At 46.0% G+C, this 109,776-nt stretch overlaps 2 protein-coding genes and 1 pseudogene across 3 annotated transcripts; all 3 read left to right on the top strand.

The window, feature by feature from the left end:
• The first annotated feature begins 18,131 nt into the window (after window positions 1-18,131).
• LOC142587825 (lysosomal aspartic protease-like) lies at window positions 18,132-91,646 on the top strand. Of its 2 annotated transcripts, XM_075699117.1 has the most exons (8): window positions 18,132-18,331; window positions 71,209-71,305; window positions 74,397-74,514; window positions 79,324-79,505; window positions 81,249-81,505; window positions 83,651-83,792; window positions 88,524-88,622; window positions 91,357-91,646. In XM_075699117.1, exons 2-8 carry the CDS (start codon window positions 71,225-71,227, stop codon window positions 91,531-91,533), a joined length of 1,056 nt encoding a protein of 351 aa, XP_075555232.1. In that variant the 5' UTR covers window positions 18,132-18,331; window positions 71,209-71,224; the 3' UTR covers window positions 91,534-91,646. The 2 variants fall into 2 exon arrangements, 1 of the variants encoding a protein (XP_075555232.1); XR_012829623.1 differs by lacking the exons at window positions 71,209-71,305; window positions 74,397-74,514; window positions 79,324-79,505; ... (2 more) ...; window positions 88,524-88,622; window positions 91,357-91,646 and adding an exon at window positions 24,088-24,678.
• On the top strand, window positions 40,499-41,233 carry LOC142588814 (sulfotransferase ssu-1-like). Its single transcript, XM_075700631.1, has one exon. The coding sequence runs from the start codon at window positions 40,499-40,501 to the stop codon at window positions 41,231-41,233; it is 735 nt and encodes a 244-aa protein (XP_075556746.1).
• Window positions 49,796-51,389, top strand: LOC142588813 (sulfotransferase 1E1-like; annotated as a pseudogene).
• Window positions 91,647-109,776: the final 18,130 nt, after the last annotated feature.

Below are 109,776 nucleotides of genomic sequence, written 5' to 3'. Positions count from 1 at the left end.
CTATATCCCGAATAGAGTTGAGTAGAAAGTATTCTAGGTCTTTCTAGCCCGGCCGTACTTACGCATGGCTATTCACGTGGCTCGCGCCCCGCATCTTTGAGGTAATCTGCGGCGAGCGCTATCAGGGTGGCAGAAATGAAAAAAAACAGTGGTAGAAAAAGAAAGCCTCGCACGCATTGTCATCGTGCCTCTCGAGTTTCTGCGGTAATCGCCGTGTGACGATACCGTCCTTTGTTCTGAAAGAGGTGTTTCGCAGGCTTTCGCTTCCCTATGAGCTAGCGGTGAAAAGCGCAACTGTCTTCGCAATCCGAGAAAAATTGTCGCCGTACAATCTTAAAAATAATATTAGTAATACATAGTAAATCCACGCAGTTTGCTAGAATACTAGGTATTAAACTACCTTAGTTCTGAGCAAGCCAGGAGGTAGTTCAGTTAAGAAGTGCTGCCATTACTAGGAACCAGGCTGAGGCACTGAATATTCTTGAACTTGCTCTCAAAGTACGTGTCGTTCTGTGTATGTATTATGGCCAAACAACGCAGACAAAGGGGGGGGGGGAGAGAAAAACGTACATTTCAGTCATCTGTGTTGCTTCGCCATAATGTGCGTCAGCTAACTAGCCCCGCTGAGATCACTTCTTTTTATATGTTCGTTTTCATGGCGCTGGATGGCGTTATGTAGTACGTTGTCACCCGACGTCATTGTGCTTCAATGTTTCTGCAAGCATCACATCTGGCAATCATTCACGCTTAGCACACGCCTAATCGAACCGGTTCTCTTTTCTTTTCATGTGCATTATTTATTCAATGCCATTGGTATAGTGTCACAATGCAAGCCGCACTTAGGAATCGAATAATCCTCAGTGTATTCATCGCAATGATGTCCACCGTATTCTTGGTAATTATATTTCAGTTACGTTAGTAATTGAACTATACCGAGGTAGTGAATATCACAAAAATAATTACTAGCATTTATTTAGTACTTGGTTACAGCTTACTTGCTACTCATGCAGTATAAGTTGAGTCTATTTAGTATCTGCAGCGGGAGATGAAAAGTATTCAATGCCATTGGTATAGTGTCACAATGCAAGCCGCACTTAGGAATCGAATAATCCTCAGTGTATTCATCGCAATGATGTCCACCGTATTCTTGGTAATTATATTTCAGTTACGTTAGTAATTGAACTATACCGAGGTAGTGAATATCACAAAAATAATTACTAGCATTTATTTAGTACTTGGTTACAGCTTACTTGCTACTCATGCAGTATAAGTTGAGTCTATTTAGTATCTGCAGCGGGAGATGAAAAGTACTATCAGTTCGATACATAGAATACGTGAAAAGGTAGTGCTTTTCTTACACGTAATGTGTTCGCATTTCATTAGTGAATATGACGAACAGTTTCTTTAAGAGTGGTACAGCACCTAGATGCTTTTACAAGGCGTTACACACTAAAATAACTTTTGCAGAGCGTATGAAATTTAGAAATTACGAACAGGCGAAGCCTATCAACACAACTGACAGCTAGGTGACCGTTATTGTGCGATGCGTATCAATCTTTCCCGAATCGGTAAAGTTATTACGCATGAGTGTAAAGTATCAAAGAAATATCCGCATAGAAAGGTGTCTGTGTATTCTCTATGAAAGGTTCATGCGGAATTTGATTGTTGATGTGTGTAGTGAAAGGCGAGCAACCTTGTACGGACACTATAGAGCGGGCAATTTAGCGCGTGTTTTAAAGAGCAGTAACTCTAGTGCAACGCAAGTCGTCAGAATCAATAAAGGATACAACACGGTTTCACAAGAACTGTATGTTATCAATTCACTATAATTGTGTAATCCAAGCCGGTTCTGTGTCCCAGATGGCAGATGCATATTGTACGTTTTGATGGAATGAAGAAAAGAAAGGTTTACGAATATGCGCAGCACTTTCGTGCGTCTCGTATTCATGTTTGTGTAGAAAAATAAAAAAAAACTTGCACAGGAGGATACAAGTAGATTAGACTAGAACGGGTACTCGTCCAGTCTACGTGTTTGCTCCTGTGTAAATGTTTTTCAGAGCCACGCAGCAACCAACTAGGCTGCCTCACAAATTCAACTATCTGACTGGAAATTGAGTTTCAGCAGTCACAATGAACAACTCTTCATGGACACATGCAGCAACTGCTGCTTACTTTTTTACCCCAAGCATTCGAGCTTTTCCTCCTCTTTCATAGCTTTTGAAATGCACTGCCTATGAAATGATCTCAAGGTTAGCTGAGCAGCTAATACGTCTACTCCCGCACCTGTTATTAGGCTCAGTACCCATGTTAAGCGATGGGACAGTATCAGTCCGCATTGGTGAGAACAATTTATTTGGCACCGTTTCGCTGCAGTGACCAGTTCCGCACTGCGGTGTCGTTTGGTTGCAGTGACTAATGGCATTGTTGAAATCCAATGAGGTATGAAATCCCAAACCGCTTCTTGGCCCATGAAATGAGCCATGAATTTATTCTCTCACATTATATATATATAAAAAAACGTCGGCTCGATTGCAAGGCATACCAGAAAAAAGAAAGGTAAAGTTCATGTCAGTCTGCAATGTGTCCGAATTGTTAAGAACATTACACAAATGCGCACGTACTAGAAGGTTCATTTACTGACACTTACTCTTGCGTAACCAACAGAAGACATTTTCCTGAAATGCAAATCAGTTTTACAACTGCGCTGCTCCCTATTATTATTCCTACTATTTTTACTATTTGCGAAGCAATCCCTGCATGAGTGAAGGTGTCTGGTAAATTTCATCCATCTGTAAAACAAAGATGCCGGAAGAATCTGAACAAGCACAATTCTTTTTATACTGACTTCCATATGCTGTGTTGGAAATTTGGAATAATAAAACCAACAATGATGTGGCGCTCACGAAAGTGGGCCCACCTCACTTAAAAAAGCCCCAACCAATTTTTCACAAATACAACGTTCATACAGAGCATACAGGTTCTGCATGTAGAGACGGGAACTGTCCTGCCTCCAAAATGCTGCATCGTTCACATTGGTTACCCACCCCACAGACAGAACCATTGCCAATCCGTGATATCTAAAACCCCTTGACAATTTGAAAGTAGCGACACTCTTCTCCCCGCGGGACTTTCCCCCTCGATTCTCCTCACGCGCCGGCTGCGCGCGTTGCGCACGGCACGCTTTTGCTCCTTGGCTCCAGTGGACGGGCCGCAGCATTCGATACAGGTACGTGGATTTGGGCCAGTTGCGCGCCCTAGTGCTGTAGAAAATTGAAAGTTGTGGTAATAACATCGAGAATGCTGAAGATAAAGGTTTATGAGCAGGTTGGTTTCTTCTTAAAGCCGTATGAATTGCGCATACTGATGTAAGAGGAGCTTTGAGGCGATTTATATTTTCCTGCCATTTTTCTTTTTGTGCCACACTATAAGTTGCTCTACTTTGCGTATCTAAAATAGCATTGCTGGTGGCGCATCTCTCTGTATGGGACTTTTTTTTCTTTATTGCCTGTGCGCGCATGTGTGCCGCAGATATCATGTTTAGCAAATTAGTTCTGCGGAATCTTCCAAGGTGGAGGAAGTATCATGAAAGAGAAAAATTATAATGGCCCCTAATGTAGCACGAGGCTACAAAGGAAATACATACGAGTTTCTCAGAAAGAATGCCTCCCAGTTGAGGAAAATTTCGGTCCTGAACGAATTTTTTCTCAACTGGAAAGCGCTCTTTGTGAGAAACTTGCATGGGTTTCCTTTGTAGCTTCGTGCTGCATTCGGGTGGATGATAGTTTTTCCCTTTCGTGGTATTATACTCAGAATGCCTTCTTATAATGGATTAGTCGCGAGTTCATCATTCATCCATGTGTTTGTCTTCTCAATGTGAAAGTAGCTTTTCCGGTGCGATCTCTAAACTGAATAGGATGGCTGCGCAATTTCACTGCGAGAAAGTGTGCGCGATCATGTGGACACCCTCTGCACGTTGCCCACATCCGTGAGAAAACCAACTTGTAATCACCAGCCACACATGCGTGCGTGTTGAAGCAAATTGAAGAAGAGAAAAAAAAATGCTATGTGAACTAGCTGGCGCTCCTCAGTCGCAAGACCACGAGTATACTTGCTATTAATTTTTCCAGAGCCTGCATTCAGTCTATCTAATTGACTGGCACACACTTCGAAGGAACCTGTAAAGAATGCTTCTCTGCAGGCCGCTGTTTCGATTTTCAGTAAAACAGGCAACGGATTGTAACAATATTCGCACGAATTGTTCGCTGCGGAAAGCAAAACCAACAGTGCTGCACTTCCAACTGAATAACAGTTGACGACGTGCGAGGTGATGGCATCCCGGCAGAATGTTCAGCATGCTGAAGACAAACCCATCTTTATGCAACGCACAAATTGTCGCAGCAAAAACACCAATGAGCCGGCCAGAAGGATTTTCGAAAATGTAGCATTAGAGCATGCGTTCATACGAGCAATAAGAAAGGCGCCTTAAGTCGTAAACAACAGAATTCTTTGTCGGAACAAAGTTCTTTTGGCCAGTGTTGTGTAACCACTGCTCCTAGTGCAAGCGATCGCACTACCCTTGTAGTATGATAAAAAAAACTGCATAATCATCTTCAGACTTCTTGTTGCAGTTTTATGCGCTATAGCACGGCATAACGCCAGCACAACGCAGGCAACACAACGTGCAACGTTCGCCTCTCCAAGTTAGCTGGGCTAAGGAGAAAAATGGCGCCAACGAAAAAGAAAAAGACGCAAAACACAAGATGCGCGCCTTTATAAGGAACTTTAGCGAAAGCTGACTGCTCGAGTCATCGGCGAATTCACGCCAAATTACACGCCCGCATGGACAAGCCCGATGTCGCCGTCGATCTCACTTACGCCACTCGCGTCGAGTTTGCGTGTTTCGATCGTTTTTACTTATATTGGCAGCGCGACAAAGGCGAGTGACAAGGAATGGACTTCGTTTAGATCGGGAACAAAAGCCTCAAGAAAGAAGAAGCGATACTTCTAGGCCTCCTGGCAAGCCATTTTGCCTGCACATCAGGAGCAGAAGCAGCACTTCCCAAAGAAGCTCACTCTAATGGCGTTTGAATTGGTGCCGGGCGAAGGGTTCCGGCAGCAGCAAAGACATATGTCGGTTTGGAACGGATTACTATGAAAAGCGCCATTTCGGCGGATCCCGCTGTCGCCGAAATGGATCTCGCGTCCCTTATGTGTGAACGTCGCTTAAGTGTGAACCTACCCTAAAGGTGGCGCGCTCTCTGCATTAAATGGACGCGCCTGAAAGAAAAGTGGCTCACAATTGTTTGCGACTAGCAATCCATGAATTTCTCATCTGCCTCTTTGCCCTATTCGAAAAAGGGAAGACCAAATATTTCTTATTTGGTTTGAATTAAATTAAGTAGGATCAAAACAGGCAGACTGAACTCGATTTCATATCTATGTAAAGTAAAGCATTCTTGGTCTCGTGAAGCAGGTATGGTTGTATATCAACTGTGGTTTTTGAGGTGTTAAAGATATCGCTAACGTGGAAAGTTGGGCTAGTTGGTGAGTGATCATAGTACCTTGCTGGTGAAGCAGCGCACAAACACGGACACAGTGGAGACAAGTAGGAATAGACGACACTCGCTGCACTCGCAACTATTTTATTTCAGAACACATACTTCAAGTTTATATACGGTCGCGTGGCCTTCAAGTGGCGCGTCGTGTGGCCGAAGAAGAACGTCCACGTTTCATTACAGAGTGTATGGATGTGCTATCCAGGACAATGACCGTCGACAGAAAAGAGCAACACGTAAGGAATCTAGTGAACTTTGGCGTGAAGAACGATTTATGGTTTCTGACGTCTGATAAGGAAGGTTGTTTTGTAGTTGTGCCTGAGGGTCTCTTCCAAGAGAAGGCGATGACAGCGGTCAGAAAGAATTTCGTACGTGTCGACGTAAAAGCTAAAAAGGTGAGGGATAAAGCAGTCACATTACTGACAAGCAACAATTTTGAGCGACTTGCTTCAGCAGTTAAGCGCTCGTGCAACCTACATCTCGAATTGTTTTTCGTGGCAAAAACACATAAGATTGACGTTCCGTTCAGAGCCATAGTATCAGAAAGGGACTCGTGGCAGTTGGTTGTATCTTCATTCCTTCACAACCACCTTAATGGCTTGATAGTTACCGATCCGTTCGTTTTACCAAACTCTGAAACGTTAGTAACGTACTTAAGCACGTCTAACCCTGGACGATGTGAATTCTTCAGCATAGATGTACAGGATTTGTATTACAATATTCCGCATGGTCCCTTATTATCGAGTGTTAGGCACTGTATAACGGAAGACAACGACGAGATGGAAGTTGTCAGCAAATGTGGCGTATCAGTTAATACATTTCTTGAACTATTAACATTTTACCTTGAGTCCACCTTTGTAATGTGGAATGATGTTATGTACAGACAAAAGTCCGGTACATGTATAGGCTCAAAAGTAGCTCCGGTACTTAGCACAATTTTTTTAGGTAGTATAGACAAAGCGATAGTTGCAAACCTTAAAGACTTAGCGGTAAAAGTGTTCCGCTTTGTGGACGATTTTTTGGTTATAATCGAACATGGTGTTTTGGACGTAAGAATGAATGAAATCTTAAAAGTGTTCAAGGACAACAGCCAAGGACTGGCTTTCACTGTTGAGTTGCCGCAGAATGGCAAGCTACAATTTTTAGATTTGGCGTTAACTTCCACACCGGACCACGTTTGCTGGTCATACAATTCACGATCAGAAAAACCCTTGCTTAGTTATAACTCGGGACACTCTAAAATCGTAAAAAGTGGCATAGCTTTCTCGTGCCTGAGGGCTGCATTAACAAAGTCTTGCCCGGAAAAAATAAAAGAAACATTCAGCCAACAGGTTATCAGACTAAAGAATGCAGGGTATGAAAAACATTTACTCTGTACATCAGCGTATAAGTTGATCCGTTATGTGCGCAATGGCTATCAGAAAGAGCGCAACAGACTAGAGATTGACAGCAAAAAAATTGTGTCACTACCATATGCACACAAAATTGCGCATAACTTAAAAAACGTAGGTGGCAGATACGGTCTACGAGTAGTTTTTTCAGCGCCTAACAAACTCGGAAAAATATGTGCCGGACTGGATCGTAGAGTGTCAACAAAAGTAAAAGAAAATGGACGTAAGTGCACAGTCAAGCACAAAAAAAAACTTGTCGAGTGCAGGTCTTCTGTAGTCTACTGTTTGCCCATATCGTGTGGGAAAGTATACATCGGCCAAACAGGTCGTTGTGTAAACACGAGACATTTAGAGCACAAAAGGTCACTGGGGGGAAACATTCATTCCCATATTAAGGGGCACTGCTCACAACACGGGTGCTGGCCGCTTTACAATGATGCCACAGTTTTATCACACCATAAGGATCAACTAACCAGGGGAAATAATCGAAGCCTTTCATATTCACAAGAGGGGAGAGGGTTGTATCAGTCAGCCATCTGTCCATCTAAGCCATGGTGAGGTTGAGTTTTTGGAAGTACACTAAAAAGAAGAGAAAATAAAATGTGTAATAAAAATCGTTGGTAGGGTTGCAACAAATTACGATAGGATTGCACACCATGATAGATAAGTGCAATGCCTTTGACGCCCGAGTATGAGCGGGCAAACGATATATATATATATATAAAAAAGCCTCTAATCTTGCCATGATTTGCGTTGACGCCTGAGGGTGCGCAGGTATATAAACTTGAAGTATGTGTTCTGAAATAAAATAGTTGCGAGTGCAGCGAGTGTCGTCTATTCCTACTTGTCTCCACTGTGTCCGTGTTTGTGCGCTGCTTCACCAGCAAGGTACTATGAAAGATATCGCTGTTTCGCCATACGGCCGAAGCAATGCATGGGGTAGCAACATGTTAGAATGTTACAGGAAGTGTAAGACTAGAAGGTATAGTAGCAATATGAGTTGAAATAAACGTAAGCAGAATAAGTAAAAATGAGTTGTTGGGCTAAATGTCCTGTCTTTGAATCGTGCAACTAGGCGATTTCATTTATATCTATTAATAAAGCAACCATCTTCCTTAGCGACTTCACCACCACTTTTTTTGACCGGGCGTGTTTCAATCTCCTTTCCTGGGCCGATTCCGGAGGAATTGCACAGCCACTCCAATTAAATTGCATCATTTTCAGGTTTGTGCTCTGTTATTGTTCCGCACTTTTAATATTTAAATCTGAGAAGATTCAAGATAAAATGCATGCGCTGTCGGTGTTTTGTTTCATTGCATCTGTATGTGGGCGGACATTCCTAAATTCTGAGAAATAATTTTGTGAGGAATGCAGGACCTGGCATCAACAACTTTAGCAATAGCACGATGTGACATATACCATACATATACCTAAATATATACGGAACATCGTGGCGATGACAGCAAGAATTCGCATGAAGTGTCCATATAACCACTCTCGCCATATTAGTAATAAAGACAGCATGTTATACGAAGAAATGATTTCATTCGCAGTGAATAATAAACATGTGGTATGTTGCGTGCACATAATTAGATCCAGTACAACATATATTTGTTTAAATTTTAAGTAGTGTCCGTAGTGTTGTGTTTTACTCGTGTTGTTTCTGATTTTTCGGTTTCTTCGAGTGCAACAGCGGATCGAAACGCGTCAAACCTTTCAACGCGCTGCATTGCCCGTGAGTTAAGCGTATTTCGTGCTGCTCGCTGACGCATGTGTCCGTGGCGCAATGGTTACAATATCAGGCTTGTATGCTAGAGGTCCTCTGCTGGAATGCTGCCTTCGGATAACTATATTATTGTTTATTTGCTTAATTATGACACCGCACTTCGTTGAAAATGATCAGCTTGCAATTTCAAAAAGCCGTTTGAAACGAAAAGAACGAAGTGTAGGCTAATCGAAGCACTGACCATCAATCACAGGCTGGCTGATTTGCCCTGCTTGCAGCTCGCGTAGGCACTGCCGGCAGAGTTACCTCGAGTAATTATAATAGTGGAATAAAACGAACAGTCGCCAATGGAAAGACATCTATAGGAAAATAAAACGACGTTTCGGTTCCAGTACGGGACCCTTGATCACAATGAACCGAGCGCAGTGGCTTTTGTTTAAGTATTAGACAGGTGGCGGAGTGCGCGGAGTAGATTTCTGGTAGATTCCCACGGGTGTCCTGTTTATCGCATGTTGCGTCGTCTGAATGTGCAATGATTCAAGCGTTAGTCTTGCAGGCAGTCTCTTCTCTGTGGCGATAATGGATCGCGATTCCATATCTATGCAGTCACTTGTGTTCACGTGGTGCTCTGATAAAGCGTTTGAAGATGAGTTGCGCTTGGTGACATCGCACTGATGCCGTTTTATGCGTGTATTGAAGTTACGAGTCCCGCCGGCGTAGGTTGCGTCACAATCTCTGCATGGTACTTTACACGCAACACCGGGGAACCTCTGTCGTTCCAAGGGGTCTTTTATGCGCATCATTTGACCACGTAACTAGCGTGACGGGACATGCGATACCTAAACGTAGTACTCATTGAAAACTCTTGAAAATATTTCTTATCAATTCCTGTACCTGACGGTTGCGCGATTACATGCCAATTGCAAAAACAGGTGTGCTCTACTATCTCCAGATTTTATTTTTGAACATAAGATAATTATTATCACAGCAAAAGCATTTTCTGCAAATTTGATTCGGTAAAACAAATTTTGTAGATTCGAGGATCATTTGAATTTTCCGAAAAGATTCCAAATTAGGCGGGAGGCAGAAAATTATGAATTATTTCGCGTTTTTAATGCCACAGGACCAACACTTTATTGGTTAATATAGATACTTTTATTCAAAGAATTCTGAAATTTTTTAATATATGTATTTTTGTAACTTGCTACTTAGAAGCTACTTGCAAAAGATGGTCGGACACGAGAGCTCTAAAGTACGTTGTCACTTATGTACACAAGGCGCATTATGTTTCCAAATTTGACTGGTGCCTGAATGCTAACAGGGGCGCTATAACGTAGAGCTATTCCAAACTTTCTTATCCAAATTCTGCAATTAGCTCTCCGCGATTGGTCAAAAACTTTTTGGACCACCCCATTTCGCCCGCCTGTCACGTGGCGTCACGAACACTCGGACAGTTTCCCACGTGATATAACGGGTAAGCACTGTTTATGCGTGATTAGAGCGAACAAAATATAAAAAAAATATTTTTGATACGACGCTTTATGCCATTAACCCTCTGCTACTGGTCAAAAGGTTTCCGTCTACACCCACTTCCGGATACACCCACTTGCAGCTACAACCACTTCCGGCTACGCCCCACTTCAGCTGTCTCTCACGCGACGTCACAAAACCGCGAAAACTCAAAGCTTCAAAGTAACGTGTACGTCTTGAGGATGCATTGCTATGCCGAACAAAACAGAATTTGCCTTCAAAATAACCGGAGAGAGACTACCCCGCTCCGATAAGAATAGAACATGGCTGCCCGCTGATCACTCTGGCAGTGTCTGCTCACAGCTGCCGGGAGCATGGATTAATTTGGAAAAAAATAGATGTGTGTGCGAGCCCTTTCGGCACGTGTACGACATCGCTGTGCCATCTCTTTCTTTTTGAGGATCTATTCTGGCGGCATCTGTAAACTTTCGTAGCACGCCGCCGCGATTTTCCACCAGCTAGCTTAAGCTAAGTGAGGGGAAGCGGACCAATCGTAGACACTGGCACCACCCTCTTCATTCGGGTAACTATTTTTAGTGCGTTGGCTCGGCGTGATCCCAACCCTCTTCACTTGACTCTGCTCCTCGCCTCTTCCCAGTGAATTAAATAAAAGAAACTGTTCAATGTAGCCAATGTCATTCTTTTCGAAAGCATACAAAAGTGAATTCCTATAAACGAGGAGAGTGTTTGGTTAGGGAGTTTATGCAACGCTGCGGGTCACCGCCCGATGCCTGCATCGGCGGTTACGTAAGTATGACGTCAGGAGATTGGAATAAAAACATATTAGAATAGTTTTACGTTATAGGGCGCCAGCTCCACCAAAACCATCCTGAACATCGAAAGCACAGGATTCTGACCCACACATACACGTCTGTACAACAACAGCGGTTGTTATAGGTATGCGCAAAAGTATAGGCGATTCTTGATAAGATCGTTTTAAAAGGTGATTTTCGTTAAATGAAAGAACAAAGTCGCAGTTTCGCGTGAAAGGAAAAGCCTCGTTCGCTTAATAAATTTATTAGACAGCTCGACAAAGCAGGGATAGTAGTTTTCTCGGCCATAGAGACGCATAAACATCTGCTTACCAACTAAGTTACCAAGCGTTTAGTTGCGGGCACGCCTGCAAACATAAAGGCATCGCACTCGATGACCGCGGACACACGCTATCAAAACGCTGGCGTGAGGAAGAACGGCAGCAGGAGCCAGCTACATTTATCTTTGTGCCGCCTCATGCTTCAACGCGAACTAAGAGGCGAGAAAGCACCCCACACGAAGCTATCAGCCCTCGATGCATCTAGACTCGATCCCCATCGCAGATCTCTTTCAAGGTAGGGCCGGCGCGGAGGCACTCAGCCGCGCCATACGCAGTAAGCGCCAGAGTGGAATGCCCCCTCTTTCCACACGGTCTCTTAGCGCGATTGAAGACGTCGCGCATCCAATTTCATTCCCGCCTTCCCCCCTTACGTGCGCGCGATCGAACCACCATCCTGGGCTTACCTTTGCACGCTTTCCCTGACATCCACATCCTACAGCGCGTAGGCACGATTTTGTCGCATTGGACTTATACGGAACATAACGGCGAGGCCGATGGCGCAAGCAGCAGCAGAAATGCGCCTCTGGTGCCTATACAAGTTGTACCAACTATATATGCACCAAGATTTACAATAAGCAAATGCCACGTGGCTACAGAGAGCTATGGTAATGTTTGCCGTCGCATGCAGATACTCAGATTATTTTTTGCATTCCACCTGATTAAATAATCAGTCTAAATTTTTTAATCGACTGCTAAAATATTTTGGTTAGATGAAAAAGGGTCTAGAAGAAAATTGTAGAGCAACATAGAAACTCCTGATACCGCAGCTTTCTTTTGTTCAATACGTGCCACATAAAAGAGTTTTTGCGAGCGTCAAAGAAGCCAGCATTAATATACCGACGAATTTAAATGCCGAACAAAACTGAATGTTGTTTTCTCAATAGCCGGAGGCTACCACATTCCGCAATGAATAGAAGATGGCTGCTCGCCGATTTCTCTGGCACTAGCTAATCGGAGAGGGAGGGAAGCACGAATTTATTTGCGTACAATAAAAAATTTTCTGTGGCAGTATATTCATAGGCATAATGTTATCGATCCCTTTCCGTAAGTAGCACGCCGCCGCCATTTTCGACCAGCCACAGCCAGTTAAGAGGAAGCGGATCAATTGAAGACACTGGCCCCACCCTCTTCATCCGGTTATCTACTTTCACTCTGCTGGCCCGGCCCCATCGAAAGCCTGTCCAGTTGAGCGTGCTCGTTACCTCTTGTCAGTCCATTCGATAAGAAAATCGGCTCAATTTTGGCAATGCTATTCGCTTAGAAAGCAAGAAAACATTGCCGCGTATAAACGAGGAGAGCGTTTGATTGGGCTTTTCAAACAACGCTGCGAGTTACCGCCCGATGCTTGCGTTGGCGGTTACGAAAATTTGACGCCAAGAAATTGGAGTAATAACAGATTGGAATAGTTTTAAGCAGTAGGACCCCGGGTAGTGAAGTTTCCATACAAGGCCACGCGTTCGAAACATAGCGGTTTTTTGGCCGTTCAAGGGGCTTAGCGCCATTGGTGCGATGAGGCAACACTTCTAGCGGAAGAAAACAATGTGACGCCATATCTGTTAAATAGAGAAGTGACGTTATTGTGTTCCCAAAACTCGAAATTTCGTTTGGTGGCCTACCAGTCGAGCTCTCTATTTATATGCCCCACCATTCGACTTGGTGGGCGTTTTGATGAGCGCAGAAAACGATGCCGCAAAAGCTCACCTGTACGGTTGCCGAAATCGCACCCCTGCACAGAAAATACTTTTTTTGGATGCCGACAACATCTTTGAATGTATAGCCCTGGTCGCATCTTCGGACACCAAGCCCGTCGGCCAGCGTAGCCCCTCGAAAACAGCTGTACAATTATCTGGCGGTCGTAATTCACTACTTACGACTGAACAGGTGACGAAGTAATATATATATATCATATATATTATATATACGACTATAGTCTAACCACATTCAGGCGAACGTCGACAAGGAAAGCAACACAACATATTGACACGTGTGAAATAATAGTTGCAGATGAATTTTGTGAGCTTATTTCGAGATCTGCTTTTTCATCCCAATGTGCAGAATTTGATATTTCAGTAGAGTTGGCTAAGCGAAAAATTACTGCTTGCTACTGGGCCCAACATCCTCAATTAGATCACACTTTCACATTAAGCGAGCTCCAATGTGCAATTGCATCATGTCGCCAAAAGTCCGCTGCTGGGCCGGATGGCATTACGTACAATATGCTAAGAAACCTCGGACCGACAGGTACAAATGCGCTCTTAGACATCTATAATAACTTATGGATAGAGGAAACTGTACCTGACTCTTGGAAAGTCGCTCGGATCATACCAATTTTAAAACCTGGTAAGACGCCCTTGTGCCTTGAATCCTTCCGCGCCATTAGTTTGACAAGTTGTTTATGCAAAGTAATGGAGAAAATGATTGACGCGCGACTTCAATGGTGGTGTAATGAGACGAATGTGTTGTCCAACTACTTAGTAGGCTTTAGAAAACATAGATGCACAATGGATGCAATATTAGATATAGTAACCTGTGTGGAGCACGAGCGTGCATGTGGAAACATGACTATAGCAGTATTCCTAGACATCAAGAGGGCATTTGACACTGTTAGTCACGTTCATGTTTTGCTAAGCATGTTGGAACTTGGTCTGTCTGGCAGGTCCTTGCGATGGATTTCTGAATTTCTATCAGGTCGCAAAATATTTGTTCAGACGGGTGAAGGAAAGAGTGCTGAACATCTCGTCAAACAGGGAGTACCACAGGGAAGCGTACTCAGCCCCTTCCTTTTTAACTGCGTCATGGCTGATTTAACACGAAGACTGCCATCACAGTTAAAGTTTTCTCTGTATGCAGATGATGTGTGTATTTGGACATCTGGATCTAATGCTCAACTACTCCAGATGGCATTGCAAGACGGCATAAATATCATCAACCAATTTTTGAGGGAAAGAGGAATGGTACTATCACACGCAAAGACTGCTGTATTGCCCTTCACTCGGAGGCAGTTAAAAAATTTCACTCTTAATCTGGAAGGACACCCTCTAATGATTGTCACACAGCATCGATTTCTTGGCGTAATACTTGATAGGCAGCTATCCTGGGCACCCCACTTAAAAAAACTCGAAAACGAGGTCAATGCCACAGTGACTGTACTTCGCAGACTTGCAGGCACATCATGGGGCGGATCAGTATCGTCCATGCTGACTGTTTACAATGCATTAATACGACAAAAAATTGCATATTCCGCACCCATCTTACACGGACTTTCCCACACGTCAGAAGAGAGACTTCAAAGACTTTTAGCTAGAGCACTACGCCTATGTCTAGGAGTTCCACGAGCGACTTCGAGTTCTCTTGTAATAGCTGAGGCTCGCCAATCACCATTTCCAGTTATGCGAACTACAGAAACATGCCGGCATTATTTCCGTCTTCAAACCCAGCATAAAAACCACCCATTGGCTCTAGACATAATGAAACGAGATAGAAGTTATGTTCATATAGAAATTCAAAGAAATCTTCACATATTGCCAGGAAATGAATTTTGGAACTCAGACATCGAATATCCTCCATGGCTGCTTACAGTTCCAAAAATCGAATTGTCAGTAGAAGGAATATTCAGCAAAAGAGACATGTTCATTCAAGCTGCTCAACAACTCGCACTATACCAGATATATATGCGGTATTCAGGATACACACACGTCTATACAGACGGCTCCAGTACAGCAACCTCTTCCACTTCATCATTCATTATACCGCACCTCAACAAACAAGAATCATTTAAGTTATCTCGTGCCACTTCGTCCACAACGGCTGAACTGTTCGCAATCCTATGTGCGGTAAAATTTATATTGTCAGTAACAGAAGCGCAAAAATGGGTAATTTTCAGCGATTCACAGGCGGCTCTAACATCACTCTGCAGCACAAAGGGGAAAGCATTCAGCGACAGTATAATTTATGAAACACTTAAAAACCTCACAAAGGCAAGCGAAGCGAAACATGCAATAGCACTCCAGTGGATACCAGGGCATTGCAACATTCCTGGCAACACAGCAGCCGATGAAGCAGCACGACAAGCGCACCTGAAAGATGATACGGCTCCGCTCCCAATATCAAAAAATGAATTACGCTGCATTATAAGGACAACGTCTGTCAACATGTCTAGAAACACTTGGTTTGACCAGAATTCTAAGAGCTCTGACTTATATCATATTGATCCATTTATTGAATTCAAATTTTCATTGTCATTAGATAGAACTATGGAAACGCTTATTCATCGATTACGGCTAGGCACTGCCTACACAAAGCATTTCTTACACAGAATTGGCCGAACGGAAACCCCCGAATGTGATTGTGGATTTGTAGATGAAGATATATATCACCTCCTTCTAGATTGCCCACATCACGACACACCAAGATGCCGACTTAAATCAGCGCTAAGTAAATTAGACCGCAGACCTTTCAGTTTAAGGAAACTTTTGGGCCCTTGGCCAACAACGGCCTTGCAGAAGAGCGCTTTAAAAGCACTAAAGACTTTTTTTAAAGACAGTGGCATCGTTGGACGTTATTAGTGCTTTCATTGTTCTGTTCATTTGAATGTCACTCTATATATCCATCTGTTTGGGAATTATGTTATGTTGACTGCTTTGTTGTGACTGTATGTGCTAATATTTTAACACGATGTATATACCACCCGCTCACTACACAACGTGTTATTAGGAGACAGTATCGTTTGTACTTTTGAGACTTTCGGCTACATAAGTGTGAAGACATTTGCCATGTATATTGTATGTACCCGCTGACCCGCTGACTAGAAAATGTGCTATTAGGCGACAGTATCGTTTGTACTATTGAGACTTTCGACTACATAGGTGTGGAGACATAGTGTGCTAAGTGTTATTAGGCGACAGTGTTATTAGGCGACAGTTTCGTTTGTACTTTTGAGACTTTCGACTACGTAGATGTGGAGCCATAGGTGTGCTTGTGTGAAAAGACTATTTGATGTGTAACCGTGCACCCTGAATGATGTATGACAGAACCACCCAAGAGATAAGGAGTAGCCGGCGCCTTAAATTGCGCGCCAACATCTCCTTATATCATATGAATAAAAAAAAAAAAAAAAAAACATATTGACACGTGTGCTTATTTAAGTTTATCAGGTGACTGCGTTGCATCGTCTAGCTAGTGTTATCGCTTAGCGCAGGACGCGCCTGCATGTATCGGAAGTTTTTCGAATGTTATTGATGGTCCCATCCGCTGTCTCTTGACACCACACTTCGTGTAATCTGATTGCGTGTATGCGCGTCGCGAATGATGTGGTGGTTTCTGGAAGACATATTACTCCGGAGCATTCGCTGACTCATGCATAAAAGCGGACGCGCTTCATCGGTTGATCAGATTTTTCGCGATCGCCGACTGTGTTCGCCGCTTTCGTATTCTTTAACTGTCGCCGGTTTTCGAGGACGCAGGTTCGCCCAATAAAACGGAAGTTTCGTCATTCACAGTTTGGCCGCTTTCTACACCGTCACTGTTATGTGACATCTGCTGGAGGTGCTTTGCCTTTATGCACCAGACGCCCCCAACAAGCCGTCATCCAAGCCTGAACACCAAACACTAACGTCGCTTACACGAGTAGTCTTGTCTACCTCAGGGCAATGGCTGCTTTTAATAGCAGAGTTGATGTAGCTCATTTCTCACATGGATGATTAACCTAAACGCGAACGTCATCTTCGTGCGGTTTTCTTTCTTTTTGTCTGTTTTTGTTTGATTGTTGTGCTGAGTGTAAAAGTAGCTAAAAATGATTGCCCCGTTTAACACAGTGGAGGGGCTCTGGGTCCATTTTGGCAATATTTTAACCAATCAGCCATTCGTAAAGAGGAATGAGCTTTGGTGAGCGAGAAAATCACGAATATTGCAACTCGCATTGGGGCCACCTATTTTGAACCATGGTACGTATCATGTTACGTCAGCGCTCGCTGATTCACAAGGGTGCCAAAGGAGTGGCTCAAACGGAGCTGCCATGCAGATTACATTAACTCCTTCGTTCAGTGGGGGCGATTCAAATTGAGGAGCCGCAGCGACATCTTCGGTGGAAATTTTCCATGGAACAAGGTCCCATGCTGGCGCACAGTAAACGATGACAGACTTTTAAGCGAATCATCTACGACCTCTAGTCCGTTTCATACATCAAGTGCAGCGCTGTGGAAGCTAGATATACTTTGTGCAGTGGCTGCTTTCGCACTTAGAGACACTTTGGTGTCTTTTGACGGATATTTGTGAAAATGTTCTTCTTATAAGGTCAATTCTGAATGAAAATAAGAATTTACCCTTAGAAGCAGGCAAACCCTGCGCCCATTCGGCTGTGAACACGTTGCGTTACGCCAATTTGCTTTTAGTTGTTTTTCTTTATCTGCATCCCGTCGCGGCAGCCTCACGTGCATGCTCGAGCGAGCAAACGCCACTGGCGACCAGCGAAGCCTAACGGAACGTGTGGAGTGATAAAATTTGGAGACCGCACTACTTGCGTACCTTCCACAGCGTTGCGCCTGATGTATGAACCGGAGTATAGCTCAGTTTAATATTTTCGTGTAGTGTCCCTTCAAAGTAGCGAAACGGAGGAATTGTGAACTGTATGAAATCCGAGAAGATGAACACGGCCGTCCATCCCTCCGCACACGTGTGTGACGACATGCCTTCGAACGCTGAGGCATGGGTCTCTAAGTAGAAGAAGGCTCACAGCGCTCGCTTGGACATTTTCCTATTTCCTTTTTTGTACGTATACGCAGCGCGCGACCACCTCGCGCGCCTTTGAAAGCCTTACGGAGTCCCGTCGTCCGTAACGGTATTGTTTTATGCGCTGCCTCCCCTCCGAGCGACGTAGTGGAGTCGGCCTTGACGCCTTCTTCAATTTGCTGACACGCGACACCTGCGCGGCGCCAAGCGAGGAGCCAAGTGGCGACGCACTTGCGGCGTCGAGGGCTTCTCGCGAGACGCTGTTCGTCGGGGAAGGCGTGCCGCTGTAGCCTCCGGCGACCTTTTAACCGTGAGTCATCACGCCACGACTACAGGCGATACGTGAGGTTTGCTGCCGCAATGCATACGCGTGAAAAATCGTGCCAGCGATGAGGAAGCGCGTACCGTGTAACATGTATAGTAGGCGACCGCGACCTGCCACAGCTGCATATATAGTATACAATGGAACGTTCGAGTAGATGGTGCATGTTTTTACGCTTTTCTACGCCAGCGAATATGTTTTGCATTTGGGCGTTAACTGCAGTTTCTCAATCGAACAATAACGCTGTCGAATCGGTTAACTAAGAAATCCAGCTCCAATTATTCTATTTATTGACTCGTTCGCGCAGAGTTGCGGCTTCCTATCGCCTGCACTTTCTTCCTTATGAGCCCTTTGAGTCTTGACGACTATTGAGATAATGCCTGCTTTTATAGCCGATGTATTCACCGTATGTAACTACCTGCAGCATTGGTGTACTTCCGTTTTTAGATTGACGTGGGTCTACTGCATTTTAGCGACTGTTCTGGCCTGATATAATTCTTTCGGATTGAACGGAGGAATAAAGTACAAATATGCGCTATACGTTAGAACACAATAAAGATTGAGCTATTCTTGAATTAGTATGCGCAAACATCTTTTCTGTTGGGGCTCGGCGAGCAGCTATACGTACAGCCGGACCACACAGGGATAGAGCAAGGAACCAAACCGGACACATTGTTACCGTCTGCTCGGGTTGTACGTACTGTATTTTCCGGATTATAGTACGCGCCTGGTGTGTAGTTCACAGAGGACAGTTTGGGTATAAAAGGTTCTTTTTCTTTTAGATAGTCCACTCACAACTGTATAATACGCAGGGACGCTTAAGTATACAGTAGAGAAGGAACCCACGTTGCAAGCTTTTCTGCAAATTTGGCCATCCTGGACTCCTGCAACCAGGTACCTTCCTCTGCGCAGTCATTTCCTTCCTATGTTCCTGTGAAGCAGCCCAAATCTCTACATTTTTCTTTGTACGAATGCGTATAAATTCGTGGCAGCGTTTCTAACAGGGTTTCGCACATGTGCTCGCAAGTCTAAACACTGAAAAGCAGTCATTTACGTAGCACAAGGAGCGTTCGCTTAGGGCCAATATGGGCTGGAAATATTGATCCTACGCAGAGACAGTCATAGCACGCCTGATTGTGAACTTGTTTTCTTGAAGCGTTCTTCCCGTCTTAAGAAATAAGATGATGCATAGTCCGAACCTGTAGACAGTCCGCACACCGCAATATTTCAATTCATTAAATTTGCAAGACCGCGGACTGCAGTGCGGAAACTACACTACTTGCAATGTCACGACAACTATCCCTGAAGGCAACGTTTTTTTTTACTTACTTGACGTTTGGTTCTTGCTTCTTTGTTATTTTGATGTGTTTTTATTTAAACGTGTTTGTGGTGGAGGTTGGAACTATGGGCGATATCCGCTTCTGTTTCCGGCTTAGCGAAATCGTACGTAGCAAAGCAAGGCCGGCTAAAACAGACAAACAAACAAACAAACATACAAACAAACAAACAAATAAGCATACCAGACAAAATAATAAACTAAAATATATCGTAAATAATGCAAACTATAAATGAAAGTTAGAATGTGCTAAAGAGCACATAAAATTCTGACTAGCACATTGTTCGCTAGAACACACAGCGCAGGATCTAATGTCAGCTCGTATAACAGCGATGAATAAGAAATAAAATTATAAAGCAGTCAGTTGGAGGTCATATGTCATTGAAGAAAGCACAGACTTTCATACAATGTGCCCATATACGAGGTTGCACGACTGGTTGCAACAAAAGTTCGTGATGAAGCGACCATTCCGCAAGACAGTATAGTGTCGCACGGGGTATTTCCACCAGCTATAATTCATACGAAAACACGTTACCGCCCCATCGCTCTCATAATTTTCCCCCATTCTCGATCATTCCAAAAATTATTTCTATGCATTAGCTGGACACTCATGATGTTTGGTTGTTGCATAAGACTCGAATATTTTTTTTTTCCAGTTAAACTGCCGTTGTTGTCTAGAAAGCGCAATTAAAGTCCGAATTTTTTCCGATGCGAAGCGGTTGGTCTATTAAGATGCCGTAAATCTGGATGTGAAAGAAAATCGAAGTGCCTTAGTAGGAAGAAAAAGTCAATTACTTAAATTTTGTGGTTTTTTGTGCGATAATCACATGATAGTAATATTTAGCACGCCGTAGTAGGCTAATACGGATTAATTTTGCCCATCTGAAGTCCTGTGCACCTTAATCGAAGCACACGAACGTTCTTGCATTTTGCCGCCGTCAAAATGCGGCCGCACCGATCGGGGTTGAACCCAGGACCTCGAGCTCACCAGCACATTGTCATAGTCACTATATAGCAAGCGTGACGTGTAGTAGGGAAGATCCAGCGGGTCTGTAAGCTACAATGTCACTCTTAATATAAATCGCGGCTGAGTACAAACATTAATCGACGCTCGCTGCGTAGAACAAATGATGAGTGTGGTACTTTTCTTTGTTCTTTTAACCCAGAATCATTACTTGGTCAGCGAGCTCGGCCTGAGGACCAATGAAACTTTATTTTTGTAAAATGAATCATGGATGTTGAGTCCCCGTTTATCAGATATTGCTCAGTCTCATGTTCACGGAGCCGCTCATTCCCCCCCCCCCCTCACCTCTATTTTCTTCGCAACGCAGTCGCCTACCATTGTATGCACGATTGGCTCGCTGTAAGACACCTCCAAAAAACAGGAGCGCCAGGTGCGCAGTAATATCACCTCCTGCAGCGCTATATGCATGACCTGCTATAAGCATGAGTATTCCATCGGATAATACTAAAAAAAGTCTTCCTTGAATGCGAAGGCACTGTAATTACTAAACATTGCAGTTACCACTTTCACACGTCATTTTTTGAATCGGAATTCAATCACGTTGAAAGACCTGTGGAGAAATGTACACGTAACTTGTCTGGCAAAGCTGTAAATTACCATCCAATCATCTCATGTTCCAACCCAAATTTCTTGAAGTACATCTTTATAATGTTCTTCTATCCCTCGCGTTATCATGCTTAGAGTGCTCCATTCCTACTGCTGTGGGGAATGTGATGTGGCAAGCGATATGCATGGGCAGAAGAAATATGGTGCTGCGAGTGGCTCGACAATATCGATCGGCTCACGCTGGCAACGCGTCACCTAAAAACTCGTGCAGTTTATTGAAGTTTGACAAATGAAGGTGTGGAAGTCGACGCGCTAAACGATATTGGTCCCGATAGAATGCTTGATAGGATGCTATAGATGCATCATAGCCGAACAATTTGAGCAGCGCGACACAAAACGAAGAAGAATGTGCTGAAAATGGAACGTCAAGGTCTATCAAATGAAGAACTGCTGCTGCCAGTAAATGTAGGATCTTCCTAGAAATCCGCTTACAAAATATCGCCTGAACGTAGAAAAAGAGCTACAGCTATGAGCGGTATTTTTAGGTGAAGAAAACAACTCGCTAATAGCTTATATACTGTGGTAGCTGTTAATTTATAATTTATCTTCGCTTTACTTTGATCTCAGAGCCGACTAGTAGAAGTTGTGGCTGCGTCTAACGCAGCAAATATGCATCGTAGATTTTTTATGCTTGCGTTAATCCTGCGGAGCCACACAGCGACAAGGGCAACCGGAGGCAAACACACGCCGGAAATGGAAACGTAAATTTAACAAAAACTTGAGAAATCTGAAGAACTGCTAGAAACAAGCCCGCGACCTTCCTCCAGGTACGGGAAGGAAGAAACTTCTATCCCTGGGCATCCAGAACAGCTCAGGCGAACTAATTGAAGCACACCGACATGGGCAAATGATTCGCCTCATCTTCACTGGAACAGGCAGTACTCTGCGAAGATTGCAATACCCCGTGGCGACAAACTACAGTCAAGAAGCACTCTTCACGTCCCTGCATATGCAAATAAAGGTGGCCCCTATTAGTCGTAACATGCATCCGGCATATAACTTTGGCAGGAGAAGAGCACGAGTCAAAACAAAAGAATGAGAATACGGCACACTCTCCACCGCTCGCTGGACAGATGCGGCCAATTACTCGAATGGGCAGATCATGGTATTTAGCATGGCAGGACACGGACAGGAGTAGCAGGCATCCGCTTCCGCTCGTACGCAGAACGTGACCGCAGCAGAAGAGGCCACCATTGCCCTCACCATCTCGGCATCGAGACAGCATGAGGAAATATATATTCTCACAGATTGTAAATTAACATGTCGAGCCTGTGAGAACAGCAACGTCCATAAAGTAGTATGTGATATCCTCAACCGCCTCAATGAAATACCCGGCATCACGCACCACGATACTCTCGACAACGGGTCAAGAAGCCGTTAGCTGAAACCATCGTGCCTGCACGATAGCCTGATGTCACTACAACCTGGCGCTGCAAGAGACGCCAGAAGACCTCAGTTCACAAGCACTACACGCTTACTACGAAATACTCCAGCACGACGGCCTTTCGAGAAGAACGCTGCCGCCACTGCAACCATACCTTGCCAGAACTGAAGCCACAGCGTGAAGGCGACTTGGCCAACACCTATCCCCACCTCACGCTCCTCCACGCGATGTGCCCCACCTCTTAGCAATCCCTTTGTCCTTTCAGTACAGAGCGAGCTAACCTGTACCACACCACATGGGCCTATCCAAAAAGCATTTAATAAGTCCCCCAACCAAATTCAACGCACGAGCAGCTGGAATGGTGCTGACCAGCTCCGCATTGGAGGATCAGCGAGAGCTGATTGTCAGAGCCGAAAGTGCTGCCACCGCCGCTAGGGACTTTGAAGGCTTCACCCACCACGGTATCCAGCCGTCTCCTTGCACCATCATACTAAGCTTTGTCTCTCTCTCTCTCTCTTTGTATACATATTTATATATCGCTCCGACCACTTTCTTTATGGATGCCCTTACAGTGAAGCTCATCGAGCAACCTTTAAAGGGACACCGCAGAAAAAAAAAAAAACTAAGCTTAGCTGTACCAAGAAGTTACCCTTCTATTCCTACACGGACAGTGTAACCGTGATAGGATGTTTGATTAACCAAAAAAGACCCATCAAGCAAGGATGGGTGTCGACTCCACCTTGCAGTTCCCGTACCTGCCGCTGTGATGTCATGGATTTTGACAATGTCAGCTTGGACATAGATGCACTGTCATCGGTAATGGCGAAGGACTGCTCACGAATCTGCAAGAAAATATCGCAATAAACCTTGCACGCAACGATAAAAAGTAGATGGCTGCAATATTAGTAAGAGATACGGCCATTGAAACACTAAAAAAACACTTTCTCGGCTACGAAACACGCTGCACCGCAGAACAATACACACTAAAACCCCTATTCCTGAGAAATTTGTAATATTTACTAAAATACCATATGTAGTTTGGCGTTTGTGACCTCCATAAACAACTCATTACCTCTCCTCCCCTCCTTTTGATGATGTTTATTAACTGTCCGTTCTTTTTCTTCGCGTTTCTGCTGTTTTCTGTATAATATTGATATGTGTTACTTGAATGGTTTTGTTACATTTTATATAAATTGCTTTCTTATGTTACATTTACATGCCCTCTGTTGCTTGTATTGATTTTAATTGCCTACCTTCTATGTCTTACTTGCTTTTAGCGCTAGCGCAGTTTCCTTTGCTACTTGTTTATTATGTACTATACGTTATGTATGTAGGATGGGATAAGAATAAACTTTATTTGTTTAACGCTTATTGATGTTGGTGCCCGGGGCTAGGCTGCCAGGGGTCCATCGCCCGAGGAAAATCTTCCGAGATCCTCGGCAACGGCCCTGGCCCGCTGGACGGCCCACTCCTGGTGTTCGGGTGCCTCGCTGAGGATAGCGGCTTGCCATCTCTCAGCGAGGCGCCCCGCTTCTGAGGGTCCTCCTGTTGTCTTCACCCTTCCTCCTGGTCCTTCTTCCTCATGGCGTTGGCATTCCCAAAGCACATGGGCCATACCGGCCAGTTCGGGCTCGCACCACGGCCAGCCGGGCGACGGGTGCAGCGCGGACCACAGGCGGCCTTTTTCACCAAACCCTACCAGGTGGTAGGGGTTGGTGAAAGTGCCTGTCTGCAACCGTCTCAGGTCGACCGCCTGGGACCAAGCGACTCGTGGGGTTGTGCATATTTTCTTCAGTCTTTCCTATAGTGACCAAGCACTTCTTGGTACTTTGCCGGAAACTCCTTGATATCGCAGTCGGCGTCCCCGTGATCCGCAGCTCGTCCGGCGCGATTTGGGTTGTGTTGGTAACGACACCGGCGGCGCCCGACGGGGTGGCCGCCGCCGTCGCCGTCACTCCTTGTCGCTTTTTCTGCGCTGAGTAAAGAAATTCCCGCAGCTCCGTCAATTAAATTGTCATCCTTGACAACTTTTACAGCGAAGCTGTTAAGTTCTAGCCCTGCTTTGCATCCCCCACTTGCGTTACTAGAGGTGTTATTGGTTCCCAGGGCCGATACGTCCGTATACGTGACATGGGGCATTCGCCTTTTTCATGTTCTTTTGCTGCCCTCTGATGCACACCGCTGGAAAGGTTCTGGAAGGGTGCCGGGGCTTTCGCCGGTTGATTTATCTACCTTCTTGCCATATTGAGCGTGCATCGGTTGTGCGTTGCGTGGATCGGGATACCTTTTCCGGGGCAGCATGTCGTTCACCCACTGACAACTGGGTAAACAGGCCCGAGTGCGCTATTGTGCTAATGGTGCGGCCGATAAAGGCACGCTGAGTTCCCTCTGCCGACGCGGCTGCCTTGAAGTTGGTTGTCGCTGAACTCTGCGCTTGCACCACGCTTTTTGTAGACGAGTAAAAGCGCAGGACAGCGCGACGTGACTGAGACAGACGAAGCGCAGTCACGTCCAGTTGTTCAGTGCTGTTACTCGTTTTCTTTAGACATGTGCCCACCAATCCAAGTCAGCTTATTATCGCTTCTTGTATTGCTTTTACACAATGATTAACCATATCGCTTATTCAAGAAGCTTCCGAGCACAGCCTTCCTCACCAGATTCGCCAAAGCGGTGCATTTGTTTACATCGACATCTACAGCCGCAGATGGCTGTTAGCTTCGGATATTGTGGAAACCGCTCACTTTTGATAAGAAATAATGTGAAAATGTAGCAAAGCATACATATCTGTGCATATCAGCCCCGTTTTTCCACCCTGAGACCAGTGAATGTCAGCGGCCGAGCCACTTAAATAACGGCAACTGTGATCCAGACACAGATATTACGGGCTGTTACTACTGATTCTCGCGTTTGTTTAACTTCATCATACTTAGTGTTTGCGCGTGCCATAAAGTATTAGAGAAAACTGTGCTCGGCATAAGCCCTCACTTATAGACCGTGTAGAACTCTCATGAAAACACGGATGCCATCGCTGGCATCATTGGTAACAGAGCGCGTTTATACTGCAGTACCGAATCCACTGTCTCTTTCCAGTTTGACGCAGCGGTAAACAGGGCTTCCCTGGAATTAAGAAATATGTACATGCATCAACACGTACAGCCCCACTAATCCACGTAGTGGATGCCACCGCGAGCATTCGGGAACGGTGACGTTAGTGCAGGATGTTGGCACAATGCTGTGTCGCCGCTTGCCGCTTATCGTGTGCTCGCCGCTGTGAAGAGTAGTTGATAATAAATCGCTATACTGCCATAAGTGAACCATAAGAGCGGTTTCCTTCGTCCTAACTGCTTATCTTCTAAGTTCATGCCCACCGGTAGCTACGATCTCGATGGGGTCAGGCCTAGCCCAAGTTTTGCAGAGAAGGATAAACATTTGCGCAAACTTCATGTGCGCTGCCTCAAAGGAATGAACCTTGTGCACTTCAACTTCAATGGCACTTCGACGTTTTTTAAGCCCCAGTAATTATATATACAGGTGGATGCGCTGCGGCTATCGCGTTCTCGGTTCGACTGCCGATCACGTGGGGTTCGGTGGAGCGATCATGGTCGGCGCGCTCATTTTGTCGATGACGCCGACAAGACGTCCCGAGGGGCACTAGTTGTCGTAGCTACAACAACTCGCGCCCGTCGGTTCGTCGTTGTCGGCCTGTTATGATCAAATGGTCTCAGCCACACAGTGGAGTGACCGTTGGCATCGGCGTCTTGTCCGTCTCGCATCGATCCAGTATTACCGCGCCTTAAACGAGTACGCGAAGTCAGGCACGCGCTGCCACCACCAGCAAGAAAGGGCCGACGAAGCAAAGAGAGTGCGTCAGCAACGCGATGTTTTTTAAGTGTCGCCCACGTGTTTAGCGCGGGGGTTTACCGATAAGTTCGATAGCCGTAAATACAAGGCGGCAACTACGTGGTTCACTGTGCACTCCGGACGAAGCCCTGGCCGCTTTCTGTTTTAAAGTGAATTGCAGTCTTTCGCGACGCACGAGGTCGGCTGGACCAGCGGCGTTCCAACACAGTACGAGGCACAAGTGTTCGCTGCAGTGCTCATCCGGGCGCTTTTTAATGCAGATGCATTACATTCCCCATTACGCGAAAATCCAGCGTTGTCGTCGTCGGCGTGACCGAAAGATGGTACCAAAAATAGTCAATGAGGCGACGAGTAAAAACATGTCAAAAATGCTCAGATTGACGTGAAATTTGTCAGGCTAGTTTCTGTAAACAGAATCAATTAAGGGATTTGAAAGTAAAATTTGTTACATTTAAGTCTATGTGGCAGTCGAATCCGGGCGCCCGGAGTGTTAGACATGCACGCTTTCCGGACGCCATGGAGGCTCTATGGTATTGGCTGGCTAAAGTTGTGCCTATAATGCGTGCGTCACTGCACACGTCACGTCGCTGCTTCCCGTGCGCCACTTTCTCTTCGAATTTTATCGGTGCATGCACTCCGAAGCGTCTAATTCAGCGGCATCTGTGAAACGCGGTCGCTGACAGCGCGCCCACGGAAGAACGCCGCAGAACACGAAGCAAGGGTGCACAAAAATAATAGGAGAGATTTTCGCACTTGTTCTCGTCCCCACTGCTCTCTGCTCATGCGCCGCGTTGTATTCTAAGGCACTGTTATCCTATTTCAGGGGTCTAAGAAACAGTAGAACTTGTCTCCGGCCTAGTATAGAGGTTGTATACCTGGCTCTCACCCAGGAGGCAAGAGTGCGATTCGCGGTGTAGGAAAAATATTCTTACTTTCTCAGTACGCACCTATTGGGTGCCAGGTTAGGTTGGAGAAGGTTAAGCCAAGGAGAGCGGAGTGCGCTCTCCGAAGAGGCTCGCCAGTTCAAGGCAGTTTGGTGGCGATTGACCACTAGCGCTTTAGGGATGAGTGGGGGTGTTTCTTCCGCCTCCTTACCGACTCCAAATGCCTTGAAATATTAACGAAAGAAATTCTTCACTTACAGAGCAATTACCTGCGTGACGGATTCTTTTAGAACGCCAAATCTGTAATTCGTGTGTTTCTTTAAACGCGAGATCGGAAGCGATAGCCAACGTTGGAGGCGACAGGATACACCGTTTCATTTTTCTCCCCCAAGCAGTGTGCACGTTCGTATCTTCAAGAACCGAAGTCGCTGTCTTGGCATGCTTTGCGCACTTCACGACAGATCCAGTTGGACCTCTCCTTTTGCGAACAGAAGTAGCTGGCAGAGTGCGGAAGCATTGACGGCACGGTATCTGGTAAGAGGACAGGCCGTTTAGATTTGTCTAGGAGGCCTTCGCCAGCAAGCTCGCGATAATGCCGCTGCTTCTCAATGTCGCTCTCCGTGACGCGCTTCTCGCAAACATATAGCCACGAGTCGTCAGCTCTGGAAGTTCGCTTGGAATTGCACGAGCCCGCAATTTCAAACTTACCGTGTTAATCAGAACTTTGAATGTATTTACCGTTTTCTTGCAGGATGAGTAGCCATTGCTGCAGTTCGGCACGACAGATCTCAACCCCGTCCTAGAATAAAGATGGAAGGCGCTTAGGCTTCGCCTTTAAGAGTGGAAAGCAATAGCATTCAAAGATGCCCTATTGCTTATCACGCTTCGCGGCAAGTGAAGCGTATGTAACCGTACTGTTTACCGGGAAACACTGGCCACGAAGGCGGGTTTTCTGGTAGAAACACGGCGTCTTGCGTGGGCCGCGATGCGGCGGAGGAGAGCATCATGAGAAGGTATTGCGAGGAACCGGGCGGGCCGCTAAGTGCATAGAGTTTCACACTATATTACCAAGAGGGAAATCGGGCGCTGCTTCGCTGTGATATGCATGGGAATGCTGGTATATTGGGACTTCGGACTGGCATCGTTCTCGGAGAGCCAGGATGCCTTGAAGACGCGCCTGATACGCACCATTCCGTCTGTCCCAATGATTCATTTTCTACTAAAACTGCATGTAAAAAGCTCTTTTGCTCTATTATTACGCAAAAAAATGTTTTGTTTAACTGTGAGAACTTGCTATTGCATGTACAATTACATGAAACGTAAGAAGTATCAGTAGGCTGCTAAAGTTGGAGGACAGACGACAAGACTGGCGCTCACTTTAGAACAGTTTGTCATCTGTTCTTGCTTTTCTTCGCTTGGTTATGCATTGCAGGTGAGCAAACTACTCTGGACGATGCAATATCAGTGAATGGAAAACTTTCATAAAGATTTTACTTTAAGAAAGCGCTATTTGTGTAGCCATATGCACGCTTTAGACGAAGTCTCTTACAGGACAAGCCAACACAAGCCTCGCAGAAACGTGTACCATCATTATCATTACGGCAGAGCGCCCCTTAGGAACTCCCATAGACGGTGGTGCCCGAGTTGCCTCTAGGTGTTTAGTGAAAAACTCTATGTCTCCGTGGCTTCCAAGGTATTCACGCGCCGGCGCGTGGCAATGGCGGACGCCGTGGACGATCTATCAAAGGTAGAAACTCTGCAAAAGGAGTTCCTTTGAGTTTTCAAGTAATAGAATTATGCTTTCTCGAATAGTCAAATTACAATCCCACGATATCATGTTTGTAAGTTGTAAGTCGTACTTTACGATTTTTCTATGTATTTTAGCTTCATGAGTTCAATTACTTCAATAGCTACATTGTGGCACATGGAGGGGTCGTATATGGGTCGTTCGAAAATCTTGCCGAAATGACGTCCGACGCTGGTCGCCGACACCAAATTTTCTGTGATACGGGGCCCTGAACGCTGTCGTTTTAAAATCACAGATGGAAAGCGATCGCTTTAGCTACAGCGTGGAAAGAGCGCGAGCTCTAAAAATCCAGGGCCGCCGGCGCAATGCAGAAGCCCGCTAGAGCCAGCTCAGATTGAATTCCTGCAGATCGAGAAAGAAACCCCGACAGCTTGCATGCCTAAATTGGGAGCTTTTCCTGCCAATCTCACCTACGCATGCATTCACACCACATGCAAGCGAGTGGTGGCGACGTCGGCAGACGTAGTCTACTCCGGGATTACTACTAGTAGCTTGTTTCAAGCGCAGTACGGCATGTAATCAGTACAATATTCATTGAAGCTTTTGAAACATGCTGCCTCTTTGCTTGCTGCGTGCATACGGTACATATTTAACTTATGCCTCGAACAAGCGATATTTCCACCCCAAATGCATGTTGCTCGTTCTTAGGTACTCTATAAGAAAGGTGACAAAAACGATATGGGCAATTATCGGCTTGTTGCTATATTGCCCGTGTTTTCAAAGGCCTTTGAAAAGGTAATCCTCAAGAGACTTAATCTTAATTGACTGCCAGTATGGTTTCCGTGAAGACTTGAGCACTGAATCGGCACTTCTTGCACAAAAAGAGTATATGTTAGATCAAATCGAAAAAGAAAATTTAATACTGGACATTTTTATAGATTTTTCAAGGGCCTTTGACCTTATTAATCATGAACTGCTCATTAGGAAGCTAGAACGATGCGGTATGCGAGGTGTTGCTGCTTCTCTAATCCACTCATATTTAAGAAATAGGCAACAAATTGTAGACATAGAAGACTTTCACTCGGATTCATTAGCAGTTTCTTGCGGCGTGCCTCAAGGCAGCATCTTGGGACCATTTCTTTTCAATCTCTGTCTAAATGACATTGTAAGTATATGTCCAGAAGTAAAATTCGTTATTTACGCAGATGATACGAGTATATTTTTGTCAGCAAAAGAAACCAACCGAATAGTTGGCAATGCCAACGAAATCCTGGGTAACCTTGAAAATTTGACAGAAGAAAATGCCTTAAAAGTAAATGTACGGAAAACAAAGGCAGTTTTATTTCACGCTAGGAACAAGAAGATAAAATTAAATCAAAGGGTTCTGCTGAACTCAACTCCAATTGAAATAGTACCTTCTAATAAAACACTGGGTGTTGTCTTCCACAATACCCTGTCTTGGGACTTCCACGTAGATAAGTTAGCAACAAAACGCTCCCAAGTAATTGGTCTCATACATAGGAAGGCAAGCATACTACCACGCAGTGTAATTATGGTAATTTACAATACCTTATTTTGTTCCAGACTTAATTATTGTCACCTAGTTTGGGCCTGTACGACGCAAACCAATCTGCAAAAAGTCCATGTTTTGCAAAGAAAGCTTCTGCGAGTTATTGCGGATGTACCCACGTACTATCCATCTCAGCCCTCATTTAGCAGCTACAACACAATGCCAGTAACAAATATTTAAGATTATTGCCCGTACAAGCGATATAAAGAAGAGATAAAAAATAATATCTGTTTCATGCGTCAGTTAGCGAAGTTGAAATATCACTCTACTGCTTATAATACGCGAAATTTTGAAACATGGGCAATATATACTTGTAGGACAACATATGGCTTACAAATGTTAAAAAAACCGGCTGCCATGGTTATTGAATACACTACAGAAACAAAATATAGAGCCTGACAAAATTACTTTTGCGCACCTTCCAAAATACATTGGTGCATAGAAGAAGAAAAGAAAAAGGGAAACAAGAATAGTATAGTTAGTGTATAATTTTGCTGCACTTTCACTGCGGGGTTATCTGCGCTTTCTGCGGCGTATTTTGTGCGCGCTGGTCTTTGGTGGCGTTCTTGGATGGATAAACAGTCTCTTGAAAGCTGAATCTTTGTACTTCATAACCTCTAATTTGTATAACGATGTCTTAATATGGAATGAGTTTTATCTTTTTGTATGCACGGATTTCAGTGAGTGCTGACTATAACTCATATATATTATATAATTTGTTGACTGCTACGTGAAGTTGCCAGTGCAGGGGCCTGCGGCCTTGTCAAGCTGCAATGCGACAGATTTTTCTGTAGGCCTCCGGCATGATGTGTTTAGGATGCAAATAAAGTTATTATTATTATTATTATTATTATTATTATTATTATTATTATTATTATTATTATTATTATTATTATTATTATTATCTGCTGCGAAAATGTCCGCCGCATCTATTTATTGGCGATACATAATGATATCTGGGAAAACCTGCAATATATGACACGATATCACAATTTTTGTTTGTCGCGTCCATAGAAGAACACGTAAACGATGGCAACTTCATGGAAACGCGCCCAACGCGTAATCTGTCATGCCGCGGCGAAAAGTGCATTTCGTCCTCGCCGAACCGTGATTTTATCGTGCTGTCCGCGCGCGCTGTCGCGGCCTAGCCAGATTCCTCTCCTCAAATACTTTGTTCTCCGTGGATTGGACCGACGGCGAGCGAAACAGACTGTCTCACCCATGATTTTCCTCCCCTCCGCCGCAGACCTCGCGTCGCCGTTGCTATAGGTCGAGCGCAAAAAACCTCTCCGAAATGGAATTGTTACGTTTCGCCTACGACGCGCGGTTTAGCCGGCGCGGCTGCAACAAAGCGGCAGACATTTTGGCCCGTTCGGCGCCGCCGCTACGCCTCCCCGCCAAGCGCGTCCAGGCATGTTCCGATGCCACGTGTCTTCATGTGCGTGTGTGAGTGTATGTGCCTATTGGTGCCCACGCTTGTCGAAGCGCGGCAGCCGGGGAGAGGAGCTCCCAACAACTGTGAAGCGATGGGGGGCTGACAGGCGCCGACACGACGTGTGAGCTACCTTCTCCTCCCCATTGTGCCCGACCGGCGCCGACACGACAGTATGAGCCACCTTCTCCTCCCCATTGTGCCCGACCGGCGCCGACACGACAGTATGAGCCACCTTCTCCTCCCCATTGTGCCCGAACGGCGCCGGCACGATGGCTGCGCCACCTTATCACATTGTTCCCGAGCGGCACAGTCACGTGCTCGTCTATAGAGGGGTTCCTTCTTGCCCTCAACTGCGAGAGTATAAAAGCAGCTGCCCCCGGACGCCAAAGGAGGGCTCCGATTTCTTCTGTTGAGTAAAGTGCACTCCCGTCTCTCTACTTCGGTCAACCTGACCGCCAACTCTTTGCGATGTTAGAATAAACAAGTTGTTTTGTTGTTACCAGTCGACTCATGCTTTGCCGGGACCTTCGGATGCTTCCAGTTGTACCCCAGGCCGCCAGGCCAACGCTACCCTTGGGGCTTGCGACCCAGGTGCAACCACGGGCGTCAGCGCCGAGTTCCCAACAACTCGTACCAGCGGTGCGATTACAGCAGAATGCCCTGCAAGTTTAGAGCGTGCACGACGACGCACATAGGAATACCTAAGCGAAAGCATTTTCCCAAAGCGACTACAATGCTTTCACATTCCCACATGTAAACATTCGTAAGTGTATCTGCCGAACTTTTTGTTTTGTTTGGGTACTTTCCCCTGATATCTGGGTGCGAGTCCAAAGCTGCGACTCCAAAGCGTCTCGCGAGTGATCCGCTAGGGCAGGGCTATGCGCCATCACGCCGCGAAAAAGGCATATGGAAACCGGCACTGAAGGGGGGAGGGAGAATGTGGCGACGGCGCCTGCGCACGTGGCCTGTGCTTCTGGAGTTAGAACTTCACGTGCGTCGGAGGTGCCGAAGCGGCTGAGCAGCAGTTGCGGCAAAGTTCTTGGAGGTGTAGTTCGGCCTAGGAAACTCGGCCACTCCGGTGGCAGAGGGAATTGGCGCCATCCATCGGGAGGGCGGGAAAGCAAATCCGCTTCCCTTGTACGACCTCCAAGATGAAGTCGTGCCCTTTCGTTCCTCCTCTCCCCTTGCCCTCGCTCGCCACACCCTCACCATCACTGTCTCCGCGCGCCCTGCGCACCGCCGCCAGCTTAGCTCACTGCATGACGTTTCATGTTTCATTATTTGCTGTTATCGGGATGCATGCGCTGCTGTGCGTTGACCGGCGTGGGTAGTTTCGCCAGTCTCGTGGCCCTCGATCGCTGTGTTCTTGTGCTCCGCGATGTTTTTACCCGTTTCACGACTCGCACCGCTCCTGCATCGTGCAACGGTGCACGAATACCTCAAAAACAAGCCCCTGCAAGGTTCTTCCGGGTGCCTAAAGAAAACAGGTGAGAGCGCAGACCCAAGGAGACCAGAAGGCACATGTACACGAACACAGCCCAGTCCATGTGGGTGCTCCGTGAGACTGCGGACGTCGTTGCGCCTTGAATGTGCTACACTTCCGTCTTGCCGGTAGAGAGTGCTGACAAATTGATGTTACTCATTGTCACCTGGTATATGAATTGTGTTTTTCTGTGCCAAGTCTCATTCTGTAACTTCGGTAACTTGCTTAGCTTTCCATTCCACTCTCAGTGCTTTTTCTGTGTGTCACGTTCTGCAAACGTACTAACAGTTGAAAAATTGCTGTTCGGGTTTATGTATTATTGCAGTAATTGCCGGTGGGAAAACAGCGCAAACAACCTTCATGTGTACGCATGATACGCTTTTTCTTTTTCTGGAAAGCATGAGCATGGCATGGTGTCCTAAATGCACGTTTTTGCAATTCGTGTTTGTTATACGAAGGAGTACCCAGCATGTACGACTTAGTGCCTTAAGTGACGTAATTTTACTGCTTAGAATTGCATTCGGGGTGAAAGAAAAGCTGTGTTGTAGGTTTATTTTACCTGGTCTTTGATTTAGGAATAGGCCTTTCTGCTATTGTTTTCCATGTGCTGCTGCAAAGCCGACTACTTTCCGTTCCCCTTGCCACCAAGTTGTGATCAAGTGCAAGATAATGTGATAATGTATATTTCAGTTTTTAGTACAATGTTATTTTTGTTCTGCCATGTCTTTTTCATTTTGATCAGTAGTAATGAACATGTCACGCATTTCATATACTTTACTGCAGGTTTATAAGCTCTTATTTTATTTTCTGTGGCTGTCAATCAAACAGCCTTAGTATTTTATTCTACTTTTAGATATGTTGCGGGTCATTTTTTTGCCATTCCCAGTCAGTTTCCCTTTCTTTAGTTGCCATGACTATGTCATACACGTCGCCAGTTTTGCGCAATACCTTAGTGCATATATCACCTGCCGTGGTTGCTCAGTGACTATGGTGTAGGGCTCCTAAGCACGAGGTCGCGGGATCGAATCCCGGCCACGGCGGCCGCATTTTGATTGGGTGAAATGCGAAAACACCGTGTACATAGATTTAGGTGCACGTTAAAGAACCCCAGGTGGTCGAAATTTCCGGAGTCCCCCACTACAGCGTGCCTCATAATCAGAAAGTGGTTTTGGCGCAGAAAACCCCGTAATTTAAATTTTTTTGTGCATATATCAGAAGCTCGTCTACAGTTTGGTCTTGAGGGCGTTATATAAAAACTTTTTTTGTATGTGTGTGTACATGAAACAGCCTTCGCGTTTTCTAGCAGTTTTTTTTTTTATTTCACTGTCTGTGAACTTTTGTGTTTAGTACTCACGTAAATGTCATGCACCTTTCCCTTTTGTTCATTTTTTGAGCGTGTATCACACCACGTTATCAGAAAAATCTTTGTTTTCGGAAACAAAGTCAATAAAGCGAGACCAAAAATCTGTTGTGTTGGAAGTTGAATTTTTTTATGTCCCGGCGCAGTCTTGCCCATCCATAAGTATGGGCAAGACTGCGTGCGTGCCAACGCACAGCCCACGGCGCACCACGCGCCAGCTCGCAAGCAATGCCAATGTGCGGCGTAGCGCGCGCGATAAAAAAAAAAAGAACAGAACGCGTTGCATACAAGAAAAAAAAAATAAATGTAAGCGGCGCGCGCGGCATGGGGGAAAGGGAGCGGAGCGGTGCGGCATAATAACAAAAATAAAAAAAAGCGCTAGGGAGAGGAGGCGCCGCGCGGCTGCTGTTCCTGTTGCCATGACAATGTAAACAATCATGTGCACCGCCATTTTGCTAGAGCATCGCCCTCCTGTTAGGGCCGTAACTGAAGGGGACCTTGGCGCTAGCGCCGAAAGAACGTCTGCTCAAAAGCAGCCAATAGCAGCCATGCGGATATTCACCCCTGAGGTGTGGGCACCATGACTGCGCTTGTGGCGGCGTAGTGTGATGCCCTATGGAAAAAAAACGTATGATTTCACGTATGCAGCCCATGTAAGCAGCCTAAGGAGCTCAGCTGGTAATCTGTCCCCATATGAATGCCTCTCGTATCACGTAGTTAATCATGAATCGAGAACTGGAGACTTGGGACATGGAATATGGCAAATCAGTTCTGCGGGAGCCCGCAGAACTGATTTTCACTTTATTCAGTGTCTCGAGTTGTTGATTAATGCACACTCGATTTGCGAAAGGCTAGCCTCCTGGTTAGCCCAGATGGTAGAGCAATAGTAAGGGCGTTGGTTACCGGCTCGAGTACTGGACAAGGACGAATTTTTCTTCAACTGCGAGCCTTTCTGAGAGAGCCGTATGGGCTTCCTTTGCAGCTTCATGATATAATTCAGGTGGATGCCATATTTTTTCTTTTAAGTACTTTCCTCCACTTCGCGGGCTTCCGCAGTACTGACGTTCCACGTAGATAGTTACGTGTACACACACACACACGCACACACACACACACACACACACACACACACACACACACACACACACACACACACACACACACACACACACACACACACACACACACACACACACACACACACACACACACGCACACACACACACACACACACACACACACACACACACACACACACACACACACACACACACACACACAGCAGCCCTATTCGACTGTACCGATTCTATTATGTAATCGCTTCTTCGGCGCTGCACTGTATTAAGATATATGGACGCCTACTTTATTTTACTTTGCCGTTTATTATATTGAGAATATAAGATCCCATTGGATGCTTGTTCGTTCGGTACCGCGCGCGTCTCCACCTACATATGCACGGACGTGTGGGTCATTCTGACTTGTTTCTTCAATCATTTTCTCGTGACTACTCTTCCCAAGTTGAGCGAGTGCACCGGTTTACGTATATAAAGAAAGAGCAAGACATCTGCAGGACTAAATACATGTGCTACGAAAATTGGGAGGTATATGGGATTATAACTATACGGTCTGTGTACTTCGGCGCAATAAAGCGGGGACTAGGAGGGCAGTCGATAGGGATAGAAGCCTATTTGATCAGTCTGTTTACCGAGAAGAGCTTGCTCTGCGAACGGGGAGCACAAAGCGCATCAAGCACTTCGTTCATTATGCCCGTTATATCGCGGTGAGGCCCCCATCATGTGATAACGTTTTCCTATCGCCAACGGAAAACGCAGTAGGAAACCGGCCGTGTGCGTCGTGGCTTAGCCTCTTTATTGAGTGTTCGCCCAACAAACGAGAGGTCTGTTCACGCCTGAAGTGCAGCATTTCCGCGGAATAAGAAAAAGAACTAGGCTCTCGTTCAGGTAACTTTGACTGGACATTTACGCTGTGCTTGTGTTTTCTTGCAGCCTGTTTCATGCCGTGTCCAATTATGCAAGTTATTGGAAGTAATCATTCTGTTCCAGGGTCAAACGGGTTAAGATTAGTCGCCAACGACCCGAAGAGTGAAAACAAATTACACAGAAAAATCAAAAATTGGTTGGAATGCATAGGGCAGGTAGCATGGAGCCATCATTGGCAAGCGACCGCTAACTTAAGAAAGAAATAAAGAACGACAATCATTGAATTATACTGCGACTGAAATATTGGGAAAGAACTTGGGCTTTATCCAAGAAGCTTGTGAACAAGCTAAAAACCCACACTGCGAGTAATGGAAATAGAAACAATAGCTGTAACTCTAAGAGACAGGAGAACGGCGTCGTGGATATGAGAGAAAGAGGGTGTGGCCAATGTTCTAGTAGAGATTCAGATGAGTAAAACAAGTTACGGGTTATGTGCCAAGAAAAGGAATCTGCGGACGAGGATGGCAGCGAAATATGCGGTGTGGTGATAATGGGAAATTTGCGGGACATAAGTTGGGGTAGCTGGCTCATGACGAGAGTAATGGGCAGACAACTCCCAGAGGCATTCTCAGATCATGAACAGCAGGTTGCCATTATTCCTAAAGACAAAAGTGTATAACAGCTGCGTTTTACCAGTACTGACGTACGGGGCAGAAACCTGGAGGCTTACGAAAAGGGTTCTACTTAACTTGAGTATGACGCAAGGAGCTATGGATAGAAGAATGATGAGTGTAACGTTAAGGGATAAGAAAAGAGCAGATTTGGTGAGGGAACAAACACGAGTTAATGACATCTTAGATGCAATCAAGAAAAAGAAATGGGGTATGGGCTGTACATGTAATGAGGAGGGAATAACCGATGGTTATTAGGGGTTACGGACTGGATTCCAAGGGAAGGGAAGCATAGCAGGGGGCGGCAGAAAGTTAGGTGGGTGGGTGAGATTAAGAAGTTTGCAGGGACGACATGGCCACAATTAGTGCATGACCGCGGTAGTTGGAGAAGTATGGGAGAGGCCTTCGCCCTGCAATGGGGGTAACCAGGATGACGATGATGATAATGAGCTTGCAGAGGCATTTGTCCCACTGTCGACACAGACTATGATGATGATAAACGATGATCGGGATGGTGGTAATGCTGAATTCACAGGTAGACCCAGAAGTTTAGATTCACTTTGGTTTGTATCGGTGACGTCTAGAATTATGGCACAAATCCTCGTCACAGGTACATGGGATCCTCTTGTTTGCGGAAAGTAGTGGTGATTTTATAATTAAGCACCCATTAAATTCCAATATGGGACTGATCTTCACTCTCTTTGCCATTAAACTTACCTGTATTTTAACTGAAATTAACCAATGCAGCATGATCAGAAACAGTCAATCGAAGCGCTTTAAAAAAACATCAAAAACAAGGCTGTGTGGATTCGATCGCGCTCTTAGTGATCTCATCCAATTATGAATGAATCTCTCTCTAAATCGCAGCTAATAATCATTATGCAAGATGTCAAATTACTTACGCTTCTCATTTGACTAATAACTATGGTTCAATGCAGCGTGTTCTAACAAGCACGACAGGTACTTTCCCGTTTTTTCTTTTTTTTTGTTTAGATGTATGAAAATATTGGCAAGGTGACAGCTTCAGTAACATGCCTCCTAGGACAACGTGTGTTGATGTCTAGATTTCTACCATGATGGCTCTCCTTCAACTCACGTGCAAGCAGAGCTGCAAGAATGGTCAAAGTCATTAGCATTCTCACAGTTTCGTCGATACCGTTGATAAAACTATCTTGCTTCTGCACGCACAAGAAAGCGATTACTTGTGACATATGGGGCCTTAACGCTCGTATCTTCTTTCTAAATCTGTTCTCGTGGTCGGGTGTGTTTGCGGCTATTTGACAACCTTGAAGACGAGTCACGTCAGTTCAATTGCGGATTTCTTGGTCGCGTTACTGCTTATGTGAGGTTGCATTCGGTAGTTCACAGAAAAAAAAAACACTGTGGCAACCAAGTAAGGAACACGACGCACGCTGGCATGCGGTAACCTTTTAATGAATGTTTTTTTAAAGAAATAATTCAAATGACGCAGTACGCATGTATTTTGCTCATGAAGTGTAAACAAGAATAATACGTCGAGGCGATCTCGAAAGACACATGGAGCCATCTGGATAAAATTTTATATGTCAGCTTCGGAAAGTGCTCAAGGCTGTGAAGGATGTAGTTGCCTGAAGTTATAGAAAAGTTAACGCAGGTGTCAAATACATCCTAAGCGGCAAACAACACGAGCCTCAAATATACGTGCACATATGTTCTAAGCACTAAACCGAACCCTATCTTTATGGTGTGTTATAGTACGCTTACTCAGACAGCTGAGTCGCTTCTATAGAAAAAAACACAAGGCGCCTTCGTGATGGCTGATACACCGTAGACTGTCACAACAACCGCGAAGCAATATCGTATCCTGGAAACAACATCTTCTCATTGATTTTAACCACCTGAGTCTTTCATAAGCGCTGTGGAAATTCCAAACTGTGTCTTGCAGTGCCACTGCCCATTTTAATTTCTCTAGCGCTGCTTTTTCGTAGTTTCTTTCTCTTTGAGCACATTTGCAAGTTGCATTATCCATCTGCAGTTGTTTTTTACAAGGATTATGTTGAAATAAAGAGTCGCAACTTGCAGTTTTCTAAAAGCGTAACGTCCCAGTTGGTGTTATATTGCGGAAGTGGTCTTTGAAGATAAAGAATTGCTATTTCAACCGGAAAGGTTGGGAGGCTACATCTTATTGAGGCTGCTGTAAATTTCTTTTATGTTGTTCTGAACTTAGACTATGTAATAAATCGTGTTAGTCTTCAGAGGTTACCTCGTTTAGCTGGTAAACTTACCTCACTTTCGAGCTTTGAAACGTTTCGTCTTATCTTAATACTGTCGAAAGGGATGTATAGGCGGGACAGCGATGCCATCACTTTTTTACTGACCCTACCGTTCTCACGCGAAAAACAGTTTTTGTTCAGTTATTTGGAAGTGCAAAAGCAGTGCGAGAACGTGTCAACTCGGAAGCATGGGTGAACTGCTCTCGGCGCTCGCATCTACTCCTGCAATGTCAGAAATTTGTTTGCTTTGATTGTGCTGTATTTACGACGCTCCAGTCTATTTAATATTTCTCAAAGCAAACAATTAGTCACCATGCTAATATTACACTAATATTTCTTGCGTTCTCCTCTTTCTGCGCAGTGCCTCGCGCGTGGAACGAAAGATGCAGCACTATGAACAGTATCACGAAGTCGACGGCTTCTACATCAGCAAGGGTTTTCCAGTAGAATGTGTCCGTTCGGCGCTCCGGTACAACGCACAACCAGGCGACCTCTTCATCGTCAGCTACCCGTAGTGCGGGATAACGTGGATGCAGCACATCGTTTATAACATCATAAATGGCCATCCGCCTCCCAAAAACCAGCTGTTAAACAGGGTAGAGATGCCTTTCCTCGAAGCCCAAGGAGCCGAATCTGTCGAGGACATGAAGAGGCCTGGCCCAATCAAGACACACATGGCTTTCCGATTCCAACCCTACTCGCAGCACGCCAAGTACATCTACGTAGCAAGAAACCCGTACGACTGCTGCGTGTCTTATTTCTACCACACCAAGCACATGCCTGAGTACCACTTCGAAGACGGCACGTTCGATGAGTTCTTCGACATGTTTGTGGAAGGCAAGGTTGACTTTGGCGACTACTTCGACCACTTGCTATCTTGGCATGCACACAGAGATGATCCGAACGCCTTGTTCGTAACCTACGAGCAGCTTGCGAAGGACATCAAGGCTTGGGTCTTGAAGATTGCTGATTTCATTGGGGAAGAGTTCGTCCAGAAGCTTCGGAGCGACAGTAGTCGGTTAGAGAACGTACTACTGAGCATCAGCGTTCAGAACATGAGAGAAACTGTCAACGATTCTATGAAAACCTTATTCGATGGTGCAGAGACCGCACTCGGTAGAAAGGTGCCCAAATGGGTCGCACTCATGAGGGAATCGATAGGAGCTGAGGCTTGCGATAAGCCGATGACAGGCGATTTTGTTCGAAAAGGCGTTGTCGGCGATTGGCGGAACCACTTCTCGGAAGACCAAGTGAAGCGATTGAAGAAGAGAATTCAGGAGAAGATGCTAAGCAGTGATGTCATGGAATTTTGGAAGGACGTCGATATTCCGCACTGAGTGTTTAATGCTAAACTTTGGGCGATTTCGCGAGCCTCGTACCAGTGATGAAATGCGAATGGATCAAATACTGCTTCCTTACGCTTGATAATGTTCCCTTAGATCTTTTGCGCTGGTATAAAATAAAAAAAATTCTATTGGAATTTTCGCAGAAATTCATGCTGCAGGAATACATCAAAGCCACTACAGTTCAATAATTCAACGTGGTCTTCTGTTTGCCAATGCCTCATGTGGGTCATGCGGCCCTTAACGTTTTTGTAACTTTCTAGCTTTCTTGTAACTTTTTAGCTTAGTTGTCCATAAAAAAATGTTAGTCTGTTCCCTTCTATTCACACAGTCACAATAACGCTGCTTATACATAACGGCAACGCAAGACGACATAAAGCTACCTTGTGACCTGGTCGCAAGTACCCTATTTACTCTAGTTTCAGTTGATAGCCAGAATTTGCGAAGTGCAAAAAAGGGTGTGGGGGCTTTACTTGAAGCTCAGCGGCGCAACAGCACAATCGACGTACATTCTCAGCTATGTTACGCTAGCTGCAAAATGTTTGTGTTCCCTACGGAACATCAAAATTTCTTAATCTCTTAAGCCAGGCTCTTTGACTGATCTAACTTCGTTTATTTATTCAAGAAGATTATGGCAGGAAATCGTAATTTGTCTGATAACTTTAAGGTTCAGTGCTGAATTAATATTGGAGTTTTTGTTCAAGGCAAGACGCATGAAGACGCCCTAACAGAAATGAACGAATTTTTACAGCGTTGGCGGCTGCGTGTCTCCGAATAGCCATAGTGATTGTACTAAAACGCCACTGTATGCACGTACAAAACTGGCTAATTCAATTATTCTTTCTCTGGTTACTGTACAAGAAGTCACAAATTTCAAGTCACAATTAGAGACAACGTCGCCGCGGGGTGGGATGGCCTGAGTGCTGCTCCTATTAGGCATGTGGCGTCCATTATACCCTTACCGCTAGCATTCATAATAATCAAATGTTAGACACTGGTATATTCCCCTCTGGCCTTAAATTGGCACGTATAACCCCTGTTCACAAAGGTGGAGGCGTCAGTGATATAGCAAACTACCGACCTATAGCTGTTCTGCCCATCTTGTCCAAAATTTTTGAGAATGTCACTTATACACGGCTCAAATACTTTCTCACTAGATACCACTTTGTGAATGATTCACAATACGGCTTCCAGAAAGGGAAATCTACTGAAATGGCGCTATTACTAATCAAGAATGATATTCTTAGCAACATTGAAAACAGGCTTTTTACTGTTCATTGATTTAAGGAAAGCATTTGATTGTGTAAATCATAATATTCTGCTGTCAAAACTGCATGACTATGGTATACGTGGCGTCGCCCGTGATTTCATAAAGAACTATCTTTACAATACAAAACAGTGCGTGAAAGTCGATGGCTTGTCATCTGCGACGACGGTGGTAAAACATGGAGTACCTCAGGGGTCGTTTCTAGGGCCCTTATTGTTTATACTTTACATCAGTGACTTATGTGATCTGCCTAATTCTCCCAAACTTGTCATGTGTGCTGATGATACTAATATTTTCTTTTCCGAACCAACTTTAGCCCATCTAAACACAACGATAAACAATTACGTAATTAACCTGGAACAGTGGTTGAACTCAAACAGATTAACCTTAAATATTAAAAACTAAATATATTGTTTTTAAACCTCTCAACAAACAAAGTGACTGCGGACTCACCCTAAACTTTCAAGGAAGGGCCTTGCAGTGCGTTGGATCTGAAAAATTTTGGGGGGTTTGGTTCGAAGAAACAATGTCTTGGAACATGCATGTTAATAAGCTCACGATTGAATTCTGCAAAGCAGTTGCCTTTACAGACTGAGGGAACTAATCCCAATCGGTCTAAAGAATGCAATATATTATGCTAATTTTTTACTCACGTCTTTCATATTGCACTTTAGTTTGGGGTACTACAACGACCACCAACTATAACAAACTGGAGCGGCTCCAAAAGAAGGTACTAAGAATCTTTGAGAACATTGATTGACGCCCGAGCCTATTACCCACTGGTCACCTATTCATTAAACATGATATGTTTAAAGCGTCTAAGTTATACGAGTGTAACCAAACTCTTTATATGTGTAAAAGTAAACTCCCAAATGATAGAGAATACTCCCCGTATGACTACAGCATACGTAACAGGCTAACACCAGTGCGGCGTAAACGTACAAATTACGGTAGCTCTAGGCTGGATTACTGCATACCAACCCTGTACAACTTCTTAAAAGCTCACATTAATTTCCGTGCTCCATTCGGCATGTTTAAATTGGCGGTGCGTGATTTACCCGAAGAAGCAATGAACATTTTCTTTTCTCCTGGCTGCTACATTTCCTGCACTGTTTATGCATTCTGTGATGTATGCTGTATCTGTATCAAGCAAGTTCATTTCTTCTTCATAACGTCTGTATGTACTATAAAAGAGCTTTATTGGGGTTCGTAGTGACCGCCGGTTCTAGGATGCGCCGAAAAGTTCCCGAGCTCGAGCCTCTGCTGCGCGCATGATGCTGCCGACGCTGCTGACTCTATGTGCACGTTCGTTATCTTCCTTACAATGGCCCCGCGGAAATAAAGGAGCCATCCTGGCGACTTCGTTTTCTGGAAGGAAGGTAGAATGGTGGTACGGCTTGAGACAGTGAACGTGAATGACTTCGTGGTTACGACGTCGCATGTCGGGACAGCGGCGTTAGCGGCTCAACCAGGTAATTAACGGGTGATGTTCTCTCGAGAACGCGGTATGGTCCGTCGTACTTCGGAAGGAGTTTTGAAGCGAGCCCAGGCGTGTGGTGTGGCACTAAGAACCAGGCGAGAGCGCCCGGGAGAAAAGTGGGAGTCGAGTTCTGGGCATTGTGAACGGCTTTTTGACGGTTCTGGTCGTCCGAGGTGAATCGGCGGGCCAGCTGGCGACATTCCTCGGCGTGTCTGGCAGCTTCCGAGATCGGCAGGCATGTGGATGGGTGCGGCCGGTAGAGCAGAATGGTGTCAATTGTGTGCGAAGGATGACGGTCGTAAAGAAGGTAAAAGGCTGAGAATCCGGTAGTGGCCAGAGTCGACGTGTTGTAGGCGTAGGTGACAAACGGACGAACTAGGTCCCAATTAGAGTGATCAGGTGAAACATACATAGCGAGCATGTCACCAAGAGTTCGATTAAAGCGTCCCGTGGTACCGTTAGTCTGTGGGTGATAAGCAGTGCATTTACGATGAACAATAGCGCATTCAGCAAGCAGTTGTTCGGTGACTTCAGATAAGAAGGCGTGGCCTCTGTCGCTTAAAAGTTGACGTGGACTTCTATGACGAAGGAGAAAACGGGGAAGTATGAAATTGGTGACCTCCTGCGCTGTAGCATTTGGCAGAGCAGCAATCTCCGCATAACGGGTTAAGTGGTCTACCGCAACGATTATCCACCTGTTGCCGGTAGGACTCAAAGGAAGTGGCCCGTTGAGTTCTGTGCCCACGCGATCAAAGGGTCGGGATAGGCGTTCTAAAAGCTGGAGTTCACCGGCGGAGTTGTGTGGTGGCGCTGTGCGGCGTTGGCACTCATGACAAGAGTGGACGAACTTTCGAACGAAATTGTACATTACCCGCCAGTAATAGCGGTGTCGAAGTCTTTCGTAGGTCTTGAAGACCCCCGCGTGGCCACACTGAGGGTCTACGTGGAACGAGGTGCAGAGCTCTGATCGCAAGATTCTCGGGTGCGTCCAGGTGCGTCCCTCTGGGGCATAGTTTCGTCAACATAGTAGCTTGTCTCGAATCGCAAAATGAGGAACTTGGCGCAGAAGCGTACGTCACGCCGGAATTTTCGACGTATCCGAGAGAAGGTAGAGCAGAGATGCAGTCCAGGGATCATTACGCTGTGCAGCAGCGATAGTGTCAACGCCCAGAGAGGATAATGTGCACTCGCAGGAGGAGTCGTGACTGGCCTTCGGGGGAAGCGGCGATCGGGATAGCGCGTCAGCGTCGGAGTGCTTTCGCCCGGAACGGTAAACCACGTGGATGTCATATTCTTGGATTCGTAATGCACAGTGGGCAAGGCGGCCCGATGGATCTTTGAGCGTCGACAGCCAACATAGTGCGTGGTGGTCGATTACTAGGTCGAACGATCGGCCGTATAAATATGGGCGAAGCTTTCCAAGCGCCCACACAATGGCCAAACACTCCTTTTCTGTAACGCTGTAATTGGTCTCCGCCTTGGTTAACGTGCGACTCGCGTATGCGACGACGTATGCTGTGTGGCCAGGTTGACGCTGTGCCAACACAGCGCCAAGGCCTACACCACTTGCATCGGTATGGATTTCGGTTGGCGCTTGAGGGTCAAAATGACGAAGAATGGGTGGCGTCGTGAGAAGACGGCGCAAGTTTGTGAAGGTGTCGTCACACGCTGGAGACCATAATGAGAGATCTCTAGCGCCACCAAGGAGCTGCGTGCGAGGCGATATAATTGACACAAAGTTTCGAACGAATCGCCAGAAGTAAGAGCAGAGGCCGATAAAACTGCGTAGCTCTTTCATAGTGGTAGGTTTTGGGAACGCAGTAACAGCACGTAGCTTCTCGGGATCCGGGCGAATGCTCTCCTTTAAAACGACATGGCCTAAAATTGTGAGCTGACGAACAGTAAATTGACACTTCTTCAGTTTAAGTTGCAACCCAGCGTTGGTCAAGTAAGTGTGTACGTGCTGGAGGCGGAGCAGGTGCGTTGCGAAATCAGGGGCGAACACCACAATGTCGTCAAGATAGCAAAGACAGATTTTCCACTTGAGGCCACGCAGAACGTTATCCATCATTGTTTCGAACGTAGCAGGTGCGTTGCAAAGTCCGAAAGGTATGACAGTGAATTCATACAAGCCGTCTGGTGTAACAAAGGCAGTTTTCGGGCGATCGGCCTCTGCCATCGGAACCTGCAAGCAGCCTGACCGCAAATCCAGCGAAGAACTCGGCTCCCTGCAAACAGTCCAGAGCATCATGGATGCGTGGTAATGGGTAGACGTCCTTCAGCGTGATCTTGTTCAACCGTCGAAAATCAACACAGAAGCGGATGGAACCGTCTTTTTTGTGACGAGGGCCACGGGAGAGGCCCATGGGCTTTGGGAAGGTTGAATGACGCCTCGACGGAGCATGCCATTGACCTGGTCTGCAATGACGCGACATTCCGTAGCGGACACGCGATGTGGTCTTTGTCGCAGCGGTGAGTGAGAGCCAGTGTCGATGTAATGCTCGACCGTCGATGCACGGCCAAGAGATGTTTGCGCAACGTCGAAAGAACGGCGGAAGTGCTGAAGAATTGCGAGAAGTTGAGATCGCTGCGAATGCGTCAGATCTTCGCCGATGAATGAGCGGAACACACCAGTCCATGTTGAGTCGGGTACGGAGAGGGCACTCAGTTCATGGACGGCAGTAGAAGACACTTCGTCGAGGACGGAGACAATTCGTGTTGAATCCACCGACTCGACGTAACCAAGGCATTCGCGGCGGAGCAGTGATAGCGGCGATGAAAGATGATTGTAAATGGGCATCGTGCTGACACCGGCGGCAAGGTCAAGAGCGGCAAAGGGCAAAGGAACCGCTTTTCGGGTAACAAAGTGATGAGAGGGCATGAAGAAGAGCGTCAGCTGTGAGGTTCGCGACAGTGATGTGCGGGCGTCGAGACGGTTCATTATAACAATACAAAGGACAAGCAGCAAAAAAAAAAAAACACTGAAGAAAAAAAATAAAGGAAAACATTTGTGGCGTTAAACGTTCCAAACCACCGCATGAACACGAGTTAGTCGGCCAACAGAGAGAGTGGTGGTCGCTGATGATGGTGAAAAAGGCCGCCGTACAAGTGAAGGCGAAATTCGATATCAGCCAACGTTACGACGAGTCATTCCTTCTCCGTAGGGGAGCAGTTTTGCTCAGTATGGAGCGAGTTCAGCTGACGTAGACTATCACTTTTTTCGCAGCCGTCTTGCCACTGCAACCAGCACGGCACCCCGGCCTACATTGTTCGCGTGTGTACGAAGCGCTTGGTCAAAGTGTGCAAGAACTGTGGGCGTTTGCAGACGTTGACGTAACTTCTTAAATGCCAATTGCTCTCTTTCACGTCGCACAAAACGAACGTCACCTCATATTAGTCGCGTCAACGCTGACGCGACTAACACGAGAGTAAAGATGACATTTTTTTCTGATTTTAACGTGAGCCAACCGAGCGTATTACTTGGAGAAGGCTTAGGTACTCTAGAAATATAGCTGAAAACACGATCACCTCGTGTAGGTATTCCAAGGACGTTTGCCCCTTTAGAGGTGAAAGTACGGCGTATATTAGACACTGCAAAGTGGCAGGCGCGGTACACATACCGAAAAGAAGTACATTAAATTTGTAAAGGCCATCGGGCGCCTTGAAGGTGGTTTTTCTCGCGATCTCTCTCATCGACTTATATCAGCTAATACCCGCTGCGTAGGTGCCTGCAAGAAAAATAACGTGCATAGCGCAACTTGTCTAGTGGATCTGCTATGCTTGGTAACGGTTAGACGTCTTTCTTTGTTACCTAATTTAACTTGCGGCAGTCAATACAGAAGCCTAAGCTGCAGTCTTTTTTTTCCGTGACCAACCCCACTGGGGACGCCCAAGACTCTTCGAAGGCTGTATCACATCATCCTCGAGAACTCCTTCACCTGCTTTAGTATTTATTTGCGTTCCTTTCGGGCTATGCGTAAGAGCTTGGAATTTCTTTTAGTATTCCAATCTTATACTGGGATGCCAAACGTTCATTTCCATATCATTTCTTAAATAAATATTTCCCATGCTCCACCTTCCGCGAGAGTAAGTTGCAATCGATAGCTATTATCTCCATGAAACATGACTTATTATATTTTAGTCACGTTTATGTCGCGTTCGCGAGCCACGAATGCGTATGACGCATTTTGATATAAAATTTCTTGAGGTTTATCTGTGTTATCATAAATTGAAAGTTACGAGAATATGAGTTCATAGGGAATATAAACTTCAGACAAAACTCAATTTTAAGCATAATATGAATTATCGTGAACCTACTACTTATTGTTGTCTTCTTTGATTTGTGACCTCTGTGAAAATTTTCTGAGCGTTTGAGTTTTATACTGCATCATGTCGTAAAGTGGTAGAAAACCACTCCCTATAAACATCTAATTTCGTTTTGCTGTAATAGCAATGATATAGCCACTCCAGGCGCATTTTTGCTATCGGCGTCGCCGTAATGTTCCGTATAAAGTCCAAGGGCGATACCTGTGTCGTCGCGCCGCAGGTTGTTTATGCGTCTTCAGTCGGGCGCAAGGCACTGGGGTGAGGTAGGGAAGGGATAGGGAGGCGGTTCTAGTCCGGCGGCTGCTGCGTATGGCGTGGCCACCCGGGCCCTATCTGCAAAATCCATCTGCAATAAATGCAGAATCTAGGAGCACCGCGGGTTCATAGCTTACTGGACACTATGTTCTGGTCGCTAAGTTCGCGTTCGAGCGACAGGCAGTACGAAGGCCAATTCGCTCACTGCTGCTGCTGCGCTTCCTCACTCCAGCGTTTTCACAGTGAGTTTCCGTGGTCATCAAGTGAGCTGTATTCATGATTGCTTGTGCGTGCATGCATGCTTTAATTTAATTGGTAAGCTAATGTTTACAAGTACATGCGGCCGATAAAACTGCTATATTTACTTCGTACAGTTGTCTACTAATTTGCTATCGCTATCGATGCTTCGCCTTTCGGCCGAAACTGCGGCTTTCTACTGCTAAAGGTAGAGTCGTACATGTGCGTTCTGGCATTCTCGCAGACTGCATGCCTCATACGGACAGCAATTTAGAGCGTACAGCGTGTAACTAAACAATTTGTTGCTTTAGAACACGCCGTTCTATCTTTCTTTCCCGGAGAGATGTCAATGGAGAAATTCGTAGATATGCGACTAACATCCCCGTTAAATGGCCGTGACACGCTCGCTAAGCATTAGACATTATCTAGCGACCTACCAGAAGCAAGGAAACGCGGTTTGTCGTTGCTGAAATGCTTCAAACGTTAGCGCGCATCTCGCTTCTTCTGCGTATACTGCTGAGAGCGGTCGCTTGCACCCCACATTGCAAATAATATCTGCGGTTAGTGCGAAGCATTGGACAATAGCTGATGGCTTCGCGTGCGGTATACTTTCGCGTGGTTAGTTCACGTTGCTGTTAAATGCAACATGGGGGAAATTCTCTCGCACTGTTGCCGCTCTTCATCACGCCAGCGTTCTGACCGCGAGCTTTGGCGTTCATCGAGTGATATATGTTCATGTTTGCCTGTGCGGGTGGCATTTCCTTTTTAATTTAATTAGTGAGAGAATGTCTAGAGCAGTTTATGGAGTTGAGAAAACTACTGCGCTTTCTTCGTATAGCTGTCTAATAATTTGTTGTCGCAATCCAAGCTCTGCATGTCGTGTGATAAGGCCGCTTCTAATATCACAGAATCAGTCTCCTTGCTAATATTACACAAATAATTCACTTGGCTACCGCTCTTTCTGCGCAGTGCCCTGGTCATGGGATGAAATATACAAGACTATCAACAGTATCCCGAAGTCGACGGCTTCAACACATGCAAGAGCTTTCCTAAAGAATGCGTCCGTTCAGCTCTCCGCTATAAGGCACAACCGGGAGATCTATTCATCGGCAGCTACCCCAAGTGCGGGACAACATGGATGCAGCACATTGTATACAACATCATAAACAATAACCTTCCCCCCCAGAAATCAGCTGCACAGCTGGATGGAGATGCCTTTCCTCGAAGCCCGAGGAGCCGAATTTGTTAAGGACATGAAGAAGCCGGGCTTCATCAAGACACACATGACTTTCCGATTCCAACTGTACTCAAAGGACGCCAAGTAAATATACGTGGTGCGAGACCCGTACGACTGCTGCGTTGCTTATTTCTACCACACCAGGAACATTCCCGACTACCGCTTCCAAGAGGGCACGTTCGATCAGTTCTTCGACATGTTCGTGAAAGGCAAGGTCGATTTTGGCGACTACTTCGACCATTTTGCGTTCGGGGTATGAGCATCGAAATGACCCGAACGTCTTGTTTGTGACCTACGAGCAGCTCAAGAAGGACATCAACGCTTGGGTCCTGAAGATTGATGATTTCATTGGGAAAGCGTTCGGCCAGAAGCTCCGGAGGGACAAAAGTCGGTTAGAGAATGTACTACAGAACATCAGCTTCAGAATCATGAATGAAAGTATGAATGACTCAACGAAACACATGCTCGATAACTTTGAGAGCGTGCTCGGTGGAAAGGCGCCCAAATGGCTTGCACTTATAAGGGAGTCAGTAGGAGCTAAGACCTTGAATAAGCCGACATCAGGCGTTTTTGTTCGCAAAGGTGTTGTCGGTGATTGGCGGAACCACTTCTCGGAAGACCAGCTGAAGCGACTCAAGAAGAGGATTGTGGAACAGACGCGAGGCAGCGATTTCATGGTTTTGTGGAACGACGCTGATATTCCACGCTAAACATTTTATGCAGGACATTCATTCATTTCTAAAAGCTCCTACTTGTGATTAGATACAAAGGGATCAAGCTCTTTACGCTTACATGTGCTTGTTAAATTATTTTGGACTAGAGGAAACAAAACGGAAATGAGAGATGCATTTCTGCAGAAATCGAGGTTGCGGCAATAAAGTATGCCAGTTTAACCGACTGTAGGAGTTCTCCTATAAGTTGTTTCGTCATGTGTGTCTTGCACAACTTAACGTTTTTTCTAAATTCATTGCTCAATTGATCGAAAAAAGAAAAACAATATTGTCTTGTTCCCTTCCAGCCGCACAAGCGCAGTAACACTGCTCGTCCAATGTTACAGTGGAAGATGACACCGAGGACCATTGTGACATGAATATATGTGCCGACTTTACTGCAGCTTCATTTGGAATCCAGATATCAGAAATTAAATATATGTTTTCTGTATGCGTAAACGGAGCAATGGCATAAGTGACGTGCATTTTTCCGCAAGTCATAGTAACTGAAGAAATTCTATATTTGTTGCACACGAAACAAGACAAGTGCACTTTAGTGACTCGTTGTTGCTTGATTTTCGCCGTTTATTTATGTGTTGAAGAAAACCTCAGCGCCTTGAGATTGGGAAGTTAAATGAGAAGCCGTAGGGGGGGGGATACTGAGAAAATTATTTTACAAGAATATTGAAAATAAATTGACAGTTTTACGGGCCAAAACCCCGGTCTTGTTATGAGTCATGCTCTCTATAGTGGGGGATCAAAGATTTTGACCACCACCGGTTTGTTAACTGACATCTATATCTTGGTGCATAAGCATTGTTGCATATCGCCCCTATGGAAATGTGCGTGCTGTGGCCAGTGATTTCAAGATACACAATTATAACTATAGACGCATTCCAAATAATACAATAGTTAAAGAACACGCATACCGGGAAAGCTGCTACATGTCGGGACGCCGATTGGAATATAACGCAACAGCAATGCGAACTTTGCACGTATTGACGCTACCCGGTGCGCATGTCGCATCGCGTGACAGATGGCACGATACAATGCTAATGGTAATTGTGATGATTTATTGGCATTCCCTTTGAAATGGGACGATGAGAAACAGCCCCTAGCCTGCTTGATTTAATCAGCTATGCTATACATGGTTCTCATTCTAGCATTTTTCATACATCTCCTTAATCTCACTTTTCTCCCTCAAACCTTCTTTATTTAGCTTGTCCGACTACCTCTGCAACTGCTACACAAAGTGTGTCCGTATCGGTGCTAAGCGGCGCGCATCTCACATCGCCAGGCAAGTGGCACGATACGATGCTAATACAGTACAAGAATAAGTTGATGATGAGGAGGATTTATTGGCAACACCTTTGAAATGGGGCCATGACATACCGTCACCTGGTCTGCTTGATTTAATCAAATATTCCATACATGTTTTGCATTTAACAACCTTTACACATCTCCGTAATTTTCGTTTAACCGTTAATGGCCCCCTGTCACCGAAAATCCAATGTTGGCGTCGCCGTCTGCGCCGCCGCCAGCGGAGTTGTCCGTGAGTGAAAATTTCCTTTTGTGTTTATGGTACATCTATATGCAATGCCTTACTATATGACATGCGGGATATGCAGCTTACATGCAACACCGTTTTGCCCCTAAAATTTTGTCATACCTTGTCTTACATTCTTGAAAAAATTATTCCTCGGAATGTTGAGAATCACAGCCAACAAACACATTTCGTGAAACAAAACACCGACAGTGCGTGCCATTTATGTTAAGTCTTCTCTGACTAGAATATTAAAGCGCGAACCAATCATAGAAACCTTAAATGATGTAATCTTTTCGGCGCTGCTGTGCACAACTCCAACACCGGCCCGCGCAAGAAAGCTCCAGAAAGCTCGCCTTCGTGCAAAATCTTGGACGCAAGCGTTTTCCGGTAGACATTACGGTTACATAAGCTGCAGTTGCTGGGAAGCGTCTGAAGTAGTAGGAGATCTTTGAATGCTATCGCGTTCAACTCTTAAAGACGAAGCCTAAGCTTCCCCCTAGTTTTTCTTTATCAAGCATTCTCTATCTGCCTTATACCGCAACCTTTGCAACTGTCACGTGGCAGCCACCCTGGTGAAATAATAAGCAATTACAAAGCAAAGGGTGCCCGTGTAGATGTTACGCTGTGCGCATCTCACATCGCACGACATGTGGGAGACTACAATGCTGATGATGACGATCACGATTTATTCGCGTCGTCTTTGAAAAGGGGCGGGGCCATAGCCACCTAGTCAGCTTTATTTAATCAGGCATACAATGCACGATTTTTTTTTCATTATAGCATGTTTGTATACGTATCCTTAATCTTCTTTTTCTTCCTCAAATCTTTATATACCTTGTACCGCTATCTATGCTGGATGGATGTATGTTATCAGCGTCTCTTTTGGAACGGGCTGGTGGGTTGCGCCACGAAGCTCTTTAATTTATACTGCCTGATGTCCTAACTTGGTTAAAAAAGAAAACAAAGCAAAAGAAAAAGAAACCACAATAAATTCCCATCACCAAATTTTCTGACCCCCTATTGTGAACTTTGTTTTTGTACGTCTCGGTTTTTGTTGTCGTTTCCCTACTTTTCTTCTATCAATCTTCAAATCGCCTGGTCTAATCTCTATTGCGGACATGTTTACTTCCCCATGGTCTGGCTGAACCCAAGGATTTCAAGTAGGCCTGTGTTGCCTAAATCGACCGCTGGGCAGGTATCTTCACATTCTAATAAAACATGCTACATCGTTCCCTTAGCTTTACTGTAGCATGCACATGCTTCTTCCTTCTTATATATCGCTTTATAGGTGTCGGTTCTAAGGCGTCCTGATCTCGCTTCGAAAAGTGATAAGCTTCCCTTTGAGTTATCATAAATTGTTTCTTTCCTGATTTCGTTTTTTCCTCTTAAGTAGTTACTCATGGCAGGTTTATTTTCCATTGCCGCCACCAATGAGATTATTTCAGCCTTTCTTACTTTCCGCTTGACGTTCCTTGTTGCTGTGTTGCTCACACTACAGGCCGCATACTTGCTGGTAAGCTTCCTAGCTGTTTTCCTCCACTGTGAATCAATCATTTTCCTGTACAGATACCTCAACACTCTCCCAGCCCATTCACTTTCTTCCATATTCCTTAGTCGTTCTTCATAATCAATTTTACTGAGAGCTTCCCACACTTCAGAACTTGTTCAGCCCATGTCACCCTGCACAGCTTAATTTGTAGTCTTGCCGTAAGCGGCCAATACGAGGCGTCCCGCTGACCTTTGGTTGCTATTGAGTCATGATCGTACCCCTTATTTCAAACAAACAACCGCATTTCCAGAAGTAAGTCCTGGAACTTTTACATCTTTCCACATACCCCGGAGCACCTCGTCCCTATTGTATCCCTATAGCGCTCTGTGTTTCATTATGGTGCATTTCTATTCCCCTTTACTGTTATTGTTTTTTCTGTGTTTGCATATATGTATTGCATTCGTTTATCCATATACCTAGATTTTTATATTCATTTACCCGAGGTATTTACTGGCCCTGTAATGCCACTGTATGTTCACTGTTCTCATTGAATGCTATAACAACTGATTTTCTAACGCTAACTTTCAAACCGAAATTCTCGCCTTCCTGTCCACACATATAGTCAGACGTTGCAAATCACTTTGCTTGTTAGCTAGCAACACAATGTCCTCTTTATCCTCAACATGTGCATCATAAAAGCAGTTGGGATAAAGGGCACCCCTGCCTGAGTGCCTTGTTGATAGGATGGATGGAAACAACTTTATTCTGAATCCGGCAAATTTGATGACCCGGGCTCAGGTCTCCCATGAGGGGACTTCGAGGCCTTGCCTCGTCGCCGCCTGTCGGGCTTGCTGGACAGCCCACTCTTGTGTCTTGAGGTTGGAGCTGCGCAGAGCGGCGGCCCACTTCGACGCAAGAGCCTCCGGAGCTACTGCCATTGTAGCTGATGTAACCCGACACTCCCACAACATGTGTGACAGCGTCGCTCTAGTGTCCTGACATAATTTTCAAAGAGCATTCGGGTATTGCGCGGGGAAAATGTGCTGCATTCGCACCGGACTGGGGAATGTTTGTGTTTGCAATTGTCGCCAGATGACTGCCTGGCGACGTTTCAGCATGGGGTGAGGTGGGGGCAGCAACCGCCTGCCTAGCTGGTAGTGCTTGGTGATGTCATTGTACCTGACCAGGCGTTCTCGCGTGCTTTGAGCCAGCAGTTCCGAACTCGAAGAGGCGGTCCCCGATTCTGCGCGGCGGGTCAGTTCTCGCGCAGAGCGGTGTGCTACCTCGTTCAAGTTAATGAGGCCCTCATCGGTGGGGGTGGCGACGTGCGCTGGAAACCATATGATGGCGGTGTTATCGAAGTGCTGTCGACCAGCTTTCCTTAGAATCTGGAGAGCTTCGGAGGAAATGCGCCCCCGCGCGTAGTTGCGAACTGCGGATTGTGAGTCGCTAAACACTACCTCGCAGAGGGGGTCGGTAAGCGCAAGCGCAATCGCTACCTCTTCTGCTGTTTCGGGGTATTCCGTTGCGACACTACACGCGTGCGTAAGCCTGGAGCTAACGTCTACGACTACCGCCGTGAACCGGCGTTCTCGCGTGTATTCTGCGGCGTCTACAAAGCGCGAAGTCCTCTTTCCACCCAAGGAGCGCAGCAGTGCCTTGGCACGGGCCTGGCGTCGGCCCCGATTAAATTCGGGGTGCATGTTTCGAGGTATAGGGGCGACAATCAGCGTGTCGCTGAGGTCAGGTGGAATGACCTGTTTCTGACCGTGTTGGACGTGGTAGTTGAAGCCGAGTTTCCGCAGGATGTACCGGCCCGTGGCTGTCAGAGACATGCGTTCGAGTTGAGAGGTTCTTTGCGCATCCACGATTTCCTCAAGCGTGTTGTATACCCCCAGCTGTAGCAGACGAGCAGTGCTTGTGGACTCCGGTAGGCCAAGGGCGATCTTGTAAGTCTTGCGTATAAGGGTGTTGATTTTCTCCCTTTCAGTGACATTCCAGTTGTGGAAGGCAGCCACATAAGTGATGTCACTGATTGCGAAAGAGTGTATGAGGTGCATGACACTGTCCTCCTTCATGCCCGTGTGCTTGTTTGTAATGCGTTTGATCAGGCGGGTAGCCGCTGTAACCTTGCCTTCGATTTTGCGAATAGCTTCTATGTTTGACCCGGTGGCTGTTATATGCATGCCTAGGATGCGTATCTTCGGGACTCGGGGAATGCAGGAGCCGTCTTGCGTATAGAGGATTATGTCGTCACATTGGCGCCATTCGGCTGTAGGCTTGGGCCGGCGGCGCGAACGGTAGACGAGCAGCTCCGATTTCAGTGGAGATAGTCGGAGACCTGTGTCTTGGAGGTACGTTTCGACTGCAGAGACCGCTGCTTGTAAGGTGCATTCTATCTGACCGTCGCTGCCCTTGTTGACCCACAGGGTGATGTCATCTGCGTACAAGGCGTGATGGAGGCCATCGATCTCGTCGAGGTAGGCCGGGAGACCCAGCATCACGAGGTTGAAAAGGAGCGGGGATATGACCGATCCTTGAGGAGTGCCGGTGCTTCCTAGTGTATGTTCGTCGGATGTCATGCTGCCGACCGCGAGGGTGACTGTTCGGCGCGACAGGAAGTCTCTGACGTAGTTGTAGCTTCGCGCACCCAAGTTGAGCTTGTTTATGCGGCTCAGGATTGCTGCATGTGCTACATTGTCAAATGCCTTTTCCAAGTCCAGGCCGAGGATGGCCCGGTTGCCACTAGTTGGGTCATTGATAATCTCGTGGTAGAGCTGTAGCATGACGTCTTGAGTGGAGAGGTGTGACCGGAAGCCCACCATAGTGGGAGGGTAGGCTCCAGTGTCCTCGAGGTGGTGGTTGATGCGGGAGAGGAACGCGTGCTCCATCACCTTGCCAACGCAGGATGTGAGGGAAATGGGCCGCAAGTGATCGAGGCTGGACGGCTTGCCTGGCTTCGGTATCAGGACTGCTTTAGAGCGTTTCCACGCCTCTGGGATGCAACCTGCTCGCCAGCATTTGTTGATGTATGCCGTAAGAGCGGTTATCGAGGCATCATCGAGGTTTCTTAGAGTCTTGTTCGTAACCTTGTCGGGACCAGGTGCTGATTTGCCATTAAGGTCGTGGAGAGCTGCGCGGATCTCTGACTCGTGAAATTCTTCATCGAGTGTCACATTTGGTTCTCCAGTGTAATCCCCGTGTTGAACATCGGGCCGTCGAGGGAAGTACTTGGCTAGCAGGCGTGTCACGAGCTGGTGATCACTCGTGGTAGCCTGTTCCTTGTGCAAAAGGCGTTGCAGGTTTGCTTGCTGAGCAGACTTGCTCTGCGTTTCCCCCAAGAGGTGACGAAGGAGACGCCACGTGCTGCCATTGTGGAGCTGCCCATCGACTGCGTTGCAGATGTCATACCACTGTTGGCGGCTTAAGGTCCGGCAATGGTCTTCCAGCTGGCGATTGATATGTGCGATCTTCTTACGAAGCTTTCGGTTGTGCCTTTGCTGCTTCCATCTTGCGTTTAGTGACGTCTTGGCTTCCCAGAGGTGGGCTAGTCGGCTGTCGATCTTGTCAACCTGGAATTCGGGTGCGAGCGTCTGCGTCGCCTTGTTCATGTCGTCGTTGAGCGTCTCCATCCATGCCTCGATGTCATCGATGTTCTCCTCACCTCTCTGTTCAGCTCGCTGCTTTCTGAATTTGTCCCAGTCCGTCCATTTGAATGGCTTAGGAAAAGGGGGTGTACCCGCCTGAGGAATTCGTGTTTGTATGATCATGTGGTCACTACCGAGATCTTCAAAGGTATTGCGCCACATTGCTTGAGGGATGTTACGGACCGCCGTTAGGTCTGGTGTCGTGTCCCGTGCCGTAGAGGTGCCCGTGCGGGTTGGCGCCGTGGGATCAGTAATAAGAGTTAATTCGGCATCATGTATGTCCTGCCACAGGCGTCGACCTTTGGCGGTAGTGTAGCCATAGCCCCAGGCCTCGTTCGGGGCGTTAAAATCTCCCCCCACCAGAAACGGGTTTGCGCCCGCCAAGGCAAGCGCCCCTCGGAACAGAGAGAGGAAACGAGCCCGTGAGTGAGCCGGATTACTATATACGTTGAGGAGAAATAAACTGTGGTTGCGTGTTCTATTGGGAAGGAGCTCTACAAGCATGTTTTCCGCATGTGTGCCGCTTACGCTGTGTTCTTGCACCACTATTCCTTTCCGAATTAAAATTGCAAGTCCGCGATCAACGGGAATCGGCGAGGCATTCGCAGTGTAACCTGGAAGTTTTGGTACGGTACCTACTGTTTCTTGTATCATTATGATGTCGGGTTTGGGTTGCGCGTGTCGGACGTACTGTTGCAGCAGTGGTTGCTTCTTAGTGAAGCCCCGACAGTTCCACTGCCACACCACGAGCTCGTTAGTGGGGCTGGCCATCGTGGTGCTGTACTTGTGCGTTACCTGAAATAGGACTAGGGTGAATGACTGTAGGGCCCATGGTGGGCATCATTTCCATGCCTGGGCGAAGGCCTATGTGAGTCTCGATTTTGTCTATATGGATTTCAACCCTGTCTGTTCGACCAGTGAGGTTATTGACCGCAACGCCGATGTTGCGGATCCCGGTTTGAATTTCTGAAAGCAGCTTCCTCATTTCTTCTTGTTCTTTCCGCCAGTCATTTATCGTGACATGTGCTTTGCGCCAATCACTTACTGCTGATTCGAGGTTCACGAGCTGTTGAGACTCGGAACTGGCCGCCGCGCGTTTCTTTGTGGGCGGCGCCGCATTGTCGTTACCGTTCGTGACGGGAGTCGGGACTAAAGCAGGTTTAGGTATAGATGTCTGCGCCATCGACTGTTTAATCTCTCGAATTTCTTGGGTTAATTGTAGCACGACCGTACGTAATTGTGCGTTTTCGCGCTGCATTTCTTCCAATGCCACATCCCTGGGGTCCCTCTTATTATTGGGTTCGGAGGCAGTAGCTCCCTGAGCCTTGCGTCTCAGCGAGCCCTTAACCGCATCTGCCCAGCTCACCTTGTCAGGTAGGTCCGAATCTTGCTGGCCGGCTTGCTTCGGACGCCGAGAACTCGAACGGCTACGGCTCGGCCCGGGGGTTTTGCTGCGCGCCCGGCTCCGAGACCTGCTCTGCCGGCGGGATGGAGGCCCCGCAACCGAGCGAGACCGGGCCCGGCCTCGAGAGCGGGAGCGGGAGGCAGGTGGGAAATGTTCGTCGTAGTTCTGTTGCTGTAGCTCGAGGGCGGCCTCCGCCGCTGCCCTCTGGCGGTCTCCGCGTCGTTTCTTAACAAGATAGGGGGTCTTGAATCGAGCCTTGCAGGCCTTGTCCGCAGTGGGATGCGCTCCCCCACAAAGGTGACACCTTGGCGTGCATGTGTGATTGGGGTCTGGGTTCGAGGCTCCGCAGCCTCTACACACACGGTCTTGGGGGTTCGGGCAGACGTCCATGCGATGTCCGACGCGTCCGCACTGGTGGCACACGTCAATCTGCTTTCTGTACAAGGTACACCTGAGCATAGCACCCCCGTAGTACACCCACGTTGGTACTCGGCCACCATCGAAGGCGATGATGACCGACGTGGTCTTGCTGAGTCTTTTGGCCGCTAAGGCATTCGGGTTCCTCTTGTTGACTATATTGAGGTGAATGTCCTTCGCGTCTTCTTCGAGAGGAATGCCTCGGACGACCCCCTTGACTGTATAGTCGGGCGCAGTTTCATATGCCCGTATCTCGAACTGGTGTCCGTCGACCTCAAAGCTGTCGAGTCGGCGGTACCGTTCTGCATTAGGAGAGTGAGGGGTACTCACAACGATGATATTTTGCTAAATATTTGGGCAGACAATGTCTTCCGTGGCGTCTTGTGGAGATACGTTTGCTGCCCTATATAAGGCCGAAGCGAGGCGGACGACCCCGACTTTTGCAACGTTCAAGCCGCCCCGTGGCCTGATAACTACTTTGTGGTGATCACGTGGAAGAGTGGGCATCTTCCCTGCTTTCAGAACTTGCTGCTTGTGAGCGCGCGGGCCTCGCTGCGCCTTGTTCGTGCCTCCAACGCCGGTTTGGGAGGCTGATGCAGTGTTAGGGTTAGCGCGCTTGCCCCAAGGAGAAAGTCGTGCACGCGGGCCAATGGTGCACCATCCTGTTTCTTCGGAAATCTCGGTGGGTGAGATATCAGTTCCTGCAACTTGTATTTCCATGGCGGCTGGAAGAAATGTGACGCGCAGCCGTAACTGCGGCTCACGTATCGGCCGGAGCACTAAGCTTAGCAGTAAGCTTAGCTCGGCGGTGCAGCGGCTCGGCAGAAATGGACCAATAAAGCGGTGAAAATGCAGTTCCCACCTTGAAGACGAATATCGGTAGAGTCAGGATAACTTGCGGGAGATGATGGTGCAAAATTACAGAGATATTTTGCATAAACACTGCGAAATCATTTACGAAAGACAGAGCCGGCGTGAAGTGCATCCGCTCACTTCGGCTTCTTCGCCTTGTTGATATCAACTTTCTCCTGACTCCTCATCCCTTCCCATGCGCCTCTTGGTGTAATTCTATTCAACCGCAATGCGAAGTGCGCGCGTGTCAATGCTACGGGTCTCGCATGTCCCATCACATGCTTCTTCGCGCCTTCATCATCATCATCATCATCATCATCATCATCATCATCATCATCATCATCATCATCATCATCATCATCATCATCATAATCATCAACCTGGTTACGCCCACTGCAGGGCAAAGGCCTCTCCTATACTTCTCCAACAACCCCGGTCATGTACTTCGCGCCTTAGGATGCGTTTATAGGGCATCTTTCCGCTGCAAGCTAGCAATCGCTGGCGTGGCTCGAATAAAGAACCTGTAGACAAATTGCATAACAAAAGGTAAACTAAGGCAAGTCTCAAGAGCAAAAAAAAAAAAAGGTTATCATGCCGTTTGGCCTAAACACGTGAGCTCCACACATAGGTAGCAAACACAGGATGGAAAGCTTCCAACCGAAGCTGCGAGCAGAGTGATACCTGCTGGACATACATACATCAAACGGCTAGGAGCACATTGCAAGCTTCAGCTGAGCTAAATATGGACAACGGCCGTCCCTGGAAGTTGCTAGCCTTAATTTGTACTTCTGCAGCTTTCGCTGACGAGTGTGGATAACTAATGCGATATCGAGAGCGGGGTACACCTAAGTACGTAAAGTCTTGCCTCCACTGGATATTTGCGAAGTAGGTTGGCATCATACACCATAGACCAAACCAAAATCCTGAACTGCTGCCAAAGTTTATTGCTGCACCCGAAGCTGTGCAAAACTGTTGCGTTATGGCAAGGGCATTCGCTACACTTTTCTTGTCAGCACAGAAAAAGGTTATGTCTTCTGCATAGGCAAGTTTCCGGACCTCATTGGATAACAACTTTAACCTGTGAAAGGTATGATCCTTCAGAATTCGTGCGCAAACCGGTTTTAAGTACAAAGCTAACAATATAAGAGACAAGGGATAACCTTGGCTTACCGATGCCATCAAGTAGAAAGATTCGGATAGCCAAAAATTAACCATTAGCCTTGTTGTGACATTAACGTAACAGATGGTAATGTCTTTAATTAAAAACAACAGACCGACTGTTTATATGCTCTAACAGACCAAACAAGAAGTTATCCTTCTTTCGTGATGTAAACAGTCCGTTTCTAAGAGAGTTGTTACAACTTCGATAAATCAATTAACTTCCAGAAATAGTTTTGTCGTCATCAGTCAGAGGTGCATTACGGGCTCCTTGGGGATTCATGAAGGAGGTTGTCGAAGGTTTTCACTTTCTTAAGGCTCGCTTTAGTAGGCATTGTGTTTTCAGTGCCTCGCGCAAAAGAACTTCTGCTGCTCTCATAGTCACATTGTTTCTTGTTCCCCATTATCGTGCAGCTTAATTGGAATGCAATTACCTGGATGCACTTAAGCATGTCCGCCTAATGATCATTCCTCCAGGTATCACAGCCTTTTTCTTTAAGTTATATTTGGCAACCGTTCCTGTTAAAACCTGGTTAAGAAAAACGGGCTATTTCCTGCCATGGTCGACAAACTGACGCCTGTGTGCACATGCTGAAACGATTGATTACCGTTTTGTACACTGTAGGGATGCCGTATTCTTCTGGAACATTCTCCAACGAACACTTGAAACCGTTTAGATACCACACCATACACAATTAGTTTGCTACCGTTTAAAGACCCATGTGACCCACCATATGACATCTTCGTGTTACTTGTCCTGCAAATGCTTTGGCTCAGTAGAATGTGTGACAGGCATGCTGAACTATCGCGAAGCACTCGGTTGTTTTCTCGGCAATCTGCTGCCTACGTTCGTAGTGTGTACGCTGAACAAGGAACAGCGCCGGACTGGATATCCTTATTGGACGCTTGCACGGGCTCTCCTGACTTTTGAATGTGTTTTCAGTCACCTTGAGTTTTTGTAAAGCTTTGTTTTTCTTATTTTGCTGAAGATTCTGCTCCCATGTAATAAAAGAAAAGAAGAGCGCTGGGGTGGCTCATTGGTACAGCAACTGACTCTTGCGCAGGAGGCGCTGGTTTGGTCCCAGTGTGAACTAGGTATTTTTTTTGCTCAGTCCCAGGGGTAGCTGCGATGAGCACTAGCAGCAGCGGAGGTGGCAGACCACATCGCCAAGTCAAACGGCTTTTGGAATGAACCCATAACAGCTTACGCTGTCAGAGCAGGTACTGCCTTGCTGTTGTCCACATAGGAGTGCCGCGATGTGGTGACGTTTTATTTGAACATTTCTTCGCGAGTCAAGAATTTGTCAATGAGTTTCATTTGGTAGCTTTCTGTAAGTCACAACGGCACAACGTTACCTAAACGAATAGGTCAATAACATTGCTCTCGTTTTCGTTTCTGCCCTTTTTTATCTGAGTTTTTATATCTACCGATTTCAAGAAATTCCCGGTTGGACAATATGTTGTGTGGAGAGGAGTTTCAAGCAGCTTTGGTCACATTCAAGTGTTCATCGTCATCTGGACTAGATGGTGTCACTTCCATGGCTCCCTGTAACCTCGGTCAAGTAGCTCGGCGCGTCCTTCGAACCATATACGACTCTTGGTGTAACTGATTGGTTCCTTTCTCGTGGAGTGCTGACGCCTCGTTTCTCTGCTCAAATCAGGTAAATATCTTCTGGGCCTGGCCTCCTATCGCCCCATTGTACTTGCCAGCTCTTTTGGAAAGGCGATGGAGAGGATCGTACTGACTCGCTCAGAGTGGTATCTTGATCATAACGAGATATACCGTGATGCTATGACAGACCTTCGGCGGGGACGGCTTCGACAGATAACGTGATTGAGCTTGTCTCGTCTATACAGCAACAAAAAAGCCTGAAGAGTTTATGAATGGCAATGTCCTTAGACGTAAAAGGCGCATACGACAATGTATCGCACGAAGCTATTCTGGATGCCTTGGGGTACATAGGATGTTGGAGGGGGTGTGTCTAACAATATATTTATTTGCTGTTATTTTAAGATCAGAGCATTCCCTAAAACAGAAGATGGCATAACAAGGCATCGTTGTACTTGTCGTGGTGGGCCTCAAGGCGGAGTCCTGAGCCCACTGTCTTCAGCCTTGCGCTCATCCACCTCATTGATGTACTTCCGCGGTCCGCACATCTGTCAATATGTGCAGACGACATCTACATCTAAGCATCAGGGGTGACGCGTCTGCACGTGCGTGCCAGGTTTCAGATAGTGGCTACACCGACGTCAAACTACTTTCATGGGCGGGGGCTACAGCTGTCGTGTGAGAAGTGCTCGCTGGTTGCCTTCGCGTGCGCAAGGCGATGGGTCCACACGTCATTAAAATCAAAGGACAGGCTATTATGAGAAGACTCAAAGCTTTCTGCGAGTTATAATAGATCGCGACTTGTCCTGGAGCCCTCATATTGCGTACGTGAAAAAGAAATTCACCACGTCACCCACGTGCTCACATTTCTTGCGGGAAAATTAGGGGGTGCCTTTGCACAAGAGATGCTTCAACTTTACGCTGTACTTTTTCTCGGGCTCGTGCGCTACAGCTTACCTGGGATGGACAGAACCCGGAGGAAAAACATACACGTCCACCAGTCGATTCAAGCTCAAGCTCTCAGAATATGCCTTGGCCTTCCGAGTTGTGTATCTTCAGCATTCACTGTCGCCATTGCGCGCAGTCACTCAATCATAACATTTACTCGTGTCGATGCCTTAAGAATGCACAAAAGACATTTTGTTGGGATTCAATCACAGCACCTCACCTCACTTCTGACTTCGAGGCCACGCTCTGCGTTCAGCGGTATTATTGCTTAGCATTGTTTAGCGCTTTCCTATAAGTTCACGCATGCAGTTGTGGTGCCTACATGCCCTCGAAGTCCTAACAATTCCCGGAATGAGAAAAAACACAATCGTCATTTTAACCCTACAAAAAGCCACACCACTGCTGAGAAACACAGAGGACGCCTCCACATTTACAAGGATGATTCAATTTCTTCTGCAAGTACCGCAGGAGCAGTGGTTATTCCCGCGAAGTCGGTCACCACAAAATTCAAGACATCAAATTTTACATCATCGACAGCTGCACAACTATCCGCCCTGCGTGCCGATTTAGAGTTCGTAATTGAAGAACCGTCAGAGGCATGGTCAATCTTCTCAGACTCCAAGGCCGCTCCCAGTGAGTTATGTGGCCATTTCGTCATGGACCGAATGAGCAATTAGTCACTGACATAACACTTCTTCACCACCTTGTAATAGAAAAAAAACAGAACATAGCATATCAGTGGACGCCGGGCAATTGCGGTATCTACGGAAACGGCCGTGCAGGTGATGCTGCCCGACCTACTCATGATGGTACCCATTGTGTAGCTATAATGTTATCTAGAACAGGCGCAGCTACAGGACATCGTTCGCTCGCACGTGAACTTACACTCGCACAGTGGAACACGACAAAATTTATTAAGCTCGTCTCCACAACTTGGAACCGAATGCACGGCTACGTCTTCTGTAAGGACTATGTGAAGCTGAGGAGACTCTTCTGTGCCGCTTGTGGCTTGGCCTGGCCTTCATGAATGCTTGCTCATTTCGGATCTGAATGGCCAATAACCCTACAAGCGATAACTGTAGCTGCGAGGAAACAATCACCCATCTTCTCTGGGAGTATCCCCGCTTCAATGCGCCCAGGAAAGAACTTTCAATACTGTTTGACAGTCTTAAACGTACTATCTCGTGGGAAACGGTCCTGGGACACTGGCCGAGACCGTGCTCAGCACAAAAGGCTTTGAGAGCGTTGTCATGCTTCTTGTGAAAAACTGGCATTAGAGAAACACCTTAAGCAGTGCCGTATTCTCCTTTGCTCCTCCCCTTTCTTTTGCTCTTTTCTTTTTATGTAACATTTCTTTTATATTATCTTTTATTCGTTTTGCCCCCTTTCCCCAGCACAAGGAAGCCAGCAAGTCGGAGAGCTGGTTAACATCCCTGTCTTTCCGTCTATTCCTTCTTGCTCCTCTTGTTTTTAGCGTGCAACGTGTATTCCGATCTTTACGCAAAGTAGTCTACAACTTTGTCTAGGCCCTACTTAACGATGCGTGCTTTTCCTCACGGGAAACCCGTACAGCATCAGTGTTATATGAAGCGTACATAATGCGTATTTCCAGATATGTATCTAGTTCAGCAGTGACATTAGCCTAATCATAGCCTAGTAAAAGGGGGCTGTTGACACTATGGCTTCCTTGGATATCTGCTACTCTCGCCGGGAGCCTTCTGAGACGGCTTACGTCTCAGTTGCCATTTAGTTTAACCTGGACAAGTGTCTTTGCCAGGAAGTGGCTGATACCGCAGGTTGTTTTTTTCCAAGCTTGCCCTGCTTTGTCCTATGCAAAATTAGTTGACTTGCTATGGAGCCAAATGCCTGCATAATATATACACACCAGCCGTTTGGTTTCATTTACGTGGCACCTGCAAGTAAACGATGACTTTTTCTCATTTCAGCGTTAATAAACGGTAGCTCTTTGCAGCATCCGCTGAAAAATGGGGCGCTTATGCCGCTATAGGTAGCAATGCAATGCAGCTTTTGAACTCTGCGTAGAGGCACGCATCTAAAGCTTGCGAGCTGTAATACGCCCCCTTGACATCCTCTAGTGTTTTGGTCCAGAAAGCTTACCGAGTTACCGAGATGTGTTTCATCATGCCCTGACATATCCAGTTAACAGCAATGATTTACGACCACCAGTACGTTGCTCACTTTATCTTCCTTTGTGTGGCTATGGTCGCCGATCGGCAGGGCCTCGCTGTGGCCGGTGCGACCAAGTGCTTTCTTGGGTACACGAAGAAACTACGTCTGACGAAAGAGTGCAATACCGACAACTTTACATTTGTACTTTCGCTACATCGTTTATTCTGCTAAGAAGCAACGCTACTTTAAGCACCCATCGAGCCGAGTTGCAGGATATTTGGAGATGTTGTGCTAATTGCAAGCTAAGAGAAAGCTTTTAGTGCCTGCAATGATAAAACTGTCGTCAATTCCTTCTCTTTGTTGCCCGGATATGGCGTCATTTTAATTTCGTCCCGACGGAAGTCTTTCTTCATATATACAGCTCGCACTAAGCCCTATGAAACACCTATGAAGCGCCGTGTTTTGGGCGTTTGGACTCTTATGGAGCTTCGCTACCGCGTATACCTGCACTTTGGTTCGCATTGGGTTCCAAGTCGTGCAGCATAGTACAGCGGGGCTTGCAAACTCGCCGACACGCTCCCTATCACGTTGCGGCTCACGATAAGCGCAAAGCAAGACCTTGCTACCACTTCCAGTGCTTCGCCTTCAGGCAAAAGTGACAATTTCTATGGTGCAAAATGTAACATCGTTTATGGTGCGGAAGACACTCGTTGCATTGCAATAGCGCATTTCCAACGGGGAACTTCATTTTTTACAAAACATTCACAGCAATTCTTTTACGCAGATATGGAGACCGGTAAAATATAAACTGAGAATCCTCTACTCGATCCCCATTACTAAATAGCTTTTCTTAGGCAAGATAAGTACTGCACCTCACGCGCTTTGAAGTGCCCTTGCTGAGTGTTGTTACACGTCTAATTATGCCTTCCACTGCTTTTAGAAGCAAAGCAACGTAATGTAACCGGCTGCAATTACCGAGACGCAATACCATATCTGCCGGGCCCTTTCCTAAGAAATCTTCGGTCGCCATACAAATCGCAGTCTTCGTGTACTGTTGTGACTAAGCCAGCTGTCAGATTGTTTTTATTGTGCCGTGCTTCCGTTGCGAAAGCGCTGCAAATTCATCCATAAAAAATAAAAGCTTCTGAACTGCTACAGAAGACAACCAGAACGATGCTGACTGTCTCGAACGTTTCGCACTGTGGAGCTCATTGCAATCACCGCTGTAAGCGGTGATATTTCAGCAGGGTTTTTACGACGTATATTTAGCAGCCGAAAGTAGGGCCTGGAATGTGGGCTTTGAGCATGCCATATTGCTTGCCATATGTTTTACATCCTCCTTCTCTCGTCATGGTCACCCATCATGCGCCTCTTCCTTCCTTCTTTCTTTCGCTCTTCCCCTTTCCCCAACGCCGAATAGCTGGCTAGAGGAATATACCTCAGGGAGACCTCTCTGCAATTTGCATAATTCAACTTCTCTCTCTCTCTCTTTCTTAAAAGTAGGTAAATAAGGCAAAGTCACATAACTCGCAAAGTGAAGCAAAGTTAAGTAAACAAAAGATAACTTGTAATAAGAACCTGGTGTCGGAAATAAGAATGTTGTTGGAAAAGCGACCGAGCTTATGGCCAGCTTCTTGGCGGCGCTATCGAGAAAAACTGTCGATACACCATGGTGCGAGCATCAACGCGTCGTCTTAGAGATAACGTTATCACTTGAAGGCCTTGTGAGAGCTGTGTTCCGTGAGGCAAAAGAAGGACCGCATTGCCCGTAGTCCTTCTTGCTTAGCACAAATGAAAATACACGTTGTTGTGAGGAATAGGAGTTTGGGTTTCATTACGCAGCATAATTTAAAAAATGATTCCTGGATTTTATGTGCCAAAATAACGATTTGATTACAAGGCGCGCATTAGTCAGGGACTCCAGATTAACTCTAACCGTCTGGGTTTCTATTACGTGCACCCGATGCACGGTATACGGGCGCTTTTTGAGGTGCACCCCCATCGTATTGCGGCATCCGCTGCCGAGATTCGATCCCACGCCCTCGGGCTTAGCAGCGCAACACCCTATCCACTGCGTCACCAAGGCGGGCACGCTACATCACGAAGAGGTGTCCCGAATACCTGCGCCCGGACATGTACTTTGTCCATACACGACTCGCTGCTTCCAGTGACCTGCAGCTCGCGTGATTACTTGATTGGAGTAGGGTGTTGGCGTAAAAAGAAAGCCGCGACTGTATGTAGCCACATGAAGGGATAAACAAAGCTTCCTTTTCTGCTTATAAGAAAACGTTACTGATTAATTTCCCGATTAAGGCACTATCGTCCTTCTGGCGTTTCTTGTTTTGCAGCTAATATTGCGCCTTACTTTTCAATCCTACGTCATCATTCAATCTTTTCTTCAAGCTCTGCTGTGTCCACTACAAAGCTACAGAAGTGAGCTAAAGCACTCTCACAGGATGTACAGTTCTCGCTTAAAGTTCTGCATGTGCAACGATAGAAACCTTGCAGCTACAATTCACACATCTCATTCGCTGTTTGAACAAGGCCTGAGTTCGACAACGTGTTAACGTTCTCTTGGTATCAGGTACAATGATATGAAGCCAACAGATACTAATACCAAGGAAAGCATAGGACAAATTAGTCTTTTTCTTTGTTTCAAATGGAAATCTACACTTAATAAATAAGAGGCAAAGTAAAGTGGACGAAAAGACAGCTTGCCGCAGATGGAATCCCAACCCACGGCTTCGCATTACGAGAAACTCGGTCTGTCACCTTCGTGTGGTTGTCACTAACGAAAATGTGGCGCCTTGCTGCCCCTTCTTCTCGTCCTTTGTCTGATAGTTTCTCTTGTGAACCGATGCACATTTTTTTGTTTATTTGTTTTCGGCCACGTATTGCCATATCGACCTCCTGTCTGCTGCAGTATCAGAGTTTTGAAAACATTGGCTAATCAAAGAGATTACAGGCAATTAGTACCTATCAATATAGGTATTTTGCTTTGCTGAATGGAGGATCACGAGAGATGTGGAGGTCAGCAGGTGCTCTGGCAAAGCGTTCTCGTGGCGCTTTGTTCGGCGCAAGCCGCGTCGGAAATGTTTTCTCCTGTGCCACAGCGTTCAAACAGCGTAAGCGTGCCACTTATCGCTAAGGCTGTTAGATGGAACAGATGATTCGACTGAGCAAAAGTAAAATAAGACCTAAGCGTCCAGCACCTGCAGGTGTGCCTTTACAACGATAGACACTCCTGCAGCTAGCACCAAACCTCTTAGGTATCTTCACACCTTCTTCTTGCTCGCCTCTCATAACTGATCACTTCAAGGAAAAAATACCTGCCGAATATGTAATAACGTGGAGGTTAGAAACGAACAAGCTATCTAAATTCCGCTATAGAGTCTGAACCGTGTCACGATTAAGAGTGTATACTGTCGGGAAGTCGTGGAGAACGAAGACCGCCTCTCCGGGTTGCTTGAGAAATTAACCTATCTGCCTTTGAAAGCCTCAGCTACAGCTCCTATGTGTCTGCGACGACTCTATCACCAGCCATAACCGAGAGCACCGAAATCCCGCTTGTTGATTTGACGGCATGCGCAGAACGCTAATTGCTGGAGAGAGTTCCCAGCACGTCATACACCGTATTGCTTTTTCGCTGGCAAAAGTTGTTGCACCCCAGTTTTGTTCTGTAGTTTACGTCTACGTTTACACGCAATCGAAAGCACACTGCCGTGTTGCTTCAGAGCTTGCGTTTTTCTCCTAACCCTTGTGCCCGTGCTGCACGTGTGGGCCCGCGCTGCATTCGGCCAATCGTTTCTCCGGCCAGGCTGCTCAACAAAACCGAGAAGCATATACCGCTGGACCGGCTGCTCGAGTACTGTACCTGCGTCAGCAGTGCCTCGATCGGCCAGCTCGGCGTAAGTGGACGTCGCAAGGCGCTGCTGCTGCCTTCGCTTTCGGTTGTTTTCTTGCGGCGCGGTCTGACAACGCTCGACGTTGCGACGTCGTCAGCTTCGCGGCGATATCGCGCCACGTCGAAGTGGCGCGACCCTTTAAAAGCCCACGTCCGGGCAGAGGAGTACGCTCGACGGGTCCAAGTAGTGACTCGAGACGGTCCAGCACCCAGTTGTTCTTTTTTCCTTGACCGGAAGATTCCAGTCGTCACCATGAGAGCCGTGTGCATTGCGGTGATCGCCTTGGTCGGCGCGGCCGCCGCCAAGATTAGGTAAGAGTAATGGCCATCCGTGTCCCGAAGAAAATCCATAGTTTATGGAGAAAATATTGGTTATTACGGGCGTCACTCTTATTGTTTCAGCTTGGCTTCGTGTTGGGCATGCGTGTAAAGAATGAGGCGATGCTCCGACTCGCAACTGGAGACGCTTAAACGGAACGCTTCATAATTAGAAACACAATATGATGTCGCACGTAAAGAAAAAAAAAACGCGATTCTCATTGCTTATTTTTTTATGAGGTGGAAAAAGAGCATTGAGATTTCAGCCTTATTACTTTTATAGTGACTGAATGTAGGAATGAACGGAGCTGTAACATGCTGTGAGGAGGATTTGCTCGTATATGCCATATTATCGCTACTTCTTGTTCCATTGTGAAGGACCTTTACTGACGGGTAAGTGCTACTCTTGCGTTCCATGCACGAGTAACTGCATCCTTGCGAGGTATTTCGCAGCTAATGGAAATTGCATAAGCACATGCTCAGCAATGGTTTAAAGTACTAAATTTCATAGCATAGCGTCCACTATTAAACAGCACGCTGTTCCCTCCCGGCCACCCTCTCCCGAAAGAATACCAAGCCGCATGCTGCCTGGCAGGTTTTTTGCGCAAATATCCTCAAGGACTCACTTGGAGATTCTAAAAGGTAATTTCGAAGTTTCGCTTGTTGCGCTTATCTTCTTTAATTTGATCTGAAATATGTAATATATGTCACACGTGGTTTACTTAATGTGCTCATGTGAAAACAAGGGCGCACACAGTACATCGTAAACGGTGACGATTAAAAATATCTTCATAACGTAGTAAAGTATATACGCATAAAAATTAACTTGCACATACCGTCTTTCTTTACCCATTATTTTACTCTTCCTGACGCAGCAGATTGCGACGCAGAATGAAACGGAGCTGCGGAATACTGCGTTACTTTGGATAGTGTATAAGGTCGATATTATTCATACGAGCGCGCGCAATTCCCGTCTGTCTCTTCTCGCAAACAACCTATTTCCGTTGACCCGGTATGTTCCTCATTTTGTGCAGCATTCCACTGACGAAAATGAAAATCTCCCCGGTGACGAACATGTACCACAACACTTCTGGAGGGTCGGGCTACATCGCGCCCCTGAACTACACTCAGGTGAGAGCACTGATGCATAGCAAGCACCAGCATGTCCTCCTTCTTCTGTGTGAAGAAAGCAAGGCAGAGACAAACATGTTCGAGGGGGAACTTTAGCCTGGGTCTAACTCCGATGCCGCCTATTCGAACACGTGTAAAATGCTGAAAAGCTTTTGTAAGATATCTCTTTGGGTTGGTTTAAACTAGAATATACATAATTTGAGAGACAAACTTAAATGCTGGTTAGTGCCGGAAGCGCAATCCAAACTGAGGGCCTAAGTTTGTCTATGAAAATTGCAGAAAATCAGCATGATTGAAAAAAAAGTGCGAGCACGAAGGCTAAAAATTCGTAACTGCACAAAGAACAGATATCGCAGTTCTGTGAACTGCATCCGTTACAACATATAAAGCCTACAAAACTAGTACTTTTTGTTTAATTTGTTACTATTCTTACAAAGGTTTTGCAAAAGTCTTACATATTAGTGGTGTATTAAAAAGACAGGTATATTACATCAATTTAGTCGGCGTTGGATGTACTTTTAGATGCAACGTAAAAAATTCTGATACCATTTGTCCTTGCTGAAGTTTTACGCTTGATAGTATGGGTTTCTAAAAATTTGCTATTTTGAACAATTCTGATAGATATCAGCGGCACCAATCAAAAATTCGCTACTACACTAACTAGCTTTTAACATTTTTAATGAAACAGACGTCATGAAATTTGGCGCAGTGGTTCCCGAGAAAAACGATTTCTCCTTTCCAATCTATTTACAGAAGAGCCTCCGAGCTACAGCTTCCTCTTGAATAGGAGTCGGCGTGTACGTGACCTCTAACCTAACCAATGGCGCTGTTCTTTTGCATGAAATTCTTCCCGAACGTCAAGTTTTACACGACGCAATATCACTATTCGTTATATATGTCGAACTCAAACTGCGAAACACACATTCTATCCTTTGAGCTGGATTGTTCGAAAAGGCGCATATTACTCAGACGATAAATATAAATGAGTCACTCACTCAGGAACAAAAATACCACTAATAACCACATTATGTAATGTATTCTGAATCACAAACTTCAGCTAGTAAGTTCGCAAGAAAAATCTACTCTGATTTTAAACTGTTTCTGGGATGTGCGTTCTGAGGTTGTAGAATTAAATCAATTGTTGTCCCATTTGCTTTCCTTATCAAAACACCCTCTTAAGGAATGCGCGGAAAACCCGACTGGAACACCAAGAAACGCAACTAGGGGAAAGTATGAAGTACTTTTGCTTTTCCTACTGTCAAACAATTAAAACCATGTGCATTGCGAAGGCTGATTTCAAGCTCGGAAAAACACTTTCGTGTAACGCGCATTGAGCAACACAAAGCTGCATCGCCAATTTTTGATGTCTCTCTACAATTTTCTCGACACTTTTCATCTAATTACATTATTTGAGAAGTTGAATATTTAATTGTGACTAATCATGTAATTAGGAACAATGCAAAATATAATTTGAGTATCACCAGGCGACGGCAAATAGCATTAGCTGGGTTCGGTTTAGCTGCGTGGCATTTGCGTATTTTTACTCGGTACATGATAGTTGAGACACCCTGCATTTCATGAGGGGGCAAAGGGTGTGTCGTCTGACTCAGTCACCATCCTTCGCACTGTACATGCTTTTAATTATGAATAACCCACAGGCCCAAGCCTGTACATTTGTCAAAAAACTTGCCAGTAGCTTCGTTGGTTCCCTGGCTTTTTTGTTCTGTTTGCCCACTTATGCTGGGACGTCTTTGCCACGTTACTAGTGATGTTGAGGGCAATCGGAATGTGTTATTTGTGCTTTTTACCGTGATTTTGACTAAATATTTTCCCGTCAACACCTGCTGCACACCATTCCCATCTGCTCTGACCTCCCTGCCGACGACCTTTCTCACAGAAGGTCCGTGGCCTTGTTCCATCGGCGAGTTGTGCGTAGCGCCGTGACGTGAGCCGCCACACAAGTCATTTAAACCGTCGCTCCAACCATGCGTCACGTGACAGTGTGTCGTGTGATCACAGCGCACACGAGCACCAGACAAGTGTTGCTGCCATAAAGCTCTCCTGTTCTCAGTTCTCAAAACAGGGTACCTGGGTTGGCATCTGAACCTCAATAGTATGGAGCAGTGTCGGAAATCTTATTGGGCAGGAACGGGGCCCATCGTGGCACTTGAAATGTCCGCTCAAATTGTTCGCACCACTCTCCGGCGCTCGGCTCACTGACGTTTCTCTGTCTTTGTTACCGTGAGACGTTCAAGAACATTCAAGATCACGGCACTTTCATTATCACCGAATATCACACAGAAGGAACAAGAAAAACGACGCTGCAAGCGCTAGTGCTTAAAAACTTTATTAAGGCGAAAGCCTTAAGTGGCCCGTTGCAATGACTCCTACCCGAAAAAAGCGTTGTCTAGTCTAATGAAGCAAAAAAACTGATGCGAAAGATATATTCATCAGGAGTAGCTCATGACCCCGTAAGTAAGCAAAGATGCAATGGCTGAATATGAATGAAGAAACGAAAGAAAGAGAGAATGCTAGAAGGAACAGATAGAGAAACAAAAGAGTTAAAAAAAGAACATAGAAGAAGGAACAAAGAAACAAAGAACGAAAAAAAGAAAGCAAGAAGGGCGGAAAGAGAAAGAGAGCGAAAGAACCTTTAGGTTGTATATTAGGTGCTTGCATGTGTCGTTGTGGAGATCGGCCTGCGACGTCATACGTTTACTTCATGCAGCAGCTCTCTATGCCTTGCAAGACGTCTGACCCTTCCGATCTTACAACTTAATGCATTACCACGTGTGCAGCATGCTTTACCTTTCACGTGTTACAGGACAGTAACATGCTGCCGAACTTTTCCACGAATAACACGATTTATAGACGTTGTTGCGCAATTGTAGTTTCGCAGCCATGGCGTGGGTACACCTTGGTCTGAGGAACATGATTCGCACGTGATTATAGCGCAAAACAGGGAATTCACTGGAAGGAGAAGACAGGGCATAGAGCCAGTGCTGCCCTCGTTGCCCCTGTTTTGTGCTATTCATGAGCCGAACCTTCCCAGCAGCACATCTTACCCTTCGTGTTTCTCTTTTGCATGCAGCTCCAGTACTACGGTTACATGACCATCGGAACTCCGCCCCAAAACTTCAGTGTCATCTTCGACACTGCCTCCAACCTGACCTGGGTGCCCTCCATTGGTTGCAGTGTGGAACAGTGCCGTGAGTACATATATCATTCATGGCATATATCTACACGTATGCATATATTGTAAGAAAGAAACATTAACAATACACGATTGCTGGGTTTTGTAACTGCGACTGGTAAATGGAAAAGCTTACGCTGCGCTGAACTCGTTCTTGCACCACTTATGACACACCGTATTTTTTAGCACAGCGATGACTGAAAAGGCACGGTGTGCCTGAAAAGAACGGTGTCCATATAATCTACATCCGGGTTTAGATGAGTGCAGATACTACTATGTGCTAGAGAGAAATAGAGAGGGACACTAGAGAAAGAGAGAACAAGGGGAAGGCGGTGAAGTTGGCCATTAAGATGCCGATTGGCTACCTAGAAGGAGGAGAAGTAAAAGAATTTGTAAATATGGAAGGGAGAAAAAAATGAATAGGGAACGGAAATTGGCGCCCAAAATTTATAGGCAGCATACGTCACTACCAACCGCCTATCTCGTAGGCCTGTATACTGCCTGAGAAGACCAAGTGCTGTGGCTGTTTTCAGCTTATACGTCCGTAGTGACCATTGCGCTCCAGCACTGCACCAGACGACCACACTGTAAAAAATAACTTACACCCTTAAAAGTGAATAATTGCGTAAATAGATCTATAACTCGCTCGATGCCTTACACCCTTTATGGGTGTAAGCATGTAAATTATTTAACAGTGCAGAAGGCAGCACAAGAGCGGCCAATTCATGCAACCAGGGGATTACAAATGTAATAGTGTAGCCAAACTTGAATTTCTGAACGTGTGGTTTGGCTGATTTAACTCGCGCTCTCATTTATAAATCTTCACAGTCCTCTAATAAACCAGCAATGAAAATTATTATAACGGGCATTGCTGTAATAGATTAGGTAAGACAAAAATTAGCTTATTTCCGGTTAGCTTGCTGTTAGCTGAGTTTCATTGTCGTTTCAACTTACGGAACAGGTCTGTAACTGCGGTTTCGATACGACCTTTTACCGGAGTGCTCCGTACATAGGTTTATTGAACTGACCAGTGCGATGGACAGCTACAGCTTGCCATTTTAAACAAAAATTATATAAACTTCAAAACCTTCTTCTAAAGTTTTCTTTCACCTGCCGGCCTACTTATATTTCATGTTCGGCGCTGCCACCTACGTTGCGTTTTGACTGTTTTCTATTTCTGTTATATTTAGCAGACTACAGTCCTGTTTTTTCTCGTATTTGACGGAATACTGTTATTGTATAGAGTACACTATCGGTGTTTAAATTCCTTTTAGATGTTGTTAATTAGGACTAAACATTAGGCAGCTTCGTGCAACTTTACGCGGGTGAGACATGTTGGCATGGTGCAGCACTCCTCTACCGAAAGGACAGCGTCCCGGCTGCAGCCACCGGTGATCTTGAAACGCTGGATGGATGAGGAGCGCTGCCAATGTCACACCTCGATGGTGAAAAAGATTAGACGGATAGGAAACCGTCAGCGTCTGTCAGCACCCAGTGTGAAATTTTAAAACAAAAGCTTTGCTGGCCGCGAACTTGCGATTTCGCCATGGTGGTGCTCCGAGGAGGCACACGACGTCAAAACACGCGCCTCGCCGCGGAAATTAAAGCGAAAGCTTTACTGACCGCTAACTTGCAATTTCGCCGTGGCGGTGCTCCGAGGCGGCACGTGACGTCACAACGCGCGCCTCGCCGCGGATGTTTCTCTCTCTCGCTCTCGCTCCTTAGTCACTACTGCGTATGCGCCACTAGCAGAACCGAGCCACATGTGTTCCGCCGTTGCACAGCGCCGCGCCATTCCGCCGCAACCGTTTGGTATGTCGTCACGCCGCGTTCCTCGTCGTTGCGCTCACTTCCGATCGCTTCGCCAGCTGCGTCGCATGCGGGTAACATGTCGGAGGATTAAAAAGAAGAGCTCGGGTGCGCCGCAACCACAGTTTAGGCGGCAGTATGGACGGCGACAATTCTGATAAGCAGGAGGAGGTCTGGAATCGACATCGGAACGAAATGAAGAGGAAACGAATCGCCCAGGATACAGACGAACAGCGCAGCAAACGACTGGCTAAACGCCGCAACATAGCTGGACAGCCAGACTAACCTGGACTTGCAATCAAGGTTAAACAAGGCTAACCATGCTATGCCTTAGCTTTCTCTGCGTATATCCTGGCATAGCCGAGCTAAGCCGCTGTCAATTTTTAGGAGTGTGCGAATAGTGATTTTTTGAGACCCGAGCGAATGCGAATCGAATAGTGTTAGAAGCGAATCAAATCGAAACGAATACTTTTCGAATTGTTTTTGAATAATGTACGGCCGTCGTCAAAGTTATGTAAAACAATGTTCCCATATCGGAATTATGAAATTTAGTAAGGAAAAAAACAGTACGTTTTGAAGTGTTCTTTATTAAAAGCACAAATGAGGCGTTTCTTGACCTGCGCAGGGCCCCTCAGAGAGCGCAAATGATCGCTGTGCAGCCTGTAAACTACGGCTACCTCAGTTGTGTAGCCTGCTCCACTGCACAAGGTCTCAGGTTTTTTGTCTATACTATGCCCGCGGAGGTGAAATTTTACCGTTCTTTTGCGTCAATTTTATGTAAATTTAGGCGCAGTTGGTATTCGAAATATACGATAAGTAATTGAACATTTTTCGCATCTAGGAATAGGGACCATTCCATTCGGAGACCAAATCGATTAAGACACTATTCGATTTGTTATCTGAAAATCACGAATGATCGCACGCCTCTAGAAATATTAAAGAGCATTAGCTGGCCGTCTAGTGTCTGCTGTGCCGCTCGCACCACTACATACGAAAAATCCGACGACACCTAAGCACTGATGATTTGCGAATGCGAAAGCATTATTGCCCACTTGAACGCCGATTGATGGGCGATCTTTCCAATCATGAACTTTTCGGGGGTAAGCGACCGCGTTGAGACGCTTGGCGCGTTTTGATTTGGCCTTAGCGCGACGGAGTTAGGACACCGGCGAGGGCTTGCGCGGACAAGGAACGCGCGGATGACACAGCCTTTCGAGAGCGAGAGCGAGTATGACGTGGCGTTGCGGCGATTCCCTCTTCCCTCACGCAACATCTTGTGCGCTATCGAGGTAGCCGGTGTTTCCGTTCGCTCGCTCTGTTCCATCGGGGAGCGCTCGTGGCGTGCCTTCGCAGCCATTGCAAATTTACCTGCGTTTTCCTGCTACAGCTGACAGATGCTGGCTTTTTTGATCAACGGGCGATTTGATGCTTTCGCATCAGTACCAGCCTAGCAGCAACGCTAGTGTGCTTAGAGTATCATGCGTGAACACGACGCTCATGCCAGCAGCGGAATGAAGAACACTGTCCAGGCTCCACCACTGTGCCGATCAACCGGAACGGTGACGATTAGTCCAGTTTGTTGCACTGTGATACTCTTCAAATCAGCTTTGTGGAAGGCCAAACAATTCTCAGGTGTTTGTATTCGCTGCGCAGCTGTTTGCTTCGCGTACTGTGTTGCGCCAACATACCGTCCCCGCGTGTTCCTAGAGCACTTACTGAGGAACTTTCAGTCTAACGTCAAACCTTGCTATCGCTTCGACTGATTCGCCATTCAGATGAACCTGCCTGACTTTACAGCGAAGCGGTATATAACTAGGATCCTGGTATTTCTCCGTCTCCGGCGACAGAAAACTGAACCAATCACAGCGAAATTCGTACGCCGCGTGCGTAACAAGTTCCTTGCAGCACCGCCAGATGACGCTCGCCTCCGCACATCTGCGGTAGCGGCGCCGCCGGCCGTGTGGGGGACACAACAAAAAGAACCAGAAAGGATTCTTTCACGCATAACGTTCGCCGCAAGCGTTTCTCGCTAAAGACAAAGGTTGTATAAGCATACGAAGCACGGAGTGATATGTAAAAGACGCTAAAAGGCTGTAACTTTATATGCGAAAGAACGACCCGCCTAGCAACTCATTTCATTTTCGTTATGACACCGCTATGGAAACGCCACGCATAGTTAGGACGCACAAACAGCAGCGTGAGGACAATGCATGGAGTCAGGAACAACAACGTTACTATGCACAGTGGCATCGTGCTCTGGCTAGACAGGACGCCGCAGTTCCTGCCCAAACCAACCTACGCACGGTTTGCACTCCTGAGGAGCAGCGCGAATGCGATGAGCGACGAAAGGAGCAAGCACAACGGCGTCGAGCTAGGGCTCGGCATGACCCAGTTGAAGGTTACGTCGCATTCGTCAGTCGGATGAGGTGACAATGCACCTTCGCTGACCAACGGCATTCACAGCATGCAAAAGAACCCTATCATTTTTTAAACCGGAACTTTCTTTCCGCGCTCCAGGTACATTTTCGCACATATCTGGCCTTTAACGTCGACGGCCACAGGGGCCTGCTTCGACAGCGGCAAAGTACACTTTCGCGCAAGCAAGCCAGCGCGTAGAGACGTTTGACGCGTTTCGATCCACAGTTGCGCTAGACGAGACTGACGCAAAACAAACGGCACGGGTGCAACATGCCACTATGGGTCTTCACTTAAAATTTTGCCAAATAATAAATGCTTGATGTACTGCAGGTAAATAAGTGTACATAATATGCAGCTCGTCTATAGCTTACATCAAATGAAATCTTTTCTTCGTATAGCTTGTTGCTCTTCAATCCTGATATTAATACCTCAAAAACCACATTTCATATGCCCACAAACATGGTTAATGAAAGAATCACACCAAGAAGGCTTCAATTTACGTAGACGTCAACTGCAGTTGAGTTTGCCTGTTTCTTTTGTTTGTTTGTTTTACTGCAAAGGTCTTCAAACTCACACGCTGTTTAACCTCGGCTCACAGAGGATCGCCCGCTGTTCGACAACAGCCACTCGTCGTCGTACAGGCCCTACGGCATCTGGGTGAGCGCCCCCTACATCGGAGGTGGCAGCATCCTGGGAACCGCTGCCCGCGAAACCATCAACATCGCCGGCGTCAAGGTCGTCGACCAGCTGTTTGTCGAGGCTACCGTCATTGACCCTAAGGTGCGCAAGGTTGAGCCTGCAGGGCCACTCTATTAACAGGGCGACAACACGAGAGTGACGGGTTGAATGAGTGGGCGGATCTCGTTTCATATACGGAGCAAACGATAGACAACAAAATATCCATAAGTGAAGAGACACGACGAGCTCCTGTTTGTCTCTCTTTTTTTTTTGTCCTTGTTTGACGCGTGCCAAGCATATGAGAAGAAAACTGGGCACACTAAAGAGGACAGAGCGGGCACTGGGAACTGTTTAGCGCTTGATCTGCATTGCGGTGGGCGTCGTGCTTTATTGTCCGAATTATGTGTGTCGAGTCTGCTAATAATCTCGAGCCGCACAAAAACGATCGAGGTCCCGGACATTATAGGACTATTGTTATGCCGGGCATGCCGCAAGTAGAAACTACCTAGTCTCGTTTGAGATAGCGCATGGTGTTACTAGATGGCCCAACATGACCCCGCAATGCAAGCGATGGTACGTGTGAGGACATATATTATGTGGGAGCTCAAAGACAAAGATGAAAGAAAGGTGATCCAGCCTGTGCCACTGAGTATAACAGGCTTTACGTGTGAGAACAGCGGCGACGACGTTGTCCTGCCGACGATGGCGCCAGAATGATGACAACACTAACGAATAAGGCACGGCGCTTGCTTAGACGCGCCGCCTCTTTCGCGCCTGCTTTTCAGCTGCCGCTTTATTCTAGCCTCAGGACCACGTGCGAAAGTGGTGCCCGCGCAGCTGTTCTTGATTTTTATATGCAAACTGGCAAATCTGCGACTTCAGAGGCGCGCCAACCTTCTGAAAGTGCTAGCTCCCACAAATGAGGAAGGTTGGAGGATTGAGCATTGCTCATTCGTTTTATCAGACATCTGAGGACTAAGTTATAGAGCGTTCGGCAAGTGCACCAGTGGATCGTGCTTCGATTCGCATTGCCAGACGCTCCCTCTCTTTAGTCAAGCGGTACCATAAGAGAGAACGCACAAACATACCTACTCATCTCAAAGTTGCCTCTAAAATGCAAATGATCCGCATTAACACAAACTCAGCACAGGGCATTGATTTCTGAGAGAGCTGTTTAAACAAGGTGTCGAAGGGATTTATAAAATTTTGCACTCATTCAGCACGTATGACACTGTTGTTTGCACTGATTAAGACAAAGTGTTCGCTTGCCATGGCTTTATCGTTAGCTGCTCTTTCATCACCTCCACTACTCCCCACAGCTCACTGTGGGCTGTGCCGGCCACTTGGCATGAGGGGCGAGAATCAGTGTGTTTGCTTTAAATGCTTTAAATTGATAAGCGATAGTAAGAAGTGCTGATCTGTACGGTAATGGGGGGAACGCCACCGTTGCCGTATGGTGTTGATGACGTACAATTTCTGCTGCAAAAAATATGCGTGCGTCACTGTACTCGCTCGTCAAAAGGGCTGCTGGGTAACTCTCGATCACACATGCGGGAATGACAAATTTCAGCATGTCCTATTAATTAGCCACTGAACCCAATTATCTAAAGTGATACGTCGACGTTGAATGAGGTGCAGGGGGAGGCATAGTGGGTGGTTTCCAGGGCATTTGGTTCCTTCCTACGAGACCCAATTTCCTGAGAAGCAGTTTTTTCTGCAATCGTTGGCGCTTTTAACTGTGTATCTTTGTCGTTCTCGTAGTCATACTCGTTGCTCGTTCTCCAGCTCCTCAGTAGTGGAGGAATGATGATTCTGAGCGCATTCGCTTCCCCTCACTCTTCGCAGATCTACAACGGTGTGAAGTTCGACGGCGCCGTCGGTCTGAGCATTGAGTCGCGCTTCCTGTCCGAGCACTGGTCCATCTTCGACCACATGTTCTGGAGCCACCTCCTCCCTCAGCCAGTGTTCGCCTTCTACTTCCACCCGACCGTCAACGGTACCGACGGAGAGTTCGTGCTCGGTGGCATCGACAAGTCGCACTACGAGGGAGAGCTCACATATGCCCAGAGTGCCACCGATGAGTGGATCATCCGCTTCCAGGGGTAAGAGAGCTCTCTCGTGGTCTCGGAGTACTCTGTTACACATAATACGGCTGCCGAGCGGGTTTTTATTTGATCTTGCAATTTGACCTACTCTCATGTTCTTTCTGCTGAGAATTTAACACGGTCTGCTTTTCTATCTCTCTCTCTCGGCCGTTAAGCGTTTTTTGTAACTTATTTAGCCAAACTTCTGTACACGGCATTATTCCGTTGTCAGTGGTACATTTACCTGTATTTCTCGCGGGAACGTGCTGTTGCGATAAGAAGGGTTTGAAAAAGTTAACATAATCGAGATACACGCATTACCAAATGCTTACGCTTCGACGATGTAAAAGTCACCTCGTGCGGAAAATTGGAATTCTGGAAGTGATCAGGCTGTTGCGGGGGCAAAAGCAGAAGCGAAGGGGTGAATTAGGCACCTTCGTCAAAAGCATGTCAGTTTTCGAAAAAATGTGTTTATTGGGGGAAATATCGAGAATATATGCAAGCGCAAAGAATAATGTGAATTACGAAACTTTTTTCACGTTGGAGCGTTGCAGGACTATAGCCGATACCTTCGTGAACGTGCAGAGGAAGGTTTACAATTGTAGTGTGAATGATAAAAGCACGAAATATTCTGAAAAATCTACTAATTACATTGCACCTCGAGTTTTGCGGGTATTGCAAAAAGGTGTATCAATAAAGAGTCGCAATCTCGCCTGACCCGAAAGGCGAATCATTGATTGCCATAGCAAATAAGCGGACAGCTATACGAAGTTAGGGATAGTAGTTTGATCGGCCGTATAAGCTTGTAAACATAGGCAAACTAAATAAATTAGCAAGCGTGGTGTCACGCGCACCCAAGCACACGTGAACATATCTCACTCGATGAACATGGAAACACGCTGTAAAAACGGTGCAGTGAGGAAAAGCGGCAGCAGCAGCGAGCGAATTGAGCTTCGTGTTGCTGCGCGTATGAACACGAACTAAAACGCGAAAGCGCAGCACGGACACTGTACCTGGCGCAGATGGATTTCAAGAGACAGCAGCCCGGCCGGCCGCCGGGGCCGCCCGTGCCGCCTAAAGTAGAAGGCGCCACTCCCTCCCCCCCCTCCCCCCGCAAGAAGTGTTACACGCAAATAAACGCGTGCTCTCCGGCATGTGCGAGTAGCCAGTGTTCGAATGATCGCGGCAGCCATCTTCTGTACTTTTCGGAGCGGGTCAGTATTTCCGGCATAAAATGCATCTCTATCGCGTACACGTCCCTCTGACGCAATGAGATTTTGCGGTTTTGTGACGTCGAGTGCCAGACAGGTGTATTGGGTGCAACTTCAAACCTTTTGACCAATAGCCGAGGGTTAATGGCGGAAAGGCGTCAAATCCGCAATAATATTTTTTCTTCTTGTGTTCGATCGAATCATGCCTAATAAGTGCGTACACGCCATGTAATATTGGGAGCTAGCGCGTTTTTCGTGACGTCGTATGACAGACAGACGAAGTGGGGTTGGTCCATGGCCAGTCGTGGAAGGCTGATTGCAGAATAGGAATAGAAAAGTTTGGAATAGCTTTACGTTACAGCGGCCCTATTGTGGTTGACTGTACTCGCTACGTGCATGTGCTTATTCTCGCATTATATTTCGAGTGTACACTTTTGGACTGTGAACCTAATGCCACTTCCAAAAATGATTAGTTTGTATTTAACAAATGTGTGCCCTCTATTCCGCTTCAGACAGCGTAATGCCCGTTCTTTATTTTTTTAAGGACGTCATTGTATGTTTCGGATAAAGACGCACAAAATATTCTTCAAGCCTCACCAGTCAGAACGAACAGCATATGTCACGTGTCCTTGCGTCACATCTAGTACCGAATTTTGTTGATGCATGACGCTGCAATCGGTGCGGAAACTCATTTCAATAGTAATTGAAAACACGAGAAGGCTTTATTTCGGTATTTCCACTGGCGCTGGAGACATCGTCAAGTTCCATATTAGGCAAACGCGCAATAAAAACAACGAGCATATTTCGGGGTACCTAGCGCCTTTAAGTATAGTGTAGGCAGCAAGCATGGAATGGCAGTGCCCGCTAATAATCAACACAATGAAAGACTATACAGATAGATACTCAAGCAAGTTGTTAATAAGAGAGCTTTCTCCGTATTCACCTATTGCAGCATCAAGATCGGCCAGCGCTGGATCCAGACAGATGACCTCTACGCCAAGCCGGTGTCCACCCTGCCGTTCATCTATGGTCCCCAGAAGCAGATTGATCTGATTCACAAGAGCCTGAACGCTTCCAGCACCTCCCACGGCGAGGTGAGGACGCTTTTCACGCGATACAAATGTACTTAGTAATGTAGGAAATGCCGCTGACAGATAGAGGAATACACTTATAGCACTTAAAAAAATTTTACCGCACCTTGAAAAGTGTTCCAACGTGTCACAAAGTGCGCCTAAACTATGCTTCTCTGTCAAACAGAAGCAAAAGAGGACGCACGTTTTTCACCTGTTTGACAGAGCCTGCAGATACTGAATTTTTCAAGAACAGACTACGTTGAGCTGAAGCTAGTGTTAGAGGAAACCACTCGTCTTCACTTGAGTCAGTGTGTCAAGCTGCGCGCACATCTCTTCGAACAGAATGGTGCCGTGTATAACGATCAATAGCTAAGAATAGGACGCACCCTTGTGGGTGCGTGCGAGTGACACGTGGACATATGCAACTTGTTCAGCGGCATTGTACAGTTCTCTGCGACTATTAGAGCGCGCTTGAAATTCAGCTTTCGGGTCTCCATTGGGAAATAAGGTCATAAGGCATTCTGGGGAATTTCTTGCACGTAATAAGATTACAAGAATAAGAGTAGGTCCACAGAAAACATTTCTTTAGCAAAACTTCCTAATTGCTTGTAAAGGCGCCTTTATGAGTTACGACATGAAACCGACTTTACTCCGTAGTTCTCGTAAATGGTGTTTACCTGTTTTTTTTACATTAGAAGGTTGTCCACTGTATTCTTTGAAAAATAAGGACACTGTGACTGATTGCATTATTAAGCACAGGCATATCGTAAAAATTTAATTTCAACAAAAGACACTGAAGTAACGTTCTAAAACATCCAAGTGCGAGATTTCATATAACGCTTCTTAAGCCAAGGTTTTTATTCCTAATCCTTCATACTAACTTTAGACACAGTGTTCCTTGCATCAATTGGCGTCCGGATCACCCACTTCCACAATAAAATTGGGTTATATGCGGACAATCCAAATTACTTTATTGTGTTACTGCCCGATGCATTCATACTACCAAAGTGCGTGAGAAGGAACGAGAAGATATAATTCACGCTATAATAAGAAAAATGCGCGCTCATCTAAATGTTATTTTCTAACTCAGATGTATCCCTGATGATATCCTTACAATGGTATCAGAGGGTAAGAGCGAAGAAACATCGCATAATCAAGGGCTAAAATACGATATTGTTTCTGTTCGAGAAGCAACTATTGGGTAGCTTCACTTTAGCACCACTGGAAGATGCTTCCAGATGGACTGCATTAATCTGAAAATCGTTCTCACTCTAGTCAACTTGTGTACGATGTCTGTGGCCACCTTCCCCAGTGTATGCCATAATATCAAATATTATTGAAGGTCATCTGAAGTGCGAAAATTTTCTCTGTATTGGCCAATAAATGAAGAGGCCGCATACTTGATCAGTCCTGCAAATCATACTCTACAGCGCAGCATGCGATATCATATTCTTGAACGTGTAATAGCTAATTCCTTCGGTCGAGGAAGACAGCTTAGGGAATCATGATAGTCTGGCTATCAGCCAAAGCCCTATAACGGAAAACTGCTCTAATATCTTTTTATTCCAATCTCTTGACGTCAAATTTACGTAATCACCGATGCAAGCGTCGGGCGGTAGCCGACAGCGTTAATTGAAAAGCCCAATGAAACGCGCTTCTCGTTTATAGGATGTCACTTTCTTTTGCTTTCAAAGCGAATAGCATTGCCTGCAATGAGCAGTTTCTTTTATATAATTCGTTGAGGAGAGGCGAGGAGCACGGTCAAGTGGAGAGGGTTTCTATGGGGCCGAGCCAGCACAGTGAAAATGGATAACCGGACGAAGAGGGTGGTGCCGGCGTCTGCGATTGGTCCACTTCGCCTTACTTAGATAGCGGTGGCAGGTGTAAAACCACGGCGGCGCGCAACGGAAGATGCCGCTAAAGCAGATCCTCAGTGAAGTATAGCTAGCAAAGCAATGCTGCATAGGTGCCGCTAACGCTATAAGCTATATGCGCGAACGCTATACTGCCACGCATAACCCGCCGTGGTTGCTCAGTGGCTATGGTGTTGGGCTGCTGAGCACGAGGTCGCGGGATCGAATCCCGGCCACGGCGGCCGCATTTCGATGGGGGCGAAATGCGAAAACACCCGTGTGCTTAGATTTAGGTGCACGTTAAAGAACCCCAGGTGGTCAAAATTTCAGGAGTCCTCCACTACGGCGTGCCTCATAATCAGAAAGTAGTTTTGGCACGTAAAACCCCAAATATTATTATTATTATACTGCCACGCAAAATATTTTATTATACGCCACTAAAGCCACGCTTCCCTGCGGCTACGAGTAGCCATTGCCACTGACTCGGCAGCGCAGCCGGTTTAGGCACGTTTCCAGGTAGCTAAGGTCCACCACTATGTGAGAAATAACCATACACAATCGCTTATTGCTGCGAAAGCATAAAAATGATCCACTGAGCGAAAAAGCTGGCGGCATCAGCAGCATCGAAACTGCACCTAAACTCCCATTAGCTGCGACGTCACGAGTGCGCCTCGACAGAGCAGATCGGGTCAATAGGAACGTCCGCTGCCGCGATAGCACGCCATGTGTTGTGCGAGGGGAGAGACGTCGCAATGACGTCCCGTCACCAGCGTGCCTCGACGGAGCAGATATGGTGACGCGACGCTGGCCTTGCGACCACTGCTGCTCCATCGGCCACTCGTCGCGCAGCACGTCGGTGGCACGGAATGCTTCATTTCTCACCAATATTGTGTAAATGATTCTGGCCTACAGCCGACATGCTATCGTAAAAACTGTACAAGAAAAAAAACCGCACCAATTTAATCGCAAAACTCGCTATTTCGCAGCAAAACTCGAAAAAATTGCACGCAGCGCAATACTCGATGGACCACACGGCGGCGTTAAATTGAACATTAATGCCTTCGCCTTGACTATTCATAAGTGCTTACGTGTTCTCGGAGTTTCATTACGATTAGCATTGTATTTCTACATCAGGCTTTTTGAGACTCTATTTATCTAGCTATTAGCTTTGACCGACGGTTATGATCCAAGCTGTCCACGATCTAGGGCCGCTAGGCATGGGCTCATTGTCGTGAAGCCGTCGTAGTGGTTCCATCGCCACCATTCTAACTTCCTGATCTCAGTCTTCTCATGCCGCCGTCATGAAGCCTTCCACGCCGACACAGTGACCCAAGTTCTCTAATAGCTTAGGCCACTAGGTATGTGCTCGCAGCCGTGATGCTATCATGCTCGTTTCATAGTGGCCATACCAGGTTTGTCATCCGACTGTTGTCATGCCGTCGCCGTCACGCCATCGCAGTCATTTAGACGTCACGAGTTCGTTGTCACACTGCCGTCGCGATGCCTTCGTGGTTGTTCCATCTTCATCACACTTGCTTCGTCATCCCGCGCATGTCATGATGTCGTCATGCCATGGCCGTCACGCAGTCCTCGTCATACAATTGTCGCCACACTGTCGTTTTAGTATCTTTATCACGTGAGCAACGTCATACCATGATCTTCATCCCGTGCTTTTCCCATGCGGACTTTGGCGTTCTATCGACGTCAATGCTTTTTCGTCATTATATCGTGTTCATGCTGCCGTTATTCAATCAGTTTATGCTGCCCTTGTCATGCTATCGTGATCATTAGATCGTCGTCAGACAGTTGCTACCATGCGTCCGTATTCATGCCGTCGTAATTATGCCGTTGGTGTCACCACAGCTTCATCGTGCCATCGTCGTCAAACAGGCTTCGTTATATAGTCGCCGACAGGTGCTGTCGCCATTCGCTCATCAACTCATTGCCCTCATACCGTTGTTATGCCATCGTTGTAAATGCGTTGTCGTGAAACAGTTACTGTCATGCGTTTCTTGTCATACCGTCGTCGTAATACCACTGCCGTCGTCACGCGACTGCTTTACCATCATCATCACTTCGGTAACGTCATCGTATTGTTGTCATGCCGTCGTTATACCACCTTCGTCAGTTCATAAACGTCATTTCTTCTTGGTCGTTTTATCGTAATCCTATTCTCGTGATTAAATGCTCATCGTGGCGCTATAGTGATTGATGCCATCATCGTCATTGCGCAATAGTCAAACAGTCACTATCATCCCTCCTGAGTCTTCATCGTCATACCGTCGCGGTCGTGCTATCGCCATCACTACAGCTCTTTCATCAGATTTTCTTCATATCCTCGGCTTCGTGCCATCGTTGTCATACACTCGCCATGATTCCACTTTTCCTATGTCTTCGTCATCAAGCTGTCATCGTTATACCACTGTCATTTACGAATCCTCATCTCATTGCCGTTATGCCGCCATCGTCTTTCTCGTTCCACCAACGTCATTCTTTCTTCGTCATTTCATGGTTGTCACTGCTTCCGCATCAAACAGTCATCGTCATCGCGCCATGCGCATAGGCGACCTTGGCAAGCTAATGCCTTAGCAAAGTTAGCTGAATATAGCTGAAGCAATGGAAGCCTGAGAATGACGAACACGCAGGATAAAAAAAGTTACTTCAGATATAAGGTGCGTCGTTGTGGTGCTCGAATGCTAATCGCATTACTATCGAGGGTTATCGTGAGATGACTACTACCGTAATTTTTAATTCCATCCTTCTTAACACTTCGGAGAAATGATCATATTATACCTGTCTTCAACCCGTTTTGCGAAACTTCTTATCGTTATGATACAAACTATTGCATAAGAGTTCTTTTTTGTTTGAGACGTCTTCCTCTGTGGTTCCCGCATTGCAGTACACCGTTGATTGCGAGGACGTCCCGACCTTGCCCATCATCAGCATCAAGATTACTAGCAAGAACTTCGATCTTCGTCCCCAGGATTACATTGTCAAGGTAAGCACAAGTTACACATTTCACGCAACTAGCAAGGAATTCGCTGTGCTAGTTGGCGCAAATCAAGTGGTTTAGGCAGCACAACTCTACAAAAGAAAATAAACAATGCACATTGTTAGCCATGGTTCGTTAGCTTTATTTTGTTTATTGGTTCTCTTAGATACTTCATTTGTGCTGACAAATACCTTGGCACTTTCTGTACGTAGGCACAAACAGACCTTCACATACTAAGAGGGGTGGGCATGCGTATGTGGTTGTATATGTTAAAGTAATTAAGTACATTTGTGCATGTGGGCGTGGGTGCGAGTACGTTTGTATTTTTCAGTGGTGTTGAAAGCTTTATGTTGGTTTTAGTTAAACTGGTGAACACGATTTGCACGCTTCAGTAACGCAGCAGAATGCTAAAGTCCATGATGAAAGGAAGCGACAAGGGGAGATGGTTTTTCTTCTTTCGAAGTGTTCCCACAACATTTTCTTTATAACTACTGATAAATGATCGGCGTTTCCTAAGGTGCTATCAAGGTAAAGCTGTCCATTCAACCTCATTAATGAAAATTTAATGATGAAATATTGAGTGATAGCTGAAATATTATGCGGGGTAATAAACCATGTCGTACTTACTAATACAGCACAACCTAATTGTTGAAATATCTAACGTGCCGCAGTACCACGCACTAGATGCAGCTACATTCTCTGTCGAATACACAGCTTGACCTGGCGAAGGAAAACAAAATTTAGATGTGAAAAACCCTTCGAAAAACACATTTTGTTGTCCTTCCAGCTGTCAACAATCTTTCACTGCACCTAAAAGGGCGATGATGAACCGCATTATTATCCAGACAGCAGCAAAAGAATGCGACGGTATTTACTATGTCCATAGCATAATTTGTTAGAACCGTTGGCAGTAACCAAATAAACTTGACTCCAAATCTTGTTTTAGCCTTGAGATGAAGAGGAAATTTAAGAATAACAAAGAAACTTTTGTGCCGTTGTTGAAGAATAAATCTCCCGAACACCAAGTGAACTCCTTGAGCAAGAGAGAGAGAGAAGAAAACAGGAAGGCAGGGATCTTAACCAGTCAATAGTCTGGTTGGCTACCCTACACTGGGCGATGGGAGAAGGGGAAGAGAGAGAAGGTGTAGATAGGTGTACGGACAGCACTTGAGTTAAAGTCGCTCGAGCAAACCAGAAGTTCTGAGAAAACACAAAAGTGCCTTCACTGCCTTCTGAGCCGATGATCGATCGGGATGGTGCTCTAGTAATGTCTGTTCACTCAGAGGACGATCATCTAGTTTCCTCAATGTGTTGGACAAATACTGTCTTTGTGCTTGAAGTTGAGGACAATGGCACAATAAGTGGTCAATGCTTTCCTCGCATCCACAAACATCACATGCAGGACTATCAGCCATTCCAATTAGTGCTGAGTAGGCATTCGTGAAGGCCACTCCAAGCCATAACCGACACAGGAGAGACGCTTCACGCCGGTGCAGACCGGCTGGTGGTCAGAGTTGAAGTGACGGGTTTAGCCTGTGCAGTCTTGTGCACCTTGTATGTACGGTATTACACTCTGCTAAAGAGATCGTGCGTGCTAGAATGCCAAGTTGTCTCGCGGCGTCGGTCCTTGAGAGAGGAGTGGGGACGCAGCGGTTTTCCAGGTTTGATGTCCGAGCTGCCTTATCGGCGTCATCCTTTCCAATGATACCGCAATGACCTGGTATCCACTGAAAAGAGATATCATGGCCTTTTTCTCTTAAGTGATGGACAATTTCCGTGATTTCGCACGCGAGCTGATCGTGAGTTCCATGTTCGAAAAACGACTGCACACATTGCAAGGCCGGCCTTGAATCGCAGAAGACTGCCCATTTTCTAAGACTTTCAGCATTAATCACTTGAAGCGCGTCGCGGAGAGCCGCGAGCTCTGCAGCTGTAGACGTAGTGACATGGAAAGTCTTGAACCGCTTGGTTATTCTCATTGCTGGTATAACTACAGAGCCGCCGGAACTGTTTGATGTAGTTGATCCATCAGTGTAGACATGTGCAAGGAGGCAGATGATGGGGTCACTGTAAAAAGAGATATTTAAGATGAGTCCAACTGCTGTGTTTTCAACGAAACGAAACTGGACACACATTCATTTGTACACGCTTCTGCAAAGGGACGTGCTATGTGTATGCCACTGGGAATAAAAAATTTTTATAAGTGGCGGAGGACTCGCAAAGCAAGATCAAGTCGGACATTATTGTGCGTGAATACAGAAAGGCCGTTGAATAATTGACGGGAAAGGCAGACCTTATTTTTCAGATACGCTTCAAGAAAAACGCAAGCATCGGCAGGTGTAATCGATAGCTAGTTACACCTGGATACGCATTGATCTCATCAACGAAACGAATGAATTTCTAGCATGTGTGGAAAACTTTGAACATGCTTTATGGCGGCAATGTCCAACATATTCTGTGATCTTGCTGTGCGAAATAATATGGGAAATACTGTACCATTGCTGGGGTACCGGACTTCAACTTCGGGTGAATGTTTAACATTCATTCGAGAGCCGCACGTGCGTTGGTGATACCATGACCTCGCCGTCTGCCAGAAAGGTGCCTCGGTTGTACAAATAAAAGCTATCGCAGAAAAATAAAAACTTGTACTATCATCAGTCGCACGTGGCGTAAATGCGCCGCGGGCCCAACACACTGACTGAGCTATCGTTAACTGTTCAATATTTCATTATGTTTGCAGGTGAACTCCACTTGCTACACCGGCTTCATCGTCGACACGGCTCACCAGCTGCCCGGTGGCTCCACCTGGCTGCTTGGCCAGAACTTCCTCCGCCGCGTCTACACCATCTTCGAGACCGGCATCTTCCTGTGGGACAAGCGCCTTGCCTTCGCTTACGCCCACGAGACTGTGTACTAAGTGGAGAGAACGCATTAACAAAGGACTCGGTGGAGCACTACATTGAGAAACGGCGCTTGTGGAAATAGCTGCCGAATGCAATTTGCGATTGGTTTCTTTTTCTGATTTCTTGAATAAAATTAGCGTCGGAGAACTAAGTGTGCTTGCACGTGATGAGTATTATTCTCGCAGTCCTGTGTTGTGATTGCTGTTTCCGCCTAATAAGTTTTTCTCGAACGTAGATTATTTGGAAATTACACCTTCGAAACTAAACTGGATGTTTAGTTAAAATGTTTAATAAAGGATGTACTTGTAAGCAAAACATCCTTTCCGCACCCCTTCAATAATTTCAGATTGTTAAAGGGTCTTCGGGGCAAATTATACACCTCATAGAAATTAAGCCTGCTCAGGCGCCTCAACATTTCTGCTAAATAAAAAGCCATACGGGTTTATTTCCCAGCGACTAGGATCAAGTCATTGTTCGAGAACGTCGTCCGGTTAAAATAGGTTATGGATATCATACTGCTACTTCTTGTATATGGCCTTCCCAGCAGTGGAGTTAAGTGAGAGCTTTTCTTTTTCTTATTGCGATAACAACTAGATGAACACTCCAGGCGCAATTTTGCCGTCGGGTTCCCTGTCGCCGTCAGCTCCTGCTTTAAGTCCAGGGGCGATAAAATCCCCTCCACGCACCGTATGCCGTAAGTGCAAGTGCAATCTTGCGAGGGTGAGCCTGTGTTCGCGGCTCAATCACGCGCAAGAAAGGGAGGGAAGTGTGGAGGAACCGCGCCGCCTTCCGTCGCGTGCGAGGCTCCGGAGGAGGGGGTGGCAGGAGAAAGGGCGCGCATCGTATACGGGGCGGCGGGGCGCGCACGGCCGGGCAGTTGTAACTCGAAAATCAATCGCTAAGGGAACACAGTCCGTCGCGCGCTATGCTTCCGCGGCTTCGTTCGCGTTAATGCGAGATGCAGCACTGCGAAAGGCCAATTCGCTCGCTGCTGCTGCCGCCCTTCCTCACTCCAGCGCTTTAACAGCGATCTTCCGCGGTCATCGAGTGAAATCTGTGCAAGTTTACATGTGCGCGCGTGACACCAGGTTTGCTAATTTAGTTAGTATGCCTATGGTTAGAAGCTCTTATGGCCGATAAGACTACTATACTTACTTCGTAAAGATATCCGCCAGTTTCCTATCGGAAGCAATGCTCCGCATTTTGAGTGAAACTACCGCTTTTTCCTATCCTGCCTTCTTTTTTTGCCGCTGGGTTTGTTTCAAGTGTTTTAGCTCGACTTGGTTTTGTAGATCAGCTGCCAATCATCAGGGAATCGCAGTTATTGAGCAGGATGTTCTTTCTGGTGCAGCATCGGTATCCGTGCGCAGTAGCTATCGAACTTTTTCATGAAGAATCGGCCGGAAAAAACAGTAACAGGTTCATGCGGCGCAAGTTACTATGCATAGGAGCAAAGCATTTATTTCCGAAGTGGTTCAGGAGGCGGGAGTGGAGCGTGTCAGAATGTATATCACGTTGGTTCGATTCTTCCCAGCAATACAGGAACTACAGATTTCCACTTTTTACTTATTAAAGAAGGGCGCCTACCCTGCAGCACATTTCTTTCGGCTCAAGTGGGCTGCACGTGTTTTTGGTTCACGCGCTACTCAGTAATTGTAAAGCTCATGCATCCATATAAATGTAAATACAGCTTGTACGAGATATTCTACCAGTATAATTTTTATAGGACTGAGAAGAAAAGGAGATAAACGACGGGCTCCATTTCTATTAATCATATCATGAGAAGCCAACAAACAAACACACTAGGGAAAACATAGTCGAAATTACTTGTACTCACTAAATGAACTAAAGAAGTGATAAATTAATGGCAAAGAAAGTGGATGAAAAAAAACAACTTGCCGCAGGTGGGGAACAATCCCACATCTTCGGATTACGCGTGCCAGCTTCGGAAGCATAATGCGAAGACGTGGATATGAATGAGATTAGGAGACTAGTAAGATCGGAGGTTCCACGGCAGCACAAATCTAAAATTAACAAGCTATGGCAGCGATGAAAATTGTAGTCGCTAATGAAATGGTGCGTGGGCACAGTCCCGGGTTACCGTTAGGGAAAAGTAAATTCTGTGGTTTTACGTTCCCAACAACGACCTAATAAGAGGCAGGTTGTGGTGTGAAATTCAGGATTAATTTGAAGCATCGGCGGTAATCTAACGTTTACCTACATCTAAGCAGAAGAGAGTTTTTGCATTTTATTTAGAATTTAGGAAGTGATCATTACATAATTGAAGTCATCTTACAGACGCAACCACCACTAAGAAAATATGAGTACGTGGACTGGGATCTATTTCGTAAGTTGCGTAAGGAAATCAGCATAGATGGCAAATCTTATGAGGAGCCTTTAGATAAACTAAAGGCAACGATTAAGAAAGCTATAAAGCAGTCTCAACGGAAATCGAAGTCCCAAAACTGGAGTCCAATCTAGCTCACATGCTGGATGCGAAGAATTCACATCCAACCAGATGGAAGGGTTAGAGACTTAATAGAAGATTTACAGCCAATATCGCCTAAGTTGATCATGATATTGAAACCTACGCGGCTCAACTCTCACGTCAACAATTGGATGAAGCTTGCTTGGAAACAGACAGCAGATTGAGCAGAGGAGGCAAATGGAATCCATTGAAGAGTCTCCTTAATGACAAGCTCTCCAGAAGTACTAAAAACCTGGCCATAAACAGACTCGTCAGTAAGCAGGTAACTACAGGGCAGACAGCAAGAGAGGTCGCAAACGACCTCTCACACATGTACCTGCCACTTAAAGATGACTATGAGCACGAAGAAGAAATAAGCGAACCTTACTCCGGAATATTGCAACCGGACTTCGACAGTGATTTCACTGCCGCTTAGTTAAGGCACGTACTCTTTAATTTAATTGGCAGATCTGCCCCAGGTCTGGATGGCATCACAAATAAGCTTTTGCAAAACCTGGACGATGATGCCATAGACATAATCACGGTCAAAATTAACAGTTACTGTAGATCTGGCACGGTCCCAACGGAATGGAGGGAGGCCAAGGTGATGTTTATTCCGAAACCCAGCAAACCAGTAACAAAGAAGAACGTCTGGATCATATCACTTACATCCTGCGTTGACAAGGTAGCCGGACATTCATAACAGGATAGAAAAACACATACAAAACCAGGAGCTTTTCAGGCACGATCTCATAGGTTTTCGGAACGCATTATACACACAGGACGCCATGCTCATGATCAAAGTGCTACTATTGATGATCCTAGCAGGGACGTAAACGACCTCCTAGGTCTGGATCTTATGAAAGCATTTGATATGGTGGCATATAAACATATCCTACATGATATCTCAACCTTAAACCTGGGAAGCAATATTTACAATTATGTGAGGTCCTTTCTAGCTAATTAGACAGCTCTGGTAAAGCTCGAGATGAGCACAGGCGGTCCATACAATTTACGCAACAGCGGCACTCCACAAGGTTCCGTATTGTCCTCACTCCTCGCTCTACACAGAACACTGCTGCACGCCATATATCCGGGCACCTACGGGCGAGACTGCAAGTTCAGCCCGCCGGACACGCCCAACACCTTGCGCCATATGGCGCTTGGGTGCAGGAATAATCGAGAAGAACCACCGTCATTATCACCACCAGGCGATAACATGCAGAAAGAGGGGGATTCAGAAGAAGAATTGGAAGACCAGTGGGAGGCTCTGCTGGTGACGCAAGACCCTGACAGCCAGCTGCGGTTGGTGAACAGAGCTCGGGTGGCAGCAGCGAGCCATGGTACCTGGACTGAGGAGGCCATACACCTTTGGGCTCAAGAAGCCTGGTCTCACAATAAAGTTTATTTCTCTCTCTCTCTTTACATTGCCATGCACAGGCTCTAGGAGGAATTGTCCAAAATCAGGAGCATGAGGCACGTCATATACGCTGACGATATCACAGTGCGGGTCCCCCGCGTGCAACTCGCCGCACTAGAGCAGACATTACAGACAACCGTAGATACAACAGAATCCTTCCTTAAGGGCACCGGACTCAGGCTATCACCAAGTAAATATGAGCTGCTTCCCTTTAGAAAGGGGGGGCAGGGTGTTAGGAACGTTGCGTCTTTAGAAACTCTGCCAATTAAAATCACACAACAAAGGACGGGTCCCCCCCATACTCAGCGTAGACACAATTCAAATTCTGGGTCTTCTCATTGACGCAAGGAGCTGTAATGCTACAGCCCTAAACCGACTCACAGGGCAGGCCAACAGTAATTCAAGGCTCAGGCTTCAAGGGTAGGGTCTCAAATCGAAATGCAGGCCTCAAGGAGGACAATCTCATCAGAGCAAATCAGGCATGCTTCATCAGTCATGTCACGTACATTGCATCATACCGGAACTGGGCGAAAGGAGAGAAAGCTAAGCTAAGCACACTTATACGCTCCGGACTCAAAAGGGCTCCTGGACTCCAGCGCGGAACGAGTACCGAACTGCTCAACAAGTTAGGACTTCATAACACCATAGATGAGCTCACTGAGGCGTATTCGATGCCACAAATTGCAAGACGGAGTCTCCAACACTAAGCCAGGGTGCAAAATTCTAGATGAAGTCGGAATACTGCCTCAAAGAGGAGACAAAGTGCAATATACCCAACGAGATGGAGATACAATTACTTGTGGACCCCATAACTAGAAATATTCATCCTGTCCACATCAAAGGCAGAAGGGACGCCAGAGCCAAATGCACTCTGGTTGAACTGCACCAACCATAAAGAGCAGCTCCTTTTGTCGATGCAACTAGTTATGGATCGAGCAACCGCTACGCAATTGCCGTGGCCAGTGAGAACGGTAAATTTATGAGCGCGGCGTGACTAAGAACGAGCTCAATTCATGCCGCCGAAGAAGCAAGCATAGCACTTGCAATCACAATGAGAAGCGCCGCGATTTTCTCTGATTCCCGTATAGCTTTTGGGAACTACTCGGACGGCTTCGTCTCAATGGAAGCACACAAGTTACTTATACATAGTCTTAATACACATAATTACAAGCCATTAGATAGCTTACACCTAGTCTGGCTTCCGGCTCATCAGGGCCACTCGGTCAGTCCCACTGGCTGCAATCCTAACCAGCAAGCTCACTTTGCTGTGCGAGATCTCACATGCCACGAACCAGATCAGGAACTACTCCAGGGTGACTGCGGCTCCTACAAGGACCCACTGAGTACTTTTCACGAGATCACCTCACACTATATGGACGGCAGGAGGCTTTTTCCTCTCCTCATCAGAAGCTCAACCGAGCTCAGGCAGTCCCACATTAAGGATGATTCAAACTAAATCTTAACCCACACCTTTTGTGCTTAACAAAATTAACCAGGATTATTCCGCGGAATGTAAAAGTTGTCGACACACTCCGTGTCTATATGTTCTGGCTGTGCCCCAACCATATGTTCTGGCTGTGCCCCAACCAAAGGGCTTCGGATCTCTACAGCGAGGAGGACTGGAGCCGGCGCATATCCACCGAAGTCCTCCAAGATCAACTCCTGGCCATCCGGAGAGCTCACGACATCGGGAAAGCCATTGGCCTACCGGTGCCTACGTGGGCGGAGCTACCGACTTAGCCTCTGGCTTTTGCCCTCGGGCCCTAGTTTCTCTGGGCCAAAATAATGTTCTTGCCGTGCCATGCCAGCGCACTGTTCTCTACGCTAATATCAGCTGATGGAATTGGCTAGCACTTCCCCTTGACTGTTCCGTGACCCGGCTAGGAGAGAGAGCTGGAAGCATTGTTTACTGGAAAGAAAAACAAAACTCATTCAAGCTACCTCTAAACAATGAACTAAGCAAACAAGCAGGCTTCTTGAGCTGTCCGCCACGCAGACGCAATTTATCGTAAAATGAAAACTTACTGTAAGGGGTATTTTATCAATTTAAAGCGCGGCGCTGCAACACTGGCGAATCAGTACTCCGCACTTCCGGCAGCTTTTACATTGAGTGGAACTGCATCTATTTTTTTATTGAGAGAGCGACTTTAAGAGGCAAAGTGCACACAGACGTACGGCAGACAGCAAGGGAAGACACTAGTGGCTGCGTATTGGCAAAGCGTTTCGAAAACCTTTCTACTTCGAAAGAGAGAGGCGATGAGTGGAGTTTGTGCCTTCATACACGGAGTATCACATACGGCTAACCAATGTTTCGCTCTTCGCTGCACAAGCTTGTAGCAATATGTTCCATTCTAAGTCTTGAAAGAAAAAAAAAATTGTCAAGCGACATCCGGAGCCGACGCACGCTTCATGTCGATTCTCCACAGCAGTATATTCCGAACAGAACAGAAAAGATGTTTCGAACGAATAGTTTGTTCCCCAAGGGGCAATTATGGTTTTCCTTGCTAGGCCTCATAGTAATTCAGGCCAACAACTCTCAACTGTTGACTGACAATATATATATATTATATATATATATTATTATTATTATTATTATATTATTATATATTATTATTATATATATATATATATATATATATATATATATATATATATATATATATATATATATACATATATATATATATATATATATATATATATATATATATATATATATATCCTTCTTGCGGCACACAACTTACGATGCGTCATCGTGGTGACGAACACTCGGCTGAAATAAATCCCCAGGAAAGCTAATTGGCGCCTGCTTTTGAGCCTTTCAACACAGGTTGAAACAGGCCACGACATAATAAGCGCCTGTCCCTTTGTTAAGCATCATCGAGACTCCCTTCTATAAGAACAGGAATGTTAGAAGGGTGACAACACCGGCCTTGATCTGTTACGGCCGAAGCTTGACCGGCCAATACGCGTCGCCAAACCCAGTGAAAGACGGACCGGACCGTTTTTAGAAGAGAGCGACGCCCGCAGTCGATCGTGTGAGTCTGGTGAAGTCACGCAGTTATTGGTAAGCTAAGAGTTGTCCATTTCGCAGCTATATGTCATATATTTGCCAACTCTCTGGTAAATGTAAATGCATGCATGCAGCTATTCTCCTTCATGGACTCCGAAACCCCGTCGCCTTTGTTCTCCAAAATCAGGACTTCCTGGAGCCCACTTGATAGCCTGATAATAAAAAGTGCTAGTGAGTCGGATTGTTGAAAGGTTTTACATGTGTTTTCCCCAGAAATTTACAATAACGTCACAAAAAAGCGCATACGATTACAGCGTTGTGTGAGATTCAATAAGCGTCTGATAAGATGGAAAGTCGCCTAAAATGAAAACAAAGACAACTGCACCCGTCACATTTAGCTGTACATGAGATTTAATTAACAGCTTCACCATATGTTCACCTCACGTACATTTCAGAGTGTGCGCCAACTGACAGCATACGCTCAATATGACGCATTATTGAACGGAAAGAATTTACCTTAAGAATTTAACGGAAGAATTTAACGACATCGCTTCGGACATGGAGTGCTCATCCGTGGTCATGTTTCAGGCGACCCTTCTGGCTATGCCTGCGGCCATATGTGCGCAACAGATCCGTTTACTTGGGGCAAACTAGCGTACGATATAAAGAATTTGACAATACCGCCGCTTTTAGACGGTACTCATTCCGTGTGCTGGCTAATAGGATCGGCAAAACCTACTACTTCGACTGCCAGCTAACCTGAACGCGACCCCCGAGGACTCCTTGGCCGCTGCGGAAGCATGAGCTGAGAAAAGGTGAGAAAGGAGAGTAAGTCTTTTTCGCAGGGTGTGACGTCACATTGTTGCTTGTTTTTGCCTTTTGAAATAGCTACTCTCGAACGTAGATTAGTCATTGCCGTCGCGTCGGCTGCATTACGTTCCGCGCGCTTTTGCGCATGTCGAAGGGGTCCAAACGTGCGCGTATTCGTGTGAGCGCAGTCGTGGGCTTGGACTCCGTGACCTTCGCTTTCGCCATATGGGAAATAAGGGCTTGCCGACAGGTAAACCACCGCGGTACTTAAGCGAATACCTTGTTTTTCGTTGTGCTGAAATAAGAAATGGTGAGTCACTACGTTGGCGACTTCATTCGAGTATGGTTGCTGCGCCTGGTGGGCGATTTATTTCCGCAATAAGTGCTGCATTTTTGGTGTAGATAGACAAAAATTTATCCTGTGAGCCTTATTTCTTTCAGTCATTCGGTTACCACATGTTTTGATGTTACCCACTGCACATTCCTTAATATCCACTAACGATCTGCTGCCAATATGGAGGAAGTGTCTATTCATCTTGCAGCTTACTTCATGTCTTTTTCGGGTTTTTTTCTGTGCGCCATTTTTCTTCTTATTACGTCTCGCGATCAGCAGCAGCCTTACGGCCACGTTGTTTACCTTTCGTGCAAACCGTTTAAAATGTCAGTTTCCCATCAAGCTCACAAGACCGTAAATTTGAGTGTTACATTCGCCGCTATACTTTTCGATTCGATGTGACCTAGATTTAAGCTACCTTAGGTTACGCTCAGAGATGTTTAGTAAGAATAGTTGTCAGCTGAATTCAATGCAGCGTGCCAGTTCTTTTTGAATCGTGGTATTTCTGAAATGAACATACTTTCCCATAGTCATGTTAAGCTAGTTACCGGTCAGGTGCTTGAACTTCTGAAGAAGTATTTGCAAAGTTTTCCTTCCAAATAAATATTGCAACTGACACCTCTAGGAAGTATGAGTGCGATATTTGCCACTGCAGCACTGCCATGAGTTCAAGTAAAGATCCAGAAATTCTTCTGGATCTTGACTTGAACTCCTGGCAGTGCTGTTGGGGCAAATATCCGAAACATATCTGCAGGGACAACTATCCGAAGCATAGAAGTTTCGGATAGTTTGGCAAGACCATTGCCTAGTGGGCCTGTAGGTTTCGTTGTATTCAGCGCCTTACCCTTCTGACTGACCAAATTCTGTCGACACCAGCGGTGCATCCCGCCTTGCCCTACTGGATTACGAATATTTCGCACTTCCTTGGAATGTCTGTTTCATGTTCCTCATAACGGTACACGGGGCCATTTAGTATCCTACAATGTCGAATTCGGCACTTGCAACTTCAAATGAGCAAGTGTAGGTTTGTATTGCTACATAAATAATATGAGTACTTCTTCAATTGTCTTCATCACGTTGCTGGTGCCTTCCTCAATGTGCCTTCTTCAATGTGACCGCCACGACCAGAATCGAACCAGCGACCTCGAGAGCACAATGCTTCTTAGACATTTATTTGCATTCAGCACAAAATGAGTCTGCATTACAAGCTTTTCTACTGCCATTTCTCAGGGAACATAGAGCATCACCTTGACCTTTGAAGTGGCTCCTTCCATCACACATCAAATGTACGACAAGATCGAAAGGAAAGACGAATGCTCTGGTGCAGAGAGGTCCTAAGATGCTCGGTTTTCAATGACCTAATAATGGCATGGCCCACTAATGAACAACTGAAGCACGCATGATTTGTTTGTGACCCACCATGCAATAATGTCACCGGATCATGGTGCCATACTGCCTTTGGCATATGTTTAAATGTTTGCATTAAGGATATATTTGTGGCGCACTGAATAAATTTGAAGTTTGATAGTGTAATTAACTTAATGACAGCTACACACGCATCACACCAAAAAAAGAAATTGTGCCCGGACTACTTAAACTCTGCAACGTTGAAATGAGCTTTGCCAATTCTTGCGATATTACACTTTGGATCAGATGACTGCAGGTCACTCCTTACAGCTATGCCAGCTTTTGTACTTTTTAGACGTGCTATGTTTGCCCCTGTTTTATACAGCGACCATAGATAGCCCCACCACACCATGTTGGTAGAATAATTCAGAAGTAACCTTTAGTAAAATGGGGTTGCTCCATGTTGAGGTCCACAAGCATGGCAATGGAAGCCATAAGCAGTAGCTATACAAGGTATTGTGCCATACCATGCAAAGACCAATTGATGTGTCGCTCTCCACTGTCGCTCGTAAGAGCTGCTGGTGAAGCATTGCGAGGGGCTTTCGAGGTATGGTGCGCTCTTCCCGAAAAGGCGCCCGAGGCGGCCCTCCGTTTTTACTACAGGACGAAAAGTCCCTGGCCACGAGGGCATCAAAAATGCGGAAATAGCTGTCAATCGCGCAAATGAAGTTCTCGAAATCATTTCTGCTCTTGCTCTCAGGTTGCAGAAGACTGCAATGCTGGATCAAGCAGTGTGGTGAAAGCTGTTTCAAGGCTCTACTAAGGCATGTACATACTATGCACACGCATGAGGTTTTAGCAGCAATTCTGAAGGTCGATTGTTTTTGTGCACCCTCACTCTTTTTTAACACTGTAGCTACTAAAATTCACGAGAAAAGATCAGTCACTTTCATTTGATTTGTTTATACACAAAGAGTGTGTGTGCGTGGAAGGAGTTAAGGCTCCTTTATCCAGCGCAAATTATTCCTGGCATGATAAAGTGAAGCCTAGTGCATTTCAGTATGTAGTCACTCACTGCACTTTCAAAGGCGCAATAGGAATATTGAGCACAGGGATACACAGAAGCAAATGTTTAGTATTTGAAACAAATGCAACTTTATTTTAAATTGTCACCACATTCCGAAAATCAACTCGATTTTATGCACATAAGACAGCCAACTTCCGTGAATTTGACAGGTGTAAGCGTGTCCTGCCTTTATATGTGCGAATGTTTCGAGTCCCAAAGTGTGCCCCTAATTTGTAATTTGTACATTAAATTGAACAATGGATGATTTGAACAAATGCTCAATTTAACGCAATTGCCCCAATGATAGAAGAAAACTGCATAATAATATGGAAACTCCTTGGTGAACAGAATAGGGTGTACAGTAAAGTTCGAATAATCCGACTCCGGTTAATTTAATTTTTTGGTTAATTCAATCCTGGCCGAAGGTCCCGGACGGTGCCCATGCATTTTTATGGGCCTAAATATTCATTATTCCGATCCTAAAATTGGCATTCGCCGGAGAATGAGACCCCAACAAGGATCCCTTTTAGTGGCAGCGTGTGTCTCATCAAAGCTTAGGGGACAGTGAACGTGTTAAAGACCATCTCTCTGAAACGCCTATTTTTTATCCATCCCAGAAATATTTTCCAGAAATAACGGTTTATAACAATGTGCAATTCTGGTATTTACCTGATTCTATAGGGCACATTTTGTTTTCGAAGGAAATTGAGCCGAAAATTGCCTACGCTGTGCAATTGAGTGCGAAACTAAAACCGCGTGTGTGGCATTCATATGCTATGCTCTATATTATGGCTGTAATACGCCAAAGCTGACTTTAGAAAATCGGCCACCATTCTAAAGAAATCAGGTACGCATTAGGTTTACAGTTTGCTTTTAAGTTCTTAGTCATTTCTACTTTAGTTTTGTACTTTGTAGAAACAGAAATTTGGCGCGCTTTCGTTTCAGAAGCGCGTTGCTCATGAACGTACTGCCAAATGAGTCAACGGCGTTTTGGAATGCTTTTGTCTCTTGTTTAATTCAACCAGTCAGGCAATTACATTAATTTCGTCAGTCTCGTGAAGGTAAAATTAACAAAAATTGACCGTAGAAAGCACATGACGGAGTACCAGGAAAGTTATCTATGGTGCATCACTGCTTGTAGTCTTGGTCAGGTAGTGAAGCACGGAAAAAGTGCTTCACACGACATCCAGAGATGTTCTGTTGCAGAGGCAGTCATCCACCTTGTTTAGTCTTTAAAGTGTTGCTACATTAACATTTGCTTAGCCTCCTATGCGCAGAAAAGTAGATGTCGAAAATAAAATGATCTGATTGACGTGTTTTTCGCCATCCAAGCAGTGTTTACGCTGAATTATTATTGCTTTCTGTAACCTCACCTGTATGTTAACATGTATGTTAACAATGAGCTATATGATAAGCTTACTCAAAGGGAAAAAAAATACTGGACGTTTTTTTCAGCTTTTTCAGACATAAAAAGTTCAGTGCTTATAAGCAAGCCGGATTTACGAAATGCTGCAAAAACAGTAGCTTACATTTTCTTTCACAAAAACGGAGATGTCCTCAGCATCACCGAGACAGCCACTGCCTACTTTCCAGGGGGCAGGTAGCTGTTCATCTGTTCATTGCTACCTATTTAACTAGGGATCCAGTCATAAAGGAAAGAGGGCAGGCGGAAATGAACTATTCTGTATCATGTACACTTGCTCTCAATTCACATGCTTGTATCCTGCTTGCTGCTAGGGTTTTATAGAGAACACAGAGAAATTTCATCGAGTATCTTCAAATGATTGGCAAAATGGACCTGTTGACCTTACTTTCCATGAACTCACCAGGAAACAGACAAAGAGCATCCAAACGTTAATAGTGGTGACAACTCACTAGAATTAACAATATTACCGAAGAGTCATGCAACATTGCATTTATAGTGCGTTGCATTACCAGAAACATGGCTTCACGCAATAATCTTGCTTGAAAACTTATGTGAATGCATATATTTCCGGAATCGGAGAGCTACATAAGTAATACTTAGTAAGCATTGCAAAATACATGCAATATGCTTGGCTTAGACAATGAAAGAAAGTCGTCACAACTTAGTAATAGTTTTCTTTTGAGTATAATAACTTGACTCTTAAAAAGTTCCTGATTTTACTAAGGTTTATATAGCGAAATATAGAAATATGTGGACGGATTTCAGGTATCACTTGGCCCAAGAAAGTTCCCGTGGCAGCTGGTCTCGATCTCGCAGTCCTGGCACTCTGCAACATACAATTCTAACTGCTACAGTGGTCAAGTGCTCTGCAGCTGCGGGAAACCGAGGGATAAGGACTGGTCGCGCGATTCATTGCATTTCCAGGTTTTTAACTTAGTACCTCCTCTATACGAGGTCGACGCTATGCCACGAGACCACTGCTGTGCTGCCGTCATCATAATATCATTTACTCACCGTGTGCGCTAACTACACTGCTTGCTAAGTAAAATTTTAAACTGCGCGAGAAAGACAGGACGTGAACACGAGCATAGACACACACAAAAAGCGCAGACTTCCAACAGGTTTGATTCCGTGAAGGCAGGGAATTTATAGGGTACTTCGATATAATAAAACAAGCAACAATCGCAAAGAAATTGTGCACAAGGCAGTGACGAGAACTAGCAAGGCCATGCTTGCATTAAGAGTGCGGGATAGTCCTAATGTGCCCATTCAAGAATTTTATTCCTTTCCCTGAGAATCTCCCCTTGCAGTTCAAGAGCTGCGACAGCAAAAGGTGCTTGCAAAATCTGGATCAGGCTTAATTCCTTTCTAAGACAAAATTACAAACAGAAAGAGAACTATTCAAGGCATTCCATATCGCCAAAGAGAGTACACTTGCTTTAGCTCACCTTCTTTATTCATATCAAGGAAAGAAATAGAATCGGGCTGCTGCTCTAGGGACCCATATTCAAGGCCCGCTATCAGGCACGTAACTAATTATTATTGAGGCTACCTGGCCAAATGTACGAAGAAACCCGGAGATAGATTGCGATAATGCTTTGCATTCAGGCACAACATGGGCAACATTTTCTGCCTTGCGCTTGTGATGCTCTACCATGTGAGCCACAGTGGTGGTTGTCGCAACGTACGTTTTCTTGGATAGCTGCACATGTGTTCTGAACATAGTCCTGGGAATGCTAGGTAGCAGCACTCACAGCCAGGATGGCAGGTGTGATGTATCCTTTAAAACACCCACATTACATAGCACATGATCTCAGAAGCAGGCAACTGCATATTAAACCCTCGCTTTCTACTATGAGGCACCAAGGTTGCGAAAGTCAAGGCATTTGCATTTTATGAGCCAGAAAAATTAGGGGAATAACGGGGCTAAATTTATTTCTTATCACAAGCACATGATGGAAACAGAAAACGAAGCAACACTGGCTGTATTGAAAACTGGGTTAGAGCTGACGATAATCAGTGGCAGCTCACAATTTAATTCATTGCCTACAATTTATTGTCTCAATACATCTGGAAGCAAATTTTCTCCATTCTTTTTCTACGATACATTTTGCGACTGCAACTTTAAATGTGTAATACTTTGTGGCACCTTACAACATATAAATAGTAAACATTTAAAACTTTGAGCATCTCCATACCTTTAATTTGTGGACAAGCTTTGCCCCCTATCTAGAACAATAATTCTCTAGTGTCATACATCCCTCAAACAACTACTAATTAAATCCACCTTTAGATGAGCAGTACCTGCATTACAAGCAGCTGCATGCCCTTATAGCAAATTGATATACATACCATGTTCAAATGGAGCTCACCAACAGCAACCAGTATTGTGTCCATTTGTCTTCAACGAGACAGAGACAGGCTAACTCTTTATAAACACAACAAATATATGGTGCAGGCAGCGGAAATGAGCAGAAGCTGCAAAGACAGCAGTACAGTGAAACATGTTAGACAAATTTTCACACAGCCAGCTCTATGGGCCAAGGACAATTCACAACGCTACTGCCACAACTAAAAGCAAATGCTCCTCATGCAACAAGAAAAAAAAGCTTTAGCGGTAAATGGTACGAGTGTATGGAAGAAAGCAAATGATTTAGCTGTAACTAGCACGAGTGCATGGGGTTGGTTCATATCCTAAAAACAGCACAGACAACAATTAAAGCGGATACAGTATTTATGTCATCTGCCCTCTTGCTGTTTTTACAACATCGATCACAGCTGCAAAAACATGATCTATGAAAGAAAGGAACGGGCGTGCACAGAAAGCTTGGTGAGCCGATTCATATGTGTGTGTGTGTGTGTTTAATTTTGAAAGTTCCCGTAGAAGCGACAGCAGCAGTAAAGTGAGTTCGTTTGCCAGCTCGCTCACAACGTGCACATTGCATGGTTTGGCTAAGGGGCTCACAAACGAGCTGCTAAGCAGCTATAAGTGAAGGAAATACGCTTTGGGTTATCTCACTGCAACAAATTAAAGCCTCTGACACCCCCTACCTCGATCAGTTAGAAGAGTGAGAAAGGTAATTAAATGCTTCCATGTGTTCAATGGGTAAATAAGAGGCGCATAGAGTAGCGATCCTATACAGATGGAGAAAAAGGCCTACGCACGAGATAAATATCAAAGGACGACATCCGTGATAGCTGAGTGCATGCATTGGTGTCGCGTGGAAGCTGACACTGTTCTTTTTACATCGGTGCAAAGCGTAGGAACTGCAGCAGTAATTGTTGAAGGCACGGATGAAACAATTACCTTGCGATCACCGCGAGACCTGGGACAACCGTATCGGGTTCCTCTGAATTTTGAGATCACATCGACCACGGCTCGTATGAGCAACCGGATTCAAGTTTTATTCAAGATGAACCAACTCGCTCAAATAAACTTGCTGCTGACGACGTGACGTCACGTCCGGTAAAGAAAAATTGTTCTTTTTTCTCACCTTCTCACAGCTAACGCATGCGCCGCAACCGCGGAATCCTCTGGGCCGATGTTCAGGTCTGCGAGCTAGAAGTGTGCGCCGTGCCGGTTTCGGCCATCGGCGGCGTTTTGGTCGTTTGTAGTCGGCAGTGCAGGCGTCGTCGGTACAAGGCCATTTTCCGTCGGCGGCGCAGATCCAAGGGCGTGGAAACCAAAACCAGAAATTTAAAGAAGCCGTTTCGCTACGTCCTCCTTTGATAAACTGGTTGAAATCATGCCCTCTTGATAATGAAGGTCGAGGGGACCAAATACAGAGGTGTTGAAAGTGAAAGAAATAAAACAAACATTTTGTAAGCCTTCTGGTATTAAGCCGGCATACTAAAAAAAATTGGGCAAACATAACTAAAAGCGCCTATGTTGAGTATGTTTGCACATTCCTTTCTCCACGGATATGCAGAGCCTTGCAGTTGCGTCGTAGTCGCAATTGTTTACTGTTTTTGCTATGCATTGGTTGATGTCAGAAGTTTTTCCCCTGAGCAAGTTTTCAGTGAATTCATCTAGAATTTCTGAGCCAGCACCGACGCTTGGGACACCCTCTAGATACGTTAGCCTTGCTTCCACTTATTCTGAATGAGATCGTGTTTATACAATATGCTTTACATAAAAAAAAGACAAAGACCCCTTCTATCACCAATTTCGCTGGGTTGAGCCCTCAAGCTGTCAACAAATCAGCAGATGTCATAACACACCGTCCCTACTGGACAATAAGTGAAATGACTTGTTCTGAATATTAATCACCCTTTGCTTATGTAAGTTGTCTTATAACGCCCTTTTTCCCTGAAGAAAAAGAATCAAATTTTTTTTTTAGCAGATGAAGATTTCTATTCCAGCTGGGACATGTTGTGAAGGGGTACAAAACAAATTTGCTCAATTGGTAAATCATCCGCACCAGTTTATATGAATGCACTGTGGATTAGTAGAAATTCACGCAATGCTTGGATGCACAATTATTTCAGAACAAAGAAACCATTTTTTTATCCCTCACGTGTAAACTGTTTTATAGTTCATTGCAGCTATCGGTGTCAATTGCAGTAAATTTTAATATGAATGATACCAAGAAACAGCACCATGGAGCAGACATGTAAAAATATTTTTTTTACCTGTAGAAATCTAGAAAAACTCATTTGAACGCAACGGCCGGAATAATGCGAAAACTTCCCATCGACATCTTAACACACTGGGGCCAGAAATTTATATCTTGCGACAATTTGCATCTCTCGCGTTGTTGCCGCTATCTGATATATCGCCGACTCTATCAGTAAGTACAGTGTCCATGACCCTGACGCCATAATTACGGCTTTCCAAGACCGCTGTTCCTTTTTGTTGCGTCATATTGCGCTTTTGAAAGAGAAGTTTCGGAATTCGACGTTCCGCTGACCTAATTGTGACGACACGCACGGGCAGACGCACGGAGAGCACGGTTACTTTTGTTTGTATTGTGTTGAACATTTGTCGCCTACTTGATATGTTTCTATGATTGAGACAGGCAAAAGAATTGAACAAGACAACACAATTTCTCAAACGCAGCTGGACTAACTTAAAAATAGAAATGTTTATGCCTACTTAAATGGCGCACCGATCCCAGAGACAATAAACATCCGGGGCGGTGGCCGTGGCGGCGCAGCGAGAACAGCCAACAGCTGCACGCTGTTGAGAACGGCCAGCTGCAGTACAAGTTTGCCATCCAGTTGCGACTGTGGAAGCAACATCTCGGGAGCATCGCCGCCAACCTCTAGCCACGGCGCGGCGAAGTCGACTTTGTGTCGATATCAATACGCGCATCCTCCACTTTCCATCGGTTCAGCTAGGAGCCGTTGTGACAGATTGAGTTCTGCGGGCCAACTATTGTTACCAAACTCCACAACGCGAACCTGACCTGCTACGGGTGCGCGAGTTGCCGCGGGGAAGCCGTTTTGCGCTCCTTCCCACGCCCCGACCAAGACGCAAGACAACGCGCTACCCGGAACGGCTCCGAGTTCTATGAAATTCGCGTGGTGTCGGTTTCGGACCGCAAACGCGTTGTCACAAAAGTCGCGTTATTTCTTCAATTCTCCGCCCCCGCATCCTATGTATGCACGCCTATTAAGCCTCCCTTCTTTAAGAGTGGGCCGCAAGCCTACGTTCCGCACAGTTTCGCAAACGGTGGCGAACGTGATCTTGGGTACATCCAGAGCACGTTGAGCTATGTGTTCGTGACTGCTGTAAAGTGTGTGATTAATTTGTTCGCCGGAGAAGGTGACCGCTTGTAGGGTTGAAACCTTGGTGGCTACACACCCGGGCTATGTGAGGCCGGGTGCCTCCGTGGCTGTTGTTTTGTGTGTTATTAAATTGCTTGCCAGTGAAGGTGACCGCAAGCAGAGTCTCAACCACGGTGGAAGCAAGCCTGGCCTACGTGAAGTCGTCTTCGTCCGCAGCTGTTGTTTTGTGTGTGATTAAATTGACTGCCGGTGAAGGTGACCGCCAGTGGAGCCTGAACTACGGCGAGAACCAGTGTGCGCGTGTGTGATCCATGTCTGGACGACAAGAGGTGAACGCCGGCGCCTCGAGAGGTCTATAAAAGCGTGCCGATCCTACACTTCACCAGTCTGCTCCGGGGACGATAAACGAACGCCGAGCAACTCCCGGGCAAATAAGCTGCCGACATCACGCCCCGACACCGAACACCGCCAGCCGCCGTGGAAGCCAGCCGCCGACGTCGATGCGCCGACTTCGAGGGTCACTTACGGGCGGCATCGGTTGGGACGGACTGCCAGCGCGCACGGTTGACTGTATGCCGCTTTTGATTCTGTCGACTGTGGACTCTAAACATTTGCCTTCTCGATTACTGTTTAGGAATCTAGTT

This window comes from Dermacentor variabilis, chromosome 7 (genome assembly GCF_050947875.1).
Source record: "Dermacentor variabilis isolate Ectoservices chromosome 7, ASM5094787v1, whole genome shotgun sequence".
NCBI classification, from domain to species: Eukaryota; Metazoa; Arthropoda; class Arachnida; order Ixodida; family Ixodidae; genus Dermacentor; species Dermacentor variabilis.
Note: the sequence above shows the minus strand (reverse complement) of the source record. Positions and strands in the feature narration are given on the sequence as shown.

What these genes read in the sequence shown, in the direction of transcription:
- LOC142588814 (XM_075700631.1), top strand. Translation starts at nt 40,499, where the DNA reads ATGCCTTTCCTCGAAGCCCAAGGAGCCGAATCTGTCGAGGACATGAAG.
- LOC142587825 (XM_075699117.1), top strand. Translation starts at nt 71,225, where the DNA reads ATGAAAATCTCCCCGGTGACGAACATGTACCACAACACTTCTGGAGGG. An exon ending in CGCCCCTGAACTACACTCAG is followed by an intron (nt 71,306 to 74,396) that starts GTGAGAGCACTG and finishes TTTTGCATGCAG; the next exon opens with CTCCAGTACTACGGTTACAT. An exon ending in CCAGCACCTCCCACGGCGAG is followed by an intron (nt 83,793 to 88,523) that starts GTGAGGACGCTT and finishes CCCGCATTGCAG; the next exon opens with TACACCGTTGATTGCGAGGA.